This window comes from Girardinichthys multiradiatus, chromosome 3 (genome assembly GCF_021462225.1).
Source record: "Girardinichthys multiradiatus isolate DD_20200921_A chromosome 3, DD_fGirMul_XY1, whole genome shotgun sequence".
NCBI classification, from domain to species: Eukaryota; Metazoa; Chordata; class Actinopteri; order Cyprinodontiformes; family Goodeidae; genus Girardinichthys; species Girardinichthys multiradiatus.
The window spans coordinates 7,985,177-8,129,355 of record NC_061796.1 but is presented as its reverse complement, the minus strand read 5'-3'; the positions used below and the strand labels follow the sequence as shown (position 1 = coordinate 8,129,355).

Below are 144,179 nucleotides of genomic sequence, written 5' to 3'. Positions count from 1 at the left end.
CAATCTGAGAAACAAAAGCAAATGAAGTCTTGAAATGATATCTCACTGCTTCTGATCACTAACGAAAAGAATTTAAATTATCACATAAAGCAGGTAATTTATCATATGCTCTTTGCAAAACATTATCAATGAACATTTGTCTATAAGTTGTTTGTAGAAAGGATCGTATTTGAACATGTAGTCACTATAAGTACGGTTGTATGAATAATTTAGGACTTTGATCTGTGTTTGTGTGACCGTACAGTGAATGTCTTCTTTATAAAAGGCCCTCCTGGTGTCAGCAGCTCCTCTGGAGTCACTTGCCTTTTCATCACTGTTGAGAAAGACACATCAACACAGCACACAGTGACAATGAGAAAGAACATCCTAGATAAGCATGGATTAATACCACCTCCCTGCAGGCTGCGGAAATGAGCATACACAAACACAAATGTAATTCATCTGTTTAAAAACATTTGTGTTTGTCTGAGTGTTGAAAATGTGAGTGTAGGTCACATGCTGACGCAGCCTGAGGCACGCTACTTCCTAAAACAGTCCTCTCCTTTAATGTCCCCAACTCATTACACAGATCTCCATACACTTTATATGTAAAAACGTTTTGCATGTAAAAGGATTTTGGATTTCCTTTAAAAGATACGTTTCAATGCATTGAGGTTATAGCTTTGTATTCAGCTACTTCTTAATACTTCTTAATTATAACACAGCATGCTCATTATTAAATCTGCAAAAACGGACACATTTTTTGTTACAGGATAGACACAGATAAACTACTGCAAAACCTATAAAGTGCAAAAGGTTCAGCTGACCGATCTTTAAAATCCTAAGTCACACAACAAACTCCAAAGAATTTTTAATGCAGTCTCAGAGCTGTACACATTGTTTAGTGTGTCTGGATGTCTCTGATCTGGGATTAAACCTCACTTCACACTGATCACACTAGAAAGAGGAAGTAAAAGTGACAAATCCTTTATCCTCCTTCCCGACCTCTCTGTGGAGAGAGGAGCTCTGATATGATAAAAGAAAAATGAAATAACTCTGTTTAAACTGTCATGTCAGCCTCCCATTTTAGGCCATCACCCAGGATGTTCTTTGATCTGTTCAAGTTCATCAACACATGACTATAACTACATGATGCACTAAGTTCACCATGCTGTGAATGCTTTAGATTTTTTAGCATCTCAGGATACAAAAAATGACTAATTTAGTAGGAGAAAAAGACTGGAAACACTCCAAGTACATTTATCTCTGTGTGGGTGTGTATCATTGCCTTTCTTTTCCTGTTCTTTATGTGTATCATTAACAGACTAAGTTGCACAAAGCGGCTCTGTCTGGTTTAGACACAACAGATAAACTTTGCAATAACAATTACAGAGACAAATAAAAATAAATATGTTTCCCCCACACAGCTCAAATTTGAAGTCCAGCATTTTCTCACATGAAAACCACAACCAAGAATGTATTTTATTGGGATTTTATGTGGTAGACCAACACAAAGTAGTGTATAATGAAAAATGAGAAGGTTTTGGCATGCGTTTGTTTCCAGAACCCTTTGCTGTGATACGCCTAGTGCCAGTAACACAGTGGCAAAATGTCAATAAATTAATGGGGGGTTAAATGCTTTTGCAAGGCACTGCATCACCAGAGTTTTTCTAACATTATACCAGTTGTATTTCTGCATTGATTAATTCTTACTAACATAAAATTGTTAGATGTTTCTATCCAGTGACCTGATAAAACACTGAAAGCAGTGTACAAACTGTAAACTTTAGCTGCCTGTATGCCGTCCTACCAGATTTGGGGTTGCAGAGAACAGGTGGGCTGCTGCTGAGCGTTGGACTGCTACTGTAATAACCGCTGCTGCCACAGCTGCTGCTCATGCTGCTTCGACGAACTCCAACAGCCACCTTAATCTCTTTAGTGGGACTCACTAACACAGACACAAATTTACATGAATAAAATGATGAAGAAGCAAAAAAATCAACTATCTAACCCTGTCTGTTACATGCAAAACTTTATTATTTATTAAAATAAAACTATGGCGCAATCGAGAAAGTGGAATTTTACAACTTGTCACATAAAATTTAAAAGGCCCGGTCAAAAGTTATTGAAGGTTTGTCCCTTAACAAGCTACAGTATATTATGACATGTTACAGTTACTATATCAGTATATGTTAATCAATTTTTAAATAGAACACTAAAAACATCTTCCATCTGCAATTATTTCAACATGACAATAAAGTATCTAATTCAAAGCTGTTAGAACATTACTTTACACCCTCAAACCATTAAGACTTTTGCTCAATTTGTTAATGTTCTGCACTATTAACAAATTACAACATTATTAATAAAGGTAGAAATCCTTAATCACAGACAGTATTATACTAAAACAGAGGGAGGACCGAAATTACAATCCCTAGGAATTGTACCTTAAATTTTGGGAGAAATGTAATGATGGGAGCACCGTTTATTGAGTAATTCTACATAGCAACACAAACAGGACTCCTCTGTTGTTTTTATAAACCGTGGACACCAGCATTACTAAGTGGGAGTGTGCTTCCGTTCTGGTATCTGAGTCAACAGAAGATAAGCCAAATTAGGTAAATTTGTCACTGTTTACAACAGAACGATAGGAGTAATTTTCAACCTTTAGAACCACATTATTGCTTCGATAGGGACACAAAATCTTCTTCGTTGTTAAAATTTCATTAATACACAGCTTCTCAGAAGATGTGGCGACATTTTCAAATGTCCACAAATCCTCCCACAGGAGAGGTAAAACAGGTGAACGTTAAATAGGACGGGACAAGCAGCAACTCTAAGCCTGCGGTTCACCGCCTACCTGAGAGGAAGCTAGTGTTGCCTCCGTCTGACTGCTGCTTGCGGAGACAGAAGGGGCTGTCGTGGCTCTCAGGGATCCCACGGCTGCGTTCGTGGAGGAGCTCGATCAACCGTCGCCGTCGCCGGAAGTTCATCCGGAACTGGTAGAGGAGAGGCCCGTCGACAAAGTGATGCTTGTTGGTGACTGAAAGAAAAGCCAAGTGGACAATGGTCACACAGGTGTAAATACATGAATGCTGAAACAAAGAAAGGATTAAGTTCATGAAATGTGTGACCTACCTCTGATGCTAATATTAAAAAAAAAACAGAAAAAAAATATGATCAATGCAGATTGATTGTAACACTCTAAGAAACTTATATCTATCAACCTTAGTTATCTAAACTTATCAGATCATGGTCAAGTCTTGTCTACTATGTGCACCTTTTTCTGTTCATGCAGTTAGTTACTTTAAACAGCTGTAAAATACAGCTGTAAAACAGACATGTCAGACTACAAAACTAAAAAGAAAAAAAAAAAACAGACCCCTCCACATTTTACAGAAGCCTAAAAAGTGTTCTTTTCTTGTGTGTCCTTTTAATGTTTATGAGTAAAACCATTTCAAGCTTGATTATTTTCATTCAAAGCTGTGCTCGAATGACAGCCAAATTCATTTAGATCGACATGACCCTTTTATTTAAAAAAGTCAACATAAATGAACAGAAGCCCTAAAAAAAGATGGGTTTCTTGATCTAAAATGGTATTTTATAGCAATAGATGCAACAAGTCCCTTTCACCTATGAACCAAGGAAAAAACAACTCTCTTTCTTTCATTTTGATAAAATCAAGACTTTAAAAACTTTAATTTTCTACTAATACTGTGGTTTGTTTAATGACTCGAAACCAAGAGTCAAACAACTGGTTAAAAATGGAAACTATATCCACTTCCTCTTTTTCTGAATTGTTCACCATTTAGTGACAAAATACACCAATTGTGTTAATGCAGCTTGCACAATTAGTAGCACCCCTGTTAAAGAGCCAAAAAGCTGATTTTGATTTTGATTTGATACATGAGTTGTGACTCTCTGTATACTTCTCTGTCATTGCAAAAACACTTCGACTTTGACATTTCAGGATGTTGTTGTGATTTGTGTTTAGTCATGTTCCTGTATTGTCCCGTGTTTATGTTATTCAGGTATTTCCCCAGTGTTTCATTGTAATGTTTACATGGTTTCTGGTTTATGTCTCGTTAAGGCCTATACATGCAGTACTCTGCTAGAACAGAGAAATGTATTCTTTTACACAAGGTGGCAAGAACAAGAAAAAATTTTCAAGATAATAAACAGAACTGTTGTTTATTATCTTGAGAATAATCATGAGCCAGAGGAAAACTCGTAAAGATTTCAGAAAGAGGCTAACTGGAAATCGTATCATGCATGAACCCAAAACGGTTTTGGACAATAGTCTCCAGCTATATACTATTGTTCTTGCAACTTACTTCTTTGTTGTTTTCCCCCTCCTGTAAGTGTGTTTTCTTCAGTGTATTCATTAAGTCCACTACACTGACTTCCTCCTGCCTGTGATTGGGTTCTAAAACTCCACAGAACTTGACACATGATATATAAATTTCCCAGGGCAGACCTGCCCATATATCAAATCAGCCCCTTCTAATGCATGTGCTTTGTCTTGCACCTTTCTCCTGATGACTAAATATGATGGCAGGGCTTCTCTTTAGTAGCATGACAAATACAAACATTTTAGATTCAAACTTTGACTTTTAAAACTCATAACATCCCTCAGTATATTAACAACCATCCATGTGCCCAATTTGGGTGTATGTGTGTTTCTCCATAGCAGGGAGCCCTTTTCCCAAACAGCCTAGTTCATGCTCATCTCTTTGTGCAAAGGAGCCAAATCATTAAGCTGTATTTATTTGTGTGAAAGTTTTGGTAGTGTTCATTTTCTCTGCTTGGTTGAGGTCATTTGGTTGCACAGCAGGACACAGTTGTGTTGCCAAAGGCATTCCATTAAGTAGGTTATAGCTTTGTATTCAGGTCTGCTTGGTTGGCCCTGCTTCAAATTCTCTGATCACCAATCCGCATGCCACAGATAAGGTACCACTGCTGATACCAGGCTCCTCCATGACACAACAAGGTCAAAGATGTGCTGTAACCATAACAATGAACCACAACGATCACACCCTGGAAGTATGGTTCACACTCAAAACTGTTGGAAAACTGTCAGTCCATCATATGTTGTAGGAAGCACACTGTATTCTTTATGTACAGTAGAATGACTCTTCGAGACCCTACCAAGGTCATCTACACTCTGCCTGATATTAAATGTTGTGGTGCCGTTTTTAGTCTGATGTTCAGAGGCTGAGATAACACGCCTTATTGCTTCTCAGTGTGTGTTATGGTGTTTGTGTTATGGTGTTTGTGTTGTGTCGCCACATTCCTCTGCCCTCAAGACACTCAGCTCTACTAAGGAGCTGGAGGACAGGAAGTGAGTCAAAAAAAAAGAACAGATGGGGAAGAGAAGAAGGAGCAGAAATAACTTTTTAACATGATACAGCTTCATTATTAGGTCACTGAAGGCGGTCCGAAAGCCCAAATGAAATGCAAGAATTATGTTCTTATATGAAATCATTTGCATTTTTAGAAGCCTAATCGTGCATGAAAGAGTATGGTATTTTGCGTACAGGCAAGAAACAGTTAAATTTGTCATATCTAAATGATTTCAGAAACAGAAACAATTCCTTAACAGCACCATCTCAACTAAAAGCCCCTTCTAAATACTATATAGACATTTTGGTAAAAGTGCTTATTGAGCCAGGATGTTGTAAATGTAATCTACACCCATAATTCTCAAACCTTGGTGCAGGTACCACATATGGTACTTTAGTGGTACTCTGGCAAACCTCTGGTACAGATTACCCACAACATAAATACAAAGAAATGAAATGCTAATAAGCATAAACAACCATAAAGATGAGTTCTTCCAGCATATGTGGACAAAATGACAGAAACTCAAAGTATGAGCCAGGAATGGATGCTGGTGGCTACGTCCATTTACTTCTGAAACTGAAATTTGGATCTGCAAATGATGTCACACACAACCTAACCTTGCTGTAGTGGGATTAGCCAACTGATGTAGTGATAAGGCAAACTACAATTTGCATTACAGTGGCAACTAATTTGTCAGCATTTTGATGTTTTAGACCTCTATAGCAATACTTTCACTAAAGTAGATTAACAGTACAATCTGTATAAAAGGTTAAGTGAGATACAAATGGTCTGTGAAGTGTTAAATGTTTAAAAATTGTATGCATGGTAGCCATTTGGATTTTTACGTATGGGGATAAAAGGGTTGAGAAATCTTCAACTGTCCCACCTTCAATTTTTACTTCAGAGGACCTTTCTGCCAATTTTTCCAAATTGGAACTGGGTAACTTTCTGGAGCTGGATGCAATAAACTGCATATACGCTTTAGCTAATGTTTTTTTTCTTTCTATGTTAATATGACAAAGTATTGTAGTGGTACTTGGAAAACTTGCTGGTGCATGTTATAGAAAGTCTGGGAAACCTGACCTAAGCTCAACAGGAAGTGGACCATTTCTAATCAGTCACCCTTTTTAGCTCACACATTATAAGAAATTCCAAATAGAGCACTGGTAAGGTGGAATGGGTCTCTATTTCTCTGTGCTTTCCTGTGTTTGGAAGAGTGAAAGCTGGGAACAATTGCACAACGTTTTAATCCATCCATCAGCCAATTTCCTGCTGTAAAACAGCATCTGATCTAATTAGATCTAATGCAAATCAAATCTTCTTAAATGTGATGCTCTGACAGAAACACATTCAAGCAATAGAATGTAAAACTTGAATGGTCCCACATGGACAGCCACTGGTGGACAGAAACCTATGTGCTAACAAACTCAACCATTTTTACAACTGAAACATTTGTAAAAGTTGGCTCTCAAACCTAACAGACAGACAAACAACTCAAAGCCCCATTGGCACACTTTACAGTAAGTGCCTATTATGTCTGTAAGTAGCTTGATTCAATGAGATGCAGTACACAAGACAAGATTGAGTTTGATTACACTGCACACAAAGCAGAAGTACAGAGAAACAACGGCATGTCTTACATTTCTTCTCACTCTCCATCTATTAATGATGACAAATTACTGACAAATGGGAACATCATATCAATAACTGTTTTTTGGATAGCAAAAGTATTTCTGCTCTTAATTTGTAATTTATTTTTTTAAGTTGAAAGTCTTTTAGGAGTTTCTGAACACTGCAGGATAACTTTGACCACCATCCCACTTATTTTTAAAATATAATCTAAAATTCTATAATAGCCTGAAGCTCGAAGTGATTCACATGCAGTAAAGTGTAATAATAAGACTCCAACACAACACCTTAATAGAAAGAATTAGCTTGTTTTTTTGTTTTGTTTTTCTTTTCACGTGCCTCTCCTTTCCTTCCTGGTGGTCTCCCTGAAATCCTACTTCACGCCCAGCCCCCCAGACAGGTCAGGTTGACTATAGGAGCCACATAAATCTTGAAATGTGATCTTGGCCAATGTAAGATAAAACATGGGTCACTTTCAACTAAGTAGGATCCTAATAGAGCAGAAATTAGGTTTAGGAGCATAACTAACTTAGTTTCCATATTTAAAACTTTCAGATACCTCCAGAGACCTTATTGACCTAATTTTTAAATCCTTTGTTTTTAGGTTTTAATGAAATAATCCTCTTAATATCTATCTATACACAATATGTGTTTATGCTAAACAGGTTTTTGAGAGTGGGTGGTAATCAGCTTGCAAAGGCAAAAAATGTAACAAAGATATGTTTTGGCCTCTAAACTGGGGAGGAGTGGCTTTAACAGCAGAACACTGAGATAGGATCATATGAGGTGGGATTGGACGATAGAGCGTACCAAGCGTATTGTCATTGAGTGTCTTTTACACACCACCAATATTTTAAAAGAAATCTCCCAGTCAGACTTTTAACCCTAGGGGTAGACCTCTTAAAGCCAGATGACAGAGAAGACATAATTTGTTTCATTTTCTGAAATACTTGCTTTCACTAAATTATCTCTGTTTCTTACCACATGTCCCATCAGTTTTAAATCTACATTAACATTTATTATAGTAATTAATTTTCCATTCTTATTCTTTAGTATTTCCTTACAAAATTAATATAGCTAAAAATGTTGAATCAGAGTCCTATAGATTAGTGTGAATATTCTTTCTCCTCACCATGCTGAATGATGCCATGTTCGAGCAGCCTCCGTCCCAGCTGCTCGGCCTCCTCCCTGGTGGGCACCTCCCCCTCCTGCAGAAGCCAGTCCATGAACTCGGAAGCGACCAGGGCCCGCTCAAATGCCACCCCCGTCTCTTCTCTGGTCTGTATCAGGTTGTTATCTGTGTTCATCAGCCTGTAGGAGAAAAAAAGAGAAAAACAAGGCAGACCGCAGACAAATAAACTCACCAACCATGATGACCATAATACTATTATTATCATTGTTTTGTTTCTCAGCTCAATATAGAAAACAAACTTACAGGGGAAAGGCAACATTTTTAATAAAGGTACATTCTTAAAGACAAAAATATTCGCATTTCCCCTCTTTCTTAAATGCAAAAATACACAAATCATGCAATATCTCCATAACAGCATAATAAGTTGAGAATTAGGACTGCTTGCTTAAACTTGATTAAACCAAGATAAGAACTTAGGTGAAATAAGCTAAGATGTGATAAATAAGCTAAGTAAAGCAATTCAAACCAAGCTAAGAAAAACTATAGGATAGGCTAAAGGAAAATAAGAAAAGCTAAGATAAGCAACACTAAAGTAAAATTAAATAGGATAAACTAAGCTGAATTAGGTTATGCCAAGCTAAGATATGCTATAATACACAAAACCAAACTAAACTAAATCAATTTAAACTAAACTAAGATGAGCTAAAATAAAATAATAAAAGCTAGGTGAAGTTAAAGTGTGCTAAGACATGCAGGATAAGCTAATCTAAATTACAGTAGGGAAAACTAAAAAAGTATTAACTAAAATAAACTACATTAAACTAAACCTAAAATAATGTTGAATACGCTTAGAAAGGTTAGGAAAAACTCAGTGAAAATAAGCTAAACAAAAATAAAGTAAGCAAAGATAAACACTACACTAGTGCCACATTCTCCCAATTGCACTCTCAGACACATTCATGCACCAATATGCAGATCAGTAGGCAATTTGAGGTTAAGTTCCTTGCCCAGGGGCACATCTTCATATGCCATGGTAGGAAGCTGGACCTGGATTCACAACTTTCGGACTGCGAGACAACTACTCTTCCCACTGAGCCACAGTCGCCTTGATAAGGGACTGTCTTAACTAAGATGAAGATAATTAAGATAAGATGAGTAAAACCTGAATAAGGTAAGCTATGTTAAGTTAAGGTAAGCTAAGAGAAACAAAGATATACAACGCCAAATTACAGTAGAGAAATCTAATAAAATATGCACTAAAATAAACTACAAAAATGTTAAATATGCTAAGAAGAGTTAAGAAAAACAAATGCTCCTTTTCCATTATTACCTATTCTACCCGACTCGGGTTGGATTGACTATCACCTCAATGTAGGTGGGATCGTCAATAGCAAGGTGGCCCCACAGTGTGAAAATGTAACGTAAAGTGATTTGTATGTGGCGCAAACACAACAACAGCCTTGACCCCTGCTCAGTCTATGACTGATGTCAGTCTCAGAGTGAAAGAAAAGAGCCAGAGAAAGCTAAATTAGAATAATGGCTTTAACATTGGGTCCAAAACATTGGGCGGCATCTTTTTTAGCCCCTCTGCTAAATAAATAAATATAATTTCATTACTTCAGTTCTGGCATTTAGTTCTAGTATTTACCAAGTTACTTTTGCATGTAAACTAAATCAGTGGACTGGTTGAAGTAGAAGTAGGTTGCACTGTGTGACACACAAAGAGAACTAAAAATAAACAGATACACACCTGTAAAGAGCAAAACTGCTAAATCTTTTCTTCTGCTGCCATCTAAAAAACTATTTACACCCATAAAGTAATCACCTGCTGCTTAAACTACATAAGCCATACAAGTCATGACGGACTAAATGTGCTTTCTGTGTATCATCTGCACATGTTATAACATATTCTAGTAAGAAGCTGTAGCATCTGAAAGGCATTAAGCTTTCTGCGTCACTATGGGCTGTGATTCGCAGAGTCAAATAATATTTCTGCACCCAGTTTTAGTTCCTAAAAATTATATACTGAGAACTGACAGATCACATACAAACCTGCGGGAAAGATTTGTAGGGCTAGTATCTAATTGATGTGATTGAATGAAGACGGTTGTAGGGTCACACCAGTGACCAAATAAGAAAGATCCAACAGACTAGAAAAACCAGTCCTTTTTGCCTGTGTAATAGCTAAACAACTAATATTTAAAAGGCATCCACTTTTCAGAGATAAAAACATACATAGTAGTGGAGTCTCCTGGGGTGTTTTGCGTTTCAGACAAAAAAAAAACCTGGAAACACAACAGAGGGCTGGGGTAAATAAACAGAAATGTTAATGAATTTTGAATGAGATAACCATTTTTCCATTTCCTCTTTTCAGAATTTACTATTCTGTTTGCTGTTTGTTGTTGAAGAAAAGGGGCATCAATCATGTTATTAACCCAGCAGAAAATATATTTATTTACCACTCGGACAGATGCTCATGGGTATATGAAAATCCACAATATGCTCTGCATTAATCAGTGAATGCATTAGGTGGGTTTAGCTTGGAGGAAGAACTTGATGTACTCAAAGAAGGCCATCTTATGTGTTGATTAGGCTGAGTGGGATCTTAATGAATCCAATTTAAACCAAATGAAACCTTACTCAGGTGAACTAAAAAGCTTTCCTTCTGCAGAAAGCTTCAAATTACCACATGCACTTTGTTTTGCCCTCTTAGTTTGGTGCGATCCACTGTGTAATGACAGTTCAGAGAAAGCTAGAGGCCCTAATGATAACAAAAGGACAATGCTCTCAATAAACATTGCCAAGGGACAAAACCTATCTACCAGATTTGGACCCGGAGCTGAGAAAAAAGTAGAGCGAGAAAACATTCAGGGATTTACATATAGAATTATTTAAGTACTTTAGTTTAAATTCAACAAACCAAAGATTGCTTTTCAATGTCAAAACACAAAGGTCTATTTATGAATACCATGAAAGCTGAATGATTGAATGCTAGTTGATCTACATAAACCTTTAAAGTCAACAGACTGTGTTGTGCTAGCTCAAACGCATTGGCTCAAGTACTGCATTCAAAGTACTTAAATAAATACAACTTCAGCAATGCAATCCCTAATTTATCTCCTGAGAGCTTAAATACAAAGCAAATATTGTGGGGCTTAATAAATGGGGCTTGATAGCAGAAAATGGGACGCTTGAGCAACTCTGACCTGGAGATGCACTTAGGTGCTCAGTCAGCATAGCTAAGTCAGTCCCAGTGGCGTCCACCAAGGCACAATGACGACTATGCAAATACTTTAAACAATTCCCATGTAACATTCGGGGTTACTGAGGGGGCAGGCAAGAGGAAGTCACAGAGGCTTTAAAAGGTAAAACATGAAAGCAAAGTTTCTTTAACAGTTAGATTTCTTAATGTACCTGATTTCGAAGCAGATTTTGATGTAAATCAAGTTTTTCCTCTAAATTAATGTCGGAAATGGCTAATTTGCGTGTATTATAAATAAATTGCACGTGCAATAAGTGGGCGTGTTGCATGCGATTTTCAAAGATTGCATGTGCAATGGATAACAGGTGCAAAACAGGTGCAGACCGCCCTATTTAAATGAAGAAATTGCACGTGCTACTGGCTGGAATAGGAAGAAACGCAAACAGATCCTCTGCTGTATTGCTAGAAATATGCAGGGATTGTTATGCTGCATCATTATTAATGATCCAGTTGCTGATTTTTTCCTTCTGTTCTGTTCAGTCCTTGCTTTTCTGGACTGTTACAGTTAGTTAACTTTTGTTGTGCTACTCACAGCAGGTTTGTCATCTGCCCTGACGAGATTATTTCTCTTATCTTGCTCGACATAACTTGCAACAAATTGGCCAATCAATATTAACAATATAAAAGACAAATATGTCTGTTAATTAATTTGTCTCCCTTGATCTTTTAATTCTTTTCAAAGACTCACCGGGTCCTTCTGTTTTTTTAAAAGTATAGGTTTGAAGAGTTCGAAGTTTATCATAAACAGCCACAATATTTAAGCCTGAATGTAATATTAGCAACATAAAAATAGATTGTTGTAGGAGTTGGCAATCTGTATGTTATAGCTTTGCTAATTTTACAACATAGCGTCACATAACTGTCCTGCAAAAAAGATAATTCAAACATTTATGTACGTAAAAATAAATAAATTTTCAATGATTTTACCAAATTTGTTTTGTTTGTTTTGCCAATATTTTAATGATATACAACGTGTGTGATTCTTTAAATTGTTTTTTGGTGACACAAAATAATTTTTTGCTGCATAAAGAAAACCGTCCCTTGGCAAATGTTCACATTTAACAATGTAACAAACTGATCCAGCTCTGATTGCTCTGCAATGACATAACGTTACTGGCAATAATGCAATTTGTTTTGTTTAGTGACAAGGTTAAAGCATACACTGTCTTTGTCACATGTCACATGACATTTGCATATCCTTCTCCCATGAATTTGCACGTTTGGGTCATTGTCATGTTTTGCATATTCATGAAGGCAGATATGCTAAAAGGTTTGCACCCACAGTCCTGCTTTTGCAATAGCAATCCGATTACCACCTGGTTTGTAGATCAGCTTTGCTGACACAAACAGGTTTCTGTGTGGTTTTGTACACGCAAATCTTTTGAAGATCAGGCCCTAAGAATTTTAGTGGGATTTTATGTGTGACTAGCACAAAGTAGAGCATAATTGTAAACTGGAAGGAAAGAGATGAGACTCAAAATCAATCTGAAAATTGTGGCATCCATTGGTATTCATACCATTTTCCTTGGATACTTGTGAATATAATCCAATCCAACCAAATTCCTTTAGAAGTCAGCTAATTAAATTTACGTGTGTGTAATTTAATCTCAGTATAAATCCAGTTCTTCTGTGAAGGCCTCTGAGGTTTGCTAGAGAACATAAGTGAACAAACAGCAACATGAAGACCAAGGAACACAGCTGACAGGTCAGTGAGAAAGTTGTGGAGGAGCTATAGGTTTCAGTTATATAACTATTTCCGAAGCTTTAAGCATTTCAACCTGGAAAGACTCACATAACGGAGAAACAACAAGAAGACGGTTAAAGAGTTTATTAATGAAAGATTATTTCTTTGGCGCTTGGACCCCTGAGGAAGACGTAAATGCTGAGGATGAAGTAGGTTTGAATAAACATCTTAGGATTATGATTAGGTATGTCTTCCCCTCCTGGGATCCGATCCTGGTGGTGGTGTAGGCCTTGGTATGGAAGGAGTTGGGAGCCCATGATGGAGAAGGGGTGGAGGAGGGTCAAAGCTCAGCAGAAGAGCAGTGTTTTCCATGCAGAGGGTCTTTAAAAGTGATGACATGGGAGATAATTGGCTGAGGAGGAGTGCGGACCTGCCGTTGATTGGAGCAGCCAGTGAGGAGTGATTAGACGTGGTGGGGGTGGTGAGTCTTCCATGTTGAATTTTTGTTTAAACTCCATTTCACAGAGCATTAAAATGGAAAAACTAATGGCAAATTCAAAACTACCAAGATTTTGCTGTCAGCCTTTAACTGGCAGGCTGGACAAAGCCACTATCCTTCTGAGGAGGAGTCAAGAGGCTCATGGTAACTTTGGAGGAGCTGCAGAGATCCACAGAGATCAAGTCAAAGAATCTGGCCTTTATGGAAAAGCTGACTGAGCTTTTATTTTGCAGGAAACATGGGCAAAGATTTCAATTTCTGTATAAAAACCTGGCAGAGGCATATGCCCAAATACTTGCAGATGTAATTGCTGCAAATGTTGATAGTAAAAAGTATCAATACAGTGGGGCTCAATACAAATGGAAGCCAGACTGTTTTTATTTTTACTTGTAAAAAAAAAAACCGAATACCACTCATCTTTCATCTATTTCACCAATATGTGCTACTTTGTAAATAAAACAATACTGTACAATAATGTGACAACATGTGGAAAAGTTTAGTGAGTATCAATAATTTTGTAAGGTGTTTGCTAACTGAAATTGTTTGGCCCTATCTATCCAGGAGTGAAAGCAGGACTAAATCTATTAGATTTATATATAAAGACCTTATTTTTAATTAACTTTCATAAAGGTTCAAGTAGACAAAAATAAATATTTGTTTGATAAGTTTGATTTTTTTTGGTGAGTATCAATAATTTTGTAAGGTGCTGTATTTCTTTCTTTCCCATTTTCTCATATCAAACATGTTTTGTTTTTATGAAATTTAGTCAGGTGTATTAACCTTCTTCTGTACTGGACCACACCACAAAATGTCTCTATTCACAGGAAGAGATCTGTATAAAGTTTTGTCAAACCTTTGAGTCTAAACTAGTCTGAATTCATGCAAACCTGTCCTCTTTAAGAATAACTTACTCACTTGAACCCTTTGATTATGCTCTACAAATATATTCACAGAACTCTACCCTTTGACTCTCACCACACTTTTAGGATCTAGTTTCCACCCATAATAACCAGTAATTTCAGTCACACACAACTTCCAGTTGCAGTGAAAAACATGCAACCATCAGTGCATTTTGTCAGCAAATGTGGTTTCCTGAGGTTAGCAAAGACTCAGACTCAATAGCAGCTTGAAGAATGAAAAACAGACATTTGCATCTGATGTAGTTTTTAACTTTAACGCAACAGATAAACAACACTTTCTATCTCTGCCCCTGGCAATGATACACAGTTGAAATAGACAGTTTTCAGACATCGAAACTAATCAATAAACAGTAGATTATTATGGTACGGTAGTTTTTACCAGCACCAATGCAACTATTGGACCAACAAATGCAAAAACTAATATAGTTAATTTTAGCTACAGTACATCATAGTCTCTTCCACTTTGATGTATTTTTCTGTTCTGCTGCCAATCAGGTATACAGAGCAACATGCTGGATAGCTCACTGTCTCACCTGCTGCTCGTATTGGGCAGATTCTTGGTATATCTTCTCAAGCGGCTGTTGTAAGTTCATGACAGGTGGTTTGGTCCACTTTTAAAAGTGCAGTATGAAAGTGAATGAAGTCAAATGAACATGTGAAATTGTTTGGCCCCATCTATCCTGGAGTGAAAGCAGAACTAAATCTATTAGATTACTGTATAACAAGCTTATTTTTAGTTAACTTTCATAAAGGTTCAAGTAGACAAAAATAAATATTTGTTTTATAAATTTGATTTTGTTTATTATTATTAGTACCAACTAAAATTACTTGATAAAAAAAAACATTTACAGTTTATTAAATCTGACAATACAACTACTACTACTACTACTACAACTACTACTAATGATAATAATAATAATAACAATAACAATAATAATAATGCTAATAATATCCGCAGCTGGTCCAGTGAGGTGGGTCCGTGAGATACTTTTGTTTCCCTGAATAGTTATATTCCAACAGAAAGGTCTGTCTCTCTTAGACAATCTTCAAAATGGGAAATACAAAAGAACATGTCATTCAAATAAAGCAGACCTGTGTGGATCTTCATAAGTGAGGACAACTACAAGAAAATAGCTTCTTAATTAAACCAGCCAAAAGTTTAAAACAACTAGAATTGATACATGCAAGTCTAGACACATTTATTATTTTGCTGCCTTGTTCATGGAAGAGGATGGTAAAGAAGGTAAATAAATTTGCAAAGATGACCATAAGAGAACTAAAGCAAAGAGTGGCATTTTGGGGTATCAAATTCCATGTATCTTATTTTAAGACTTGCATTTAAGACTTTTGTCTTTAACAGGGGTGCCACAAACTAGGTTATTTTAACAGAAAGAAATCAGGATAAAATAAATATATGGGATAATTTTATTTTATTTTCACTTGAAATGCAATTTTTATCTTCAAGTAAAAAGCTACCAATAGATCAATAACAGATATGTCCTACCCTCTTAACATCTGCATTGGTCCAGCAATATCCACTAGACATTTTCTGTTGAGAAAGAATTTATTAACTTCTTAAGCCCAACCCCCAGTACTGGGGGCAGAATTTAATTGTTTTCTTTTACTTTCTTTACTGCGGGTTCCATTAGTTAAACAAACATATGTGGTATCCACAGAAATAGTAGGATCTTGGCTAAAAGCTGATATAAACCATTTCTATAAACACCAAAAACAGTTAAGACTAAAGGCAGTTGAATCAGAAAATAAACAAACTTCACAAAATGACATAGCAGCAAAACTTGGTCTCAGCTGTTCACCACACAGCTTCTACACACACAGCCAGCAGGTCTGCTGTAAGCAGTGAGCTCACAGACTCCAAAAAATACATTTTGTTGCAATCCACCCAGGTGTTACTCAACCAGCAGCAAAGGAAGGCCAGAATTATCACTCTTATTTGAAAAACATAATTATTAACAATTACTAACCCTTGTTCTGGCACATCAAGACATGTACATCAGTGGCATAAAAAATAGATAGATAGATAGATAGATAGATAGATAGATAGATAGATAGATAGATAGATAGATAGATAGATAGATAGATAGATAGATAGATAGATAGATAGATAGATAGATAGATAGATAGATAGATAGATAGATAGATAGATAGATAGATAGATAGATAGATCACATTGTGAAAACAGTACTTTATAGTCCTCCCCAACAGACTCTCAGCAACTGCTGTCCAAACCACCTCTGTCTGCTCCCTGTGTTTGGAGACTGTTTATGTTGTTCTGACAGTTGACAGAATAAGAAATTCATGTGTGAGCAGGACAGTTTCTTTTTTCAGTAGGAAAACTAGATGCTGACGTTTTGGGTGGAAATGGTACTTATCATAACAAACCGTGTGCTCATGTAGTTTACACACCATGGGCGGCATACCAACAGTTTTTGCAGCTGCAGAAAACAAATGTTATGATGACTAAATAATTCTGTTTCAAGATTTCCATGCTGTATTACTAACAAGCTAATGTAGCTCACAGGGCATTTAACATGATTGACACGGCTGCTGTTCTAACTGAGACAAGTCGAAACATCAACCGTAAAGAAAGGACTTTGGTTATGAATGCATGTCAAACAGGAATGGTTTATCATTTTCTCCAGCTTAGTGTGTTGATTTGCTCCCATTTGGTTTGCTGTAAGACTGAGTCAGTATACATTAAATCATTCTGATTTGTTTACATAAATAAACAGAAGCTGGGACTGTGAGAAAAACTTTCCACTGAACAAAATCACAGTGGTTCATTCAACCTGCAAGAGAGCTAGTGAGAGCAAGACTGTAACAGATACCAAAAGGCACTGCTGCATTTGGAAATGTTGGCAGTCTTTTTCAAAATCTCACTGTCAAGGTAGGGTCTGCCTTCTCCTGGGAATACACACCCATATTACCTAAATGACTAATGTTTGTGCAGTGCCTTGCAAAAGTAATCACTCTGCTAAGCTATTTTCATGTTTTGTTGCCTCACAGACTGTAATTAAAATTGATTGTTTGAGAGGTTGCACCATTTCATTTACAGAACATACCTACAACTTTGAAGATGTTTTTTTCTTTTTTTTATTGTGAAGCAAACAACAAATAGGACAAAATAACAAAATAATCACATATGCAAAACTGTTCACCCCCTCTACAATCAGTACTTTGTAGAGCCACCTTTTGCGGCAATTACAGCCGTGAGTTGCGTTGGATAAGTCTCTATGAGCTTGTCACATCTTGCCACTGGGATTTTTGCCCAATCCCCAAGGAAAACCTGCTCCAGCTCCATGTTGGATGGTTTTCAGTTGGAAACAGAAATCTTCAATTCTAAACACATTAGTCTTAGTTGAATTGAGGTCTGGACTTTCACTAGGCCATTCCAACAAATTTAAATGTTTCCCCTTAAACCACTCAAGTGTTGTTTTAGCAATATGCTTTGGGTCAAGTGAACCTCCATCCCAGTCTCAAACAACAGGCCAATATAAACCACAGACTAATATAGGTTTTGCTCAAGAATATCCCAGTATTTAGAACCATCCATCTTTCCCTCAACTTGGACCAGTTTCCCAGTCCCTGCTGCTGAAAAACACCCCCACAGCATGACTCTGCCACCACTATATTTCACTTTGGTCATGGTGTTCTTGGGGTGATGGGATGAGTTGAGTTTGTGCCACACATAGCGTTATCCTCGATGGCTAAAAAGTTTAATTTTAGTCTCATCCAACCATAGCACCTTCCTTCATATATTTGGGGAGTCGCCCACATGCCTTTTAGCAAACTCAGGACCTGCCTTCTTATTTTTAACACTAGGTAAAGGCTTTTATCTGGCCACACTTCCATAAAGTTCAGCTCTATGGAGTGTACAGCTTGTTGTGGTTCTATAGACAGATACTCCAGTGTCTGTGTTGGAACTCCGCAGCTCCTTCAGGGTTACCTTTGCTTCCCCTCTGATCAATCCCTCCAGGCCTGGTCTGTAAGTTTTGGTGGCCAGCCTTTTCTTGGCAGGACTGCTGTGGTATCATGTGCTTTCCATTTGAAGATGATGAATTTGATGGTGCTCCAGGGGCACATCAGAGAATTTGATATTTTTATAACCCCACCTTGACTTGTTCTTCTCACCAGCTATGTCCCTGACTTGTTTGGAGAGCTCCTTGGTCTTCATGGTGTGATGCCTCTTGCTTAGTGGTGTTGCAGCTTCTGGGGCCTTTCAGAAAAGGTGTGTTTATACTGATAGATCATGTCATACCTAGATTGATCACAGGTGGACTTTATTTCACTAATTGTGAGACTTTTGAAGGTAATTGGGTGCTCCAGAACTTTTTAGGGTTTTCATAGCAAAGGAGGTGAATACACATCATAACCTTCTGTGTTTTTTTCTAATTCTTTTGCATATATAATTTTTTACTTTTACTTCACCAACTTAAGACTAGACTTTATGCAGATCCATTACATAAAATAAGTTTAAAATAATTGAAATTACAGGTTGAAATGTGACGAAATAGATAAAAAAGTCAAGGGCAGTTTGCACTTGGACACTCAACACTGAAAGCTTTTTCTATGTTTACCAAAGCTCTGATGGTACCTGTATAGAAATTTGACTTAAGCGTGTAAATGAGTGTGAATGGTGTGTTGCATCATGGTGACACATAGCAAAATAGTGAAAGAGGACACAGCTGTCAAGTCAGCTCTGTCCTCTTTCACTATTTTGTTCTCTTATTTAATTTCCCTTTGGGATTAATAAAGTATTTTTGAATTGAATTGAATTGAATTATGCAATTGCTGAGCGTATAGGTGTGAATAAGTGTGTGTGTATTCCCAGAGACACTGAAATAAAAAAATAGGCCTATGATTTAAAGTGAGGCATAGTTAGAGGCACAGAAACACAGTTTGCTTGTATTCCTAGTTTCGGAGACACTCACTATCATTCCCACAATTAAAACTGTACAATAGATACAAAGCTGACGACAAGCAAAGATCCCCATTTGTGGTGTTCTGTAAACAAAGCTCATTTCCAGTCATTTCTGGTTCATATTTGTAGGGCTTTTATCGCAAGCAAGCTCAACTCTGTGTGCCCAACTTTAATGGAAACCATTCACAAGCAAACACTGTCAATTTGAGGTGAGATCCTTCCATGTATCCATGCAGAAATTAATTAAACCCTCATAATTAGATCAATGACCTATGCAGCAGTAAATGTTCACATTTTAAAGCTATGAAATCTGGGGGGCCCATTTGGTGTATGTTTTAATTCTTCCTTCTTTTGCAGAAGTGTATCACTATGATTGAGTTTAACAACAATCACATATGATGAAATGAGATCCTAATCTTTAGAGTATCAAATAAATAATGATCATATTACATGGATAAGATGTCATGAAACATTAAAATGAATATATCTTCGCACTCTGGAACTGAGGACTGAAAAGGCCTGTATGGAGTCACACATTAACTGTGACTGTTTTATCTTTTTCAGAAGTAGAAAACTAAAAGTATAATCAAAGAAAAATGTATGATAATTTTCTATTTTTCTACAATTATTAAATGTAATGAAGAGTGGTAATGTTAATCAATTGTGATGTATGAATAAAAATGAAGTGATGGTTTTTTAGCTGTAACTGGTGTGAGAGCAAGAAGAAATACTGTATTAGAAAGTTGAGGCTGAGCAGATAAGGAGGGCCCCAGGGCCTGGGAGCCAGAGGCGGCAGAGTCATAACATCAGGACGGGAGGAGCAGAGGAGAGCCAGCTTCACAGGAACTGAGCTTGGATGGAAGGTCAGCGAGAAAGCTCAGGTCATAACAAGCATGGGAGTGAGAAACGAGAAGCCAGGTGCACGCTGTTTTCCGTCAGTCTGAAGTTCGAAAAACAGGCAGAAGTCATAACACAGAGAGCCAGCTGCGGGCTGTTTACGACTCTGTCTACGGAGGCTGGGAGACAACACCAAAAAGTCACAGTGACCACGTAACTCAATGATGGGAAAGCTTGCCCAGCAACAGGGGATGAGCAGTGAGACTATCTGCACTATAAAAACTGTGCCAAAGAAAGAAAGGGGGTTGTTTCCTCACAGAACAGTGAACAAGATCGGAGGGAGAAAGAAGCTACAGATAAATCAGAAGACCGGAGACGCAGCCCCGATGAAAAAATCTGCATTATAAAGAGAATCAACCCGTGTGCCCTGAGAAGAGCTGCAACTCAAAATGGAGAATCTGAATTTCATCTGTTGCATTTTTACCAAGACAACTGAAGTGAACTTGATCAGTGAACAACTGATTGTTCTAAGTTTCAGGCTTCTGGAAGTCCTGAACCAACCTCAATTACACCTCAACGGTTTCCTTCAACTATTCAGCCTCTGGAAGCTACTGACTTTTGAAACATATCCCAACAAGGTTTCTGTTTTTTAAGTTCTAATTTATTTATTTATTTTTCTAACTTGACCATTGAAACTCCGAGCATCAGCGCCTGTCCACTTAGAGGAAGAAAACTGAAGATTTGCCTTTCACCCAAGAAGACAATCACTAGTTGTCTACTGAAGAAATCATTCCATTCGGATCCATGGTGAGCCTCCGTCTCCAAAGCTTCTTCAGCCTTACAAGTTTCAGGATTAGGGAAAGATAGCTTAAGTTGATTGATTTATTTCTATTATTCAAATTATTATGTTTTGCTGATTTTTAAGCTGTTACTGACCCCTGCTTAAGCATTACTAATTAAAGAAAGCATATAAAATTCTAGATTTATTGTGGACAGTCAGTTATTTGAGTCACCTTATTTTTGGGTTTTTTGTTGGTGGTAAAAAGTCTTGTTGCCTGGTTCCAAATGATTTTAGGAGGTTTTTATAAATTGCCTAAAGCCAAACTTGTTAAAACAATGCCCTTGGGGCTCGTGCCGAGCCACTAAAATCAACCTAACCCATATACCAATTGCAAGTTGTAAAATAGGGAATGAGCAGCTATTAACAGAAGTGACTGTTGAGGACTGGATGACTGCTGTGGGCTACTCGGTCGTCCAGACCACCAGCTGAAGAAGGGCGAGACATTTGGTTGCAGGCTGTTAGAAGTTAGGCGTGTCATTTCCCGACACCAGCATAAACAGATTTTCCAGTAAACCTGCTTAGTAAGACCTTCCAGGTTTAGGGACGTCCAGACCCGTTGGATGGAGAGCTGGATTGAGCAATCCCCTTAGAAATAGGGAAGTAGGAGGGAGGGGTTAGCTCATCGGACAACGAAAACACATTTTCAGAAATACATGAATGGCGGTTTTTATTCCTGATGTAGCAAAGCAGTGAGAGGAAGACTATAATGGCTGCTTCTGCTTCCTGTTTGTATGGATCATTTGACCCACTAAAATATTCCCCAAAATTCTTCAAAGCAAAGCGCTAAGCAAAGCACAAAAAGGCCTTCATCTTTTAACTTAGTATAGCTTGAATTTTGATTTAAAGGGAAATCTTTCCAGAGCTATTCACTTTGTCATTTTCTCCAGGAAATCTGAACCACTTGTTAATGAGATGTTTTAAAGCAAGATAATTCTAAAGTTTAGTTTTGCTTTCAAGAATATTTTGATGCTATTTGAGAAGTCAGCTGTTGAGCAGAATTGGCTAACTTTTTTGCTGGATTGGCTCTGACCAGCTATTGTCATGTTAGAAACCCCCAAAATCTTTAACTTGTTGATGACTGCATCATACCTATTTACTACCAAGTTGCTCTAACAACAACCCTCTTTGGTGTGGACTGTTACTATATAAACAAAAGATTCAAATGTATCTTTTTTCAGCAAGGGTGTGGTGTTTTCTGCAAAATGTCGATACACATTTGAAGTTCATTCAGGCTGCAAAAAATAAGACATGCTATATTTGAAAATGTCTGCAGATTTTTGAAGCAAAATAATTATTTAATAATATACATATTTATATATAAGTGTCAACATTTGCTAATAAATACACAGTAATACATTGTCATTTCAGCAATGCAAGCCATGGTAATTTGCAAATTGCTATATAAGATGCTAATGGGAAATGTGGGCTCTGTAATGATTTTGCCTCTGCTTGAAATAACAGTAAAACATACATTTTACCAAAAATGCTGTTTTCATATCTACATACATTTTAGTTCTTAAAGCAAAACCAGAATCAGCTAAAATCTGTGTTAGGATTCAACCATATGAACAAAAGAAAGATGTGTGTGTAACACCAGATGCATGACTGCATAGCCTGAGAACAAAGAGACTTCTAAAATACTCCAGATCCCAGCATTCATAGCATCTCACACCTAGGCCTTACATAAACCTATTGGCCAAGGGGAGCCCTAAATAGCAGGTATCCCCACTGACATCATAAAGGCTATAAAAACCACAGCACAGAGGGAACCCCTGCTCAAGATCAGCTGTTTGTGTATCTTATACCTGCCTGCAGAAGGTAGGCCATAACCCAGATCTTCAAAGGAGAAACTGTACCTTTCACCCTGTTGACCTGCTTTTCCCTGCTGCCACAGAGGACGGGCTGCTCTGGGACCACAGACGGAGCATCAGTTCCAGCTCAGAATCTACTTGGATTCTATTCCTTAGAAATAGTGTACTTTAGTCACTAGCCATTGCAAACCCAGGTAAGAAGCTTTGTGTCTCGTCAGAGACCTCAGCAAATAGCAATATAGCCTAGGGATTGGCAACTCCAGTCCTCGAGGGCTGATGTCCTGCAATTTGTAGATGTGTCTGTGCTCCAACACACCTGAATCATATAATTTGATCATTAGCAGGACTCTGGAGAACTTGACTGCATACTGAGGAGGTAATTTAGCCATTTGATTTAGGTTTGTTGGACCAGGGACACATCTACAAGTTGCAGTACACCGGCCCTCGAGGATTGGAGTTGCCCATCCCTTTATAGACATTGTTGATTCTGTTCATCTTTGCTCTTTTTGTTGGCCAAACTGGCTGAGTTTTGTTGAACAGGACAGCAAGTCTAGAGACCGCCTGCTGTGGTAGTATTAAAAGCAAAAGTATTAAAAGATACTTTTGCTTTACATTTTTGTGTAGAGTAACTGGTAGTTTTTCTGTTCACGCTGTTGGGTCCTGACATTTTGAGTTCATTCTGGGTTTGTCTGTGGGTACTATTTACATTCTCTAACTAACCCACACACACGGTATTACACAACCTCAGAGAGATTGTGTGAACCTTTTGTCTAGGTTGCTAAATCTATTTGCCTGAACCCACCAGCAGCCATTGTTCCTTTGTATGAATTTTGCAAAAAATATCTGAGCGTGACGTCAATGTGTAGGAGGTCTTATGGAAGTCCCGTGGGATTTGACCACCCACGGGATTTCGTCCGCCATTTTGTTTGTTTAGCATATCCTTGTTCTGACACACACACACACACACACACAAACACATTTATTTTTTTGCAGATAAATACTTGATTGTCACTTGATTGTCATCTTGCTGGATTAAGAATTGTTTTGTTTTGTCATTTTCCTTCTGTACTTTTTGTTTTGCTCTGTAGTTTACTTAACACTTATTAGCTTAGTAAAAGACAAGAAGTGTTTGGCTATTGATAATCTGGTTTTAGAAATAAATTCCTATGGCACTTATTAAAAGCAACTGACGTCATTCGCCTTCAACAAGCAGTATCGACAGGTCAAAGCTTTATAAACACAGGAGATCGGAAATCTGTCAAAAATGTCTGATCTTTGCATTTATAGTAGCTAGCACCTCAGTCACTCTTATTTATGCCATAACTGGCAGTAAATTGTTTGTTTATAAAAAAAAATATCCCCTTTGATTGAATAACAATTTAGGCAGATTATGTTATTTCCACTTTTTTCATTCTTTAGATCTGTTGTGCAAAACTTTCACTTGCTACATATCATTAGGCAGCTATTGATAGTTTGTTTTTCTAATCCCTCTGAACAATGATAATAGAGATGCTTTTTCATCAAATGTAGTCCTATTCCTGGACAACGCTGTTTTTTTTATCCATTTGATTCACTCTCTTACAGAGCACCAGACATGGTTGCATTCTTATCGTCACTCTTGCGCGTGTCCTTACTTTTCATATATCCTCTGTCCCCTCATGAAGACCTTGGCTTCACTATCCAATGGGAATGTGCCATCGTCCTTTCTGAAGCGGTACAAGAGCTTCATGTCTTTGAACTCCCGGTGCTCATCACACACTGAAAACACACAGTGGAGGGGAAACTTACATTTATTATATCAACACCTCACTGGCAAAAAATAAACACCATATGTCATTAAGGAAAGAAGAATCAGAACAAGAGAAAGCCACAAATAACTGGATAAAAGTCATCTCAGCCTTTAATGCAGAGAAAAGATACAAGGATAGAAACAAGTGTTTAAACTGTGTTCTAATTAAGATAGGTTTACATTGGCCATTGGTCTTCCCACTCAAATGATGATATAAGCTCTAATATAGTTGTATTATCTTTGTAACTCAGAATCAGGGCTTCTATGCTGTACAGTGAGTAAAATTAAGAACATGGGTGCTGCAGCAAAGTTGTAACCAAAAACAATCAGGAAAAACAATCTGAAAATGTTAGAAATTTCAGTGACCTGAATCTATCCACAATGGACAGGAGAAGATATGCTAACAATCAAAGCAATATCAGTATCAGAACAAATTAAATGTAGAATAGAGTTAAAAGTGACCAACAGAAATGAAAGTTTACTGCAGCGCATAGTTGATAGAGAGTATACCCTCAAACTGTTCACTTTGAGGCAATGGTAAAGTGAGCTATTAAAGCCACTGTTGTAGGCTATCATACTCTGTCCTTCCATTGTCTTCTGCCTATTAAAAATCGGGTCACAGGGGTATTGGGCCTTTGTCTACAGGAAAGAAGGATCGGTCAAACTAAATCTTTCAGCATTTATTGCAGTTTGGGGATTTAGCTGATCGTCACAGGCCAAGGTTACATAAGAATGACACGCACATACTAATGTTGCTCCTGTTGCCGTGCCAGGCACACAGATTTATTAACCCGCTGGCAAGTGTACTTTTTCTCTAGTTTTTATTTTAGTAGAAGAAGCTTAACAAAGCTTTAAGATCTAACTCTATATGCACCTGGCAGATCTCTTTACAATCCCAACCAAAAAACTGGTTTTAGCAGTTTGCAGCTATCTGGACTGAAAAGACGGACGCGTTTTTTATGTCCACCTGAGCATTGATCCTGCTCACAAGATTTATCAAGTAAGGCTTATGTGTGTCTAAGCAGAGATAAAAGTAAAATCAAGAATAGGACGATCCAAGATCGTCATTATGTCATTTATGTGTGTTTGTGAACTGTTAACTTCAACCATAGAGTTCAAGTTAACCTGGGTTCAATTGACCAGCTTTTAAGGCAGCCATTGAGATAGAATTGTCATTGTTTGAAGTTATTTTGGGATAATAAGGATGGGTAGCGAATTTGGTACTTATATACTATAGGTACCGACCGAATTCTTTCGGTACTACCTATTCAGAATATCTATCGTACCTATTCACGTCAAATCAAACAATACCATGTTTTGGTACCGAAACACATCATTGTGACACTGAGGGAGTGGAAGGGTGGACGATTTTCCATGCCAGATATGAACACAGCATTGCACACACAAGAGCGTAAAGACATTAGTAGCCGCTGGTACAGTCAACAACGCATGCATGGCTGATAGAACGCACGAAAGGAAGCACCTGGTTAAGCACAAGATTTTCTCAAGGCTGAAGACTGAAGACAATATTCGTCAGCCTCAGATATACGGCTACAAGTCCTGCATTCTGCACCGTTAGTATGCCTGCATCCGCTAGCGACTGGTTGTCTGCAGGCAGCAACATGGGAGATGAAATGTTTGAAACAACTGAGATGTTACAATTCAAACAGCTGGATGCTGTTTTGATATATTCATTAACGTTTATAAATGGAGAAATAAATATGTTAAACAGAAACATTTTTGAGATGTTATGATTAAACAAATCAACATTTATTACCACATAAACACACAAAAGTACTGAAAATTGGTACAGTTGATGTGAAAGGTACCCATCCTGAAATACAGCACTCCCGTGGTTTCAGTACTGTTTATTCTGCGGTGCGCTGCTTCTGTTTTGCCTTCTTCTCCTTCCCTCACTTGTTTCCAGCGTGCGGTTGCATTCTATTGACCAAACTCCAAGGGAAACCAAGCCAACTCCTAGCCACGCTGTTGTGGGCTGCTTGCTAGCTGGGCGCTACTGACGGAAGACCCACAGACACACACACACACACGCAGCCCCCTTTAAACTTTTCAACCTCTTGCCACATTTCAGGCTTCAAACATGAAGATATAAAATTCAAATTTTTTGTGAAGAATCAACAACAAGTGGGACACAATCATGAAGTGGAATGAAATTTATTGCATGTGTCAAACTTGTTTAACAAATAAAAAACTGAAAAGTGGTGCATGCAAACTGACTCCAGAAGTTCAGTGAGGATCTCTGAATGATCCAATGTTGTCCCAAATGACTGATGATGATAAATAGAATCCACCTGTGTGTAATCAAGTCTCCGTATAAATGCACCTGCTCTGTGATAGTCTCAGGGTTCTGTTCAAAGTGCAGAGAGCATCATGAAGACCAAAGAACACACCAGGCAGGTCCGAGATACTGTTGTAGAGACGTTTATAGCCGGATTTGGATACAAAAAGATTTCCCAAGCTTTAAACATCCCAAGGAACACTTTGCAAGCAATCATATTGAAATGGAAGGAGTATCAGACCACTGCAAATCTACCAAGACCCGGCCGTCCCTCTAAACTTTCATCTCGAACAAGGAGAAGACTGATCAGAGATGCAGCCAAGAGGTCCATGATCACTCTGGATGAACTGCAGAGATCTACAGCTGAGGTGGGAGAGTCTGTCCATAGGACAACAATCAGTCATACACTGCACAAATCTGGCCTTTATGGAAGAGTGGCAAGAAGAAAGCCATTTCTCAAAGATATCCATAAAAAGTCTCGTATAAAGTTTACCACAAGCCACCTGGGAGACACACCAAACATGTGGAAGAAGGTGCTCTGGTCAGATGAAACCAAAATCCACAATGCCAAACGATATGTTTGGCGTAAAAGCAACACAGCTCATCACCTTGAATACACCATCCCCACTGTCAAACATGGTGGTGGCAGCATCATGGTTTGGGCCTGCATTTTGTCAGCAGGTACAGGGAAGATGGTCAAAATTGATGGGAAGATGGATGGGGCCAAACACAGGACCATTCTGGAAGAAAACCTGTTGGAGTCTGCAAGAGACCTGAGACTGGGACGGAGATTTATCTTCCAACAAGACAATGATCCAAAACATAAAGCCAAATCTACAATGGAATGGTTCACAAATAAACGTATCCAAGTGTTGGAATGGCCAAGTCAAAGTCCAGACCTGAATCCAATCGAGAATCTGTGGAAAGAGCTGAAGACTGCTGTTCACTAACGTTCTCCATCCAACCTCACTGAGCTCCAGGTGTTTTGCAAGGAAGAATGGGCAAGAATTTCAGTCTCTCGATGTGCAAAACTGATAGAAACATACGCCAAGCGACTTGCAGCTGTAATTGCAGCAAAGGGTGGCACTACAAAGTATTAATGCAAGGGGGCCGAATAATATTGCACACCGCACATTTCAGTTTTTTATTTGTTAAAAAAGTTTGACACATCCAATAAATTTCATTCCACTTCATGATTGTGTCCCACTTGTTGTTGATTCTTCACAAAAAATTAGAATTTTATATCTTTATGTTTGAAGCCTGAAATGTGGCAAGAGGTTGAAAAGTTCAAAGGGGCCGAATACTTTCGCAAGCTTATACTTGTACTCGTCATCTTCCGCTTTATCCGGAACCGGGTCGCGGTGGCAGCAGACTCAGTAGAGACACCTAGACTTCCCTCTCCCCAGACACCTCCTCCAGCTCTGCCGGGGGGTAGCCCAAGGTGTTCCCAGGTCAGCCAAGAGACACAGTCCTCCTCCCGGTGGGACAAACCTGGAACACCTCCCGAGGCAGGCGTCCAGGAGGCACCTGATACAGATGCCCGAGCCACCTCAACTGGTTCCTCTCGATGTGGAGGAGCATCTGCTCTACACTGAGCCCCTCCTGGATGGCCGAGCTCCTCACCCTATCTCTAAGGGAGCCAAAGTTCATGGCAATAGGTGAGGGTAGGAACGTAGACTGCGGCTCAGCTCTCTCTTCACCACGACCGGCACAGATCCATTCTCCCCTCACTCGTGAACAAGACCCCAAGCCGCTTCACACTCTGTTCCAGTGCATGCTGTAGGTATTGGCTAGAGGGGACCAGCAGGACCACATCATCTGCAAAAAGAAGAGACGAAATCAACTGGTCCCCAAACTAGACCCCCTCCAGCCCTTGGCTACGCCTAAAAATCCTGTCCATAAAAGTTATGACCAGGACTGGTGACAAAGTCCAACGTGCACCACAAACATGTCCAAACCAAACTCCTGCTCTGCTTGTACAGAGACTGCATACAGGTCCTTCTTAAAAAATTAGCATATTGTGATAAAGTTCATTATTTTTTAGATACAAATTTTGGGTTTTCATGAGCTGTATGCCAAAATCATCCGTATTAAGACAATAAAGGACCTGAAATATTTCAGTTAGTGTGCAATGAATCTAAAATATATGAATATTAAATTTTCATCATTACATTATCAAAAAATAATGAACTTTATCACAATATGCTAATTTTTTGAGAAGGACCTGTAGATCCACAGCTCAGGTGGGGAATCTGTCCACTGGACAACTATTAGTCGTGCACTGCACAAATGTGGTCTTTATGGAAGAGTGGCAAGAAGAAAGCCATTATTAAAAGAAAACCATAAGAAGACCCGTTTGCAGTTTGCTAAAAGCCATGTTGGGGACACAGTAAACATGTGGAAGAAGGTGCTTTGGGCAGACAAGCCCAAAATTGAACTTTTTGGTCAAAATACAAAACACTATGTGTGGCAGAGAACTAACACTGCATATCACCCTGAACACACCATACCCACTGTCAAAAATGGTGGAGGCAATTTCATGCTCTCGGGGTGCTTCTGGTCAGCAGGGACAGGGAAGGTGGTCAGAGTTGATGGGAAGATGGATGGAGCCAAATACAGGGCAATCTTGGAAGAAAATCTATTCGAGTCTGCAAAAGACTTGAGACTGGTGCGGAAGTTAAACTTCCAGCAGGACATTGACCCTAAACATAAAGCTAGGGCTACAATGGAATGGTTTAAAACAAAACATATTAATGTGTTAGAATGGCCCAGTCAAAGTCCAGACCTAAACCCAATCAAGAATCTGAGGCAAGATCTAAAAACTGCTGTTCACAAACGCTCTACATCTAATCTGACTGAGCTTGAGCTGCAAAGAATGGGCAAAAATTTCAGTCACTAGATGTGCAAAGCTGGTAGAGACATACCATAAAAGACTTGCAGCTGTAATTGCAGCAAAAGGTGGTTCCATAAAGTATTGACTCAGGGGGGCTGAATACTTTTGCACAATGCCCTTTTCAGTTGCAGTTTTTTATTGGTAAAACAAAAAAAAGAAATCATGTACAATACACATTCCTCTTCCCAATTGTCTACCACTTTGTGTTGGTCTTTCACATAAAATTCCAATAAAATATATTCACGTTTGTGGCTGTAATGTGACAATATGTGGAAAGGTTCAAGGGGTATGAATACTTTTACAAGCTACTGTATATATATTAAAATAGGGATATATATACATATATATACTGTAGGTGCTCATATCACCCTATTTTAATTGACTGTCAAACTGATAATATAGTAATGTTTGGTCGAAAGTGCCCATCTTGGGTTCGAGTCGCAGACCCGGAGACCTTTCCCCTCTTTCTGCCCCTGTTTTCTGCCTGCCTACTGTCGGAAAAATATAGGCCTCTAGTGACGCGAAAAGAAAATAATAATAATAATTCTACTTATTATGTGCTAGCAGCTCAATAACCACATTTTCATAGTATATTATGATTATCTAAACATTGTAGGGGATTTTGGTTAGGATAACCAAAACTCTACTGTCCTTTCCTGTCTCTGTAGTTTGGTCAAATGTAAACCAGATAGAGAAACCACTGTTTTTAAGCCAAGTTGGCTGCACAGACATGGAGAATCATCAATTAGGGCTCACTGCTTGTTCCCAGAAAATGTCAAGTGAGGCCCTCGTGTGAAAGAACACACTAGACATTAATACCCAAGATGAACTCACCCAACCTTTCTTCAACATACACAAACATTTCAGCCTTACCGTGGTGAATGATGCTCTGGTCCAAAAGTTTCTGCATGATCTTAATGGCTGTGTCCCGGTCTGAGGCTTCCTTATGTTCGATTAGCCAATCGATGAGCTCCTTGGCAACAAAGCAGTTTGGGTATGTTCGAAGGTGGTGCCTCCGATCTTTGATCACCTTCCCCTCATGGAGCCGCAGCCTGGAGAAAAACAAGCAGCTGAGGAAATATGATGATGCTCGATTCCTAGAAAGTAATAACTGTATCTTTTGGCTCAACAGTTGGTAATTCAGGGTTTGTTCTGACAGGCAGGTCACTCAGGAGCTATCAACTATCAGAACAAACCAAAATGTACGTAAAGTTTAACTATAACCCTAACCCTAAAGCTTTCATAACATTAGACAGAGCAGATATCTTTTCTATCTTTTCTTGGCTCATGGTGGATTTATGGTATTAAAACACCACTTGCAGGAATCTATGATGCTTCTATTAAAATAAGAAACAATCATAACGTCATCGTGCTTCAGCAGCTACCATAGATGCAGGTTTCCCACTATCTTTGTGTCCTCTACCTGAACTAGAGTCTTCTGAAACAGCCTTAGCCAAGCTTCCTGCAGCTAGCTCGATCCACTCCATGCTGAGTCTCTGTGCAGCCGGCTAGCATCACTCCCAATTAACAGTGACAGCTGGCCTAACTGTTCTGCCAAGTCTACATGATGGGCAAACAAACGTGGCTAACAATTCACAGACTTAACATCTAATCTGGTTTTTCATCAGTCTTTCTTTTTCAGCTTCTGAAGGTTTCTGACTATTCTCAATGAAAAATAGCTTCCACTGCTATTTAAATGAGAAATTTATCAGTACATCAATGAATAACTTCCTGACTCCTAGTATCTTGATTTCCAATCTAAAAATTGTCTATGAAACTATTCTTGCCTACAATGCCCCTATTCATAAAAGCATGAGCTGGTCACAAGACTTCCTAGATCAGATATATGTCTCTGTAGGCCCAGATAACTTTCTATAGAATGCTAGTATGTGATCTTTTTTGCTGATATACAAGCAGTCACCCTTTAGATTTTCTGCACAACAACTTCACTGTTATCAGCTCAGGAACTGAGAGGCACGTGCTCCATGAATGTGGCTCTAGACAAAATTGAATAAACATAGGTGGGGACTGTTAAAGTCAACGTCATAGTAGAAAAAGTTTTACAGCATACCTAATTAAAAACTTGGGATTCCAAAGCGTTTCTTGACATACTTTGGCCTGAGGTACGTACTGAAGCAAATGTCCCAAAGAACATCCAGCTGTCTAGTGTTTGCTTGTGTTGTACAGTGTAACAAAACCTGCTCCATTCAACCAGAACAGAGCTTTGAGCAGCATGCAAAGATCAGCATTTTACCATGCTCACAGTGACAAACAACATGATCCCAATAAGCAGGTAAAATGTTGACCCCTCACTCACTAGTTATAGTGACAACTTGCTAACATCTGCTCATTCTGATTTACAGGCATATTTTTTAGCTTGTAAGATAAAATTGGCACTGGACGTAATTTAAAGAAAGGTTTCTTATTTTAATTGAATATCAGTTATATCCATGCTCTAAAGACAATGAGAAATGTAATATAAGTATATTTATTCAGTGGGGTGATCCCACACTAATATATGTTTATTTTTAACAGGATTTAAATCATTGCTACCTATAAAAATCCATTTTAAATAAATGAAACTGAAGCATGTTTACATTTCCAGTTTATTTTTTGGAAGTTGATCTGAGTTTCTAGAAGCTCCCTGCTATCTATTGCAGCCACACACAGTGAGCTGGATGGTAAGGGAGGTTAAAACAAATATCACCAAAGCTCATAGTTAGAGAGCTGCAGCAAAGAGAAGCATAAACCATTAGATCCTAGGAGTTATCCAAGGAAAAAAAAACTATTTTGTTTTACCATCACAAACGTAAACAAGTGCAGTTTGTTGAACTCTATTAAACTCTAACTGGAACCATGGGCTTCGGTCAGATGAGAGTAATTCAGCTTTTCTGCAACAAACGCTATAGAACCGCCTGTATGATGGTGTGAAACAAAGACTATGTGTAAAAGCACCTTGTGCCCATTGTTAGGTGTGGTGGAGGAAATAGTGATGCTGAACTCTTTGAAATACCAGGAGATTTTTATTTAAAATCTGGGCTGATCCTAGTAGAGATGCACGAGTCATTCTACCAGAGATCTGAACCCGGCAATATGCCTTTGATCAGATAAAATAAAGACAGCTCTAATACTAACACGCTTATTTATTTTCCCATTTAATGCATCAGAAGTAAGAATTCCCACCATTTTTGCTCTATAAAGGCATCAGCTAATCATTCATTGTCATACATTTTTTTTGTTGAACCAAAGAAATCATAAATGATAGAAACATATGATGCATAAATGCACCATATGTTGCATGGTCTTGTAAGTCCTTCAATCAAAGAACCAGCAGCACATTTTCTTCAAGTTATAATCCATAAAGAACACAATTTTTGAAAATTTGAATTAGCATGTCACATTTCAAAGAACACATGCACCTGAAGACTCCAGCTTAATACCAGTAAAGAGGAAAGGGCTGATCATTGGGTTTTTCAGCAGCATAATGATCCAAAACATATAGCTACATCGACATATAAATTGTTATACAGACACAAAATCACTCTATTTATGATCTAGCCGTGTGATATGTCATATCACACTGTACTGTACTGTTGACAAAAGGGGGTTTAAAGTGTGTTGCCGGCAGGGGTAGCAAAAAATGCACGGCTTAGTTAAAAAAATAATTATCTCTTTATAGGGGAATTTTCCTCCCCCCCACTGAAAAAAATGACTTAGTTTTAGTGTGAAATATCTCTAGTGCAAAATAGATTTTAGGCCATTTTTCACATTTTTACTAGTTGTTCCAATAAATATGGCGAACACTCTATGTGGTTTAAGCGAGAGATCACACAGTCCATTCAAAAGCAAGATCAAGTGGAGCGAAGCCTAAGTTTAGGTTCAAAGAGAAACAAACAGGATCTTAAACAGGCAGATGGAAACATATAGTACATCACACTGTAATTTCAAGTGTTCAGAACAGGGACCGCTACCCAAAACAGCTCTGCATTCACTGACACCAGTGATGCAGCCAACTGGCAGCTTCGGTGTACAGCTGTACCAGAAACCCTGACACACACACAACATACAGTTATAAACACAGAAACTCTCTTTGGAGCTAAAGAAGAGTACACTGTCCACCTTGTAGAATGAGCAGCAAAAACTATTAATCTCTGCAAGATTACGCAATTCCTTAGTGGATGCTTCTGCAGAAACAAAATTACTTCTTCACCTAGTTGGATAAAAAGTTGTCACCAGCATGTTTTCCTTTTAGCTCAACTGGGGGTTGGAATTCCAGGCATTGGTGCCATGCTTCCCTACTGAGCCTCTATTCATCGCTGAGGTCATGAGGCAGTGAAAGCCACAGTTTTGGAGCCTTTCTTTACAACAGAACTGTAGGCCTGAGGTTTCAGCCTGTCAACAACTCTACCAGGGTAACTGCTATATAATCCTCTGATAGCAGCAATGGACAGGGCATGATTATAACATTAGGTTAGCGGGATCAGTATATTGCTGCAGCTCAAAGGGCACTGTATCAGTGGAGCAACCAAAACATGGGTGTTATGCAACTCTGCAGAAGGCAGCGATTACAAGGCTTCAAGAGTTATTATGGGTGTGCATCTTTGACTCAGCATGCTGCAAGGAGACTGCTCAACCAGGTTGTGTTTGCAAGAACATTAAATAGATCATGTTCACCACTGAGAGCAGAGTGTCATGTGCTGCCATGCCTTAGTTTGTCCTTATCCAAGAGCATGCAGCAGACAAAGATCTGAAGTGTTTGCAGTGGTGCGATTTAAAAATCTGTCATTTTTTTAGGACTCAATCTGCAGAGACAATAGAGATCTATGAAACTAGTGTGTTTGAGCAGGACTGAGAGACCTACCTCAGCTGTTCTCCAGTGACAAGCACCTCCGCTAGGCGTTCCAGTTCTGCTGCCTTCTTCTGCATGGTGGTCCCGATCCGGTCCATCTCTCTACTGAAAACAACCGGTACCACATCATTGTGTTAATCCAGACAACATCCCAATCTCAGTTCGGATTATGTGACGAAACTGCTCCAAAGCTTAAACGTAAAATCTGCCTCAGCAGCGTTTTAACTTGCAGAAAGAAAGTGACAAAAACATGCCTTCAGGTGATAAACACTGCAGTCACACCTGGGGTTTTACTTACCCTTCAAGCACCATGGAGAGCGAAATATTGAGCCTGTGGATTATCCCTTGAGTAAATAAAAAAATTATTATTCCATGTGAGGTTTAACAAAGACTGGATGTGACAACTGTGGCCCCATCAACAAATATCCACGTTTAATTCCCGGAAAACATCCCAACAATATGCTCATTAAAGCAGTCCTGCACCCCTCTTTAAGAAGCTCTCTTCTTCCTTTAAACCAGAGGCTGTTGGAGGCAACGCAACTGGGACAACGCTGTCCTTCCAGAGCGGCTGTCTGAGCGCTGCCTGTTACTGACACCACAAGGCATGATCACACGTTTTCCTCCCCAAACAGCCCACACAAAGCCCCCGCATTGGGAGGACTCTGCTGTCGTCAGTGGGGGAGTTAACCGGAGAGGGCGGGGTTAACTGAGGGTGAGCTCCATTCCGACACCGAGTGGGCCGGTCAGGTTGGCGGTGCTTGGGCAAATTAATTTCACTTATATTCAAATAAAATAAAAGTTTATTTGAACACTTTTTAATATAACTTATTATATTATGGGATGTAACTAGCTGAGATATTATTGAGAAATTATATTGAGACAATCTGTATATTGATTAATGTGCATCTATATTATTATTAGTAGTAGTAGTAGTATAGACTTATTTTTACCACTTCATGCTCTAGTATTGTAATGCTCCATTCTCTAGCCATGATTTCCTATCAAACCTCAAGTCTTCCTTAATATTAATAGGAGTCATATAATGCTATAAATAATGTTTATTTCTTAACTGAATTAGTTTTGAGTAAAGGTTAGCAGGAACACCTCCAGCCATCAATGAACTGTAGGCATCGGGCACTAACCACGCTACTGTAATATCTAAACAATAGTAATAACAAAGAATGCAATGTAAAAATAAATAAATAATTGCAACAATAGTTTCCTCTGGATACAATAAAGCAAACCCAGCAAGACCTGTATTTAAATGGAACTACTACTAAATAGTTTTTCCATTTAAGTACTGTGTTATTACATAGAAGTATCCAATCATTTAATCCAAGTGAGCAATATAGATTTATCTAAACAACAGCCCATTAGTGCACATGCACTCTACTCTTCAAAACAGATCCTTAAACAGAAACTCCTGCTAGCCATTAAGACCAAGAATTTTGGTTTTGTGTAGAGGTTTAAGTAAAAGACTTGGAATAAAAAAGAAAAGGGGTTTACTGTTCAATAGTTACCTAGTTACATTTTTGTAGTCTCCATGTATTGCACAGTTTTTATAGCAGAACATGCAGAGACATGCCTTTTGTCTAAAAAAAATACTGCTGACTGTAACTGAACACAGAGCCATGATTTCTGATCTGGTTTCAAACATGAAAGGTTGTGTAAACAGCCTGGCAACGTTTGCTTTCATACACAATTTAAAGAAAAGAGTTACAGCAAATGCAGTGTTTAATTTTAGAGTGTACATTTCTGTGCATGGGAAGTGAAAACCAAGTCTTCCAATGTTGAAGTGCATGAAGTTATCTTTTTCTTTATTGGCTGCATTCCTATCAGAGTGTGTATGTGTTTAATCTGCAAAATAGTGCTCTACTTGGCAAATGTTCACTGATAACATGCAGAAAAGTAATATATTAAAAAATATGTGAAATAATGAAGACTATATTAAGATATATTCCTGAAATATGCATTGAACATATTTGTGAAATGCTTATTTTGAGGCTGCTGTGGCTCTGTGGGTGGATCCGTCATCTGCCAATCAGAACATTTTGTGTTTGAGGGTAGTAGTGGAGCCCATAAATGAAGAGCTATAGATGTTGTTACTTCAGGGCTGTCTGGTGATGTTCAAGAAGACTTACGGACTTCTTTAGGTCCTTCTCTGAATCTGAATCTTTTTTTTAACCAATAAAAATCTGAAAAATGTGGCCCCAACTCCACTCCTCACCTTCCTTGCCTGTCCCAACGTGGGTTGTGGCAAACAGGACATTTTACAGATTTCACTCAACAATGTGTTGTCCTTGCCTGTATTCTATAAAGGCCGGATTCGTACAGTGCACAGCTGACAGTTATCTTGTCAAGAGTTTGTCTGTACCTGAGCTATGGATTACTTCAGTTCCTCCAGAGTTACCATGGGACCCACATCTGAGTACATTTGCAGGTGTGGCGTTTTCATTTTCACATGGACGATTAAAAAGGACCCTGTGAGATGTGTTGGATATTTGGATTTTTTTTAATAACCTAACCTTGCTTTAAACGTCTCCCTGTCTGCTTTGTTCCTTGGTTATCATGATGCTGTTTGTTTGCTAATGTTCTTTAACAAACCTCTGAGGCCTACAGAAGTTTGTGGTTGTATCGTTTAAAGGGAGTTAATACCTTTGTACTGTGCGTAATAAGGCTAATTATGCAGCAGTTTTAGTCTTGCAGAAGATATTTCCTTTACACGAACAAAACTTTGTAAACATTTCAGTCATTGAACCTAGACTCCATGCCTTCAAAAGCAGCCTGCAAAGTGCTGTGTGTAACCGTAACATATGATTGTTGTTTATCTCCTGCTGGAAACATTCTGCTGTCAACTAAATTACAGCAGCCCAGAGAGAGGCTGGCACTGCAGGCTGTGGTGTTTTCAGAGTGCATTCAATTTGTCAACCACTCCTTGTGTTTCCTGGTGTGTTGTTGCACCTTGTGTGTTGTCATTTAGCATGAATAATATTCAAATCAAGCAATGCATGAAGTACACTTCTTCTATCTTGAAAACGCAGTTTGCAAAACCTTTTAAAATGCATAAAATGTTTCGGCAGTGCAGACTGATATTCCACCTTCATCCATCTTATTCTCTGGCTTCTTTCAGCTTTATTGTTTGAGCTTGTTGCAGGAATGAAGATTTCCTAGCAGGCTATTGGTGCAAGGTTTATGTATGTCTCAGGTCTCAAGCAAAGTAGGAAGAAATGATGCAAAAATGTTCTGAACACAACAATTCAAAATTCTCCCAAAGATGTTTGTATCATGCAAAATTCTCATAAATGAATGACATAAAATATAAATCTACTGGATTGATGGTTATCCACCATGGCAGTCACTACTATGAATGAGTTAATAAATTAGCCCTAATTAATGAAATAACGATTGTCATTTGTTTTAACTGAGATCTGGGTCATTTGGAGGGGTATCTATTTTTAATAATGTTACAGAATAATATTTTTTCTCATCTAAATACAAAAACTTCACATTCTAGTTTCGTCTTGTATGTGAGGCGGTCTGAACTTGTACTTTGCATGAAACTGCTTTAAACGAAGCATTGAATCGCACCTTACTTTTAGTTCACTACTGGTATTCAAAATATTTTTAAGTTAAATCAGAGACGTTTAAAAAAGCGGGGTTTTGGTGCCATCTAGTGGTCTGTAGCCTCAACTGACTGTGCATGAAAAATGCGGTGACACTGACCTCTTATATATTCAATGGCAGCAGTGGAAAAACAGTAAAAAAAAAAGAAAGTTATTCACTGCTGATGATGGAGAGACGTCTGCTCTCTTACGTCCAGCTCATCAATGCTGGCAGCTCATTCACAAAGCAGGACAATGAAAGAATAACTTTGATTATAGGAAAAATGCAGTATGCATCGAAACAGGGTTCAGATAAATAATGAATAAAATGCATAAACGTATTGCAAAGGATATTTTGTAATTTTTGTATATCTATAAAGCTCCAACAAAATGACTCCAAATCGTTGATTTGTTACATAAATCAAATAATTAAATGCCTGGGTAAATTCTGTCAACTTTATGGACTCTTATCGCATTTCAAATATTTTCCATTCATGTCTGTACCTGGTGGTAGCCCCCCAGTCGCAGGCAGGCTACTCAACCAATATCCTACCTCTAGCAGTCATTGGGTGAGAGGCAGGTTATACACTTTGTAGGTCGCTGGCCCATAGCAAAATTCCAGTCATGTGTCTTTAAATAAATATCCTAACCTTACAGGCAGGACAATTCACTATTTTCATTTACTCAAAAGGATTTGCAGAGCATGCTGTGTCTTCAGCAGTAGACAACATTACAACCACAAACTACAACACAAAGTACCACATAACTAAATGGAGGAAACAGATTTTAAGTTAATACTATGTAGGATCAACTTTCACAGCAAATACAGCTGTGCTATTCAACCAGCTTTGCACATGTAGATATTGACCTATCTGTCCATTCTTCTTTGTAATATAGGTAAAATTCAGCCAGACTGGATGGAGGGTGTCTGTGAGCATCAATCTGGAGGTCTTGCCAAATATTCTCCATTAAATGTTTCCACAGCATAATGCTGCAATGACTTGTTCAGAGTGATCTGCTGTGTTAGTTTTTTCAGTTTTAGTCTAATTTGCAAAGGACGCCTTCTAAACGTTTGCTGTATCCCCTTTAGGCTTTATGACGCAAAATCCCAATAAATTACATCAACGTAACATAACATGGCAGAACATGGAGAAGCTCATGTATGCACATCTGTACGAAGCTGTACATGTGGAGCTGGATGCTGGCTGAGAGCGCAGGTTGAGACGTCACAGCTCATCACTGAAGGAAAAATCCTTCAATCTTTTAGGTGAAGATCAGAGATTCTTCTTTGAATAATTTAGATCTCAAAAGCTGTCAACACTACAGGAAGCTTCTGGAGCATGTATACAGCTGGAGAGGGGACTAATGTCACCAGTGTTGCTGCAGCAGGCCAAAGCTGAAAGAAAAGGGGAAAAAAACAAATACAAGTCTATTAAAATTTATTAAATATCTTTACAAATATCACACAGCTCCATGTATCTGCTTGCTCTTCATCTTTTCCAACAGCTGGTTTTTAGGCATCAAGTTTTTGAAAGACAAGCAGCAAAAGTATTAGATTAGAAAAGTCAAAATATGAAGACCAAAACTGTTCACTCTGCAAACCCAATTAGCATGTGCAGGATTAGGCCATAGGCTGTGCATAAACTCAACATATTTTCTCTTTGTTTTACATAATCAAGCTATTGTCTCAAAGTAAAAAGGGAAAAACAGGCCAAAAATACATGTTTACCTTAAAAAAATAAATACCAAGATCAGCCAACATATATAGAAAACCCAAGAAAAGCAATGAATACTTCCAACAGTGAGGCGGGTTCTTTTCAAAACTTTTCATTTCTTAAAGTTAACAGAAGGAAAAATATCTGTACTGATGTGGATTAGGAAGCCCTTAGACGTTGTCAATTGTGTTTAAAAGTCTATTGATTTGCATATCATTATTATATTATATCTAGAAACTGAAGCAATTGTTCTGCTAAGCAAAAATGTAAGAAAACCGGTGAAGAGACAAAAAAAAAAAAAAAAAAAAGAACAATAGAACCTATTAAAAATGTAACTTTAGATAGATTTTTTGAAACTGTGCTTCCGCCCCGATTAAAATTATAATTGTCAGTAAACTTTGACAGAATCCATGAATGACTTCACACAATCTGGGTTATAAAACCTGAAAAAGGAGAACTCTTGCATCTAAAGTAAACTAAGAGCTTTCTAGAAGAAGCTATAGAGGCACAAATGTGAACTTGAAGGTACTCCAAATAAAAAATTAGTAGATCAGAAAATATTCACAAAGAAGAAAAGCAACTGATATTCCTTGAAAAAGAATTTCATGGTAACACTTCTGCAAGCTGTCTCTGCTTAATGCTTTATTACAGTTTATTACCCACATGACATCCTGCATGAACGCAACTTCATCAATACTCCCCTCCAAATACAACACTACACAAGCGAGTGACATAATAAACCAATCAATCCTCTACAACAAGAATTGAACAGGTCCGCTCCTGCTTCCAAGCTTGGTAGTTCCTCTTCGGATCCAACAGGTGTCGCCCTCCACCCACAGAGCTGTTAGTATGTGGAGGCAGCGACAGGAGGAGGAGAGCCAGGTTGGATGTGCTTCAGGTGGCAGGAGTGGCAGAGGAGGTGGCCGTTCAGGGGGTAACAGCGATGACCCTCTTCGTCGTTCAGCTCCATCTTGCAGTCCTGGACGACACAAAGAGGTATACGTCTGAGTGAGACGGGAACAACCCCCGAGCTTTTGGGTAAAGATGCTCCTCTTCAGTAGAAAAGAAGACTCAACATTTTTGGGGGAAATTCTCTCCATCTTAAGAGTAACACCTTATTTTGACACGCAGCCTCTTCTCTCAATCAAAGGACATAACGCTTTTTGTTTCTCTATTTTCAAACTGATCATTTCCACGGTTTCAAATATTTATTTTCTTCAACCCGTTAGGGTGCAGAGCAGCACATGAAGATGAGTGAGGCTAAGAGAAGGAAAAGGTATCAAACATGTGGCGAAGCTATTTGTGTCTTTTGTAATCTGTTCACTTTCTGTAAGAGCTTGAAGAATGAGGTGAATGAAGGTTTTAAAACGTTACAGCTAAAGGTCATCACCCTCTCTGCCGAGAAAGACAAATTTGGTTGAGTGTAAATATTTCTGATTGCTAAGAACTCAAAAAGTCAAGGTGTGGCAACAAAAGGAGATCCAGCGAGCTACAAACCGCATATTTGTCTTACTCTACGAAGCATTATAGATAACCTTTGCAATAAACCTTTGAAAACCACTACTATGTTTATTTGATTCTGTTTTTGTTCTTGTCCATGTATAAAAATCTAAACACTAACAAATGCAAAATAAATGGGATTGTTGTTTTTTCATGGTTTGAACTATTTTTCTACTGTTGGTTCTATAATGCTCCAAAATAAGATTTCGAGCGATCACTGCAAACGACTGAAGCAACTTTTGTAGTTTTGATTTGTTGTTTATTTTTAGAGCAGTTTGTTTTTGTGGGGCTCCGATTGGTTGTATGCAGTGGCAGATTTAGAGCCAAACATTCTGATGATACGATGATGATGAAACTACTTTTTATTGTCATAAAAATATAAAAACCAAAAACCATCATGATGAAGGTTCATTAAATTAAAGCACAGAGATCATGTCATACATTTCTGAGTTAAATGTCAGGATAAACAAAATGAATCTGGTTATCATACTGTTAGAGTCTCATGGAAGCCAATACCACCTCTGAAAACTGTTCATGTATCATTCTTTCCTTTAAATACAGTAATCTCACGTTAATAGTTGATGTCAGCCTGTGGAAACAAATATCCCTTTTTGGGACAATAAATGTATCTATGTATGTAGTTGCTGCTGATGCACAAACTCTTTGCACACACCAAACAGTGGCCACTTTGAAGCCCTCGACAGGAATGTAATGCCTTACTTTATTTACAGCGTGTTCACGGTTGTCGGGTTTTGTAGTCCGGGTGCAGATTTCCCCGACATGACAAATCCACCCTCCAGCTATTTAACAGAGACAGCTACTTCATCCAGGTCTTTGATTTTATCCTCTTTACCGAAAGCAGCTGTCAGTCAGACTAGAGAGGGGAAAAAATCTTCTACATACCTGCTTGACTCAGCACTGCATAATTACAAAGACTGCAATTAAGATTAGGGATCTACTCATCAATGCTTTTTTTAATGAGCTACTCAGACTCCAGGCACACACCGCCACGTGCAAAGCTTCTTTTGAAGTCCTGGAGGTGAGAGAAGACGTGGTTTTTGACTCACCTCACAGTGGTAGCATTCTACATGGTAGTCTCTGTCCATGGATACGACACGAATGGTTTCATCAGACCCCTGGATGGAAATTGAAACAGAGAAAGGCAGCTGGAGACGAGCTCAGCGATGGACACGGAAATGTCTTGTTCGATTCTGCACGGCAGATTGACTAAAACCTCGATAAAGGTCAACAGAAAGGCAAATACATTATTGTTCTACTGGGCCTTTGATTTATTTAGCTTCTGAAATATTAGAACTTGTGTTTTTATTGAACAGTCAATTAAATATGCCCATCCTCTGAAGATACAACCCTAACTGTTTAAAGTGATCAATAGCATACAGTCGCAGCCAAATGTTTCAGCCTAACAACCTGGTTTAATCCAACCTGCTTCAGCTTTTTCCTGCCAATCTGAATTCAGTCTAGTTTACTATGAAGAGTGAGAAGATGATATCACAATATTAATGACAATAACATGCAAAAAAAATAACATTCAACGATCTTGGTTAACTCAGAGGTAACTGTCGTTCTGCTTGAAATCAGACTTTTGTAAACCATGGTTACCTCCAATAAAACCAAAATTAAGCATTTATTAAATCTTCAGGAACTTCAAGGAGAGATTCAAGTGATCTCAAGTAAGCTTCAAAGTGTTCAAGAAACTTCATGAAGTGCCAGGATCATCTAAAGACGAAACAACCAAGAGCTTGCTGAGGCATGGCAGTACCCAGATGTGCGCTTCTCCAAGCACAGCAAGGATTCCCACCAGTGCAGAGCTTGTGCATTAATGGCAGCAGGCAGGTGTGTTTCTGAAAGTCCAGTGAGGCAAAGACGTTTGGACTGTGGCCACGTGTGAAGCCAGCAGCTAACAAGCCCCTTCTCTCCATGAGAAGCATCAAGAGCAGTCAGACATTCTGCAGGAAGCACCAGAATTGGACTGTAAATGGATGAGGTAAAGTTCTGATCCCTAAAAAGTGACAATGAGAATGTTAGCTTGAGTTCTGTGTCATGCTTAAAGGAGGAGATCCTGCAATGTTCATGTGTAGGTTTGGACTCGATCATAATTTTGCCTAAAGCAATGCAATGAATAAAGAATGGGATCCAAACCTCCTCTAAAAGTAACTTTCCTTAACGATACACACACATTATGGTGATGAATGATGTTTTCTCCAGCAGGATTGAGTTTCATGTCAGTGGTTGAGAGATCAAAACATTAACATTTTGAGTAAACAGTAAACTCTGCAGATCTTAATCCCATATAGAAACTACTGGTAGTTTAGACAAACGTGTTCTCAATGAAGTGAAAATGAACTTATGACATGTTCATCACTGGATGTCAGCATGCCAGAGAAACATCTGACAGAGATCCAACTACGTAAAATAAATTTACTTTTAAAACCTTTGGCCACGATCATACATTTTAGACATAATCAAAAAAGAGGAAACGTGTGGAAAACAGCTTACCACTGAGGGAAGGATTGGCTGGTTACAGGCTGCACATTTAGGAGCTAGGACCCTGAGAGAAGCAATGTGAAAAGAGAAACTTTGTTTCAAAATTGCTGCAAAAAGATCTAAAGGCATTAGATTTTTGTCAATTAAAAAAAAATAATACGGTAATAAAAAGGAGTCCTGTTTATATTTTCAGACCCGTTAACTCACTGAACCCAATGGCTTTTATTCTCTGACTAGATTCAAAGATCATAATTCAGAGAGAGAGATGCCAGGTTTGCAGATGTACTGGAAGGAAGAGTGGGAGAAATGAAAAGCAAATGATATTCTCCACACATGACAGGATTTCTGAGGAAATAACAAGGCTCGTTCAGTGCTCCAGTCAAACCCTCGCTGCACACATAATAAGGCTCATCTGATTTAATCTGGGAGGAGAACATGTGGGAGCTGCCAACAGGCACGTGCTACGTGGTGCTGGACATGCTGTCCACACAGAGAGCGGCAGCTGCAACTAAAGAGCTGCTGCTGAAAACACTAAACGTTTTCCTCAGAATCAGGAGATTTTTATTCAATTCAATTCAAAGATATTTTATTGATCCCCGAGGGGAAATTTCCAGTACAACCCATCCAAACATGCATCATGACACAAGACAAAGGGGGGACGGGTCACCGAGGCTTTGCTGCCCACTCACAGGCGCTGCCCTTGCTAGATCAAACACCAGATTCATTTTCATCAGAAACACAGAGAACTTTCATTTTCAACAGATATCTGAAGACGTGGATTTGTCCTTTTGGACCTGAGCAGCTGTGTCCGTGCCAATCTTCATACCTAGAACTGGAGAGTGAGCTTTTCTCCCCCCCTCCCACCATGTCAGACTAAAGTTCTCAGGTGTCTGTCAAACGTGGGCCAGAGAAACCTTCACACTCTCACCTTTCACCAGCAGTATAATTATAACAAAGTTAACAGTTTGTGCTGGGACCCAAGACACCCCAGATCCTGTGTACAGTGTAATATTTTAGTCATCCGGCCCAGAACACAGAGTTTGGGCTGGCATGTACCCAAACTACAGTGCCTTGCAAAATGTTTGATAACCCTTAGAAACTCCTACATTTTGTCAAGTTACAACAACAAACCTTACTGTATTTTATTACATTTTATGTAAATGACCGACACATTTGTATTCCACGGCAGTGTTGCCACCCAGACAAAAGAAAAATAGAAAACATCACATTATATCGAAAAAATGTCATCTGTAAAAACTGTAATTCTCATATTTGTATAATATAAAATCATGTTATTACAACAAACTATTCACGTTCGAACAAAATAACATCATACTATCACAATTAGCATATTGAACACTTTATAACAAAAAACATTTCACATTCTTACAACATAATATTCTTATTATGTGAACGCGATCATTTATTGTGCCTACATTAAATAGAATGTTTTATGTCACTGCGTGACAACACAACCCGCCTGGATGCAGTTCAGGTGGTGTAGTTTGGATCCATGGAGCCGGTTGATTTATGAGAAATTCTGGCACCTCAATCGGATCGGACTCATTCTTCCTCCTGTACAGCCCCGTGTGTTTTAAGTTCCTTCTCAGTGAACGCGTGATTATCACAATACTACCCAAGCTGCTGAATAACAGCAACATCTCCCCATAGATCAGTCCAAGCTTGAAGTAGAACCTAATCAGTTCCTGTAGACGAGACTTTTTTTTTTAGTCACTTATCTGCACCGTCATCATAATGCTATAAAAAAGGTGAACATATATTATGTTCTAGGAGTAAAAACTAAAGTTTCCTAGTTAAAACATGATATTGTTTAGACAATATAATCCCCGTATTTGTATAATATATTAATACCTTACTACAATATAATATTTATATTGTAAGAATGTGAAAAGTTTTTGTTATAACGTGATAAATATGTATGTTCTTATAACATGATAGAACATTGCACAAACATTAAAACTATATTGTTAGAACAGTAAAGTTGAAATGTTATAAAGTGATATGCTTCTAAGCTTCTGTAGTATTCAGCCTCTCTCAGTCAACACTTGAGACTTAGCGTTTCCACAGCTGCAGGGCTTTTGGTGTATGACTACCAGCTTTGTTTAGAGAAAGTTTTACCAAAATATTGAAAACTGGCTCAAATTCAGTTTGGATGAGAGCGTTTGGGACTATATTATCTGGTTATTTATATCCCAATCGTAATGTATTTATTAATACTTTGTTAGTCATTTCTTGATTTTATTAAGCACTGATCCACTATTATGTGGTGTATGTGTGAAACCCAGTTTTGTTTTTCCATGATGCATTAAAATGACATTTACTGACTGGGCCATTGTATCAGATGGATATGCTTTGATCTAAACTATTCCCATGTAGCCCTGTCTGTTTGTTTAGGGCAGTTATTGAGAGGTTTTACTCCGTGATTGTCCATTATTTAGTTCCCTCCATCAACTCTGACCAACTTCCCTATAACTGGTGGACCATAGCTAAAGCATGAAAGATTCTACCACCTGAACAATGGATCTCTGCAGTTACTGCAGGGACTCGTTTGCTTCTCTGATTATTGCTCTACTTGCCCGGCCTGTCAGTTAAAGCTATGTTTATACTTGATGCACTGAACATGGCAAGAGGATCCGTGCCAAAAGTGACCAATCGCATCGTCCCCGGCCCCGTGTGCGGCTCTCGTGAGCTATCACAGCGCCTGGTTGTGCACCTCCCAATTTCTGTAACTTGGCACGGACTGTGCACACCTTGCTATATTCAAAATGGACGAGATGGCGCTCTCACGGATGAGGTTCACCTGTACCGGCAATTACATAAACCCTCTATGAGGGTTCATAAAGATAATGAAATGGATCCTCATGGAGATTGCTGCTACAATGGGTAAAGAGGAGTCCGTTTGTCATAAGACATGGAAAAATATGCGAGATCAGTTTGTGAAAGCTAAAACGAAGGTCCACGTAAGAAATGGCATTCCAGGTAGAAACAAACCAGGTCCCCCTATTGTACCAGAGCCATTAACACAACAGTTGTCCTCATACGCAATGCGCAGCAATTTATGGTGTGTGACGTCAAGCTTTTGTTCTCTTTTTCCTACATTTTCACTGATTATGTTGCATACAGCTACCTGTGTTTTTGGCGAATACTGCACAAACATCAGAGGTAAGTATAAATACCTACAGGGCTTGTTTGCGCTCTGTCAGCAGCGTCCTTTGCAACACTCTGCAGTGTGACTATAACTGAGCCTTTAGGAGGATGGACATACTCTTTCCAATTATGGATGATACACTAAAAGCTGTTCTGTGAGATGTTCAAAGCTTGACATATTAATCTTGATGATGCTGTTTGTTAGCTAAGCATCTGAGGCCTTCACAAAACAGCTGGATAACTACTAAGTTTAGGTTATTTATTAAATACATGACGTCTAAAGGATAATATAGATAATATAGAGGCATCAGAGTAAAGGGGGGGAAATGCAAATGCGTATCACACTTTTCAGATGTTGGAGAATTTTGCAAACCAACTTTCACTTCACTTCATTAAATGCTACTTTGTGTTGGTATATCGTATAAAATCTCAATAAATACACAAAGGTTTGTGGTTGTAATCTGACAAAATGTAGAAAAGTTGAAGGTGTATGACTGCTTGATCACCTGTGGTAGTCTTTGACACAGTAGATCTTATTTTCAGTGTCCACAGTGAAGGGTACTCCATCAAGGCTCTCGTTACAGATCACACAGCGGAAACAGCCGGGGTGGTACGACTTCCCCAGTGCCTGCAGGATCTGCAGAAGGAATCAGATTAAGGACATTAATACACCTGTTTACACATCTTACACCTTCAACCTTTCTTTAAATAACAAGTTGTTCAAATGGTTTGGCACTGAATTATCAGAGGACTGTTAAATTCTACCAGTAAATCCAAGTTCTTGCTTTGGAACCAAACAGTTCATCTTAATACAAGATGAAATTGCACAGGCCAGTCTTAAAGAACCTTATAATAGTCAGATCAAAATACATGAGCCTGTGCTGTAGGTTTATGCAAAGAACAATATACTGTTAATCAGGTAGAATATGGGGAGATTCCTGACATTATCTACTGAAATGAGAACACCTGTGGATTTATGTTATGGGAAATCCCTCATTTCCTCATCTGATGACATCATTTTAACCTCGTTCTGGGTGCCCAATAAACGGTGAAACCTGTCTGCTCAAGTTTTACATTCACATGTGCACACACAAAGTTCACAGAGGGGAAAATAAATCTGATGTTTCTGTCTGGTGTTGAGAGAGAAGAAAAGGACACTTACCATGTCCATGATCAGATGTCCACATGCGTTACACTTATCAGCAGACTGCTGGAAACCAGAGTACTGCCGTGAGAAAAAGAAAGTCTTTTAAATTTGATTGCAGAGGACAAGATTTCAAAGTTTTAGTGTGTGATTAAACACATTAAACAAGGTAAATGAAAATGGACAATGAAATTAGCATCTTCATAACAAATGTTCTCAGAGGGAATCATGAAGTGGTCTGGGCGGCTGTCCTGACTTTAGACTTGATCAAACACCATGGATACCAGCAACACCAGCAGATGACCTGGATCCCCAAATAATCAATGACTGTGGAAACACACCCTGGACCTCCGGACTCCGGGACATTCATTTACAAAGGAAATGCAAATTGTACTTTCATCTAAAAAACAAAAAAACAAAGCAAGAGGTCTTTGAACCATCGAGAAAACAGCCTAGTCCATTTTCTCCTTAGCCAAGGTCATACATTAATGTTGTGTCTGGTTTAGAAGTGGCTTAAACCAAGGAATGCAACAGTGCGGTCCATTTCATGGACACGTCTGTGTGTGGGGGCTCTTAAAGCACTGACTCCAGTTGCAGTCAGCAACTTCTAAATCATTTTTCTACCACATTTTTTCCTTCTACTAAACTTTCTATTAATATACAAGTCAGCAGTAAAAACTCTTTTTTTTTTTTGTTTCATCTAAATTTAGTTAAACTGAAATTGAGGCTTTTATCAGCCATTAGCCAAAATCATCTGAGCTAACAGACATAACCAACTGCGATAAATCACCCTGTTATCAATCTATCCCACACAGATTTTTCAATAACCTGAGAAAAATAACTTTTGTGAGCCGACTTGTATTTAATATAATCCTGACACTAGACTTACAGAGGTTTTTGCAAAGTGCCTGTTGTCATATTGTCATATTGGACTGATGAAAATGGCCTGACTGCCCTCTAACCTATAAAGCAAAGCAAAACAGCTTCTCAAATTACTGACCTCCTTCCAGTTGCGACTACATAAGCAAACTGACATGAAGCAGCTGCGCTAGCTGCTAGTAGAAACAGGTCAAAGGGTCAAAGTTGGAGATCCATGCTTTTATTGTTAGTGAATGCAACTCCCCCCATCAAGGGCTTCTTGTTATCCGCCCTCAGTTCCCAATAAGAACACACGCCCAAATGAAGCCACAGAGGACTTGATTATATATTGATCACCCACCAGGAAGTCCTCTTCACAGAAAACCTTCCCTCCAACATAGTAGAAAGCCTTCCCTCTTAGCCGTCGACCTGCAAAAACAGACAGAAAACATCACTCATCACCATAAAAATACCTAAAACCTCGTTGACAAATGTGGAAAAACGTGCTTTATTCATCATATAGATATGAGAAAAAGTCAATTAAAGCAGACTAAGAAAAAGGAAAGTCGATATCAAAATGTCAGAGTGAAAAATCCTGCATGACTTATGATGCGAATCTCAAAAAATAGTTCCAGCACTAACGCATGAGAACCGGGGTGATTCATTACAGCCATCGGAAGGTAATGGTCCCTCTTGTAATATTCACCATATCCGAGCAGATAAATCAAAGAGGGACTGATGGTGTGCTGGGGTCTTCATTTAATACAGCCGGGACACAGAGCAGCCTGCTGCGGTCGTGACGAGAAATGCATCTGGATCAAACACGTGCGTGGAAAATGCTGATTACGTCCAATTACCAGACAGGTGCAAGAGATTAAGCACTCTGCTCTGTTTGATTTCACGGCAAGCGCAGGCCAAAGCCCACAACGGCCCGCTGTGCTCCCCTCTTTGTTCCCTTCCAGTGTCTTTCCACATGGTTGGTAGGTTTCCTGTCTGTCTGTGTATGGTCTGGATCTTGCTTCTTACATCAATACACACACACACACACACACACACAGCTTCTAGCTTACTTCACATAGCTGTTCTTCCCCAGGTCCCACAGGAAGAGGGAGCACATTCTTTAAATTTTCTAAGTGTGTGCGTGTGGGGGTGATCCTTCTTTCCTTCTGTTTACCTGATTATCTGCATACAAACAGCTACGTCCAGACCTCCGGACTTATCACAATTAACTTGCAAAGTAGCACAAAATACTGCATTAAAGATCAGTGTTCAATAGAGTCAATGAATGAAATACTTTCAATCATTATTACAATAAATCATTAAAAAACCTTACATTCATTAAATTACCTTACTTAATGAGAATAATAATCCCGTAGCAACAAAAGCGTTCTCATGGGTCAAAGCACAGCTCATTTACAAGGTGTAAAACTTTGGTAATTATTGACCAAACACCTCAGACCAAAGTCCTCTGCGAAGGGCAGGTAGAACGGTGAGAATGAAAGTATGAGCCTTTCCTCTTCTTCAAATTTCTGTCTTTTTTTTACCCCAGTGAGTTAAAGAAGGAAAACTCAAAGCTTTTCTTAAAAGATAAGGGCTTAATTAAAGTCAGGCTTCAGGACTGACGGCTCCAAAGGCACCAGAAAGGGCTACGACTGTTGCTCTTTCATAAAAATGTAAAACACCTGTGGGACAGAACAAAACCCAAAGCTATATTTTTAATTAAAACCATCCTATTAGTTCTCTAGAGTAATCCTATTCATAAAAAAAACAACATAATCAATTCAAAGTGACCCTGGGATGGCTCAAGCAATCGCCCTGGTCCTCCCCCTTTCCTCTTGGCAAATTACTCAAGTGAGACATCTCCACGACATACAGGTCCTTCTCAAAATATTAGCATATTGTGATAAAGTTCATTATTTTCCATAATGTCATGATGAAAATTTAACATTCATATATTTTAGATTCATTGCACACTAACTGAAATATTTCAGGTCTTTTATTATCTTAATACGGATGATTTTGACATACAGCTCATAAAAACCCAAAATTCCTATCTCACAAAATTAGCATATCATTAAAAGGGTCTCTAAACGAGCTATGAACCTAATCATCTGAATCAACGAGTTAACTCTAAACACCTGCAAAAGATTCCTGAGGCCTTTAAAACTCCCAGCCTGGTTCATCACACAGTCAGTGATGGTCTGGGGTGCCGTGTCAGCTGCTGGTGTTGGTCCACTGTGTTTTATCAAGGGCAGGGTCAATGCAGCTAGCTATCAGGAGATTTTGGAGCACTTCATGCTTCCATCTGCTGAAAAGCTTTATGGAGATGAAGATTTCATTTTTCAGCAAGACCTGGCACCTGCTCACAGTGCCAAAACCACTGGTAAATGGTTTACTGACCATGGTATCACTGTGCTCAATTGGCCTGCCAACTCTCCTGACCTGAACCCCATAGAGAATCTGTGGGATATTGTGAAGAGAACGTTGAGAGACTCAAGACCCAACACTCTGGATGAGCTAAAGGCCGCTATCGAAGCATCCTGGGCCTCCATAAGACCTCAGCAGTGCCACAGGCTGATTGCCTCCATGCCACGCCGCATTGAACCAGTCATTTCTGCCAAAGGATTCCCGACCAAGTATTGAGTGCATAACTGTACATGATTATTTGAAGGTTGACGTTTTTTGTATTAAAAACACTTTTCTTTTATTGGTCGGATGAAATATGCTAATTTTGTGAGATAGGAATTTTGGGTTTTCATGAGCTGTATGCCAAAATCATCTGTATTAAGACAATAAAAGACCTGAAATATTTCAGTTAGTGTGCAATAAATCTAAAATATATGAATGTTAAATTTTCATCATGACATTATGGAAAATAATGAACTTTATCACAATATGCTAATATTTTGAGAAGGACCTGTAGAACGTCTTAAAGCCGGGATTCGCTCTCAATCATTTTCTCTCCTGGTAGAGACGCCTATTTGTATCAAACTGACCAAGAGGAGTATTTGGAAGTCTTGGTGGAAGTGTGAATGAGACCGGAGGTCAAAGCAGTCTACTGTGTTTCAACTTTAGGAGCTTGCTTTTCTAACTGTGGCTGATTGCAGCATCAGCTCTGACTAGTAATCAAAGAGAAATCAGTTGGTGATTGAAATCAGGCCTTGATCTGCCCTGCCCAATGACCGGCTGCACAGAAACTCCAAAATCCTAACGTTTTCCTGTCAGCGGACTCACCAAACACAAGCACTAATAGGTCATGCAAACAACAGTACACTATTTTTTACTGAGGGAAGCAGAAGAAGAAAGCTGGCTATATTCTGTCCTATTAAGTTGTGCTGAAAACACAGATAGGGTTGGATAAGAGAGACTGATCAGATGTCATTTTACTGCACTGTTAAGCTACAGCGTTTTCCTGCTGTAGACTGGACTGTCTTGATCTCGGTCGACGGCCATTTTAAAATGACTCAAACCAGTATCAGGGGAAAAAATCCAGATTGGGACAATGCTAACTAAAATTAATAATTAATGACCACTTATTAAAAACAAGAGTAGAAAAAAATATATATTTTTGAACATTTTTGAGTAAAAGTTCCTTAAGTTCTAAATTTGCTTAAATCAGAATGAGCACTCGAAATTTCACAAAATCCAGATATGAAATCCTGGACAAAAAACTCAGCAAGAAGACTTGCCTTCATAACGACTTGTTCGTTTTTTTTTGCCTCTATGCTGACGCCAAATGAAAGGCTTCCCTGTCCACATGCACACTGTTCTCCATCTATTTACACTGTGTTGGACCTACACGGGCCCCTATTCCCGCATTCCTCTCGGGACGAGATGTTTTTTCCCGTGGCCACTTAAAGCGAGCACAACCTTAATGCCCTCACATGGAGGGAGCTATGAGAGGTATGTAGTGTGTACAACTATGACACCCCCCCACCACCTTCATGTCAGACATCAGCCTCAGTCTGAACCACAAGGCCTCCATCTCTTATCTCTCGTCTCGTGCACATACACAGTGACAGAGGGGCTGGGGAAAACAGAGATGTTAATCACATGTTTCAGAGCATAACCGTCCGAGGTCAAAGGAGCTGCAGAACAATGATCCACAGCGGGGGTTCACCAAAACAGTGGCACAAATACTCCACGCACCCATGAGCTGATAACTGGAGCAGAGATTTTAATTTGCTGCAGTGAAGAGCCAGATCGTATTTCAGTCAGGGAAGCTCACTGTGTTCTAGGCATGAAGATACAGGTCAACAAAAATGTTTTTGGAATAGAAAAATATGAAATATAAGGCATGAATTAAAACTCTAGGTAAAAAAAAGAGAAACTCATTAATAGTTTTCCTTCAACTTCACAACTAGGCAGTACTAACATTGTTCTATCACGGAAATCCCCAATAAAATACAGTGATGGTTATGGATGTGGTGTCACAAAATGAGAAAAGGTTTAAGGGGTGTAGATACTTTTGCAAGACACTCCTAATTGCATTTTTCTTCAAAGGATTCAAACTTTCTTGCAGTCTTTTCAAGTGGTTAAAAAATGTCTCCTGTGATTATCCAGTGCAGGGATGGAGAGGACAGTAAATTAGTGAAAACAAGTGGGCAAATTCTGATAAAGATTATTTTAAAAGACTACAAATTTTCTGTATTATTTTTTAGCAAAATCTAAAGTGAAATCTAGTGATTAAAAATGTAAGCACAGTACTGTGTGAGAAGGGACTCTTGTATCTTGTATCTCAAAGAGCTGAAGGCCACTCGTTTCTATGAAAGTCTCACAAATAACGAACATATCTTTCAATCAGTGACTTTCAACCTCGAGTTCTGCATCATTTCATCCCAAAGGGTATTCTATTGGTAGATTGATAAATCAGACAGGTAAATAGTTCAACTCTGTCTCTTTGTTTGGGCTAAAAGAGAGACTGACACACCCACAAACCAAACACCATCAATACATCAGGGTAATCCCTCCATAATAGTGTGCACAAAGGGAAGGAAACCATTGAGGAAGGTGCCACTTTCTTTCACAGCACCAGGATCTTTGGCAGCCTGTTATTAAGGAGCCATAAGCTCCACATGAAGCCAAAATGGTTTAAATAAGAGGCAAACCTTACACTAAAGACATGGTGTGTGTGTGTAGGTGGCATGCACTTACTACAGGCACTGCAGGTGAAGCAGGTGTCGTGGTAGAGGTTACCCATAGCCTGACAGGCCTGGTTAGCTCCATAAACCGCCTTGTTACACTTCACGCAAACTCCTGGAACATAACACAGTGACATGGAGACATTCACGAAGTATTCAAACCAAAATACAACACAAAAATCAAAACAGGGTACCCTAAAACAAACACAATACAGCACAGTATTAGCTTATCCACACAAGTCAGGAAGTTGACTTAGTAAGCTGCTTCAGTAAAATGGGAAATATGTCCCAGTTTGTTTGCTTGACTTGGCTCTGAAACCTGGACTCCTGCTAATAAAAAGAGTTAATAAAAATCAATGTGTGCCTACTTCTCACAACACACTGTTTGGGCGGCTTGATATGAAGACACTGGAGCGGACTCTGCCTAGTGGTCACACGCCCACTCATCAAATGTGTCAAGAAAATAAGCCGTTTGTGGACTGCAGAGACAGATAAAACCTATGAGAGCAGCATTGTTTTTTTTTTTATCAAAGTAAAAAAGGCATTCCTTCTTCGACACTGCACAGCCCCTGAACAACGCAGAGTTTATATCCCATCAATGTACCTTAAAGTTCATTACAATCAATGCAATGCAATAATGCAATAAGAGCTGATCACTTAAAAACAGAATCAAGAATTAAATGATTTACCTGCTCAGTAATGACTACTTTCTAATTATAAGCACACAAAGATAACCAATAAATAAAAGAAAAACAATGCCAATGATAGTATACAAACTGCTGCCAAAGGGCAAGCTTTTCTGATTATGGGACAACAGACCTAAGATTTATCAAGAGTTTATCTCACAGAGAAAATAAGAAAAAAAGAAACAGGGGGCCCCAAATCTGAATTCTAATACCTGCTTTAATCTAAGAGGTGAATAAAAAGACAGGTAAAACTAATATTTGGAAATGGTCTTACATCAGTTTTAAAAGACCAGAACTACCATAATCATACTAAAAAAGGGTCTTACTTTGGTCCGACAAGTCTGTTCTGTCACCTATTATACAAAATCCCAAGAATCTCATGATGAGTGGTTCTAGCACAACAATCTCCTGGCTTTGAGAAGAAACTGGGTCATTGGTAGAGCTATAGGATACATCGGATCGCAATGTCAATGTGCGCTACATCGCAATCCCAAAGCACTGCATGGATGCACCATGTCTTGTACAATGTTAGCCAACATTCATATGAGAAAGGCTTTGACTTGACCAGACAGGCATTCCCTCCTTGAACCGTCACCTTAACGTGGTGGAGGGGTTTGAGTGCTCAAATGATCCTAGAGGCTATGTTGTCTGGGGCCTAAATGCCCCTGGTAGGGTCTCCCATGGCAAACAGGCTCTAGGTGATGGGTCAGACAAAGAATGGTTCAAGAACTCCTCATGAAGAACAAAATATCGAGGCATGTGACGTCGCCCAGGTACGGCGGAGCTGGGGTCCTACCCTGGAGCCAGGCCTGGGGTCGGGACTCGTCGGAGAGCGCCTGGTGGCCGGGTTGCTCCTCGCGGGACCCGGCCGGGTCAAGCCCGAACGAGAGACACGAGGCGATCCCCCAGTGGGCCCACCACCTGCAGGCGGAACCGTGAGGGACCGGTGCAAAGAGGATTGGGTGGCGGACGAAGGTGGAGACCTCAGCGGCCCGATCCCCGGATGCTTAGGCTGGCTCTAGGGACGTGGAATGTCACCTCGCTGGGGGGGAAGGAGCCTGAGCTTGTGCGGGAGGTCGAGAGATATTGACTAGAAATAGTCGGGCTCGCCTCCACGCACAGCGTGGGCTCTGGAACCCATCTCCTTGAGAGGGGTTGGACTCTCTTCTACTCTGGAGTGGCCCACGGGGAGAGGCGGCGGGCTGGTGTGGGTTTGCTTGTTGCCCCCCAGCTCAGCCGTCTCGTATTGGGGTTTACCCCAGTGGATGAGAGGGTTGTATCCCTGCGCCTTCGGGTTGGGGAGAGGTCTCTGACTATCATTTCAGCCTACGGGCCGAGTGGTAGTGCAGAGTACCCTGCCTTCTTGGCGTCCCTGTCGGGGGTGCTGGATAGCGCCCCTCCCGGGGACTCCATTATTCTGCTGGGGGACTTCAACGCCCACGTGGGGAACGACAGTGACACCTGGAGAGGCGTGATCGGGAGGAATGGCCTCCCCGATCTGAATCCGAGTGGTGTTTTGTTATTGGACTTCTGTGCTAGTCACGGATTGTCCATAACGAACACTATGTTCAAACATAAGGGTGTCCATCAGTGCACTTGGCACCAGGACACCCTAGGCAGGAGGTCGATGATCGACTTTGTTGTCGTATCATCAGACCTTCGGCCGCATGTTTTAGACACTCGGGTGAAGAGAGGGGCTGAGCTGTCCACTGATCATCACCTGGTGGTGAGTTGGATCCGCTGGAGGAGGAGAAAGCCGGACAGACTCGGCAGGCCCAAGCGCATAGTGAGGGTCTGCTGGGAACGCCTGGCGGAGCCCTCGGCCAGGGATGTATTCAACTCCCACCTCCGGGAGAGCTTCGACCAGATCCCGGGGGATGTTGGAGACAGAGTCCGAGTGGACCATGTTCTCTGCATCTATTGTCGATGCTGCTGCCCATAGCTGCGGCCGTAAGGTCTGCGGTGCCTGTCGTGGCGGAAATCCCAGAACCCGGTGGTGGACACCGGCAGTAAGGGATGCTGTTAAGCTGAAGAAGGAGTCCTATCGGCTGTGGTTGGCTTGTGGGACTCCTGAGGCGGCTGACGGGTACCGTGAGGCCAAGCGTGCTGCGGCCCGGGCTGTGGCAGAGGCAAAAACTCGGGCCTGGGAAGAGTTCGGTGAGGCCATGGAGAAGGACTACCGGTTGGCCTCGAAGCGATTCTGGCAAACCGTCCGGCGCCTCAGGAGGGGGAAGCAGTGCTTTGCCAACACTGTTTATAGTGGGGGCGAGAGACTGCTGACCTCGACTAAGGACATTATCGGGCGGTGGAAGGAGTACTTCGAGGATCTCCTCAATCCTGCCATCACGCATTCCGTGGTGGAAATAGAGGCTGGGGACTCGGGGTTGGACTCTTTCATCACCCAGGCTGAAGTCACCGAGGTGGTTAAAAAGCTCCGCGGTGGCAAGGCTTCGGGGGTGGATGAGATCCGCCCTGAGTACCTCAAGTGTCTGGATGTTGTAGGGCTGTCATGGTTGACACGCCTCTTCAACATTGCGTGGCGGTCGGGGACAGTGCCTCTGGACTGGCAGACTGGGGTGGTGGTCCCCCTTTATAAGAAGGGGGACCGGAGGGTGTGTTCCAACTACAGGGGGATCACACTCCTCAGCCTCCCTGGTAAGGCCTATGCCAGGGTATTGGAGAGGAGAGTCCGACCGATAGTCGAACCTCGGCTTCAGGAGGAACAGTGTGGTTTTCGTCCCAGCCGTGGAACACTGGACCAGCTCTATACCCTCTACAGGGTGCTCGAGGGTTCATGGGAGTTTGCCCAACCGGTTCACATGTGTTTTGTGGACCTGGAGAAGGCATTCGACTGTGTCCCTCGTGATGCCCTGTGGGGGGTGCTCCAGGAGTATGGAATCGGGGGCCCTTTATTAGGGGCCATCCGGTCCCTGTACGAGCGGAGCAGGAGTTTGGTCCGCATTGCCGGCACTAAGTCGGACCTGTTCCCAGTGCATATTGGACTCCGGCAGGGCTGCCCTTTGTCGCCGGTCCTGTTCATAACTTTTATGGACAGGATTTCTAGACGCAGCCAAGGGCCGGAGGGGGTCTGGTTTGGGGACCAGTGGATTTCGTCTCTTCTTTTTGCAGATGACGTGGTCCTGCTGGCCCCCTCTAGCCAAGACCTACAGCATGCGCTGTGGCGGTTCGCAGCCGAGTGTAAAGCGGCTGGGATGAGGATCAGCTCCTCCAAGTCCGAGGCCATGGTACTCGACCGGAAAAGGGTGGCTTGTCCTCTTCAGGTTTGAGGGGAGTTCCTGCCTCAAGTGGAGGAGTTTAAGTATCTCGGGGTCTTGTTCACGAGTGAGGGAAGAATGGAGCGGGAGATCGACAGACGGATCGGTGCGGCTGCCACAGTAATGGGGGCGCTGTGCTGGTCCATTGTGGTGAAGAGAGAGCTGAGCTGAAAAGCAAAGCTCTCAATTTACTGGTCAGTCTACGTTCCTACCCTCACCTATGGCCATGAACTTTGGGTCATGACCGAAAGAACGAGATCACGGATACAAGCGGCTGAAATGAGCTTCCTCCGTAGGGTGGCCGGGCACTCCCTTAGAAATAGGGTGAGGAGCTCGGCCATTGGGAGGAGCTCGGAGTAGAGCGGCTGCTCCTCCACATCGAGAGGAGCCAGTTGAGGTGGCTCGGGCATCTATACCGGATGCCTCCTGGACGCCTTCCTCGTCGGGAGGTGTTCCAGGCACGTCCCACCGGGAGGAGGCCCAGGGGACGGCCCAGGACACGCTGGAGGGACTATGTCTCTCGGCTGGCCTGGGAATGCCTTGGGCTCCCCCTGGAGGAGCTGGAGGAGGTGTCTGGAGAGAGGGACGTCTGGGCGTCTCTGCTGAGTCTGCTGCCCCCGCGACCCGGTCCTGGATAAGCGGAAGACGACGAACGAACGAACGAACGAACAGACAGGCATTCAGACAAAATGTTGGCCAAATGTTTCTCACATTCTGAAGTTCCCAGGCCAACATCTGTGGGAACAGGTTTGACTGAAACTTTGGTTCTACAAGGACATGTTCAACAGGACTTGGTGCATAAAAGCTCTTGTAGGTGAAAAATGCAAATCTAAAGTTTGTGTGTTCAATAGACAATATATTTTCCTGCTCTATATGTATCCCTTTGAGCATCTACTATACAACTTGGCAACCGATATGATGATGATGATAACTATGATAGGGTATTGCTATATGGACTTCCAGTCATTAGCTACTACCTCAACACACAGGGGATTGCAGCACTGATGCAGGATGAAACCTTGAGTTTCCCTTTTAGTGTAAGAATGCACGAGCCTGAGTTATTTGTGTGTGTTTTTTATAGAAAAGCTCCTCAGGGACTCCGAATTGGAGCCCAGCAGAGGAGGTCCGCCCAATCCTGCTCCTCCTAGAGCACTGACAAAGAACCTTCTGTTTCCACTGTATCCAACAAACATCACATGGCTGACTCCTTCAGAAAACACACACAGTTTTACTTAATAACACTGCTGAACCAATTTTCTTTGAAGACCTTTGGTGTTATAATTTATTTTAAAATGTTTCTACCAAAGTATCATGCCACAAAGATCACACTTCATCTGGAGGTCCAATGGCTGGAGAGGAGATTTAGAGATAACAGAAGGATATTATTAGAAAGCAAAGGAATGTTGCTCATATATAAGATATTTGATTTACAAGCAAACAGAGTAGTTATAGACTCAAACTACTAAAAACAAAGCAAGCGATAGTCATTGCAATCCTATTTTCTAAGAGCCGGAATGAGATTTGCAAGGAAACTGAACATTTAGTACACTTAAAAAAATGTGCATGTTTATCTTTAGGATTTACCTGTAAACAAAGATTATCATTATTTTTTTTATTTTTTTTGTTTAGAATGACACAAGAAAACACAAACAATCTAATCAGTTTTTTTAATAAATTAAATTCCCATTTCTTCACCCTCCTTGCTGTTGCTTGGGCCATTACCAGTCTGCTTTTTAAAAAGGGGCTGCCTGGGTTTGACCTGGGGGAAGGGATGCAAAACACTCAGCCATACTTCTCATTCTACCTTCCTCACCTTTTCCAGCTGTCAAAACTCTCAGTATGGCTGCCAAATATTCCACTGACACAGAAAAAAAAACTTTAAACCACACAACCCATGGATTTATCTTTAAACTTTCCGACAGAATAACAGCTTATTTAACTTTCTTTATCATTTTTCAGACCAAGCTTTAACTTCAGTAAAGGTTTTCCACTCTTCCTGGTGCTTTAGGCTCTTTAAATGAGTCTTTGACCTTTGCTACAGCTAATTACTTTTCCGTGAAGTTTCTATGGGAATACTGAGTCAGGGTGTCTGTGACTCACACTGTTGGGACTCAGAAGCCACATATGCAATAGCCAATTACAGCTTGTTCATGAGTAGGACTGGTGGTGTGGTGTTCCACTACCCAATATACAGATACCTTTATTTGTTGATGGCAAAGAAAGAATGGTACAGTCACATTATCTCACACTGACAGGATTACATTTTTGAAATTTAAAATTGATTTGATTAAATCTGAGTTTCTGGAAGATTCTATTTAGTAATTCATGCCAATTGGTTGTTTGGGAGCAAAGCCACGAAAGCGCTTACCCCGTCTAACCATCACCGACGTAAACATATGGAGTATGTTCAGCTCTACTGGGAATTTAACTGAACTACGTGGTTTGTTTAGATGACAGATTTCACTTTTTGGCAACAAACTCCAGGTGTGTTTGATGTGAAACAATGGGCAAATATATGGGAAAAATATCTGGCAGAGGATCTGTGATGGTGTGGACCCTGGGAACGTTGTTAGAGTGCATGGCATCACTAACTCTTCTACCAGGAGATTTTAAGTAAAATCTGGTGGACTGTAAATGGGTAATTTCCGGGTCTATTAAAAACCTGTGGCTGAGCTAAACGGTAGAGAGTGTAAGGGAGGACCCAAGACTCCGGATGATGCAAAGTGATCAAAGATCAGTCTCTGTATGGTCTGACCTTGTGAAATGTTATAGAAGACTATGTACTGTCCCACCGGAAAGAAGGTGTTGAAAGCAGGAGTGTAAATTAGGTAAAAACAATTATTTCTTAATGTGAGATTTGACCCTACTGGATAAATGTCCACAAACGAAAGTAAATGGTAAATGGCCTGCACTTGTATAGCGCTTTATAAGTCCCCAGAGACCCCAAAGCGCTTTACGCTACAATCAGTCATCCACACATTCACACACTGGCAGTGGTAGGCTACACTGTAGCCACAGCTGCCCTGGAGCAGACTGGCAGAAGTGAGGCTGCCATACAATCGGCACCACTGAGCTGTCTGACCACTATCAGCAGGCAGGGAGGGTGAAGTGTCTTGCCCAAGGACACAACCACTGAGACAGACAGTGCCGGCAACCCACCGGTTACAAGACAAACCTTTACCACTGCCACGACTCTTCTTAGATCTTTTCTACATTCCTCGGTGTGAGATCAGGCTACTGCAATACAGGAATTATTTATTTTAAGGCTTTTTACACATCTGAACTAGGGGTGCCATAAAATGTGTCAATGTCTAGCAATTGTAATGGTGAAAGCGGCAAGAGTAAACTTAAGAAGGTAAGAATACCCTTTCAGTCCTGTAAAATATGCATTAATGTTTCATTCATTGGTTCATTTCCTAACTTTTACCAGTGCGCACAGACCAACTCTAAACTCCAAGCTGACACAGGATATTACCTTCTGTCAGCTTCCGCAGGCCATATACTCACAGACAGAGACGTTCACATGTGCACGAAGGGTTATCACGCCAACACACAGGGGAGTGAGCCTCCAAAAACCTGCCAGAGCAGAAGTCAAAAATCCCTGGGAAGAGTTAATATGGGGCTTTTTTATTCGACAGCCAGATGGAATGAATTAATCCTTCATCTCAACACAACATTAAACCCTCCAGTGATTGTGTGTGTGTGTGTGTGTGTGTGTGTGTGTGTGTGTGTGTGTGTGTAAGTAACTCTGGTCCCACCACTTCTCCTCATCTTGGATGAACTTGACTGTAAATCTCACATTCTTTTAGTCTCATGGGGCCAAATACAAAAGACACATCCACAAACTTTGCCCCTGAAGCTCTCCGATTGTCCAGTCACCCATTCATCTGCACACCAGGAACCCCTAAACTTGTCTGGGCACCACCACATCTCCCTTGTGCGTCTAAAAACCTAATTTCAAAAATTCCTGCAGACATTCCTCCATGTTTCCCCAGTGCAGCCATTTGGCACCGAACACCGTTTCCCAGAACCTACATCTGCAGTTATGCCGATCATCAAAGAGTAGCCATGGGAAATGTGATGCATCCGGTTTAACGACACTGCTTGGTGAAAGTTGCAGTGACAGAGACTTTCAGAAGCACAATGTACACAGTCTTACTAAAAACAATAATTGTGATTCTGACACCCTACAGCTGCAGTTGTGCTTCAGCAGTGCCGATCTTAAAATGTACAAAACGTGCTTAAAGGTTAGAGAAACTGCATTTTGTTTTTTACATTTTTCTTCATGGAATTAGGATGATATTTTATGAAGACAAGAGTAAAAGCCTTCACACATTTGTTTCTTAATCTAGCATGAATGCATGACTCAGAATGAACCATGGTCTGGTGGGAAACTCCAAATGGGAACAACTGCATATGTGGGCTGTGTGGGATTGAGCATGTAAAAAAAAGTGTGTATTTATACACACGCTTTGTGCATTACTTATACACTACACTTCTCCTGGCTGCACATGGACGCTGTACTGTCCTACACGTCTGCAACGTTCCCGCCGGGAAGATATTTAAGAGCCTTGTCGTGACAGTCGAGTCGTGCGTGCCACAACTTCTTCCCTTACACACCAACACATTGGTGGTGGGGGGGGATTTCAATCGTGACATTCCAACAGGAAATTCCTCCTGCAAGGAGGAAACGGTGAGCGCTTTGCATATCTGCAATCAGGTGCTTCATAGTTTATGCATCACCCATCAAGCACCATTCACTATCTGCTATAGAATATGAAGCAGGGCAGTTATTTAATGATTTTGCTTAAAGACCTGGAAAAAATATTTCACCAAGGCAAGACTTTATCTTTTCTTATATTTCTTTCTGGAGATCAGAAGTTTCAAACTGATCTCAAAGTTCCCAAAGTTATTCAGTGGCAGCTTTAACAGCAGGGATGCATTTCTTCAGAAAGGACAGGGAAGCTGGTTAGGGTCGATGAGAAGATGGATGGTGTGTTGAACCAGGGTAACATCTACAACAAGTAGGGCATTGGGTGTTGAGGACAGGAGTTGGTTGGTTAGATCAAATTATATGTAGGTGCTAGAATGGCCCAGTCGAAGTCCAGTTCTTAATCCAAATAAGAATCGGGTTATGTTCAGACACCCTCCATTTAATCTGACAGAGTGTGAGCTAGGCGTGCAAAGCTGGAAGAGACATAGGCCTAAAGACTTGTAGCTGTACTTGCAGTGAAAGTCATTGTTTACACAGTACTGATTCAGGGTGGCTGAAAACAAATGCATACCACATTTTCAGATCATTTGTGAAAATTTCAAAAACTGAACTTTTTTTCCTTCCATATCACAATTATGTTCTACTTTGTCTTTGTCCATCACATAAAATCCCAATGCATTGCAGTTTGTACCTGTAACCTGACAAAACAGGTTTAAGGGGTTAGAAAACTTTTGCAAGGCACTGAGAGGAGCTGGCCACATCTGCAACCGGAAAGGTTTGTTCTTTATTAGCTTCCAAACACCACCACGAACACTCACAGGTCCTGTTAGTTATACTCCTTTCCCCAACAATCGTAGAACTCAACATGTGCTGAAGCAGGTAAGGAAAGCTCAGTTTGGGAAAATTAAAAATGTGCAAGCACAGGTCTATGGAAGTCATTAGCTACAAACAGTGGAGGCCATTGTTAGTCCAACTAAACACTGGGGAAAACACAATAACATACGAACTTAAACAATGCATTGATAATATTTATGTGGTGAAGCTCAAGCTGCTGTGTCATTATTCTAGTGTCAGCAATAATAAAGTGATCTCTTGGAGAAGACAATATGAAAGCAGTCATCTGCCTGGTTTTAGCCACTTTTTACTGCCAAAGGCTTTGTTTGGGGAAGACAAAGAAGGATGAGTAACTAACAAATTAAAATAAACATTTATCTGCAAAAGACTTATAGTTTAATAGTTTAATTCATAAGCTCAGTGATTTATCAGTAAAGGTTTATGACAGCAGGAAAGCACAAAAAACACACATCTGTCTCTGTGTGTGAGAGACGGCAGTGTGTGTTTGTATAATATATATAATCAAAAACAAGTGGGTTTATGTTCTTGACTGTGTGTGGGTGGTTCTGTCATTCAGCTGGTGATTAACTGACAGAAGCCCCCTTGTTGGCAATCTGAAGTCTTACCAAAGTAGTCAGATCTTGGCTGGGCATCCATCTCTTTTTCCAGTTGTTTAGTGAGTGCCTCTAGTTTGATTTCAGCAGCAGAGGGTCCCTGCTCCAGCGGCTGTGTGAGCTGAGGAGGAGGAGGTATTTGGATAGGCTTAGGGGAACACAGCCCTACAGGACCATCACTGTTGACATGTACGCCGGCAGGCATTTGGCTCCAAGCTGGAGGATGACTTTTAGACGCACTCGGGGTGGCAGGGGTCACCTGTGCTTTAAGTTGAGGGGTTTCAGGAACAAACAAAGCAGCCGCAGAACCGTTATGGTTGACAGAGGGGTTTGAAGATGGCATGTAATGATTCGAAGGCTGCTGCAGATGGAGATCAGCTTCACCTGCAAAGGTGCTCAGAGGCAAGGGAAGGATGCCGTCTGATTTTGCAGGACCAATGGGATCTCCGGTCCAAGCCCAGGCTGTCCCAGCAGAGCACAGTGAACTCTGGCTGATAGCTTGTGATGGACTGGCAATGGAAGGTGCTTGCAGGCGCTGAGGCTGATGCTGGGATGTACTGCTCCCTGAGACAGTGGGGGGAAGCTTGCCCTCTCTGGATGGGGCTATGGGGTGCAGAGCATTTGTAGGTGTACTTCCACAAATTGGCATGGAAAAGGAATTGTGATGGGAGGAAAGTGGCTCTAAGCGCTCCTTGTTATCATAATTGCTTCCGTAGCCATACGCCTTGCTGGCTGGTGGTTCAGACTGAACACATTGGTTCACCGGTGCCGTGCTTGACACCGGGCCCGAGAGTATCGGGGGCTTCGCTGCAGTTTCCCCAGGCTGTCTAAAGCTGTTGATGGGCGGTCTGTCCTTGGTGTGAAGAGCGCCGCCGTGGTGACCTCCGTTTATTTTAATGACCTGGTTGCTTTTTGCCATCTCCTCTTGCTGTTTCTGCATGTGTATTTTGGTCATTTTGGAGGTAAAAACCCTTCTAGTCTCTTCAAAATCCGGGTTATTTTCCGCATCCCTCCTCATTCGAAACAAGCCATCTCTGGATGCTTCATACATGTTTAAATCTTCGATAAACTTACTCGCTTCGAGTCCCAAATCCTCGTATTTATCCATTTTGTGATGGAAAACCGAACTGTTTGTTGTGAAAAAGTTACAAGAAGTTCTACTTGAATCACAAATGTCCGTAATAAGAGTGAATACCTCCAGAGTTTAAAGTCTTTACAGTGAAAAAAAAATAATCCGATGTCAAAACTACTTTAAATTAATTCCAGCCTCTCCGTGTTTTAACTGAAATCATCCGCGGCGAGGAAAGAAAAAGTTTACCGCGGTGAATCCGTCAGTTCAGCCTCAGTGAAGCCGCCGTCTGTCTGACTAACCAGCCGAACAGATCCCGGATCAGATACCCTGACTGGACAGGACGACCCCTCCGCCGTTTGCCCTCCTCCTCCAACTTCTCCTCTGGCTTCACGGTCCCAGCGGGAAACCTTCATCCAGAAGTTTTTGCTTTGCGCTTCTAACTAAGAAAGAAAAGCCCGCCACGTCTGTCAAAACAAATAAATTCTTCGGTAATGTCGGGCTGGTGAACGGGTAGGACTTGTTAGCCGATGCTACCAGAACCGTTGTTGAACGGAGCCATTCGTGGCCACCGGTCGACAGTTAGGACACAAAGCAGAGAAATGTGCTTTTAAAGGCGCAGTGCGTATATTAAGCAGCACGACTGGAAATATCGTTTTACAGGTCCTTCTCAAAATATTAGCATATTGTGATAAAGTTCATTGTTTTCCATAATGTCATAATGAAAATTTAACATTCATATATTTTAGATTCATTGCACACTAACTGAAATATTTCAGGTCTTTTATTATCTTAATACGGATGATTTTGGCATACAGCTCATGAAAACCCAAAATTCCTATCTCACAAAATTAGCATATCATTAAAAGGGTCTCTAAATGAGCTATGAACCTAATCATCTGAATCAACGAGTTAACTCTAAACACCTGCAAAAGATTCCTGAGGCCTTTAAAACTCCCAGCCTGGTTCATCACTCAAAACCCCAATCATGGGTAAGACTGCCGACCTGACTGCTGTCCAGAAGGCCACTATTGACACCCTCAAGCAAGAGGGTAAGACACAGAAAGAAATTTCTGAACGAATAGGCTGTTCCCAGAGTGCTGTATCAAGGCACCTCAGTGGGAAGTCTGTGGGAAGGAAAAAGTGTGGCAGAAAACGCTGCACAACGAGAAGAGGTGACCGGACCCTGAGGAAGATTGTGGAGAAGGGCCGATTCCAGACCTTGGGGGACCTGCGGAAGCAGTGGACTGAGTCTGGAGTAGAAACATCCAGAGCCACCGTGCACAGGCGTGTGCAGGAAATGGGCTACAGGTGCCGCATTCCCCAGGTCAAGCCACTTTTGAACCAGAAACAGCGGCAGAAGCGCCTGACCTTGGCTACAGAGAAGCAGTACTGGACTGTTGCTCAGTGGTCCAAAGTACCTTTTTGCGGATGAAAGCAAATTCTGCATGTCATTCGGAAATCAAAGTGCCAGAGTCTGGAGGAAGACTGGGGAGAAGGAAATGCCAAAATGCCAGAAGTTCAGTGTCAAGTACCCACAGTCAGTGATGGTCTGGGGTGCCGTGTCAGCTGCTGGTGTTGGTCCACTGTGTTTTATCAAGGGCAGGGTCAATGCAGCTAGCTATCAGGAGATTTTGGAGCACTTCATGCTTCCATCTGCTGAAAAGCTTTATGGAGATGAAGATTTCATTTTTCAGCACGACCCGGCACCTGCTCACAGTGCCAAAACCACTGGTAAATGGTTTACTGACCATGGTATCACTGTGCTCAATTGGCCTGCCAACTCTCCTGACCTGAACCCCATAGAGAATCTGTGGGATATTGTGAAGAGAACGTTGAGAGACTCAAGACCCAACACTCTGGATGAGCTAAAGGCCGCTATCGAAGCATCCTGGGCCTCCATAAGACCTCAGCAGTGCCACAGGGTGATTGCCTCCATGCCACGCCGCATTGAAGCAGTCATTTCTGCAAAAGGATTCCCGACCAAGTATTGAGTGCATAACTGTACATGATTATTTGAAGGTTGACGTTTTTTGTATTAAAAACACTTTTATTTTATTGGTCGGATGAAATATGCTAATTTTGTGAGATAGGAATTTTGGGTTTTCATGAGCTGTATGCCAAAATCATCCGTATTAAGACAATAAAAGACCTGAAATATTTCAGTTAGTGTGCAATGAATCTAAAATATATGAATGTTAAATTTTCATCATTACATTATGGAAAATAATGAACTTTATCACAATATGCTAATATTTTGAGAAGGACCTGTATTTATCTAAACTAACAGGTTTACCTCTAATGGGGGACAAAAGTGTCACAAAATAGCAGCTTAGAAACTTTTTTTAAATATCCCCGAAATAAAAATCAGAAAAATTTAGTGTTTTATTTTTTCAGTCCCCTTCATTCTGATAGTCATAAAGAAAATGTGTTAGACCAGTAATCAGTAATTAGAGTCCACCTGTGTGTAATTCCGTCTCAGCTGTAACTTAGTCTGTGACAGTCTCAGCCAGAAAGTCCATGATAGCTCTGGAGAAGCAGCAGAGATCTACAGCTCAGGTGGGTGAATTTGTCAACAGTACAGCAACTAGTTGTGCACTCCACAAATCTAGTCCCTGTAGAAGAGTGGGAAAATAAAGGCCATTGTTCAAAGAAAGCCATTTGAATTTCAGTATAAAGTTTATCACAGGTCATGTGGGGGAAGAGCAAACATATTGAAGAAAAAACAAAAATAAACCCATTGTTCCCACTGTGACAAATGGTGGTGGCAGCATCATACTTTGGGGATGCACTTCTTTAGTAGGAAGAGAGTGGTCAGAGTTAATTGGAGGGTGGATAGAGCTAAACACAGCACAATCCTGCAAGAAAACATGCGGAAGAAGACTTGACATTTGTTGCCAGAACTACTAGGGAATGGTTTAGATTAAAGCATATTAATGTGGTAAAATGGCCCAGTTAAAGTCCAGATGTAAATCCACTTGGAATTTGAGGCAGTAATATTCCAGTGAATTGGGGATAATGCAAATGCATTTTTTTATTCTTTTTCATACAAATTTTAAAAACCATTCATTATTTTTCTTTCACTCCCTAATTACATTTGAATAGTTTTGCAAGGCAATGCATATCTTTTTGATAGATAAACATAAAAAAAACTCCAAACAATAGCCTACTAAACGTAGCCACGCCTACACTAACTTTTCCTCTAATTGCTCCGGCATGCCGAGGTTTAACTTTAAATTATAACTTTGGCACACACACACCCTTATATATAGCTGCTTATTATTATAATATTGTTTGACAGTTAGATATTACAACTTTGTGGTGGTGGGTTTTCTTTCCCTTTTAGTAAAAGCTTAAAAATCCAAAAAATACTTCAGTAAGGGTCCTGTATAAAAAGTTATCCTTTATTAACTAGGAACTGTAGTTGATATGCTAAAAAAAGAAATATGACTAAATGTGTGGGGAGGGGTCTCACAAATCTAAGCATGTAGACAGGATATTAAGGGAGGCTTAGGGTTCTGCCAGTGGTTAAATTGAAATAGTTTACACCACAAGTCTTGACTATCCGCATGACGAAGATGCAAAGATAATAGTGCAGCTTTTAAGACTGTGTAAAGAAAACATCCCAGGAATTTGTCCATGTGCCTAACCGCAGGCTAGTTATCACTGAGGAGTTAATCAAACAGACAAAAACAAAAGTTGGACAAACAGAACATGTCCTACAAAGTTGTAATCAATGTATTAACGTATCAAACAAACATGTCTTTACTAAACTTTATTAAACTTTACTAAACTTGCTTTTTATTGTGAATAAAATGTTGAAGTTGAAATATAAATAAACCAAAACTTAAATACTCTTAACCGAAGGAAACCAATTTAAAGCGAAATTCAAAATTGAACAAAATTAATTTGTTTTAAAATTTTGAACCGTCACCTTAACGTGGTGGAGGGGTTTGAGTGCTCAAATGATCCTAGAGGCTATGTTGTCTGGGGCCTAAATGCCCCTGGTAGGGTCTCCCATGGCAAACAGGTTCTAGGTGATGGGTCAGACAAAGAATGGTTCAAGAACCCCTCATGAAGAACACAATATCGAGGCACGTGACGTCGCCCGGTACGGCGGAGCCGGGGTCCCACCCTGGAGCCAGGCCTGGGGTCGGGACTCGTCGGAGAGCGCCTGGAGGCCGGGTTGCTCCTCGCGGGACCCGGCCGGGCCAAGCCCGAACGAGAGACGCGAGGCCATCCCCCAGTGGGCCCACCACCTGCAGGGGGAACCGTGAGGGACCGGTGCAAAGAGGATTGGGTGGCGGACGAAGGTGGAGACCTCAACGGCCCGATCCCCGGATGCTTAGGCTGGCTCTAGGGACGTGGAATGTCACCTCGCTGGGGGGGAAGGAGCCTGAGCTTGTGCGGGAGGTCGAGAGATATCGACTAGAAATAGTCGGGCTCGCCTCCACGCACAGCGTGGGCTCTGGAACCCATCTCCTTGAGAGGGGTTGGACTCTCTTCTACTCTGGAGTGGCCCACGGGGAGAGGCGGCGGGCTGGTGTGGGTTTGCTTGTTGCCCCCCAGCTCAGCCGTCTCGTGTTGGGGTTTACCCCAGTGGATGAGAGGGTTGTATCCCTGCGCCTTCGGGTTGGGGAGAGGTCTCTGACTATCATTTCAGCCTACGGGCCGAGTGGTAGTGCAGAGTACCCTGCCTTCTTGGCGTCCCTGTCGGGGGTGCTGGATAGCGCCCCTCCCGGGGACTCCATTATTCTGCTGGGGGACTTCAACGCCCACGTGGGGAACGACAGTGACACCTGGAGAGGCGTGATCGGGAGGAATGGCCTCCCCGATCTGAATCCGAGTGGTGTTTTGTTATTGGACTTCTGTGCTAGTCACGGATTGTCCATAACGAACACCATGTTCAAACATAAGGGTGTCCATCAGTGCACTTGGCACCAGGACACCCTAGGCAGGAGGTCGATGATCGACTTTGTTGTCGTATCATCAGACCTTCGGCCGCATGTTTTGGACACTCGGGTGAAGAGAGGGGCTGAGCTGTCCACTGATCATCACCTGGTGGTGAATTGGATCCGCTGGAGGAGGAGAAAGCCGGACAGACTCGGCAGGCCCAAGCGCATAGTGAGGGTCTGCTGGGAACGCCTGGCGGAGCCCTCGGCCAGGGATGTATTCAACTCCCACCTCCGGGAGAGCTTCGACCAGATCCCGGGGGATGTTGGAGACATAGAGTCCGAGTGGACCATGTTCTCTGCATCTATTGTCGATGCTGCTGCCCATACCTGCGGCCGTAAGGTCTGCGGTGCCTGTCGTGGCGGCAATCCCAGAACCCGGTGGTGGACACCGGCAGTAAGGGATGCTGTTAAGTTGAAGGAGTCCTATCGGCTGTGGTTGGCTTGTGGGACTCCTGAGGCGGCTGACGGGTACCGTGAGGCCAAGCGTGCTGCGGCCCGGGCTGTGGCAGAGGCAAAAACTCGGGCCTGGGAAGAGTTCGGTGAGGCCATGGAGAAGGACTACCGGTTGGCCTCGAAGCGATTCTGGCAAACCGTCCGGCGCCTCAGGAGGGGGAAGCAGTGCTTTGCCAACACTGTTTATAGTGGGGGCGGGAGACTGCTGACCTCGACTGAGGACATTATCGGGCAGTGGAAGGAGTACTTCGAGGATCTCCTCAATCCTGCCATCACGCATTCCGTGGTGGAAACAGAGGCTGGGGACTCGGGGTTGGATTCTTTCATCACCCAGGCTGAAGTCACCGATGTGGTTAAAAAGCTCCGCGGTGGCAAGGCTTCGGGGGTGGATGAGATCCGCCCTGAGTACCTCAAGTGTCTGGATGTTGTAGGGCTGTCATGGTTGACACGCCTCTTCAACATTGCGTGGCGGTCGGGGACATTGCCTCTGGACTGGCAGACTGGGGTGGTGGTCCCCCTTTATAAGAAGGGGGACCGGAGGGTGTGTTCCAACTACAGGGGGATCACACTCCTCAGCCTCCCTGGTAAGGCCTACGACAGGGTATTGGAGAGGAGAGTCCGACCGATAGTCGAACCTCGGCTTCAGGAGGAACAGTGTGGTTTTCGTCCCAGCCGTGGAACACTGGACCAGCTCTATACCCTCTACAGGGTGCTCGAGGGTTCATGGGAGTTTGCCCAACCGGTTCACATGTGTTTTGTGGACCTGGAGAAGGCATTCAACTGTGTCCCTTGTGATGCCCTGTGGGGGGTGCTCCAGGAGTATGGAATCGGGGGCCCTTTATTAGGGGCCATCCGGTCCCTGTACGAGCGGAGCAGGAGTTTGGTCCGCATTGCCGGCACTAAGTCGGACCTGTTCCCAGTGCATGTTGGACTCCGGCAGGGCTGCCCTTTGTCGCCGGTCCTGTTCATAACTTTTATGGACAGGATTTCTAGACGCAGCCAAGGGCCGGAGGGGGTCTGTTTTGGGGACCAGTGGATTTCGTCTCTTCTTTTTGCGGATGACGTGGTCCTGCTGGCCCCCTCTAGCCAAGACCTACAGCATGCGCTGTGGCGGTTCGCAGCCGAGTGTGAAGCGGCTGGGATGAGGATCAGCTCCTCCAAGTCCGAGGCCATGGTACTCGACCGGAAAAGGGTGGCTTGTCCTCTTCAGGTTGGAGGGGAGTTCCTGCCTCAAGTGGAGGAGTTTAAGTATCTCGGGGTCTTGTTCACGAGTGAGGGAAGAATGAAGCGGGAGATCGACAGACGGATTGGTGCAGCTGCCACAGTAATGGGGGCGCTGTGCCGGTCCATTGTGGTGAAGAGAGAGCTGAGCCGAAAAGCAAAGCTCTCAATTTACTGGTCGGTCTACGTTCCTACCCTCACCTATGGCCATGAACTTTGGGTCATGACCGAAAGAACGAGATCACGGATACAAGCGGCTGAAATGAGCTTCCTCCGTAGGGTGGCCGGGCACTCCCTTAGAGATAGGGTGAGGAGCTCGGCCATCCGGGAGGAGCTCGGAGTAGAGCCGCTGCTCCTCCACATTGAGAGGAGCCAGTTGAGGTGGCTCGGGCATCTATACCGGATGCCTCCTGGACGCCTTCCTCGGGAGGTGTTCCAGGCACGTCCCACCGGGAGGAGGCCCAGGGGACGGCCCAGGACACGCTGGAGGGACTATGTCTCTCGGCTGACCTGGGAACGCCTTGGGCTCCCCCTGGAGGAGCTGGAGGAGGTGTCTGGAGAGAGGGACGTCTGGGCGTCTCTGCTGAGTCTGCTGCCCCCGCGACCCGGTCCTGGATAAGCGGAAGACGACGAACAAACGAACGAACTTTTCAGACGACACACATAACTCATGAGTGTCTTCTACAAAGAGGGGAGCTAACCATTTTAGTAATTTAAGGTCTACTTATTGCTCTTTTAAGAGGAATGTTACAGCAAAATTTTTTTAGAGAAAGTAAAGTCAGTTTTTAGGTCTTCCAATTTGGACAACATATACTGTAAAGTATCGACAATAAAGGTGGAGAACATAGCCCACCCCCAGAATCTGGTCAAAGCTCTCCCGGAGGTGGGAGTTGAATGCATCCCTGGCCGAGGGCTCCACCAGATGTTCCCAGCAGACCCTCACTATACGCTTAAGCCTGCCAAGTAGGTCCGGCTTTCTCCTCTTCCAACGGATCCAACTCACCACTAGGTGGTGATCGGTGAACAGCTCAGCCCTTCTCTTCACCCGAGTGTTCAAGACATGCGGCTGAAGAGCCAAAGACACGACTACTAAGTTGATCATCGACCTACTGCCTAGGGTGGCCTGGTGCCAAGTGCACTGATGAACACCCTTATGTTTGAACATGGTGTTTATTAGGGACAATTCATGCCTGGCACAGAATTTCAATAATGAAACACCACTTTGGTTCAGATAGGGGAGGCCATTCCTCCCAATCACACCCCTCCAGGTGTCACTGTTGTTTCCCACGTGGGCCCCCAGCAGAATGAGTCCCTGAAAGGGGCATTATCCAGCACCCCCACCAGGGATGCAAAGAAGGCGAGGTACTCTGCACCACCGCTGGGCCCATAGGCTAAAACAACAGTCAGAGACCTGTCTCCAACCCATAGGCACAGGGATGCGACCATCTCATCCACCGGGGTAAACCCCAATATGAGATTGCTGAGCTGGGAGGCAACAAGCAAACCCACCCCGACCCACCGCCTCTCCCCACAGGCCATTCAAGAGTATAACAGAGTCCACCCTCTCTGAATGAGCTGGGTTACAGAGCCCACACTGTGCATGGAGCCCATTCAGGGATGGCCTTGCGTCTCTCATTCGGGCTTGGCCCAGCCAGTCCTACAAGGAGTAACCCAGCCACCAGGCACTCACCAATGGGTCCCGACCCCATGCCCGGCTCCAGGGTGGGTCCCCGGCCCTGCCGTACCAGGCGTCGTCATGTGCCTCGTTCTAGTGGTCCTCATGAAGGCGTCTCAGCCACTCTTTGTCTGACTGACACTCAGAGCCTACTTGCCATGGGAGACCTTAACAGGGGCATTTAAGCCCCAGACAACATAGCCTATAGGATCATTCGAGCGCTCAAGCCCCTCTACCACCAGGCTGTGGCATAGGCAAAAACTCGGGAGGAGTTCGTTGAGGCCATGGAGAAGGACTACCGTTCGGCCTCAAAGCAATTCTGGTAAACCGTCTGGTGCCGTCTGCTGCCCACCCTCCACTTTACAGTGGGGGCGGGGAGCTGTTGACCTTGAATAGGGATGTTATCAGGTGTTGGGAGGAGTAATTCGAGAATCTCCTCAATCCTAACATCATGCCTTCCCTGGTGGAAGCAGAGACTGGGGACTCTGAGTTGGACTCTTTCATCACGAGGCTGGTTAAAAAGCTCCAAGGTGGCAAGGCTTCGGGGTGGATGAGATCCCGACCGTGGAACACTGGATGAGCTCTGCACCCTCTACAGGGTGCTTGAGGGTTCATAGGAGTTTGCCCATCCGGTCCACATGTGTTTTGTGGACCTGGAGAAGGTATTCGACCATGTACCTTGTGGTGCCCTGTGGGGGGCGCTCCAGGAGTATACAGTCATGGGCCCTTTATTAGGGGCCTTTTGGTCTCTGTACAATTTGAGGCCTTCTAGCCTGTACAAGCGGAGCAGGAGTTTAGTTAACATTGCCGGCGCTAAATCGGACCTGTTCTGGGTGCACGTTGGTCTCCGGCAGAGCTGCCCTTTGTGACTGATGTCCATAAAAGTTGAACAGGATTTCTAGGCGTAGCCAAGGGCTGAATGGGGTCTGGTTTGGGGACCAGTGGATTTGTCTCCTCTTTTTGCAGATGGCGTGCAGGGGCTGCGTATTGTGAGGAAATTGAAAGATCCAATCCTCCCTGATGTTTTACAGAGTAAAAGAGAGTGTTTGAGAGTGTGATGACATACTGGTATATAAGGTGGCAATTATAAGAAAATGGAAGAAGTTCAAGATGACCCTCAAGTTCCCTCGGTCTGGGGCTACATGCAAGATCTCACCTCGTAGGGCATCAATGATCCTGAGGAAGGTGAGGGATCAGCCCAGAACTACATGGCAGGAGCTAGTCAATGACCTGAAGAGATTGCTGGGACCACAGTCTCAAAGAAGCCCATTAATAACACATTACGCCACCGTGAATTAAAATGCTGCAGCACACGCAAGGTCCCCCTGCTCAAGCAAGCGCCCGTCCAGGCCTGTCTGAAGTTTGTCAATGACCATCTGGATGATCCAGAAGAGGAATGGGAGAAGGTCATGTGGTCTGATGAGACAAAAATAGTGCTTTTTCGTCTAAACTCCACTTGCTGTGTTTGAAGAAAGAAGGATGAGTACAACCCCAAGAACACCATCCCTACCATGAAGCATGGAGGTGGAAATATCATTCTTTGGTGATGCTTTTCTGCAACGGGGACAGGACGACTGCACCGTATTGAGGGGAGGATGGATTGGATTATGTATCGGGAGATCTTAGCCAACAACCTCCTTCCCTCAATAACGGCATTGACGATGGGTCATGGCTGGATGTTTCAGCATGACAACCTGAAGCACACAGCCAGGGCAACGAAGGAGTGGCTCCATAAGAAGCATCTCAAGGTCCTGAAGTGTCCTAGCCAGTCTCCAGACCTGAACCCAATCAAAAATCTTTGGAGGGAGCTGAAAGTCCGTATTGCTCAGTGACAGCCCTGAAACCTGAAGGATCTGGAGAAGATTTGTATGGAGGAGTGGTCCAAAACCCCTGCAGCGTGTGCAAACCTCATAAAAAAAACTACAGGTAACGTCTGATATCTGTAATCACAAAAAAAGGTTTCTGTACCAAATATTAAGGTTTGTTTTTCTGATGTATCAAATACTCATGCCATTCAATAGAATGCAAATTAATTACCTAAAAATGTGATTTTCTGGATTTTTGTTCTAGATTCATTAACAGTTGAAGAGTACCTATGATGAAAATTAGAGACTTCTATTTGCTTTGCAAGTGGGAAAACCTGCAAAATAGGCAGTGCATCAAAAACTTGTTCTCCACACTGTAGTTTGCAAAAGATCAAATTAGTTATTTGTTCAAACGTATTAGTCAGAAGAAAGATCGCAAAGGTTCCCTAGCATCATGTACACCATGGCACAATAAGAGCAAATTTATCTTTTTCCTTTAAGAGATTAGTTTTTTGTTTTTTGACTGTATCATACAAGATAAATGTCACATTATTTGTGGAAAACAATTGTTTATGATTTTATTTTATTTTTAACATCAGGCATTTTAATAGGGGTGTTTAGACTTTTGAGAGGCGCTGTATGTCATGATAAATGTGTATTTACACAGATTTTGCTTTACACTCATCACAGTTAAAGGAATAGCAACTTGCTTAGACAGTCATATGAGGTAAGGAACGTCCGCAGAGGATCAAACAATCCTCCTTGGGGTCAGCCTCCAGCTTAATGAGGTGCAGCATTTCTGTAACCTCCTGTGAGAATACATAGCCCAGTCCAGGAACTAAACTGGTGCAGTGAAGGGTGACTGGGACTGCTCTAAGACATACCCCACCCTTTTTTTCTTTTATAGTTTCACAAGATGAAGGGAAGTGATTTGCCTTAATGCACCAAAGATAACTCATGCTGCACAAGCTTTGACTGTGGTTTGAGGACAAAATGAGTCACATCACAACATTTCCCTGTTTAAAGTTGTCATGGAAACAGCAGAGCTGAGAAAAAGTGTTAAATAGTATGGTGGAGGCAAATGGTGACAAAATTAACCGTCAGAGGAAATGCATTGCTCCAGCTCAGACCTTATTTCTTAAGAAACTGAGAAAAAATATGCCTCAGCTTAACTTGTAGTCTGGGATTTCCTGGAAGCTCTAACTCATCCAAAGTAAAGTAACATTCTGTTTGGATGTTTTAGTTTATTAGTTGCTGAAATGACACAAGAGATCAGAAGTTATTTTTAAAAAAAGAAAACTTTAGTAGAATTTATTTTTATTCCAGAAAATCATATGAGGAAGTGGAAAGAAATACAAAGGTGAGGTCACAGAAGATAAAAGCCTCTATCCTTGGCCTTTTCTGTTTTGTGCTGTGACAGCATCTGGCTCAGTTTAAATGTGCATATTCAACATAGAGAATAGCTAAAACAGGCTTGGCTCCGGTTCTCTTATTCCTGGTCGTTCTTCCTGTTATTCTGTCCTGAAAGCGTTTTCCTGTCACCTGATGGTTGGTGATAAATCACAGAAATATTGAAAGAGGGTAAAGGAATCAGCAAGGCACATTCTGTATTTCTCCCTTTCTGCACACTTTGTTTTAAGGAAGTACGACTTCTCTCTGAAAAAAATGACACAGCGGCATACTTTGAGCTGATACTATTGTTACAAAGCTGACATTAGAAAATTCCTGCGTGGGTTGCAGATTTTCCACATACACCTATAAGACAAATCTTGTGGACACCGATAAGTTGTGAAGGACAAACGCTTGTAGAGATCAGATGACTGCTTACTCACACAGGCTTTAAAGATAGCCCATTGGGTGGGCACACAGATAGATTTCAGCACCTCCGGCTTGTGTGCTCTTTGAGTGCAACGCTAATGGCTAAATCATGATGGCCCACTGCCACAGAGCTAATGAACAGGCGCCGCTGGTGATGGGGCACTGAGCATCAATGGATAATCAAGATGTGATAGGAGGGTGAAAAACAGATCCCCCTGCCACATTAATTAAATCCCAGTAACCTTTTGATGGCAGGAGCGTTCAACAGGCTCTTAAAACCTGTTGAACGCCAAAAAAGCAGTCAACGTAAAGGGCTCAAAATAGTGCAGAATCACAAAGAGAAATAATACATTTATTTTATAAATCAGAAAAGTGTGCACTTATGTGTGTTTACCTTTCTTTGCTCCAATACCCCTAAATAAAATTAATTGCAGGTAATTAGTAAACAGAAGCCACTTGTGTATAATTTTATCTCAATATAAATCCAGCTGTTCTGTAAAGATCTCAGAGGTTCATTAGTGAACACTACTGAACACATACTATCACGAAGACAGCAGACAAGTAAGGAAGAAAGTTTAAAGTAGGTTTAAGTTATACAACAAGCTTGAGCAAGGAGAGCATTAATCAGAGAAGCACGGGAAGTCCCATGGTAACTGAAGGAGTTGCAGAGACCCACAGATCAGGTAGGAGATTTATTTTTTAACAGGACAACTATTAGTTGTGCACAAGAAAAAAAGCAATTGTTAGAAATTAGCCATAGGATGTCCTATGCTCCTATCCTGTAGGGGACATACCAAACATGGAGGAAGGTGCTCTGGTCAGATGACACCAAAATTTAATTTACTGGAGTGTGCAGTATAACATAGCACACCATCCCCACAGTGAAACACAGTGATGGCAGCATCATGCTGTAGAGACAATTTTTTTTTTTCAGGAGAAGCAGGGCAGCTGGTAATAGTTGATAGGAAGATCGGCGCGGTTAAATACAGGACCATCCTGAAAGGAAACCTGTTATAGGCTGCAAAAGACTTGATAATAGGTTCACCTTCCAGCAGGACAACCCTAAACATAGTCAGAGCTGCGATGGAAACGTTTAGATCAAAGCATATCTATGTGCTAGAACGGTCCAGTCAGTACAGAACCTAAATCCATTTGAAAATCTTTGGCATCTATGTTCAGACACCCATCATCCCATCTGACTGATCTTGAGTTATTCTGCAAAGGAGAATGGGCAAAGATTTCAGTCTCTAGATGTTCAAAGCTGGGATGAACAGACACGGAAAGACTTGCAGCTGTAAAGGCAAATAAACATGGTTATATAAAGTGTTGACTCAAGGCATCTAAATATAAATACGTTTCAGATTTATACTAGTAAAAACTGTATAAAACCATTTATCCATTTATTTCTCTTCTTTACCATGATGCACATAGTTTGTTGGTTTATAACATAAAATCTCATTAAATACATTAATATTTTTGCCTGTAAAGAACAAAGGTTTAAAAAAAAAGTTGAAAGGGCAACATTGTGGGACACTATATGGTGCTCTGAACAGGTTTACAGCAAGGTTCAGATGAACACTGATAACGAACACCTAAACTGCAGGACTTGGCTGAGTAGCAGACCAGATAGGGAGGTGTGAAGTGGTGGTGCAGATGAGGTTGTCCAGGAGAAAGAACAGTGTGGAACATAGATGCTTGGGTTCATGACTGATCAACAGGCTGAAAGGAACTAAAAGCTTCTCTGTGAGGACAGAACCTAATCTGGGAAGGTATGCAAAGATTACACACACATACTTGTTGAATATTTTATTAAAAACTGCAGAATATAAATAAGATGTTTTTTTATTTAACATTGAGATTATAACAGACCAACACGTGTTCTTTCTCTTATGATGTCAAAATGTCAACATCGTTTGTCTGTCTGTGTGTACAGAAAGGCGCCGCCCGCCAGGTGTTGCACACAAACTGGTAAACACCCATACATCACTCATCGACTAGGAAGTTGATGAGGGCAGTCCTGGGCGAGAGGATGGCTCTCTTGATGCTGCGCTCGCTCAGAAGCTTCTGTCCAATGGGGCTTTCCAAAACCAGCTGCTGGACCTGGCTGGAATCTTTGGACACCTGCAGAGGGATCGTCACCGTGCCACAGGGCTTGTTGTTTATCTGAGGGCAGGAAACAGAAAGTAAGAGATGAGAGAATGTTCGAGTTCTTCCTCTGGAAGGCTTTCCATCATCTGGCAAACATTCGTCCATATAAATCTGTACCTAAATTCCTTCTTGGGGGAAAAAAAAACAATCCCTTAAAATAACACAGTCCAGCCCTGCGTCTGCATATACAGGGCACCCTTTCAAACACGTAGTTAGTGGTAGGTATGGGAAGGCAATGGGTCATGTGTGTTCAGAGGCAAGTGTATTCGTGCACACAGTGAACATGATCACATCTCTGGAAGTGCTTAGAAATTGATGCTGAGCAGACGCATGTGTGTCTGAGGCCCCTTGGTTCAGCCTTGGCCTCTATTATCTCTTGGGTTTATCCAATGTACTTGAGACAAACCCAAGTACATGATTAGAAGAAAGAGGGCATGAGGAATCCCACAACAGACAGCTGAGTCCAAAAGAAAAACCAACCTCATTATCCTCAATGACTGGGAGTTCAAATGTGTGCATGTCTCTAAGTATGAAAAAGGAAAACTATCTTGAGAACTTTACATCCATCAGTGCTCTTTGGAGATATAAAGGGAGTAAAAACTTAGTTATAGGTTTAAAATGAGTGTAGAGCTTAGTTTACCTACCTAATAAACCCTGATCCAATATCACTATATTACTAAAGAGTGTAAAATAAATTTAGCATGTTAAACACCTGAATATATAACTGATGATTATACAAAATGCAATTAGTATCCATAATTTCTACCTATTATTGGGGGTAGAGTGGGCTTCAGGACAGGCTAAAGACTAAAGTTAAAAGGACAAGAACAAAGAAAAATCAGTGTCCACTGGTTGGTAATGTCTGGACCAGAGGTCTTCAACCTGTGGCCCCAGAGCACCACACCCTTTAGACCACTGGTCTCCAAACTTATTGACACGTGGGCCAAAGTCATCAAGCCAAAAGTACTCGTGGGACAAAACATATAATTAAAAAAAACTTATATCACAAGAAAATAAATTTACTATGAAAGTAAAGTGCAAAAAGATTGGTTATTAAAAAAACAAATACTGGGTGTTGTACCCTACATGTTCTCTTGTAAGATTTTAAATGGTTGGTAATAATATTGCCCTAATTAAAAATAAAATGTGTCCATCACGCACCTGAACCCAAATACGTATCATTGATTAATTGTGTTGGGCCACACAAATCCGTCCAGGGGCCGCAAATGGCCACGGGCTGCACTCCACAGTGGCTCTTTATAAGTTTGACCGAAAAGGCTATAGAGCCAGGCAATGTATGTAAACCAATTAAAAAAGGTTTGTTTTTACAGTTTTTCATTGTGTTTTCATTATCTGTGTTTCATGAATATTTGCATAGAAGTTGCACACTAATTGTAGAAGATGAATATCTAAATCTATATCTATTTGTGCATCTCTTTCTCTCTCTCAGAGGTTGAAAGCTCAAAACAATAAACCATAACATTACTGAACTCCCTTCAACCTTCTTAGTCTTGCTCTCTCTCACTTTCTCACAGCTTGAATAAATTAGAAACATGTTTAGAAAACACAGTGACCTTTTAAATAGCTTTGTGCGTCACTGTACTCTGACCTAATTCTTAAATTTCCTACTGATCCTGGCGACAGCTAACACAGAGTCTTCTCCCCTCAGTAAAATCATCAACACCAGAGAGTGCTGTTGTCAGTAATGGTGAGTTCACTGGTGAGAAAAAATCAAGCTGACAAATGTCCTATCAGTTGCCAATTACTCATTGCATGTCTATTAAACATTCTGCTAAACTTTGCATTACCCAGACTTGTTCCAATACATGTAAAACTAGCAAGGAAGATATTTTAATTAGATTTTTAGGAACTTTATCACCCTCAGCTGCCACAAAGAAAACCTGTTGCCATTTCAGCAAAAAAAAAAAAAAAACACAAGAAGACAGATCTTAACAGAGATTAACTTAGTTTAGAATCAAAAATGTGATTTCCAAAGAGCTATGAGCTGGAAACTTGACATACAATACAGCCAATAACATTTATTGGCTACAAATAGTTATGTTTAGGGCTTTAAACAATTCCTTTTGACCTTAATTTTCAATATTCTTCATGTTTAAGCATACTGACAACATGCTGTCATAGTTAGGTGCAAGGAATGGTGAAATAAATATAGTGAAAAGGCAACCAGGGTGCAAAGAAGAACTTTTACTGACCTTTAGAAAGCCTGAAGAGTTATTTTTATTTTTGAATGGGACTATACTGGCCAGATTACTCCTTCACAGTTCTGACTGATACAAAAGGAAAAAGTGCTCGTGTAGCGCATACACAAATTCCTTCACAAAGCTGAATCTCATTGCTTTTGCTTGATACTTTTCCCTTTTCCTAAGGGAGTCTAAACTTAAAACGTATTTTATGCTAACCAGAAAACATGCCTCGGGCCTTAAGACTGGAAGATTTACACCACGTGGACATCCTTTTTAAGCCTCATAAGGAAGACACACCCTCATGATGTGACAGATTTAGGTTACCACAACATGAGTAGTAACTGGCCCACACACACAAACACACACATTTTAATTCCATGACATTTGCTGCAAAAGCAAAGACTCTCACTGAACTTCATAGAGAAACTACCAGTGAGGAATAACACCACAATTCAGTTACAGACTTGATTACGACAAACATGTCTGTTTAGCTTAAAGTGTACCACTTGCCTTATGGGTACGTTAACTGACACACACAGGTATTTACATGAATGTAGCCATACGCACACGAAGGCTAATTATAGTCCCTGCTGAAAATTACAGAGTTTGAATGTAATCATGAGTTGAAAGGTTGGAGAGTTTGAGTGGAAAATGAGGAAGGTGTTGGAGTTCAAGGAAAAACTATATTTATAGCAGAAATTATTAGAAAGAAACTAAAAGTTTTGTTTTCTTGGCCTTTTTCTTTTTTACATTTCTTTCTTATTTCTAATTGGTTCAGGTAATGGCAATGAATGGAGAGCAGTTCAATGTGTATTTATCCAAACTAAAGCTAAAGCTACTCAAATGTATCCAAATAGTCAGTTGGATCATTAAAATAACAGCTTTGGCATTGCTAGTTAATCTATGCTAATGGCCTGTGTGGGATTATTGTGGATGTCCATAATAAAACACAAACAATTCAAAATAAGAATTGTTGCTTCCACAACAGTGAAAAGTCAAAAGGGTTTATAAACTGGTCTTTCAAAATAAAGTTCACAGTTGCTTACTACAATAAAAGGACCAATATTTCAGAGATTCGATAACTGCAACCTATGTTGCCACGTTACTAGTAGAACTAAACAAGCAATGAAAAAAACCTAATGTTGTCCTTACAAAATAAAGCCTAAAAACATTTTAAACGAAAAGCCTGAATTTTTCATAGATTACTGTCACATTAGGTACCACGTGATTAATGGAAGTAAATCTATCAGAAAATTCTAATAATGTTGGCTTTAAAGAAAACACTTGAACATAGTCTTAAAAAAAAGCCTCAATAATTCATTGACTATTCATTGACCATTATTATTTAGTTCATAAAGACTCTTCAAATTAGAAATGTCATGTCTTCTAGTTACATCATTACAAAGGTACACTCCAGATTACTTGTGAGTAAACAGTCCATCACAGGGGAACACAGAGACACACATGACAAACAAACATGCTCTCACACACACACACACACACACACACACACACATTAGGGCACTTTAGAGACTTTGGACTGTGAGAGTAAGCCAGAGTACCCAGAAAGAACCAACACATGAACATGCAAACTCCATGCAGAAGGACCCCAGACTGGGATTTGAACCCAGGACCTTTTTGCTGCAAGCCAACAGTGCTACCAACTGTGCCACCGTGCAGCCCGCCATCAAAATCTCTTCAGGAATTTTGCTTCTGGGTTTTTAAATCAGGATCAGGTCGGACTTTATTTATGCAATCCTACCAGCACAGACAGCTCCACAAAGTCAGGGGCCTCCAGATACTTGGGGTCCACAATTGGCCATGGCTGCAGCAAGACATCGCCTCCCCTCAGGAGGAGGGGGCTGAGGGGCTTTTTCACTGAGCAAAGACCTTGAGGAGAAAACACAAGAGGGTATTCAGACTAAAAATAGAAACGTGAAGGTACTGTCAGACAGCTGTTAAAAATATCTCAGCTACATTGTGGGGAAAATATGGTACCAAGGCTGAAAAACCGCTACATTCTCCATCCCATGTTTCTGCCTCCCAGTTAAACTAGCACGGGTGCATCATTCTTCAAGCAGAGAGGAAGGATGTTTACTTCCTCCATCCTGAACTGTGTGTGTGTAAAAGTACACAAACCACCCAGAGTGAAAGGCCCAGCACAGCTGAGTGCAGCAGAAGTCGTGTTTTTCTGTGCTGTTTAAGAATTGATTTAGGAACTGACATGCATAAGCACAAACAAAACTTCCTTCCAGCCATCATCTGTCAGGTTTCCTGACTGCCTATCAGCTGGACCTGTGTGATTTTCCAGAACCACTGCTCCCTTAGTTTGCTGAAAGCGATGTGTGTGTGTCAACAATAAAGGCTAGAGCCAGGGCAAGTTTCCACACGAGGCAGGAAAGGTAACCCTAGATTTTCCTATCTATTGTTTGCTCACCACAAAAAAAGTATTCCCATTTAAAATGTACTGTATAGGCATCAACAGATCTATTAGCACCCCTAATAAAGTAGTATAAAAAGTATAAATTTGTTTTTTATTGCAATAGCATATTCTCATCAATCAAACCTTGAAAACACCTTTTCAGTGAAGAAAAAAATCCCACTACAAGAAACAAATCATTTTTAAAGAAAAATACAGATGGCACAATTATTGCTTTTTGCAGTCTCTTTAAAATAAATACAATTAAAGCCTTTTTAACTTCATGCCTTACCTAATTTCAAGGTTTTTGTGACACTAGTGGGCTTTATTCACCTGTAGCTGGACAGGACGAAGGGCAGAGAGAAGGGGAAGACATGCAGTTATTGGCCCACGGCTGGGAATCGAACCAGGGACAATTACATTGAGGATTGTAGCCTCTGCATATTGAGCGTCTGCTCTACCACTGGGGCTCAGGTTTATGCTTATGTCATGCTTTACTTTTTAAGTTTGGTCAAAGATCTAAAAAAAAAAAAAAAGGCTGATTAGTAAACAATTACTTATTGTTTGCCTGGGGTATAAATATAGGCCCATGTCTAACAGCCACTACCCATAAAGCTGGACAAGGACCCATATCTGTCTTGCAAAAAGTCCCCAAATGATCTCCATAACAATCATGATGGAGAACAATCATCATTATCATGTACATGGTCATGCTAGCTGGTTATTTAGGGGGCAGGATAGAAAAAAAGCCACCCCTTTCCCAGCATCGCAAACGTAAACAATTGCAATTTGCTAAACTCTAGTAGACCTTTAAGTGGAACTGTTAGCGTGGGTCAGGTGAGAATAGTATTTAGCCCACTTTCCAGGTAGCGTTCACAGGAAAACAAAAGATGAATTTGCAGAAAAACACAGTATTCCCACTGTTAAATATAGGGAGGGATCTGTGATGCTGTGGACCAGATTCACCTGTAAAAAGTAACCCTGTAAGAGTGTAATGCATCAAAAAATTCCAGTGGGCAGGATAAAAACTTAAAAAGCCACCCCCACCTCCCACCCTCAACTGAAAAACTTGCTTCTGCAATAAAACATTAATTTATATTAAGGCTTTATACACATCTTTAACTGTGAACATCACTGTAATTCTGTAAAACTGGCAAAAAAATATGTACTACTATCCCTATGGCTGTTACGTCAATGCTGGGGGCTCATTGGTTTTAGCTAATGTCAACGTACGTATATCAGACATTTCTCGCTCTTAGAAAATGCAAAATAACCTAATTTTATTATAAGCCTCCCTAAAAGATGTCATCTTAAAATAACATCTGTTCTAAAGTAGATAAATAAATGTTTTGTTTTTTTTATTCTGAAGGAACCCATGGACATGTAAAATAAAAATAGCCACCCTGTTTCTCTGATAATGGCATAATAGGGAACAGAAAACGTTTATTTTTGTAAGCCACTCTACACCACTTTCCTGTCAATGGCTGAGCCATAATTAGCAGAAACAACATCACACACCTGCCCAAAGCTCGGAGGCCAAGTGAGGAGCCATGGGGGCTGCCATTATAACAAGGGCAGCCAGAGCTTCCTCAAACTCCACACTGTGCTGCAAGACTCGAACTGTTGCACTCTACATACACACAAAAGCAGAAAACATGTTAAATTTGTGATACATAGTGTGTTGTAAATAGCAACAGAGGCAGATTTGTTAAGAAATAATGACAGACTCACACTTAATATATTGGTAAGTCCCATTAGACGAGAGAGGGCTGCGTTGAACAGAAAGTCCTCCGTGAAGTGAGCCGTCACCTGGAAATATTAACACAATAAGCTGATTAAACCAATAAAATTGATAGATTGCTTTTTATTATTAGAGACAGGATGCATCACATGGATGGATGCAAGAATTTTAGGGCTCCCTCTGAGGAATCCTTATAAACAATGACGGGCTTAGAAGGGCCTTTTTGTTTTGATCATGTGTGCAAGCTGTAAAACCAGAGTTTCAGCATTTCCATGCTTAGCCTTGTGGGGAGAAGAACCCATTTTAGAAAGTCTGAGAAGAAGGCTGATCTGTAGAGCCTTTCTGTGAGACACATCAGAGGACAGCTTCAGCTTTAAGGCCTTTTAGCAAACAGTCCGAGCTCCTTTAAAAGCTCTGCGTCCAACGAGGGGGAGGGGGGATCCAACCTGGCAGCTGAAGGGGAGCTAATAATAACGACTGAAACGAGACACAGTGGATTTAAAATCAATGTCCATCCTCTTCGGCAGTCGCTCTTTACTCTAGGGGTTTCAGGTTGCGACGAATTCATCAACACACAACCGGGAAATGTGTAATGAGTGATGTATTACTGACGTAAGATCATATATACTCGGTAACTAAGAAACAACAGCAACAACTTACACTTTCTATACCAAAGATCACACAAATTTTCAACCTCAAAACACAATTCTAATTTTTTTAATAGTTTTTACTAAATTCTAAATTCAATTCTGTGAAAACGTTTTTTAATCTTTACAGATTTTGTCTGTTTTTGCTTTTTTGTCACTCTTAAATGTTTCAGATCATCAAATAAATTAAATTTTATGGTTTATTTTTTTAATAAATGCTGAGATGAGGAATAAAATCTGAAAAAGCAAACATTTTCTGATACTCTTTTCTCATAAGATCAACTTCCATACTTTAGAAACCCTGAAAGGCTTCAGAATTATAGAGAATATGTCCTTATACTAGAAAATAAATATATTAAAGGTGGAATGAGAAGCAAATTTCACAGAAGACAAACATAAAAATAAACATCTTTCTGTAAAAAAAATCTGAGATGTCAAATAAGAGCTCATTCCTGCTCCCTGCTGGTAAGAAGTAGTTAAGTAAAATGTTTAAAATAAAACCTTTGCCATTATTTATGGGAGGTCAGTTAAGCAGTGCTGCAGGACACCCACCTCTTGAATTGCATAGTTCTTGTTGTCCCAGATCTTCTTGGCCTCTGCCAGCTCTTTCCTTTTCAGCAGGGAGGGGTTCGGGACATCACCGAGTTGTCGAGCTCCTCTTAGCTTTGTCACAAGCTGCCAAAGTCGAGACTGCCACCGCAGAACCCCTGGAAGTGCATCCTCTGGAGCAGGGTGACAGAAACACAAGAGAGAAAAAGATGTTTTGACATTTACTGGTAAAGACAAAAAACCTAAATTATGAATATTATGTTGTCATTAGCATGGGTTCACCCTGTCTAAAAAAAACAATACACTGACAAAACTACTTTATTCTAACCTGACTCTTAATTTAGGTTTATGGGTAATTTAATGCAACTGTCTTTTTGTAGTAACATCCAGACTCACTCTTGACATTCCAGAGGATGTCTTGTTCAGGCGGCGCAGCATAAAGGATGTAGAGACGAATGGTGTCCACACCGTACTGCTGTATAACCTCCTGCGGGTCCAGCCCGTTGTGTTTTGACTTGCTCATCTTCTCAAAGGTCACCTCGATGCTGCCACCACTCAGAGCCACTGGCTCCTTCCCTGGATAACATATCACATGATATACAGGTCCTTCTCAAAATATTAGCATATTGTGATAAAGTTAATTATTTTCCATAATGTCATGATGAAAATTTAACATTCATATATTTTAGATTCATTGCACACTAACTGAAATATTTCAGGTCTTTTATTGTCTTAATACGGATGATTTTGGCATACAGCTCATGAAAACCCAAAATTCCTATCTCACAAAATTAGCATATTTCATCACCAATAAAAGAAAAGTGTTTTTAATACAAAAAACGTCAACCTTTAAATAATCATGTACAGTTATGCACTCAATACTTGGTCGGGAATCCTTTTGCAGAAATGACTGCTTCAATGCGGCGTGGCATGGAGGTAATCAGCCTGTGGCACTGCTGAGGTCTTATGGAGGCCCAGGATGCTTCGATAGCGGCCTTTAGCTCATCCAGAGTGTTGGGTCTTGAGTCTCTCAACGTTCTCTTCACAATATCCCACAGATTCTCTATGGGGTTCAGGTCAGGAGAGTTAGCAGGCCAATTGAGCACAGTGATACCATGGTCAGTAAACCATTTACCAGTGGTTTTGGCACTGTGAGCAGGTGCCAGGTCGTGCTGAAAAATGAAATCTTCATCTCCATAAAGCTTTTCAGCAGATGGAAGCATGAAGTGCTCCAAAATCTCCTGATAGCTAGCTGCATTGACCCTGCCCTTGATAAAACACAGTGGAAACACCAGCAGCTGACACGGCACCCCAGACCATCACTGACTGTGGGTACTTGACACTGGACTTCTGGCATTTTGGCATTTCCTTCTCCCCAGTCTTCCTCCAGACTCTGGCACCTTGATTTCCGAATGACATGCAGAATTGCTTTCATCCAAAAAAAGTACTTTGGACCACTGAGCAACAGTCCAGTGCTGCTTCTCTGTAGCCCAGGACTGGGGAATGCGGCACCTGTAGCCCATTTCCTGCACACGCCTGTGCACGGTGGCTCTGGATGTTTCTACTCCAGACTCAGTCCACTGCTTCCGCAGGTCCCCCAAGGTCTGGAATCGGCCCTTCTCCACAATCTTCCTCAGGGTCCGGTCACCTCTTCTCGTTGTGCAGCGTTTTCTGCCACACTTTTTCCTTCCCACAGACTTCCCACTGAGGTGCCTTGATACAGCACTCTGGGAACAGCCTATTCATTCAGAAATTTCTTTCTGTGTCTTACCCTCTTGCTTGAGGGTGTCAATAGTGGCCTTCTGGACAGCAGTCAGGTCGGCAGTCTTACCCATGATTGGGGTTTTGAGTGATGAACCAGGCTGGGAGTTTTAAAGGCCTCAGGAATCTTTTGCAGGTGTTTAGAGTTAACTCGTTGATTCAGATGATTAGGTTCATAGCTCGTTTAGAGACCCTTTTAATGATATGCTAATTTTGTGAGATAGGAATTTTGGGTTTTCATGAGCTGTATGCCAAAATCATCTGTATTAAGACAATAAAAGACCTGAAATATTTCAGTTAGTGTGCAATGAATCTAAAATATATGAATGTTAAATTTTCATCATGACATTATGGAAAATAATTAACTTTATCACAATATGCTAATATTTTGAGAAGGACCTGTATATCTGTTGTTTGTTCAACACCATGTTTAGCAACATCTGGTAAAAAAAATAAATAAAGAAAACTACAATGCCTTGCAAAAGTATTCATACCCGTTGAATTGTACATTTTCTCACGTTATAACCACAAAAATATTAAACATGTGGCATTTTTATTAAGCTCCTTACCTTTGATGCGCCTAAATAAAACTAACTTGCTTTTCTGTGAAGACCTTAGAGGTTTGTATGGGAACAATAGAGAACGAACAGCCTCAAAAGGAGCAAGTAACACATCATCATTAATAAGAGAAAAAGCAAAAAGGCTCATGGTAACTCTGGAGGAGCTGCAGAAATACACAGCTCAGGTGGAAGAATCTGTTGAAAGAGTTAGGTTATCACACGTACAATCCACAAGTCCACAAATGGAAGAGTGTGGCAGGAAAAAAAGCCATTGATGAAAGAAAGTCATAAATAGTCCTGTTTACAGCTTGTCAAAAGCCATGTAGCAGACACAGCAAACATTTGGCAGAAGGTGCTCTGGCCAGATGAGACAAAAATGTAAATTCTTGACCTACATTCAAAACCCTAATTGTTTTATTAAACCCACACAGTACAACACCCTGAACACACCATTTCCACTGTGAAACATTGGGGTTGACAGGGACATCAGGTCAGAGTTAATGAGAAGATGCATGGGGCAAAAATCAGGGCAAGAATTGAAGGAAACCTTTTAGAAATTACAAAAGACTTGAGACTGGGACAGAGCTTCAACTTCCAACAGGACAAAAACCCTAAACATACAGCCAGTGCTATAATGGAATAGTTTAGATCGAAGCATATTCATGTGTTAGAATGTTCGTTCGTTCGTTCGTCGTCTTCTGCTTATCCAGGACCGGGTCGCGGGGGCAGCAGACTCAGCAGAGACGCCCAGACGTCCCTCTCTCCAGACACCTCCTCCAGCTCCTCCAGGGGGAGCCCAAGGCGTTCCCAGGCCAGCCGAGAGACATAGTCCCTCCAGCGTGTCCTGGGCCGTCCCCTGGGCCTCCTCCCGGTGGGACGTGCCTGGAACACCTCCCGAGGAAGGCGTCCAGGAGGCATCCGGTGTAGATGCCCGAGCCACCTCAACTGGCTCCTCTCAATGTGGAGGAGCAGCGGCTCTACTCCGAGCCCCTCCCGGATGGCCGAGCTCCTCACCCTATCTCTAAGGGAGTGCCCGGCCACCCTACGGAGGAAGCTCATTTCAGCCGCTTGTATCCGTGATCTCGTTCTTTCGGTCATGACCCAAAGTTCATGGCCATAGGTGAGGGTAGGAACGTAGACCGACCAGTAAATTGAGAGCTTTGCTTTTCGGCTCAGCTCTCTCTTCACCACAATGGACCGGCACAGCGCCCCCATTACTGTGGCAGCTGCACCGATCCGTCTGTCGATCTCCCGCTCCATTCTTCCCTCACTCGTGAACAAGACCCCGAGATACTTAAACTCCTCCACTTGAGGCAGGAACTCCCCTCCAACCTGAAGAGGACAAGCTACCCTTTTCCGGTCGAGTACCATGGCCTCGGACTTGGAGGAGCTGATCCTCATCCCAGCCGCTTCACACTCGGCTGCGAACCGCCACAGCGCATGCTGTAGGTCTTGGCTAGAGGGGGCCAGCAGGACCACGTCATCCGCAAAAAGAAGAGACGAAATCCACTGGTCCCCAAACCAGACCCCCCCGGCCCTTGGCTGCGTCTAGAAATCCTGTCCATAAAAGTTATGAACAGGACCGGCGACAAAGGGCAGCCCTGCCGGAGTCCAACATGCACTGGGAACAGGTCCGACTTAGTGCCGGCAATGCGGTCAGACAAAGAGCGGTTCAAGAATCCTTCATGAGGACTAAAATATCGAGGCACGTGACGTCGCCCGGTACGGCGGAGCCGGGGTCCCACCCTGGAGCCAGGCCTGGGGTCGGGACTCGTCGGAGAGCGCCTGGTGGCCGGGTTGCTCCTCGCGGGACCCGGCCGGGCCAAGCCCGAACGAGGGACGCGAGGCCATCCCCCAGTGGGCCCACCACCTGCAGGGGGAACCGTGAGGGACCGGTGCAAAGAGGATTGGGTGGCGGTCGAAGGTGGAGACCTCAACGGCCCGATCCCCGGATGCTTAGGCTGGCTCTAGGGACGTGGAATGTCACCTCGCTGGGGGGGAAGGAGTCTGAGCTTGTGCGGGAGGTCGAGAGATATCGACTAGAAATAGTTGGGCTCGCCTCCACGCACAGCGTGGGCTCTGGAACCCATCTCCTTGAGAGGGGTTGGACTCTCTTCTACTCTGGAGTGGCCCACGGGGAGAGGCGGCGGGCTGGTGTGGGTTTGCTTGTTGCCCCCCAGCTCAGCCGTCTCGTGTTGGGGTTTACCCCAGTGGATGAGAGGGTTGTATCCCTGCGCCTTCGGGTTGGGGAGAGGTCTCTGACTATCATTTCAGCCTACGGGCCGAGTGGTAGTGCAGAGTACCCTGCCTTCTTGGCGTCCCTGTCGGGGGTGCTGGATAGTGCCCCTCCCGGGGACTCCATTATTCTGCTGGGGGACTTCAACGCCCACGTGGGGAACGACAGTGACACCTGGAGAGGCGTGATCGGGAGGAATGGCCTCCCCGATCTGAATCCGAGTGGTGTTTTGTTATTGGACTTCTGTGCTAGTCACGGATTGTCCATAACGAACACCATGTTCAAACATAAGGGTGTCCATCAGTGCACTTGGCACCAGGACACCCTAGGCAGGAGGTCGATGATCGACTTTGTTGTCGTATCATCAGACCTTCGGCCGCATGTTTTGGACACTCGGGTGAAGAGAGGGGCTAAGCTGTCGACTGATCATCACCTGGTGGTGAGTTGGATCCGCTGGAGGAGGAGAAAGCCGGACAGACTCGGCAGGCCCAAGCGCATAGTGAGGGTCTGCTGGGAACGCCTGGCGGAGCCCTCGGCCAGGGATGTATTCAACTCCCACCTCCGGGAGAGCTTCGACCAGATCCCGGGGGATGTTGGAGACATAGAGTCCGAGTGGACCATGTTCTCTGCATCTATTGTCGATGCTGCTGCCCATAGCTGTGGCCGTAAGGTCTGCGGTGCCTGTCGTGGCGGCAATCCCAGAACCCGGTGGTGGACACCGGCAGTAAGGGATGCCGTTAAGCTGAAGAAGGAGTCCTATCGGCTGTGGTTGGCTTGTGGGACTCCTGAGGCGGCTGACGGGTACCGTGAGGCCAAGGGCTGTGGCAGAGGCAAAAACTCGGGCCTGGGAAGAGTTCAGTGAGGCCATAGAGAAGGACTACCGGTTGGCCTCGAAGCGATTCTGGCAAACCGTCCGGCGCCTCAGGAGGGGGAAGCAGTGCTTCGCCAACACTGTTTATAGTGGGGGCGGGAGACTGCTGACCTCGACTGAGGACATTATCGGGCGGTGGAAGAAGTACTTCGAGGATCTCCTCAATCCTGCCATCACGCATTCCGTGGTGGAAACAGAGGCTGGGGACTCGGGGTTGGACTCTTTCATCACCCAGGCTGAAGTCACCGAGGTGGTTAAAACGCTCCGCGGTGGCAAGGCTTCGGGGGTGGATGAGATCCGCCCTGAGTACCTCAAGTCTCTGGATGTTGTAGGGCTGTCATGGTTGACACGCCTCTTCAACATTGCGTGGCATTGGGTGGTGGTCCCCCTTTATAAGAAGGGGGACCGGAGGGTGTGTTCCAACTACAGGGGGATCACACTCCTCAGCCTCCCAGGTAAGGCCTACGCCAGGGTATTGGAGAGGAGAGTCCGACCGATAGTCGAACCTCGGCTTCAGGAGGAACAGTGTGGTTTTCGTCCCGGCCGTGGAACACTGGACCAGCTCTATACCCTCTACAGGGTGCTCGAGGGTTCATGGGAGTTTGCCCAACCGGTTCACATGTGTTTTGTGGACCTGGAGAAGGCATTCGACTGTGTCCCTCGTGATGCCCTGTGGGGGGTGCTCCAGGAGTATGGAATCGGGGGCCCTTTATTAGGGGCCATCCGGTCCCTGTACGAGCGGAGCAGGAGTTTGGTCCGCATTGCCGGCACTAAGTCGGACCTGTTCCCAGTGTGTTAGAATGGCCCAGTCAAAATCCAGATCCAAATCCAACAGAGAATCTATGGCCAGACAAATGCATCTCCCTCCAGTCTGCTTAAACTTGAGCTATTTTGCAAGAAAGAAAGAGGAAAAATTCCAAACACCTACAGTCATAATTGCCACAAAATGTGGTTCTAGAAAGTACTTACTCAATATGGTTAAATAGAAATGCACAAAACATACATTTCTATTTGGAAATAAGTTTGACACCATGTATAAATTTCCTTCTACTTCACTGGTTAAGGGGTAAGAACACCATTGCAAGGCACTGACAAGGGACTTCTTATAAAGTTTCTAAACAGTAGACTGAATATCCTAGGGTGAAATCGTTAAAAGTGACATATTTGTTGAACGCCACAGACGGAAGCGCTCTCCTCACCCATTTTATGAAAATGTGTTACATTAAGAAACATGTAGCGGCCTGATGTGTGCTGATGTACTGGTGTGTACCTGTGAAATCTATTTGATCTCTCTTCAAATACTGCCCGCTGTCTGCCAGTTTAAATGTCTGACCTTTGATCAGACCCTGTACCAAAAGTTTCCAAAACGGCTCCCTGCAGAGCAGAAAGTTCATAAGATGTGCAAATTATTGATGCATGTATGCCAGAAAGGAGAGAAGCCAAAGTAGTCCACCTGTGAGCCACAAGACCTTGGTCCTTGCAGAAATGGCAGAGGAAGCGGGCGTAATACAGGTGCATAACAGCGTGCTCCTTCCCGCCGATGTATACGTCCACTGGAAGCCAGTGATCGGCTAGGTGGCGCTCAAAAGGCCTGCAGAGAGAAGGTAAGTTTACTCAGTGCTAGAAATTGTGAAGCTCTTTAGTTACAAAGCTGAGTTAATATATAGAATCCTGAAATACATTACAGTCCTTATAATTGGTCGTAGGTTCTTAAAAACCTTACAAACACAGTAATAGTGCCAAACACTTTGCTGGCAATCTTAAAGCCTATAAAAACAATGCTACATTTGTCCTGAAAAAGTATTTCAATCAAAAGCAATTGTCTTACATGTGTGGCTTAAGGACATAAAATTGAGAAAATAAATGATTATTGTTTATTGTGCAAAGATATGCTAAAATAGAATAAACAGATTTGTTGGTAACCCTAAAGAGACTATAAATCCTTGCATATATTGAAGAGTTTAACCCTGTTTAGTATTAGTGGTGCCTTCAGACTCTTCATCAGCCATTAGGCCTATTAGAAAGGAAAAACATGCTACTGAGTAGCTGTCTGAGGAGCTCAGAAACAAGAGGACATATATCTATGTTAAAGGTAAAGGCTACAAGACCATCTCTAAGAAGCTTCATGTTTCTGTGACAATATTGGGACTGTAGCCAAACTCCAAGGATGTTGACAAGAGAGAAAATTATCAGACAGATTGTGTGGATGGCAGGAGAAAAAAACCCAAGGAGACAATTTACTACATCTGAACTCTATGGTCAAGGCACATCACTTTCTGTTCACACCATCCATCACATTATGAACCACAGCGGGCTTCATGGAAGAAGAACCAGGAGAGCTCCTCCACTAAGAAAAAGACCCAGGACTTCACCACAATGCATGCCAACAAGCCCCAATGTTTATGGGAGATTATCTGCTCCTTCTGATCAGCTACATCAGCTCTATGTTAACAGGTCGAAAAATTAAGCTTTTAAAGAAACCCCTCACCTACTTTGAAACATAGAGAGGTCTCAGTTTAGTCTTGGGGCTGATTTACTAAATCTTGGAACAGGAAAGCTTTAATCTGTGCATGACATCTCAAGACTACGAAGGCATCGTGAAGCAACAAATACTTCCCAGAGTCAGAAAGCCCAGCCTCAGTCGCAGGTTGTTTAACCTCCAACAAGCTAATGACCCAAAATATACAGCTGGAAGCACTCAAACATGGCTGAGAATTACTGCCGATCCGTGAGCCCCTTGAGTCTCATTTGTCTTGGATAGAGAATAAACAATAAAGGATGCCTCTAAACCCTTTTTAGTTTCAGGGTATTTTACAAATGGTTGTTTTTTTTTGGTTTGGTTAACGAATAGCACCAACAAATGTGTGTGCATCTGTAAGTCCAACCTCTGAGGAACAACACATGACATATTACAACTTTAAAAAAAAGTATTTACACTAGCTTCTCCTATGGAGATTAATCAACAGCCTGGTGGAGCTACTCTAATACCCTAATCACATGTAAATCAGCAGGTCTAAACAAGCAAATTGCTTGGCAGTTTGTTGAACCTCAGCACTCAGGTGTTTGTGAACATAAATGCAAAGAACAGATTTCAGCAACAATTTTAGCCAAACAACTTTTGTTACCCATCAACCTGTAAAAAGTTAGAAGGCCATTATTTTAGAGATAATAAACCTGTGGGAATTCAGGACGGTTTTAAATCTTTCTAGAGGTAGATGCCCGGTTCTGATCACACAATGCTCCAAGTTACCACAAAATAAAACAAACAAAAAAATCCCACGTGGTCCAGTCTCAGTTTGGACCACATTAGGAATCTGTGGTTATGAAAAACATACACAGAAAAATGCCTCATCTATGAAGAGCTGATGACATAGACCTGTCTGGCATTGACGGGACGTGGGCAGCTGGCAGTGATTAGGCCGATCATGAACTACTCTGTATAGCAAAGTATTCGAGAAGTCAAATGTGACGCCATCTTTCCAACAGCTGAAGCTCGAATCGGGTCATACGACAATACCACGGCCCTGACAAGAGCAGCTAATCTATAACAGGATGGCTTAAAAGGAAAGGAATCCAGGTGTGACAACAGCCCACTTAAAGGTTGGACTTAAATCTGGATAAAAGCAGCAGAGCAGCAATAAGAAAGCTCTGCATAAAAGAATAGCCACAATCTCCAAAGAACTTCCTTTAAAGCAATAAGATTATACAGAGCACAAATATATCATTTAATAGTTTGACAAGCAGCAATATCATTAAAGAGAGTTAATCTGATGCTTAGGTTTACCTTAAACATTTATTTTATGAACAGTGTTGCTGAATTATTTATTAATATGAGTAGGAAATACAGACATTATAATATGTTCATACATTAATTGCAATGCATTTGCATGTGAGCTTAGCCACCGACATACCCAGGCTCTTCCTGCAGAGGGCAGGCTGATTCTGACACACAAACACTCAGTGATAGGTCTGATACATCATTTGTTTTAACTGGCTTACACTCTCCAAGAGAAATAAGAAGCAAACATGTTAACACTTGAGTCAATCCGTGTCGTTGGATTTCGACAGGTCTCCTGCATGTGGTTAGCCTGGCACTCCAGATAATCAGCAGTAATGATGCTCTTTAAGGCAGGCTGTGTCTTTTTTTAACACCAGCCATTTGTCTCCTTCACACCTCTGGGAATCTCACCTTCACTCTGTGGCTGATAGGGTCTCTCCAGATAAAAAAAAATCTACAAAATGCAAAACAATTTAGCTTGCTTGCTGGCGTCAGGCAAAGGAACTGTAATACTCAATCACACACAGTACCCTAAATTCTCATCTATTTCCTCAAACTTTCAACATCTCCTATTTCTTTTCATCTGGTTTCCTCTCTGCGTGAAAGGCTCAGCGGGTTGACTGAATGCACAAATAGTGTAATTGCTTTTTCTGTTGTGCCATAATCTCTAAAGCAACGGAGAGAGCAGTCCGTTCTGTTGCAGAGCAACTTTGCTGCGAGGTCAGGGCCCTGGGAAATTAATCTCTTTTGTTAAGCTCTAGGTATCGCCACCATCCCAGCAGGTGATGGCAGTGGCAGCATAATCTCTGTTCAGACAAAAAACGTAACGTTTACTGAAGTGTATGCGTGCAAACACAGGCAGTGTGTAGACGTTTAAAGTGAAAAACTGAACATTTTTCATGTCAGAATTTCATACTTTTCCCATAAATAAAATTTAATTTTCAGTGTGTTTTTAGCCCAACATTTAATGGATGGATGGATGGATGGATGGATGACATATTTTTCCATACTCTATTTTTTCCATGCAGACCTCAAGTCTATATATTCCAAACTGCGTAGGAACCTTGGCCTATACACAAAAAATGTTTGTGTGCGAGTCAAGCTTGTGTGTAGATACAGAGATAACAGAGAATGTGTTCAGATTCAAACAGAATATCACAAGATAACCTCATGCACATTCATTTTGTTAGGGCTGAGGAAGTGGCACAAACCTGTCTGTGTTGTGAGGGTCTGTGTATCTGAAATAATACCAAGCTGAGTCCACAAACGTGTCCATGGTGTCGGTTTCCCGCCTGGCTGGGCCCTTACATCTGACAGGGGAGGAAAAACACAGAGAGTTGGCAGGAGCGGGGCATCAGTTAATATTAGTTGGACAAATCAGGGCAGATGAATAAGCCGTGTTTTTGCGCATGGACAAATTTGTGGGTTTGAGGGTCTAAAATTCAGCCAGGGTCCATCTGGCTGAAAGAGTCGTGTCTCTGCAGAGCAGCACGGCTGAAGCCTGACTGGCACCACAGCTCTGTTTCTGTGCCCCTACTAACAGACTGTGCTAACAGGATAGGCCTTGCTTCTGATGGGGTGTTTGAATTGGAAATGCCACCTCGTGACTGCTTTCTATCCAAGCCAAACATCACTTTGGATGCAAAATGACAATCTGACAACAGCACTTTCAAAGTGCAGGAAATGACAAAGACATTCAGAGAAAGAGCTTTTGCAAGGTGTTTTTCTGCTTTAGAATTAAAGCATTTCATGGAACAGTGATTGTCTGCCTTTTATTTTATAATGAGTCTCAGCTGATTTAAAGTTGGAGTGCCAAAAAGATAAACAGAAAAACAGCTTAGAGCTCTACCACGGAGTGAGGAACGGCTGGTGAAGCTTCCTGCACCTTCTGTGTCACTGTCTGTCGAACATTTCCTGCCTCACAGCTAAACTTTTATATCACATATTCACCAACAGACACACTGAGAGACACAAACACCTCGACCACCTACCATACCAGTCTATAATAAGGCTGTAATGATGAGGTAAGAGCTGATGGTTGCCAGGCAACAAGGCTAAGGTGTAGCAAGGTTAATGTTTGGAAGCCAGGTGTTGTTTTGATGGGATGAAAGCTAAGCCGTCTAACAAAGAATCAGTCATCGATAAAAAAGAAAGTCTCTCAAAGTCAAGAAATGGTAGAAAAGTATGTATGTGGAAGTAATGGTAAACAGCCTGCACTTGTATAGCACTTTATTAAGTCTGAGGACTCCAAAGCGCTTTACATCACAATCAGTCATCCACCCATTCATACTCACTTACAGTGGTAAGCTACATTGTAGCCACAGCTGCCCTGGACCAGACTGACAGAAGTGGGACTGCCATACAATCAGCACCACCAGGCCCGGGTGACCACCATCAGCAGGCAAAGCCGCTAAGGTGTCCTGCCCAAGAACACAGTGACTGAGATGGACGGAGCGTCCAAACTGGCAACTGGGAAACTGGCAACCTACTGGCTACAGGACGAGCCCCTACCACCTGAACCACATCTAAACCACCTATAAAAACCTGTTATTTTAAAAGCCAATTAATTGCTAGGTTTCGGATAAAGTGTCCTTGAAAAAGTAATTAATATCTCTTTCACGTTTCACATTTTGCCACGCTAAAACCAAAAACCTCACTTTACATTATTTATTGATCTTATGCCAAAAGGCTCTCGAACAGATGCGGGAAGGGAGGCAGCTGCTCACTTTATAAAAGTCCTCTTCCCAAAGAAAACAGAGCTCCATCTGTTGTATGTCTGTGAGCCTGCCTACCCAATGTGTTGGTTCTCTGCAAACCAGGTGGTCTCTCTGTTTACCTGTGGATCCATAAAGCTAACACACACACACACCCACACACACACACACCCACACACACACACACACACACACACACACACACACACACACACACACACGGGGGCAGGCACGCTCTCTTAATCAGGCAAAAGCTGAAGCAGGGTTCAGTTGGCAGGCTAATTTACAGATCTACGGAGGGTCGGAGACGAGATGAGCGCGCAGGAAATGACTTCCTCAAGGACAGATAAAACCGTTTCTTTCACCAACCCTGCTCGTCTGTGCTCCACTCAAACTTTAATTGGACACGCTCCACGAGCGAAGGGAACAAATTTCAACAGACACTTAACAACTGAAGGGGAGATGGGTAGTGGGGGTATAATGGTGTATTCGATGATTATTACCATCAATCACCGCTGATGGGGAGCAATTCTAGCAACTTTTGAGTAAACACAATCTGATGACTTGTGCCATCTGCGACTGAGTAGGCCTTTGTTTTAATCAACATGGAGCCCTGACGGTGATTAGTCGTATTCAGAGAGGAATTCCCTTGTCAGCGAGGGCTCCGGAGACGCCAGAGGAGTAGTTGTGCATTTTCATACACATCGAGTTGCTGAGTGGAGAACGAGCACGTCTGCGTGTGTGTAAGATCACGGTCGTGTGGAGGAGGTCCATGCATGTGCATGTACTCCATTTGTGTGTCTCTTTTGAGGCACAGCTGGTTGATATAACCCCTGACATAATCCCATGCAGTCCTTGCCACACATGGCACTCATTGCATAAGTCAGTCTGTACAAAAATATTAATCACACAATTTCCAGGCTCTCTGTGAGTGCCCCGTGTTCCTGTAAAGCCGCCTGACAGCAGGCTCGTTTTGTCGAAGCCGGTCTCCTCAGGAAACACAGGAAATGCAGAGCTGAGACACTAATCGGAGAGGGTTCGCACATAATTCAGTTCTGACACACAGTACTCTGCACAATTTCCCCGGTCACTCATGCTGTTGTAAAAAAACAACTAGGACAGACTCCCACAAACAATATCAAGCATCTAGATGGGGTTTATGTGTGCTAATACCTACAGTACTTTGGGATAAAGCGACGATGGAATAATATATTTAAAACCTTTTCAGGAGGATGATCTACAGCTGAATGAAGACGTCAAGGCAAAGGGCCATTAGACTGCTCCATTAAATTTTTCAGACATGATGTTAAAGACATTTGTATGTAAAAAGGATAACTGACAAGCAAGTGACTGAATCTGGACTGTATTAGTTTAGTGTATCAGGGAGCATCATATTGCAGTGCTTTGCAAACATATACACCCATTCAACGTTGTTCACATTCATAAACTTGTATTTTATGGTATTTTAAAAATAACATATTATTAGTTATGATTTATCTACAGAACTTGACAGTCCAGTAAATCTGGGATATTTTACAGAGGGAAGATTATGGCACTTTGAAGGGGGCCTTGTGTATCTACTTCTTTTAAAAAGGAAAGTATATTTATTTTTGAGAAGTTCCTTTATCAAATAAATAATCACTAGAAGGAATTATAGAGGAAGATTTGGTTCAGGTTAATTCAAACATCCTCCTTGAACCGCCACCTTAATGTGGTGGAGGGGTTTGAGTGCTCAAATGATCCTAGAGGTTATGTTGTCTGGGGCCTAAATGCCCCTGGTAGGGACTCCCATGGCAAGCTCTAGGTGACGGGTCAGACAAAGAGCGGTTCAAGAATCCTTCATGAGGACTAAAATATCGAGGCACGTGACGTCGCCCGGTACGGCGGAGCCGGGGTCCCACCCTGGAGCCAGGCCTGGGGTCGGGACTCGCCGGAGAGCGCCTGGTGGCCGGGTTGCTCCTCGCGGGACGCGGCCGGGCCAAGCCCGAACGAGAGACGCGAGGCCATCCCCCAGTGGGCCCACCACCTGCAGGGGGAACCGTGAGGGACCGGTGCAAAGAGGATTGGGTGGCGGACGAAGGTGGAGACCTCAGCGGCCCAATCCCTGGATGCTTAGGCTGGCTCTAGGGACGTGGAATGTCACCTCGCTGGGGGGGAAGGAGCCTGAGCTTGTGTGGGAGGTCGAGAGATAGCGACTAGAAATAGTCGGGCTCGCCTCCACGCACAGCGTGGGCTCTGGAATCCATCTCCTTGAGAGGGGTTGGACTCTCTTCTACTCTGGAGTGGACCACGGGGAGAGGCGGCGGGCTGGTGTGGGTTTGCTTGTTGCCCCCCAGCTCAGCCGTCTCGTGTTGGAGTTTACCCTGGTGGATGAGAGGGTCGCATCCCTGCGCCTTTGGGTTGGGGATAGGTCTCTGACTGTCGTCTCGGCCTACGGGACGAGCGGTAGTGCGGAGTACCCGGCCTTCTTAGTGTCCCTGTCGGGGGTGCTGGATAGTGCCCCTCCCGGGGACTCCATTATTCTGCTGGGGGACTTCAACGCCCATGTGGGAAATGACAGTGACACCTGAAGAGGCGTGATCGGGAGGAATGGCCTCCCCGATCTGAATCCGAGTGGTGTTTTGTTACTGGACTTCTGTGCTAGTCACGGATTGTCCATAATGAACACCATGTTCAAACATAAGGGTGTCCATCAGTGCATTTGGCACCAGGACACCCTAGGCAGGAGGTCAATGATCGACTTTGTTGTCGTATCATCAGACCTTCGGCCGCATGTTTTGGACACTCGGGTGAAGAGAGGGGCTAAGCTGTCCATTGATCACCAGCTGGTGGTGAGTTGGATCTGCTGGAGGAGGAGAAAGCCGGACAGACTTGGCAGGCCCAAGCGCATAGTGAGGGTCTGCTGGGAATGCCTGGCGGAGCCCACGGCCAGGGATGTATTCAACTCCCACCTCCGGGAGAGCTTTGACCAGATCCCGGGGGATGTTGGAGACATAGAGTCCGAGTGGACCATGTTCTCTGCATCTATTGTCGATGCTGCTGCCCGTAGCAGCGGCCGTAAGGTCTGCGGTGCCTGTCGCGGCGACAATCCCTGAACCTGGTGGTGGACACCGGCAGTAAGGGATGCTGTCAAGCTGAAGGAGGAGTCCTGTCGGCTGTGGTTGGCTTGTGGGACTCCTGAGGCGGCTGATTGGTACGGTGAGGCCAAGCGTGCTGCGGCCCGGGCTGTGGCAGAGGCAAAAACTCGGGCCTGGGAGGAGTTTGGTGAGGCCATGGAGAAGGACTACCGGTTGGCCTCGAAGCGATTCTGGCAAACCGTCCGGCGCCTCAGGAGGGGGACGCAGTGCTTCGCCAACACCATTTATAGTGGGGGTGGGAGGCTGCTGACCTCGACTCAGGACATTATCGGGCAGTGGAAGGAGGATCTCCTCAATCCTGCCATCACGCATTCCATGGTGGAAACAGAGGCTGGGGACTCGGGGTTGGACTCCTTCATCAACCAGGCTGAAGTCACCGAGGAGGTTAAAAAGCTCTGCGGTGCCAAGGCTTTGGGGGTGGATGAGATCCGCCCTGAGTACCTCAAATCTCTGGATGTTGTGTGTTGTGGGGCTGTCATGGTTAACACGCCTTTTCAACATTGCGTGGCGGTCGGGCACAGTGCCTCTGGACTGGCAGAATGGGGTGGTGGTCCCCTTTCATAAGAAGGGGAATCGGAGGGTGTGTTCCAACTACAGGGGGATCACACTCCTCAGCCTCCCTGGTAAGGCCTACGACAGGGTATTGGAGAGGAGAGTCCGGCCGATAGTCGAACCTCGGCTTCAAGAGGAGCAGTGTGGTTTTCGTCCCAGCCGTGGAACACTGGACCAGCTCTATACCCTCTACAGGGTACTCGAGGGTTCATGGGAGTTTGCCCAACCGGTTCACATGTGTTTTGTGGACCTGAAGAAAGCATTCGATTGAGTCCCTCGTGATGCCCTGTGGGGGGTGCTCCAGGAGTATGGAATCGGGGGCCCTTTATTAGGGGCCATCCGGTCTCTGTACAAGCGGAGCAGGAGTTTGTTCCGCATTGCCGGCACTAAGTCGGACCTGTTCCCGGTGCATGTTGGACTCCGGCAGGGCTGTCCTTTGTCACCGGTCCTGTTCATAACATTTATGGACAGGATTTCTAGACGCAACCAAGGGCCGGAGGGGGTCTGGTTTGGGGACCAGTGAATTTTGTCTTTTCTTTTTGCAGATGACGTGGTCCTGCTGGCCCCCCTCTAGCTGTGGCGGTTCGCAGCCGAGTGTGAAGCGGCAGGGATGAAGATCAGCTCCTCCAAGTCAGAGGCCATGGTACTCGACCGGAAAAGGGTGGCTTGTCCTCTTCAGGTTGGAGGGGAGTTCCTGCCTCAAGTGGGGGAGTTTAAGTATCTCGGGGTCTTGTTCACGAGGGAGGGAAGAATGGAGCGGGAGATCGACAAACGGATCGGTGCGGCTGCCGCAGTAATGGGGACACTGTGCCGGTCCGTTGTGGTGGAGAGCTGTGCCGAAAAGCGAAGCTCTCGATTTACCGGTCGGTCTACGTTCCTACCCTCACCTATGGCCATGAACTTTGGGTCATGATCGAAAGAACGAGATCCCGGATACAAGCGGCTGAAATGAGCTTCCTCCGTAGGGTGGCAGGGCACTCCCATAGAGATAGGTGAGGAGCTCGGCCATCCGGGAGGGGCTCGGAATAGAGCCATTGCTCCTCCACATCGAGAGGAGCCAGTTGAGGTGCCTCTGGCATCTATACCGGATGCCTCCTGGACGCCTTCCTCGGGAGGTGTTCCAGGCACGTCACACCAGGAGGAGGCCCAGGACACGGCCCATGACACGCTGGAGGGACTATATCTCTCGGCTGGCCTGGGAACGCCTTGGGGTCCACCCGGAGGAGCTGGAAGAGGTGTCTGGGGAGAGGGACGTCTGGGTGTCTCTGCTGAATCTGCTGCCCCTGCGACCCGGTCCCGGATAAGCGGAAGACGACGAGTACGAGTAATTCAAACATAAAAATCCCACTAATATGTATATTCTAAAAGGTGGAATATCAGAGTTTGAATAATAGTGAAATATTAAATATAATATGCACGGTGGCGCAGTTGGTAGCACTGTTGCCTTGTAGCAAGAAGGTCCTGGGTTTGATTCCCAGCCTGGGGTCTTTCTGCATGAAGTTTGCATGTTCTCCCCGTGCATGCGTGGGTTCTCACCGGGTACTCCGGCTTCCTCCCACAGTCCAAAGACATGCCTGTTAGGTTAATTGGTAACTCTAAATTGCCCTTAGGTGTGTGAATGAGTGTGTGCATGGTTGTTTGTGTGTTGCCCTGCGATGGACTGGCGACCTGTCCAGGGTGTACCCTGCCTCTCGCCCATAGACTGCTGGAGATAGGCACCAGCTCCCCCGTGACCCACTATGGAATAAGCGGTAGAAAATGACTGACTGACTGACTGACTAAATATAAATTAGAATTTTGCACATGGGGACTAATATCTAAACTTTTATGCGTTTATTGTATCTATTTATCCATTTTAATTATTTATTGATTTTTAATTAAATGAGACGTATTAACGTAAATATTTCATGCTGCTTTACCATGTCTGTCACGATGACATTTGCCTATTAGATGCTCACATGAAAGCAGTTTGCACAACTCTGCCGATGCCATGTGATATTTGCACATCAAATAAGCAGCATTATAGTCTGCTGCGCTCCTTCCCTTGTGCCTGTTCTCATTCTCATTTAGCGGAGTAGCACAGCAAATAAAAAAAAATAAATCCAGAATGCCTCGCAACTGGCACTGTGATCCCACCATTCATGTTGAAGAGCCGGTAAATATATTCGGCTTGTTTGTGAGCATCAAAACTCTAATATAAAAAGGACAATCATTCAAAGTGTTGATGAGAACATGGAATAGAGAAAAAACATTTATCTTTAGTAATTTCAACCGATCACATTAGGACATAAAAAATATGTGCTTTGAATGTTAGTTTTGCCACCTGGGACACTTGCAGTTGACCCAATCATTAACAGCTCCCAAAGGTGACGCCCCTTTTCCTGTGAGAGACAGCGCCTTCGGCAGAGTAACTGGTAGCTCCTCCTCGGGAACGGCAACGGCACCACAAGACTCACAATGCACCACTGGGATGGGCGTGCCCCAGTAACGCTGTCTGGATATCAGCCAGTCTCTGAGCTTGGAGCTGGTAAGATGGCCCCCAACCCTCTGCTCTCTGGCCTTCTGGGTAATGGAGTCAAACGCCTGCTCCCTGTTGAGGTCTGAGAACTACACGAGATCATGAAAAAAGAAATGTTACTGTTTTTCTAAATATTAGGGAAAGATGAACTAAAGTACTTTTCTTATGGATATGATCATCATCATAATCATCATTGTTGCCAACCTCCTGAGAATTAATAAGAGTTTGTGTTCCATTCTTGAGGGTTTTCAGCACTGTGGTCCAACCCAGATTCAACGCTCTGGCCACAGACAGGTCATCCTCACTGCCATCAGGAATACCTGTTGCAAACAGAAGCAGCACGAAAACAAATATGTGTGCACACTAAATTGCCAAAAGTATTTGTCTGTCTACTTTTACATAGACATGAACTTTGATGACATCCTATTGTAAATCTACGAGGCCCAATTTATTGTTGGACCCACCACTGCCAGCAGTAGCAACTTCAACGATTCTGTAAACATTTTCCACAAGGCTTAGGAGTGTGTTCATAGTAAGAGGAGAAAACCAGGATTGCAGCCTTCGCTCTAATTCATTCCAAAGGTGTTTAAGAAGGTTGAGATCAGAACTGTGGGCAGGATAGACAAGTTTCTCCGCACCAGCTTTATACAATTACAGCCATGGAAGTGATTGGAATTCATTGGTTTGGTGGTGTGACCCAATATGTTAATCGTCCCTTGGGTTTCACCCTCAACTTTGACACAAACACTATCTGGTGCTTGGGCAAATCTTTTTCCTTGTGCGGCATTAATGGCCTTTTTATTTTTCTATATTTTTACGACAGTAAGCTAGTAAGCTGACAGGAAAGGAATGGAGAGAGGGAGAAGACAAGCAGCAAAGGTCGCCTGGGCCAGGAGTCGAACCCATGGCGGCTGCGTCAAGGACTGAGGCCTCTGAATATGGGTTGCGCGTTTTATCCCTGCACCACTGCCGCGCTCAGCTAGTTGCAAATCTTGAAACAAATATACAGTAATACAGGCTTTTCAGAAGGTTAATACCAGTCTGTTTTATATGTGACAACCAGCAGCAGACACGAGCCCCACAACTCACCAATAACTGTGTCCAGATAGTCATCGAAGGCCTCCTTGTGGGAGATCACCACAGGAACCTCAAGGCCAGTGAACAAGTTTTGAGCAGTGACCTCTGTTAGTGAGTCTGGATAGAAAAGATAGGGTGGATGAGGTGTCTGATGAGTCAGTTCTTGCTTTAAATAGTTGTGGTTTTTTCCAATAACTATTTTAACACAGCAGTCCACTGAAGCCGCATGGACACATGGTTATCGGTGGAATTATAGTCTAACACTGATATTCAACATCCAAATTTTTATTATAAAAAGACAAAAAAAGACTAGACTACATATTTGAAAACTTCCAAGAGTTGTTTTATGTTCTGCAGGTGCAGAGGAGCGTTGTACCTCAATGTGGAAGTCAAAAGACACAGTGTCACACAGAACATCTAAGGTATGGTTGATGTAAGACTACCTTGCCCTGGCTGAAATGCTTGCTGTAGGACAGAGCGGACTGAGCTGCTACCATGCAGCAGCCTGTGGGAGGGCAGAATGGCCAGGTAAGCTGCTCCATAGACCATCTCTGGGTAAGAGCTGTAAGCTGACAGGGTCTCACCTGTCTCCTTGCCGTTGATCTGCAAAGTAAGAGTAGACAAATTTAGGAACCTCCTACCACTTAAACAATTAAACATATCACTGCTTGGGTAAAAATATGATTTTATAGTGACTCAATATCAGTGATTCAATCAACAACTTTTATTTTTATTATTGAATCCTTCTTAGTTTAACTTTACTACATTTATTTATCCCCCTTCAGACCGTACCACATTACAAATCAGCCAGAACGTGGATGGTCTCTGTAAGGTCTGTGGTGCACTCCCCGTCATACATGATGGGATAGGATTGTTTTGAGATGCATACAACTTCCCTGGTGAGATCTAGGTGGTTCATTATCATGGAGGTAATATACAGTATGTGGGTCATGAGTGCAACCTGGAGGAGTGTGATAACATCAGTGGCAGTTTATCCCTAAAATGAGGTCTGCAGGCTCTGGCATGGATTAATCATGAGATAAAATGAAGCAAATCTAGGCATGCTGGCTCTGATGCTAAGACAACAACCTCATCATATCCATGCCAGGCTGGCTATAGTAAGCGCTCTGGCAGCAACCTAAAGAATCTCACCCTAAACCTTGAAAGGAACCCACAATTTCAACCTGAATAAATACTGTGCCATGATGAGGTCAATGCACATAGAGATCAGCATAAAATAGATGTGGAATACAGCTATAAGGAGCTGTAAAGAAGCACACACCTCCAAATTGCACATAGGCTGGTTTACTAAAGGAAGTTGTGAGATTTTTTACTCAACCAATGAAAAAGGTTCTTTTTACACCATCAAGAGAAGTCCTGATGAGCTGATGAGTTTTTGTGTAGGATGTAAAATCAGATAACGAGGATGTCAATCCAACAATCAAAACAACATCCAGTCAGTTTAATAACACAGCGTTGATTATTTATTCTGCCACAGAAATCTTTCTTACACAAAGAGACATAAAAACACAAAACATCTATTTTCTACATTTCTCTCAAAATAAAGAGACAGGCTTGTGTAAAACAATTTCGAGGAGCATGCGTTGACAAAGGCCTCTCAGCGGGCTTTTTGTTTCCACTCAGCTTGAAACCACTGGATTACGAAGAACAACAAATATGACTTTCAGAAAAGTCAATGCAAAATAATCTGTGACATTATCTGTTTGGGGAGATTGGCACTTGTAGACGTGTGCTGTTGAAAGCAAATAATAAACTGATCATTCTGATGCCCTTTTGAATGCATTTTCATTCATATACATCAGTAAACAGAGGCGTCCAAAAATAAAGCTTCAAGAAAACAGATGGATAGAGAGAGAAAGGAATGGGAAAAAGTCTTGGAGTGAAAAAATAAGCTAAAGGATGGCAAGAGTGATGACTGAACTGAGATTACCTTGAGTTTAAAATCAAAGTAGCATCCGGTGCACTCTCCAATCCAATTTGCCTGCATGGCTTTAACCCCATACCACTCAGGAAGGTCTCCCAGAGCATCCAGGAGAGGCTGGACAAAAACAGAAGACAGAGATAAATATGATTTCAACTTTGGACAAGTGTGAAAGCAGCTAATGTTCCACCTCACTGTTGCACTGCAGTTTAGTGTGGCCACTTCAAAATCATAGTCAATTTAATTGAACAAAGCGGTCCAAGCCAACCAAGTCACAAAAGCTGGACACAAGGCGATTTTCAAAAATTCTGACCTCCACTACCTCTACTTTCCTGGATTTCAACAACACTATCTTCTGTCGCAGGGAGCACACTGCCTCGTTTTCCCTACACACAACAGTTACTCTGCGTCATTAAATGGAGCTATGCATATGAATGAGGCTTGGGCCAAAAAAACGCAGCTGGTCAGTGGAGAGAGATGTTATAATTCTCCATTTCCCCTTCAGTCTGTCACAATCTATTACTTGCAGTCACCCCCTTGAAGCTGCTCAGTGTGTGCGTGTGCTTCCTCATCACAGAGTTATTGATACAAACATAAACATTGGCTGGGGTCCTCAGGAGGCCTAAGTGCAGAACGGAGTGGCCATGTTTGTTAAAGATTGGGAAAAGAGAGACATACAGTCATACCGTGCATTAGATGTGTTTGGTTTTCTAGAATTCTTACAAACACTCTGAAAATATGAAAAGTGTGCATTTGCTTTCTTTGACTCAAAAGTACAGATTTTGGACAGAAGCACAAATAACTAATATGTACAAGGACAGGCGTTCCTATGGAAACTAAGAAAACCGTGACAGAAAAACATGATATGGCAATAACTAAAGATTACTTTGTTTCCCAGAGAGAAAGAAAGAGGCATGCAGAGAAGAATATCATACATTGTAAGACAAACCTCAGTTTGCTTCTGGGTCATTTACTGAAATGATGAAGCACTTTCAGAAACGCGAATGGAGATATCTAAGGAATACTGTCAGAGAACTATACAAATGGAGAATAACTCATTCTCTCTGCATAATTTGTCTGTCTGCAAAAAGTGTGATTATGCATGAAATTGAAAAAGTCTCCTGCAGCCACCTGATAATTTAGCATCCTGCACATAATTTTTTTATCATTTGTAGATCAACAGCACAATGTGGAGTAACCTGATGTTTAAACTGAATAAACATTGTCTGAGGTTAATGTTGTCTAACGGACCTGAACACGTGCAGGGCCATGCAGACGAAAGGCACAGGCAGGATACTCGCAGTCCAATTTAATCACTTTACATTTGGCACGCTGCTGCTCGACACACTCCTTCCTTTCATCTCCATCTGTCTTTCTCACTTCTTTCCCCTAACACCTCCCTGTTTCTTCCTTCCCACTTCTCTGCTCGTCAGAGAAAATTAGAAATGCAGGAACACATTGTCACAGTAGGCTGCTTCCACCTCCACTCGCACCTCTGACACGGTCACACACAGCTGACTTCAGCTACCGCGGATGAAAACTGAGAGTGGACAAAATATCTTTAGATTAATCTACAATGAAAAACTTGGCAGGCAACGAATCCAAAAGCAAGAGTAAAACTGATTTCCTAATGACTACAGTGCATTGCAAAAGTACTCATAGACCCTTGAACTTTTACAACCACAAAGTTCAAAGTATTCATTAAGATTTCATGTAACAGGCCAGCACTAAGTAGTGTATAATTGTGAAGTGGAAGGAAGATGATGCATGGTTTTCAAATCATAATGTAACATCCAATAATGTCATCATTTTGTCTATTTCATGTTTAAGAAAGACAATAACATGCCAGTAATCTAATAACGTTATTTAGGCAACAATGAAATATCACATTATGAAAACACTATCCCCACAGTGAAACATGGTGGGGGCAGCATCATACTGTAGGAATGCCTTTCTTTAGCAGGGGCAGGGAGGTCTTCAGAGAAGTTGGGAAGATCTTGTAAGAAAACTTGCAAGAGGCTGCACAAGACTTGCGACAGGAACAGAAGTTCGCCTTTCCCACTTATTGCATTTAATGTGGCTCCTTCTGCACAACAAATGAGGTACATGCATATGCTGCAATAACCAGCCTTCCCAGTGGCTGTTTCAGGCCAGAGGGCATCGTTTTACCCTGTAGCAGGCCTGTTCACCCCTGTGCAGGAAGGTTAAGTTTCATCAGCCATCCAGACCATCCCCTGGTCTGCTCCTGTATTTTCCCTGAACAGAGAGGCCAGGCTACAGATGACGGTCTCCAGGGGTCTGATCATAGAAGCAGGGAGGCAGGTTAAGCTGCTGCTGCGACTGAAGTGTCAGCCATGATTGTTATGAGAGGGCTACGCTGCTAATTTTTATACACAGATACTGTATAAACAGGCCTCTTGCACATGAAACAGTCGAACCTTAGCATAGTTTGTAGTCTTGATGAACCATTGTGTCAGTAGCTTCTGCTCCACCAGAGCGCCAGACCTCCAGGATCGACCATTTTCATCCACTTGCTCATCAGCCAACACTGTCTGATCAACGGGGTCCCAGTTCACTACAGCCTGCATACCACACAAAAACAAGCACACACATGCAGATAAATACCCACACAGTTAAAATGAAATCAAGGAACCTTATTCCAAATTAAATACCAGAAAGGTTTCTTCTTTTCAGTTAAAAAGAGACATCTCCACTGGCTTCATAATTTCTCTATGAAGAAAACAATCCTACCTCTTTTTGATATGCCAGCCCAGCTTCTAAGAGCTTGATGAACAGATACTGGGTCCACTTGTAGTAGTCTGGAAGACAAGTGGTGATTTCCTGTGGAGGAAAGCCAAAATCAGGTTTGCAGTGCAAAGTGGAACTCAGCAGAGAGTTATTTATCCTCTAATCACAGATGCAACAGTGACATTTCTGGATAATTATGAGTCATAAATGCCCTGCCTAACATAGCATTCCCCCAGCTTCCTATGCTAACTGAATGCATGTCAACTCAATTGTCTTGTTTTGTTGGCACTGTGTTGTATTTTTGTTTACCGCACTCTGGTTATCCCTGTTTAAACATGCTTTATAAATCAAGGTAATTTGAGTTGACTGCAGTAGGCCGTTACTATGTTAGAGACAATTATTGATGTTTGTATGCAGGTTCTTGTTTCAACAAGGGTTGGACAATGAAACTGAAACACCTGTCATTTTAGTGTGGGAGGTTTCATGGCTAAATTGGACCAGCCTGGTAGCCAGTCTTCATTGATTGCACATTGCACCAGTAAGAGCAGAGTGTGAAGGTTCAATTAGCAGGGTAAGAGCACAGTTTTGCTCAAAATATTGAAATGCACACAACATTATGGGTGACATACCAGAGTTCAAAAGAGGACAAATTGTTGGTGCACGTCTTGCTGGCGCATCTGTGATCAAGACAGCAAGTCTTTGTGATGTATCAAGAGCCACAGTATCCAGGGTAATGTCAGCATACCACCAAGAAGGAAGAACCACATCCAACAGGATTAACTGTGGACGCAAGAGGAAGCTGTCTGAAAGGGATGTTCGGGTGCTAACCCGGATTGTATCCAAAAAACATAAAACCCTGGCTGCCCAAATCACGGCAGAATTAAAAGTGCACCTCAACTCTCCTGTTTCCACCAGAACTGTCCGTCAGGAGCTCCACAGGGTCAATATACACGGCCGGGCTGCTATAGCCAAACCTTTGGTCACTCATGCCAATGCCAAACGTCGGTTTCAATGGTGCAAGGAGCGCAAATCTTGGGCTGTGGACAATGTGAAACATGTATTGTTCTCTGATGAGTCCACCTTTACTGTTTTCCCCACATCCGGGAGAGTTACGGTGTGGAGAAGCCCCAAAGAAGCGTACCACCCAGACTGTTGCATGCCCAGAGTGAAGCATGGGGGTGGATCAGTGATGGTTTGGGCTGCCATATCATGGCATTCCCTTGGCCCAATACTTGTTCTAGATGGGCGCGTCACTGCCAAGGACTACCGAACCATTCTTGAGGACCATGTGCATCCAATGGTTCAAACATTGTATCCTGAAGGTGGTGCCGTGTATCAGGATGACAATGCACCAATACACACAGCAAGACTGGTGAAAGATTGGTTTGATGAACATGAAAGTGAAGTTGAACATCTCCCATGGCCTGCACAGTCACCAGATCTAAATATTATTGAGCCACTTTGGGGTGTTTTGGAGGAGCGAGTCAGGAAACGTTTTCCTCCACCAGTATCACGTAGTGACCTGGCCACTATCCTGCAAGAAGAATGGCTTACAATCCCTCTGACCACTGACCACTTGTATATGTCATTCCCAAGACGAATTGACGCTGTATTGGCCGCAAAAGGAGGCCCTACACCATACTAATAAATTAGTGTGGTCTAAAACCAGGTGTTTCAGTTTCATTGTCCAACCCCTGTATATGTCTGGTATTCATTTATTTAAAACCTTATTTTTTGCCATACAGAACACCAGTACCCACACACATATTCCATTTGCTCTCACATTTTAATCTTAAGCCGTGTTACTTCTTGTTTTTCCATTGATCCTGTCTATATCTTTATATGGTGTCTTGCAAAAGTGTTCATACCCATAAGACTTTTTTTTTTTACATTTCATCCAATTACAACCATAAACCTCAGCATATTTTGTTATTAGAGCAAGACAAAGTGGCGCATAATTGTAAAGTATAAGGAAAGTGCGCATTCGTATATAGCAGCCTTTAAATCAATGCTCTGTACAGGCATCTATAGCTGCAGTTACAAGTCTTTTGGGGGTATGCTTCTACCAGTTTGGACATCTAAAAGACTGAAATTTTAGTCCATTCATCTTTGCAAAATAGCTCAAGCTCAATTTAATTGAATGGAGAACTTTTGAGAACAGTAATTTTCAAGTGTTGCCAGTTTCTTTACTGGATTTAGGTCTGAACTTTGTATGTTTACTGTCATGTGGCTGGGTTCCAGTCTTGAGTCTTTTGCAGCCTCTTACAGGTTTTCTTCCAGGATTGCCCTGTATTTAGCTCCATCCATCATCTTATCACTTATGAGCAGTTTTGTTGTCACAGTTGAAGAAATGAATACAAACAGCATGATGCTGCAACCACAATTTTTCACCATGGAGATGGTGTATTCAGGGTGATTTGCAGTGTTATTATTTTTTAAACAGCATTTTGTATGTAGGGAAAAGGTTTACTCTTATCTGACCAGAGCACATTCCTCTGCATGCTTGCTTCTGGTGAATTTGTCTTTCTTGCCACTGTTCCATTAAGGCCAAATTAGTGATGTCTACAACTAATTGTTCTCCTGTTGCTCTCCTGTTCTCCTCTGCAGCCTCACTAGAGTTAATAAGGGCCTCTTCGCTGCCTCGCTGATGAATGCTCTCCTTGCCCGGCCTATAAGTTTAGGTGGAAGATCACATCTTAGTATGTCTGAAGTGGTGCCAGAGTCTTTTCATTTCTGGATGCTAGTTTGAACAATGCTCTGAGACGTTTAAATTTAACCCAGCCTTAAACGTTTCCACAACTTTATCCCTAACCTATCTGGTGTGTCCTTTGATCTTCATGATGCTGCTTCTGCACCTGTTTTCTAGTTACATTCTTCTTTAGATACATAGTTAAGCTTTATATTGTGTTTATCTATCACGTATAATCCTTATACAAACACAAAAAGGTTTGAGGTTGTAGTGAGCAGAATGTGAAAATGTATGAAGGAGTATGAATACTTTTGTCAGGGTTCTCTTCCTCACGTGTGTGTTTTTGCTAATTGAACATAAACATTGAAAAAGCAAAATGACTGTATCCTTTGTAACAATCTGGCTGATACTTTCCTAGCTCCTACTTACTCTGTCCCAGTTGAAGCAGAGACCAAGGCTATCCAGCTGCTCCCTCATGGACTGGATGTTACTGAACAGAAAACAGAAAAGAAAGAAGTAACGCAAGAATAACAATCACACATTTTGTTTTAAATGTACATACCATTCTGTCCACTCTTCAGGATCGAGACCTCTCTCTATGGCTGCATTCTCAGCAGGAAGTCCAAAAGCATCCCAGCCCATTGGATTTAGCACCTGTACATTCAGCGAGCTCTGTATTAGATGTCACTGTCGGATACACAACTACGTAAAGGAACAATCATAAGTCAACCCACATAAAGCTCCAGAACTTGATATTAATGTGGGTCATGTGTTGAAAGCTTTTGCAACTGCGTTGTGTTGTGTTTCTCCATCTTCAACATCTTTTTCTAGCAGGCTGTTATTACACATTCAGGTTGAACTTTGTACCATCTCTCTGTTGAAAACTGGCTCACTGACTACCAGCCCGTGACTCTGACCTTTTACATAAAACATGCTTTAAGCAACAAGGGGACACATTCAAAGCCAGCCAGCCACCTTCTCTGGGAACCTCAAACAGGCCCTAAACACAATTTTATTTTACCTAAAAAAAGAACAGCTATGCCAGAATACTGTTCACTGTCCTAAGTTTCAATCATCCTTTAACACAATCAAACCCAAAGCAGCTTACTCAGTAAGAGGTTTTTAAATGTCCAATCAGAAAGAAAATATACAGTTGAAGTTGGCAAGAAGACTTAATGCTTCATCAAAACTGGGCACAGGTGTTCCTCTAGGATGTGTACTTAGTCATTTTCCCTTTATCCAGCTGACAAATCACTGTACTGCCAAACTTGGTACAAACCAGATTATTAAAGACGCTTATGATACTACTGCAATCTGAGTCATCAAGAACGGAGATAAGCTGATGTGAAACAGTTGGTGTATTGTTGAAAGTAACGACATTCTTTCACAAACTGCCAGTGGTTATCCTGATACCTTTGTCATTCAATGGCTTTTCCTTATTTTTATCACTTTCTACATTGTAGATACATAGTGAACATTTGAATGAGAAGGTGTATCCAAACCTTTGAACGGTAGTGTGTGTGTGTGTGTGTGTGTGTCTGTGTGTATGGATGGATGGATGGATGGACTAAACTATGCAAATGTTTTTATGCAAGTTTTAAGTTGTATTCTATGACCATATTTATTATTTTCTCATTATCATCTTTTTGTTTTTTCAGAACGTACCCACAAAAATGTATCTCAATCTAATTATAATCCTGGAATAACAAGATAGTCTGGAACCCAGAATGTAAAGCAGATAAAAAAGAAAGGTCAATCACAGAACAGAAGCAAATGATGTGGAAAACAACACAGTACTATAAACATCAACACATCTTACCACAACAAAATCCTTCATTATATATGCATTCCCTATTCGTAAGTGCTCTGTCTACACATTCGTGCTTTCGTCTCGGTCTTTGACACACACTTAAAAAGTCTCTTTCACTCATCTCTTGAGCTCTTCGGCTGTATTTTCTGCTCACTGAGAGAAAAACTAGACGAAAGCGCAGGACTGGATGGAGCGAGTAAAGTGGAGGAGAAGGAGAGTGACAATGAGTCGAAGGCTGGGGAAGATCATTGCGTGGACTCTAACGGGTCTGATGTTTCAGATGAATTGGTATCCTTGGTAACTGCAGCGGCCTCATTTATAAAGCCAAGCTGTGGATGGTATAAGGCTGAGAGACTGTCGGCTCACTCAGCTCCAGGGGAATACAAGCAGAGCACATGCCAAGGATAGCCTATGATAAATAAAAACACACTAAACGATGTTTGCATCATTATGGTAATACAATGCTGTGTTGTTTATGTAGCGTAAATAGCTGAAGTGAGTCTGTTATGGAAAGGCTGCCAAATTTGTCTTTTTCTCTACAGATAAAATTCCACTGAAGAGTAAAGCCTGTCCCCACCCTTAATTTGATCACAATCTGATCTACTGTAATATGAAACGACACAGTGCCAAACCAGGACAGGAAACATACTGTGTATTTACAGCCTTCTGGACCACAAGGGGGCCTGGAGAGCTGGCAGGCTTGTTTTGTGAATGCAGGGCCGCAATACTAAATGCAAGAGCTTACCCAATCAGCTTGAGTGAGAAGCTGGACTCCATTTGTGTTAGCTTTGAAATGCAACTTCACACACTTGTTTGCAGATGCCAACATTTCTAACCAAATTTTTTTTGTCCATTTGTTTAAGCTGATTTTTATATCAGAATGATATTTCTGTTTTATTATATTAGATAGAACACCTCTTGATGCACTAATGTCTACCTTCGCTTGAGATAAAAACAGATTCAGCCGGTCAGAGTGTTCAGGGACCAGAAATCAGCCACAAAATTAATTTTGTTGCATCTCCAGAAAACATATTATTACACTACATTTTATGTGAAAAAAATACACTGGCTAAATTATTGAAAGTAAACTTTGTTCACTATTATGTGTAACACTGATTTAAGAAACATTCAGGACTGCCAACAACCCTCCATTACGATAGCCATCACCAGATTTTAAGCATGAAGCAGCCATGTTGGATTTTGAGGACTGGGCTGGTGAATAATGTCCAACATATTCCACAAGTGCATGAAAAATAAAGACTTTTAATTTGAGTTTGCATTGCTTATTGTCCGGTCCAACCAACTGGGAGTGGGGGCCCACTCTGCTATGCAGAGTGTAGCTGCTGTAACAAAAAATTGCAGGACAATGCAGGAGACTAATAATACTCAAGCTTGTGTCTGCTCTGAGATCCCTTTCTGCTCTAAACTCAAGGGCTATGTCAATGTCTTAAGAATCTGGACTGCATTTGATCCTTTCATTCAACATGTACAATATTTACTTATGCCTGGACTTTAAAGCTCTACCCTGAGAAGACATAATTTGAAACACAGTTTGAGACCGAGGTTCTCTTTATTCTATTTATAAAAACTGCATTGTTGAAGCTTTTTTGACACCAGGAAAACACACAACCAAACCTAGATTCAATTATTCAGAGCTGAGGTTTTAGCATACAATAAGAGGCTTGCCCAGAGGTCAAACATATTGCAGCATCTTAAATGATCCAAAAACAAACAAACAAAACCTCTTCATCAAAGGAAACTAATCTAAAGTTACTATGAAATACTCGAATTGTCCATGATTTTAGAGCATCTGCAAAAACTAATCGCATTTTATAATCTGCTTATTAAAATAAGGCATAGGTGCTTTTAACCGAGTACTCCACATCTGAAAGAAAATTTCATTATAGTAGATCATTATCAGACAATGCTGTAACAATCTTTAAAGAATCTGTTTCACTTTTGATTTCCTCATTATCACAGAACAACACAGTGGAGGGCAATAATTTTGTTTCTTCCCCTTCACAAATTTATTCTCTTGTTCATAGTGTTACTTCGTCATTGCATGGTGCATTAGACAATGCAGCCCCATTGAAAAAGAAGGTAATTATTCATAGGAGGCTAGCTCCCTGATTTAATTCAGAGCTGGGTACTTTAAAGTACAATGTTAGAAAATTGGAGAGAAAATGGCGCTAGTTGACAAGATCCCACAAAACCCAGTACAGTATCATCAGGTGAGAGTATATTTCTCAATTAACACGTGAGGGGGTAATTTGTGCATACAGCAGAACAGTCTTTGCTTTTAGACAGATGCTAAGGGAAAGAACAATCCTGTGCAATGATCAGCCAGCAATCGTGTGAAACCAAGATTCCTTCAGAGAAAACCCACAGAGAAAACAGAAATTCTCTTGGCAGGTGTTGGAGAAAATGCTCATCTGATGTAAAATCCCAAAGTAGCAAAGAACACAGAGCTGGCTTTTCACATACCAAGTTGTTTGGCTACAGACGAGGACGAAGAGTTGTCTTGATGTGCAAAGATCTGAGCAGAAAGTTTGTTCCTGCAAGATAGCCACCAACCTGACCTTACAGATGCCGGCCACAGCTTCATCAACAGCAGCCTTTAAGGGGGATCAAACAGAGAGCCGGGAGAGCAGTAGACTGAAGTATCTTGATCTAAGCCAGTCTGGTCATTAAGACACCAGAGGGCTTTAGATCAAGAGTATGGATCTGCACTCATTTGCACACCTACTGAAAACCAACTAACCACTAAAAGCCACTAACATGAAGTTTTAAACTCACCACAGCAGTTCTGAGATCTTTCAGTTTCAACATCTTGCAGCTGTAAATCAACAGGGGTTTTCCTCTTTGTGAAGCTCAAAATAGTAAAATTATAGCTATGTTGTTGAAGAAAGTAATATCTGAAAATCTAAAATATTCTATTCAAAAACAGTATGAAAAACTTCATACATAATCATTTGATTATGTATGAACATCAAATAGACCCAAATATGTGACTGCTTAACCTGCACAGCAACTAAACTGAGGACCAATCACCTTGTTCATTGCAGCTTAAGCCCACCCACTGACTTTAAATGTTATCAAATCCTTTGCAAAGTTTAATTTCAATTCAATTCAATAATACTTTATTAATCCCAAAGGGAAATTAATTGTTGTTGCAGCTCATACTATGCAGGTTTTTTCAAATAGCTGTTGTATATGAAGATGGATGTGGGCAGGAAGGATCTCCTGTAGCGGTCTGTCTTACAGCAGACCTGAAGAAGCCTCTGACTGAAGACATTGTTGTACAACAGTCTCATGAAGAGGATGTTCAGGGTTCTCCATAATGTTCTTCATTTTATGAAGAGTCCTACTTTGTACAATGATCTCTAGAGGTTCTGGAGGAGTCCCCAGAGCAGAGGCAGCCTTCTTTATTAGATGGTTGAGCTTTTTTAGGTCTCTGGCTCTGATGCTGCTACGCCAGCAGATGATGGCAGAAAAGATCACACTCTCCACAATAGACATTTTAAAGAAATTAGCTTCCTCAAGAAGTACAGACTGATCCACTCTTGCCATTCTAGTCTGTTGTCTAGGTGAACACAGAGGTATTTATACTCCTCCACCACCTCCAGTTCTTCTCCCAAGATGGAAATAGTTTTTAACCTATTCTTGTTTCTTTTAAAATCAACAATCACCTCCTTTGTTTTATTCATGTTCAAGATGAGAAGATTGTTTGTAAAATGTCATAGAAACAAAAGAATGTGGCTAGTTAAACTGACTACACAGATGCTGTGTGTGCTCTGCTAAGAATGTTAACAGCTATATTTTCATACAGCAAACTGTCATTTAAGGCTGGAATTAGGGTCTACTGTGTGGCTTTGTGTCTCAATTGGCTGGATCATAAATGGACACAGGCTAGCGCGGTGAGATGTATTATTTTGAAAACATAAAGACAAAGATATGGTTAAGACGATTCAATCAGAGAAACTAAGATAATTTGTTACTTTAGTGCTTAACAAACAGATCTAGAACATCTTGGTTCCTTGCACTTTTTCCTTCAAATCAACCTTTTTAGCCTTAAAACTTAACCTTTACAATCTTTTTCCACTGTTACCTGTTATATAAATCCACTCATCTTTGCAATTTCTCTACCAACTAGCTCTGCAACCTTTGTATTGTAAGAACAAATAAAGCAGCAATGTAAAAAATATAATAGCTGTTAACTGCCTCTCACTGAGTTACCCACTTGCTTTCATTGATTTTTCTGTGAGATGCCATCAGCGCTGCCCTTGCCTTACTGACCGGGCCAAAGAGGGGCAGATGATTTTCCTCTCAGGGCAGGTAAGTCAATAAGGCATCGGAAGTCAGCGCAAGACTCAAACATTAATTTGAGGATTTTCCTTAAGCTCTTAATTAAATTGTGTTGTATTTTTAACCAGTTATACATGAATGTCCATTTCACTTAATGTTGTAAAATCTCAATAACACAGGAGTCAGCCCCAGAGCTTTTATCTGCTTTTTGTAAAAGAAAATCAATAAAACCCACACACACACACAGCATCAAATTTTCCTCTGATGTCTGAGTTTTTCAGGGCAGCACAGTGGCGAAGTTGTTAGAACTTTTATCTTTGCAACAATAAGGTCAGCTAACCTGCACGGAGAGGCAGACATAGACAACAGGCAGATGATTTGGGTTTTGGTCTGTTCTGCTTTTCATTTGTTCTGCTTTTTTTCCTTTTCTCCTGAAACTTTCTAAAGATTTCTTTCCATCAAAGGTTTAAAATAGGAATTCCAGATAGGAAGGAGGTGTTACCATTTTAATACAGCCCAAAACAAATAATGGACACCACGGGTAGTTGTAGGAGCATAATGCATTGCTGAAAAATTGGAAAAAAAAAAACAAACAAAAAAAAAAAAAACAACGTAATTTGACTTTATTTAGTTAGTAGGGGAAACAACTCCAATTTTAGGTAATATCTTTTGCTCAAAAAACCAGTGCCATGTATATTGCTAAAAATGTGTGAAACATTTTGCTAATTTAACTTACTCAGGATGATCAGAACGTCTCAGTCTTTTGGGTATTATGAGTTTTGGGGGTTTTGTCTTTTTGAAAGACAAAATGTTTACTGTGAATTGTGGACCTGCAGAAGTCTGGTTCATTCTTACGTATGATTTCCAGAGGTCTGAAAGTGCCACTTTTTTCTCCGTTCAAAGAATTATACTCCAGTATAATCACCATGGGAATTATTCAAAGAATAATCACAGATGATCATGAAGATCAACCCCCGAACAAAAGCAAAAGACCTTGAGATGATGCTGGCTGAAGCTGGTGAAAGAATGTCATTATCCAGAGAGAAACGGATCCTGCATTGATCGTGGGCTGAAAGGTCACTCGGAGATAAAGAAGTCATTATTCCAGAAGCAACATTAAAAAGCCAGATCACAGTTTAGAAATGGACTCAGGGACAAAGATCTTAATTATTGGATACATAAACTGTGGTCTAATGAAAATAAAAAAAGAAGCATTTGGACATAAGGATCATGGTTATATTTGGACAAAAATGGTAGCTGCACATCATCTTAGATCTTATCTAGAATAACCTTTGATAAAATGTTGTTGAGTGTGAAAGTAACCTTAAAACTTGTGAAATCAATGATGTGAAATATCTCCCTAATCTGCAATAAGTCTATTTTCTCATGAAAGAGTTTAATTAGTGACTTGATGAATACATTTTCTATTTCCAGTTGATTAGATCTCAACCTTACCAGAAATACACAACAGCTTTGGCTCTTAGTTCTTCATGTATCACAGGCACAATATCTGTACCCTGACAACATGAGATATTCCTGAAAGGCATTCAGTTATGGCTGCTCGGAATGCCTTGCATGTTTTAGGGATGATGGGGGTGATAATAATGAATGTGGACAAAAAGCAGACATACCTGATGTCCTCTCATTCTCTGGAAGTGACCAATGGTGTCGCTGATGGTGTACACTCGCACGTGACCCATGTGCAGGCGCCCCGATGGGTATGGAAACATAGAGAGGACATAAAACTTCTTCCTGTTGGAATCCTGCGGGAGAAAATAAAAAAAACAACAGAAACATTAGTAGCACACTTTAAAGTTTGTATTTCATCAGCAGACTGGGTTTGAAGGAGCCATGTGTTGAGGAGATGGCTTTAAGTGGATGAGGTCAGGACAACAGTAATAACTCATCAAATTTAGCACACGGGCTGCTGAATGTTTTACTGTATGAGGCTCGCATAGCGGCTGATTTTGGTGTCTAATCGGTGGCAGATAATGGATGGTTTACAATCACAACACGGTTTCTATGGCAGCACGACGAGGACCACTTCCACCCAGCTATACGTGATTACAGGAAACCTGACTCATGAATTTTTCAATAAATTAATTAGAGCCAGCGCCCTGTCATAAATGCACTTAATCACTGTCAGCTTTGCCTAGACAGCCACACGCTTAGAGCATTAGGATATATAATCAGCCAGAGCTACGGGGCTGAGATGAGCTACTGGGACCCAAATGCTTGTTAGAAATTAGGGAAAAATCAAACCTAACCATCAAACAAAATACAACATGCAAAGGGTGCTTCGGGTGTAAACAGGTAGAAGATCTGACCAAAGCTACATCTGGTGAGAAAATAAACCGTTTTCACATCAGAGGTTTGATGTAACGAAAAAAATGAGGTAAAACAATTTTCATTAACTGTGGCTTGACTCTATTGAATGTCCCAGAAAGCCAGTGAGGCAACAAGCATGAGCCACGTTGTGTTTAATACCGTCAACTAGATCTGTGCCATTCTTTTCAACCATAGAGAAAATGTCAAAAGTATAAAAAAGGCCCATCGATTGCTAAAAGCTTGATTTGTGAACTGATTGTGACAGCCATTTGTATAGTCAAAAAGATGGTGATGTTAGAGGCTCCACAGATATGTACAGTGGTTTTAAAAAGTGTACATACACCAGGTAAAAGTTATTCAATTTTATTTATATAGCGCCAATTCACAACACATGTTGTCTCAAGGCACTTCACAACAGTCAGGTACATACATTCCAATTAATCCTAACCATTGAACAGTGCAGTCAGAGTTAGCTTTTTATTCAAATTGGATAAAAAGTTTTTCTATCTAAGGAAACCCAGCAGATTGCATCCAGACTTGCAGCATTCACTCCTCCCGCATGAGCATGTAGAGACAGTGGACAGTCACCGGCGTTGACTTTCCAGCAATCCCTCATACTGAGCATGCATGTAGAGACAGTGGAGAGGAAAACCTCCCTTTTAACAGGAAGAAACCTCCAGCAGAACCAGGCTCAGTGTAAGCGGCCATCTGCCACGACTGACTGGGGGTTAGAGAGAACAGAGCAGAGACACAAAAAGAACAAGGAAGCACTGATCCAGGAGTACTTTCTATGGGAAGGAAAAGTAAATGTTAATGGATGTAGCTCCTTTAGTCATTTCACCTAGAAAGAAAGAACAGATAAACTCTGAGCCAGTTTTCAAGGTTAGAGTCTGAAAGAGAGAACATATAATTAGTTACAGTAAAAGCTCAGTCAATTTCCATGTCTAGGAGAGAAAAAGGGTTAAACACTAAAAGACAGGGCTATGTGGATCATCGGTAGAGGGTGAGCATTAAGTTGTTGCCAGCAGAAGCTCGGACGATGCCCCTCTCCAGAAAGTTGTCACAGGTAGACACAGAGTCAGGCCAGATGTAGCTTCTAGGAAGAGAGAAGAGAGAACAAGGTTAAAAGCTGAAATAACAGCAAATAATGCAAAATTGGAGAGTAGTGTGAGAATGTAGCGAAGAGGGTGAGAGTGGTCATTATGTCCTCCAGCAGCCTAAGCCTATAGCAGTATAACTACACAGATAGTTTCACTTCAGATTATTTAGTTAAACGGCGCTTATTTACAACAATGTCGTCTCAAGGCACCCCACAAAGGGTCCCACTGATGGTCATTGTTATACTAAAAACCACGAGCATTGGGATACCTCTCTCTGTCAGACTGATCACAACCATCGGAAAAGAGAAGGGGTCACACAGGTAGCAGAAATGGAGGGTGTGTTTGCACCTCAACCATAACTGAGCCGGTTTAGGCTAAACCTGACTCCCCCTTACTCCAACCAACAGGGAGGGAGAAAGGCTCCCTCCCTGATAAACTAAGCCACTCTAACTATAAGCTTTATCAAAAAGGAAAGTTTTAAGCCTAGCCTTAAAAGTAGACAGGGTGTCTGCCTCACGGACTAAAAGTGGGAGCTGGTTCCACAGAAGAGGAGTCTGATAACTAAAAGATCTGCCTCCCATTCTACTTCTAGAGACTCTAGGAACCACCAGTAAACCTGCAGTCTGAGAACAAAGTGCTCTATTAGGAACATATGGAACAATCAGATCTCTGATGTATGATGGAGCTGCATCATTAAGGGCTTTATATGTGAGGAGGAGAATTTTAAATTCTATTCTGGATTTAACAGGGAGCCAATGAAGGGAAGCTAAAATAGGAGAAATATGATCTCTCTTTTTAATTTTCATAGGAACTCTGGCTGCAGCATTTTGAATCAGCTGAAGGCTTTTAACTGCATTTTGTGGACATCCTGATAGTAAATTCACAATAGTCCAGCCTTGAAGTAACAAATGCATGGACTAGTTTTTCAGCGTCACTCCTGGATAGGATATTTCTAATTTTGGCCATGTTCCGGAGATTAAAGAAGAAAATCCTAGAAACCTGTTTAATATAGGATTTAAATGACATGTCCTGGTCAAAAATAACACCAAGGTTTTTTACTTTATTATCAGAGGTCAATTTAATGCCATCCAGTGGTTGACTAAGCAGTTTCTTTTTCAAAGACTCCGGTCCAAAGACGACAACTTCTGTCTTGTCTGAATTTAGAAGCAAAAAATTTAACGTCATCCAAGTTTTTATATCTTCAAGACATGCTTGTAGTCTATCTAACTGGTTGGCCTCATCAGGATTTATGGATAAGTAAAGCTGAGTATCATCAGCGTAACAGTGAAAATTTATCCCATGCTGCCTGATAATTTGACCTATTGGAAGCATATATATAGTAAAGAGAATTGGCCCAAGTACTGAACCCTGTGGTACTCCACAATTAACCCTGGAGTTTAAAGATGATTCATCATTTACATGAACAAACTGGAATCTGTCAGACAGATAAGATTTAAACCAGCCTAGCGCTGTTCCCCTGATACCTACAGCATATTCCAGCCTTTCTAAGAGAATATTGTGATCGACTGTATCAAATGCAGGACTGAGATCTAACAGAACCAGAACAGACACAAGTCCATTATTCTGATGTTAAAAATGTTTTCCACCTATAATGACATTATATCTTGTACAATTCAGTTGAAAAAAATACTAAATCTGTCAGAGAGAAACAATTAAAAATAAGGAAGATAAAATACTCTGGCTGTACAGTCATGCATCGTCATAAACAAATACTTTATTGAAGCATCTTTTGATTCAGTTTAAGAATAAAGTCTGCTTTGGTAGGAGTATATTAGCATACCAGATCTGTGACTCTTATTTTCAGGTGACCCCAAAGATTTTGTATCCGATTTAGTTTGGAGGACTGGCTTTGTTGTTCCAAAACCTTCTTTTACTGATTTAGGATGTTACGGCTCACTATGCTGGTGAAAAACTAAATTCCTAGCAGACAACTGAAGGTTTTGGGTTAAAATTGCAGGAAACGCAATTTTTGAATATTTCATATACTTTAAAAAATAAAAATAAAAAAATGCTCCATTTGAAAACTAAACCCACAGCATGACCCCAGCACCACTTTGCTTCATTGTGGGAATGGTGTTCTTTTTGGCAGTCCTGTTTTATGCCAAATGTACAATTTGGAATTGAAGTTTGGTTTCAGTTGTGGTAGATCTGAGCCAGGCCTGGACATTTCCTAAGGTAGAAAATTATTGTATCCTGCAAGCCTTGTCCTTATGAATACTGGAAATTGTAATCACATGAAGTAGGAACAACCACAAATTCCTGCAGTGTTGCTGTCACAATCTTAGCAGCCTCCCTGACCAGCTTTTGTTTTGAGTTTTCATTAGTTTAGGAAAAATGTCCAGTTTTCAGTGCTGTAACTTTTATTCTCTACTTTTGGATTCTTCTCCTCACTGGGTCTTGGTAAAAATATAATGTTGTAAATTTATTTGTACCCTTATCCTGACTAACACCTTTGTACAAGATGATTTAGATTATCTGTGACTTCCCTGCAAACTGTGGCTTTAGCTAACGGATGGAAATAAGCAAATGTCGAGAAAATCTACAAGGACAGGCGAATCAGAAATACTATAATCCAAGGCAGTTTGAACTCAAGGAGACTGAATGGTGAACTGAAAAAGGTACTTAAACTCTTAGGTTAGGGGTCTGCAGGTGTATGCAACCATGTCAATGCACCAGTTTTATTTTTAGCACCCCCTACCCGTTGTCTGTTTTTAGTTGAAACAAGCATGATGTATTGTATTACTGGGGGTGGAAAAATTATTTATCATGGTTTAATCTTTTCACCACACAAAAAAGACAGGGGTTTTAACAGGGGTGTGTTCACTGTTAAGCATCGGGAGTGCTTACAGGTGCAAATGTGGAGAGGCTCAACAAGAAGAAAATTAACAAATAAATCTTTTCAAAATCCAGAACTGTTTACTCAATCTTTAATCTTCTGAAACAGTGTCTATTGCTGAAAGGTGATGCCTTTAAAAAGGCTAAGTAATGGGGTTAAACTGTTCTTTTTGCATTCATTTAAAAGCCACTACATTTAACATAGATTTACGTCTGGACTGGAATATGTGCAAAAGTCTGCAGGAAAGGACAGGTTGGAAAAGCCGACCTCTGGTTTGACTTCAAATGACTTTCAACTCATTCTGCATTTGGTTTCTAGAAAACGTGTCTCTAGAGCACACTGTCAAAACAAAGTTTACAGGATCTGTGGGTAACTTCGCAGAAGTTAGGCCCAAAGCAGGCCCAAAGCACAAGTGTCTCCTGACAGAAAAGGGCTGCAGAAATAAAGACTGTGTCATTTTAAAAGAAACGTTTCAGTCCACAGAGCCAGAGGAAACATTTCTTGCAGTCTCAGAGCAGCTTTTTGAGAAATAAGACCTCAAAGTTATTTAAGTATAAATCCTTTTTTTAAAAGTGCTTCAATTCAAGTGTTTAACCAAACCAAGTGTTTAAATGCTTCTCAGGCCAGGGCTGCAAGTCACTTTTTCCAAAGGAACTTATTCCGTACACTGATATTCATTATCAGTAATTTTACCCAAACAGTTGATGATCCATCTCTTAACAGGATATACACTGCTCAAAAAAATAAAGGGAACACTCAAATAACACATCCTGGATCTGAATGAATGAAATATTCTCATTAAATACTTTGTTCTGTACAAAGTTGAATGTGCTGACAACAAAATCACACAAAAATCATCAATGGAAATCAAATTTATTAACCAATGGAGGCCTGGATTTGGAGTCACACACAAAATTAAAGTGGAAAAACACACTACAGGCTGATCCAACGTTGATGTAATGTCCTTAACACAAGTCTAAATGAGGTTCAGTATTGTGTGTGGCCTCCAGGTGTCTGTATGACCTCCCTACAACGCCTGGGCATGCTCCTGATGAGACGGATGGTCCCTGAGGGATCTCCTCCCAGAACTGGACTAAAGCATCTGCCAACTCCTGGACAGTCTGTGATGCAACGTGACGTTGGTGGATGGAGCGAGACATGATGTCCCAGATGTGCTCAATCGGATTCAGGTCTGGGGAACGGGCGGGCCAGTCCATAGCTTCAATGTCTTCATCTTGCAGGAACTGCTGACACACTCCAGCCACATGAGGTCTAGCATTGTCCTGCATTAGGAGGAACCCAGGGCCAACCGCACCAGCATATGGTCTCACAAGGGGTCTGAGGATCTCATCTCGGTACCTAATGGCAGTCAGGCTACCTCTGGCGAGCACATGGAGGCCCTCCAAAGAAATGCCACCCCACATCATTACTGACCCACTGCCAAACCAGTCATGCTGACAGATTTTGCAGGCAGCAGATCTCTCTCCACGGTGTCTCCAGACTCTGTCACGTCTGTCACATGTGCTCAGTGTGAACCTGCTTTCATCTGTGAAGAGCACAGGGCTCCAGTGGCAAATTTGCCAATCCTGGTGTTCTCTGGCAAATGCCAAGCGTCCTGCACGGTGTTGGGCTGTGAGCACAACCCCCATTTGTGGACGTCGGGCCCTCATACCATCCTCATGGAGTCGGTTTCTAACCGTTTGTGCAGACACATGCACATTTGTGGCCTGCTGGAGGTCATTTTGCAGGGCTCTGGCAGTGCTCCTCCTGTTCCTCCTTGCACAAAGGTGGAGGTAGCGGTCCTGCTGCTGGGTTGTTGCCCTCCTACGGCCTCCTCCACGTCTCCTGGTGTACTGGCCTGTCTCCTGGTAGAGCCTCCAGGCTCTGGACACTACGCTGACAGACACAGCAAACCTTCTTGCCACAGCTCGCATTGATGTGCCATCCTGGATGAGCTTCACTACCTGAGCCACTTGTGTGGGTTGTAGAGTCCGTCTCATGCTACCACGAGTGTGAAAGCACCACCAACATTCAAAAGTGACCAAAACATCTGCCAGAAAGTATAGGTACTGAGAAATGGTCTGTGGTCCCCACCTGCAGAACCACTCCTTTATTGAGTGTGTCTTGCTTATCACCAAAGATTTCCCCCTGTTGTCTATTCCATTTGCACAATAGCATGTTGAAACATGTGAAATTGATTGTCAATCAATTAAGTGTTCCCTTTATTTTTTTGAGCAGTGTAGGTATATTTGTTTCATGTGGCAAATTAAATAAATAAAATTTCAGAATTTATTTGTATTAGACGCCACAAAACGTTCTAAAGACCTAATCTTAAGGTCTGGAAATGTGTTTATTGCTCATGTTTTAGAAAATAGAATATGTGGATTGTGTTGCAGAAGTATCAATGCCTCTTAACATTTTGTCATGTAACAGCGGCAGTCTTCATTGTGTTGTATTGGGATTTAATGTGACAGACCAACACAAAGCACAATTATTTTGATGTAGACAGAAAATGATACATGGCTTCTGAAAAGCAGCACCTGCATTTGTCTTCAACCCCTCTGAGTCAAGACTGCAGTTGTAGCAAAAGCACATTTTGCTACAACTACAATTGTAAATAACTCTACTAGCTTTGCACATCTGGAGAATGAAATATTTGCCCATTCTTCACAGGAAAATAGCTGAAACTCAGTCAGATTGGATGGAGAGACTGAACAACAATTTTGAAGTGTTGTCACAAATCTGAATTGAATTTAGGTCTGGACTTTGACTGGGCCATTCTAACAAATGAATCTGCTTTAAACCGTTCCAGTGCCACTCTGGCTTTATGGTTAGATTGCCCTGCATTTAGCTCTGACCAGCTTCCCTGTCGCTGTAGAAAAAAAGCATCCCCACAACATGATGTTTTCACTACCATATTTCAGCATGGAAATAAGAGGTGTTAGTTTTCTCCCTTACATGAATGTTTTGCATGCAAGCCAAAAACCCGTATTTTGCTCTCAGCATCTTCCAGATGTTTACCGTTTCCTACATGGGTTGTGGCAAATTGTAATGGGACTATTTATGGCTTTCTTTCAACAATGGCAATAATTCGTACCGTTACTGTTCCACAAAAGTCACATTTGTGAATTGCACGACTAATAGCTGTTCTGTCAATAAAGCTGTGAATCTCTGCAGATCCTCCACAGCCACCATGGGCCTCTTGCCTACTTCTTTGATTAATGCCTTGATGCCTTCACAGAACAGCTGGATTTATGCTGAGATTACTAAACCGTTTAGACAATTGTATTTGCACTTTTTTTGGAGTTATCACAGTATAGGGGGCTGAATACAAAAGCATGCCAGACTTTTTAGATTTTTACTTGGGAAGTGTGAAATGCAGTTTTCCTTCAACCTAAAAAATATTCACTTATTTGTGATGGTCGGTCACATACAACACTGACAAAGTACTAACAATGTTTGTGGTTATAAAGTGACAGATTGTGAAAAAAAAAAAAAAATCAGATACAAATACAAACAAAGTATTATTTAAATATACACACTGCATTCAGTGCATCCTTCTGCCACTGCTCCATAATCCGCGGGTGCCACCATTCTTCTACTCTGTGTCTGGTCTCGGTTCGATAGTCTTTTTCCCAAACTCCCGTCTCACTGAACAGGGTGCGGATACTGGGGGGCAGGAAGCGGAGTGCAGCGCTCAACAGAGCAGTCCTGCTTCCACAAGGCTGGACAGCACACAGGGGAACAGAAGCCAGCCTACTTATGGACGCCTGCATTATCCTGTCTCCAGAAAAATCAGGAAAGGCAAGAAAGAGAAGAAGAAGTCAGCTAGCAGACATGTGAGTGTTGGCATGTCTGTAAATCCTGATCCTTCTATAAGAGTGTTGGCTCACCTACTTATATGCAGGAGTCACGCTCAGAACAGGTGCAAAACTGAAAGATAAAAACAAAAATAAGTGAAAATTTTGTATTTGCTAAAGAAAACACAAAGGGTGTATAGTTCTAAAATGTTCAAGTTTACATTAATTAAACTTTAGAAGGTTTAAGGTAATTACTGAAGTAAACCTATTATTGACTCAGACTAATCAAAATAAAAAAATATTTTTTTTCATAAACTGACAATGTATCAAACGTTAATAAAAATTTATGTTTGTGTGTGTATATATATATATATATATATATATATACATACACATATACATACATACATACATATACAGTACAGACCAAAAGTGACACATCTTCTCATTGAAAGAGTTTTCTTTATTTTCATGACTCTGAATATTGTAGCTTCACATTGAAGGCATCAAAACTATGAATTAACACATGTGGAATTATATACTGAACTAAAAAGTGTGAAACAACTGAAAATATGTCTTATATTCTAGGTTCTTCAAAGTAGCCAGAGTTTCCAGAGATGCTTAGCACTTGTTGGCCCTTTTGCCTTCACTCTGCGGTCCAGCTCACCCCAAACCATCTTGATTGGGTTCAGGTCCGGTGACTGTGGAGGCCAGGTCATCTGGCGCAGCACCCCATCACTCTCCTTCGTGGTCAAATAGCCCTTACACAGCCTGAAGGTGTGTTTGGAGTCATTGTCCTGTTGAAAAATAAATGATGGTCCAACTAAACGCAAACCGGATGGAATAGCATGCCGCTGCAAGATGCTGCGGTAGCCATGCTGGTTCAGTATGCCTTCAATTTTTAATAAATTACCAACAGTGTCACCAGCAAAGCACCCCCACACCATCACACCTCCTCCTCCATGCTTCACGGTGGGAACCAGGCATGTAGAGTCCATCCGTTCACCTCTTCTGCGCCGCACAAAGACACGGTGGTTGGAACCAAAGATCTCAAACTTGGACTCATCAGACCAAAGCACAGATTTCCACTGCTCTAATGTCCATTCCTTGAGTTCTTTAGCCCAAACAAGTCTCTTCTGCTTGTTGCCTGTCCTCAGCAGTGGTTTCCTAGCAGCTATTTTACCATGAAGGCCTGATTCACACAGTCTCCTCTTAACAGTTGTTCTAGAGATGTGTCTGCTGCTAGAACTCTGTGTGGCATTGACCTGTTCTCTAATCTGAGCTGCTGTTAACGTGCAATTTCTGAGGCCGGTGACTCGGATTAACTTATCGTCCGCAGCAGAGGTGACTCTTGGTCTTCCTTTCCTGGGGTGCTCCTCATGTGAGCCAGTTTCTTTGTAGCGCTTGATGGTTTTTGCGACTGCACTTGGGGACACTTTCAAAGTTTTCCCAATTGTTCGGACTGACTGACCTTCAATTCTTAAACTAATGATGGCCACTCGTTTTTCTATACTAAGCTGCTTTATTCTTGCCATAATACAAATTCTAACAGTCTATTCAGTAGGACTATCAGCTGTGTATTGTATCCACCTCCTGCACAACACAACTGATGGCCCCAACCCCATTTATAAGGCTTGAAATCCCACTTATTAAACCTGACAGGGCACACCACTACCTCTTGAAGCTCATCAACAGAATGCCAAGAGTGTGCGGAGCAGTAATCAAAGCAAAAGGTGGCTACTTTGAAGAACCTAGAATATAAGACATATTTTCAGTTGTTTCACACGTTTTTGTTCAGTATATAATTCCACATGTGTTAATTCATAGTTTTGATGCCTTCAGTGTGAAGCTACAATATTCATAGTCATGAAAATAAAGAAAACTCTTTGAATGAGAAGGTGTTTCCAAACGTTTGGTCTGTACTGTATATATACACATATGAATAAACTGATTAAATACACACTTTTAATGTAAAGAGCTAAAAAACAACTAAAATGTTCCAGAGCTCTAAGTTTACCACATTCATTTTATCGTTGACATATTAAACGTCATTATGAATCTGTAACGGATATTTCTACAGAGAGCAGGATTAGTTTGTCTGATGAATTCAAAAATACTATTCTATCAAAAAACCTGCAGCCCCTTTTTTATTGCCAATTCATGGTACAAGTTTACACAAATAACTTGGTATATGTTATAGGTGCTGGAAAGAAAAGTAAAAGCCTGATTTTTACATCTATGGTCATTTACTATAAAAAGGAGGAAAAGTTGAAGTATCATGACAAAAATGTCAAACTACACAAACATAACTGCATGGCATAGAAATCAGAAATTCCTCCATCCTAAATCAGATGTGTTTCCATATCATTGAAATCTACAAGATTGAGGAGCAGCTGATAGGTTTCCTCTTGCTTTGAGAAGATTGACAGCTCTACTCCTCAGCCCTCCACAGGATTGTTTTTTCACTGCTGCTGTTGTTGTGTAACAGTTGATGGTTTTCACACCATGTCACTCACACAACAGCATGGGATTTTTTATTTTTTTTATGTGAAATGAGAGGTTTATTCGCCGAGATGCAATTATGGCTCTGCGTCACTGCGGCGCCCTGGACAGGCTGTTCTTCATAAACTGCCTGCCTGCTCAGAGGACTGAGTGACAGTTTTAAAGTTCATTCAACTGAAAGCAACATTTATATTTGATCCAAAAAAGTATACATACAGGTAGAGCTCAAACATTTGAATACATGGGTTATATTTCATACTTCATGTTGCCAATTTTAAAAAGTGAAACTCATATTATATAGATTTATGTCACATAAAGTGAAATAATTGTGATGATTAAGGCTTACACATAATGAAGACCCAAAATTCAGCATCTTAGAAGATCAGAATATAGAGAAAAAGATCAATATTGAAAACTCAGCCTGGGTCCGCAGGTTTGACATATGTCCAGAAGGGGAAAAGGTAAATGCTAAAGAAGCTGGTTGAGTGCTGTATCCAAGCATACTCAGAAAGTTGAGTGGAAGGAAAAAGTGTGGGAGGAAAAGTTGCACCAGCCCTGAAGGGAATTTTCAAACAAAATCCATTCAAGAATTTGGGGGAGCTTCAAAAGAAGTGGACTGAGGCTGGAGTCAGTGCATCATGAGCTAAGCTTATCATGGGCTAAAAATACCAAATTCCTCGGATCAAGCTACTCCTGAACCAGAGCCTGGACTCTAGCTCAGTGGTCCAAAGTCTTCTTTTCAGATGAAAGTAAAGTTTGCAGTTCTTTTGAAAATCAAGCAAGAGTGGAGGGGCACAGAATCTACGTTGTTTAAAGTCTAGTGTAAGCTTTCCACAGTCACTGATGATTTGGGGAGCCATGTTTCCTGCTGGTGTTGGCCCACTGTGTTTTCTGAAGTCGACAATTTAACTAAACCAAAGAAATCAATTTGGAGGAAAATTTAGAAAAAATAAAAGTGCTGCAATAACCCGGTTACATAACTATGCACACCCTTAAGGTAACCATTTGTCAAAGCAGCTGTTTATTCAATTTAAGCTTTCAGTTTTCTTGCTCACACATCTCCCCTTAATCTGGCTTCATCTGCATAATCTGAAATTAAGTTCAGATGTCCTATTTTATGCGTTTTCAGACATTTGTATCATTCAGCTAAAGCCATAATTTGGGGAAAGTTTACAAAAGATCAACAGGACCTCACGTTGCAAATGTATGAGTCAGAGAAACAAAACCTTAACCTGTTTTATATTTATATGTAGCATGGTGCAGAAAAGACAGTCTTCAGTACTCAGGGCAAATATGAAACAACAGTGAAGTCTCTAAAACTGACAAGAAAGAAACTGGTCAGGGAAGATGTTGAGGTGAGGGAAACACTGAAGAAACTACAAGGAGTTTTGACAAGCAGAGGTTATGGTCTTCATGTGACAACAAATTCCTTAGAGAATATGGACTAAGGAGCCAGGTTGCAAGACAAACGCCTTTTCTCTTATTAAAACCTGCTGATTATCTTTTGCCACTGATTGTTATAATGCTTTTGTCTTTTCTGCTCTAAATATGTATACTAGAACACTAGAAGGCATATAACAGGAATAATGTATAATTTTTCCTGTTATATGCCTTCTAGTGTTTTTAGCAGGTGTTTAATGTTATTCCTATCTTTGCTGCACAGCACTTCATTTGACATTCCTTTTAAAGTGCTTTCCAAATAAAGCTGGAATGGATTTAATCTTTTTCTAAAGAAATCAGCTGGACCTAGCTAAAACCTCCTGAAATCATTTGGACAAAAACAGACACTAACTGAAACAAAAACAACACTGAACATCACCAGAAAAAAACCAAATCCACAGTAAAACACGGCAGCTGTAGCATTATGCTATGGGGTTATTTTTTCTTCACCTGAAACTAGGCTTTTTGTCAGGTTGGATGAAATTATGAACAGTTCAAGCGTCATTCAGGTTTCACCCGAAACCATCAAGCTGAGGTTGAAAAAGGATTTTGTTCAATCAACAAAAGACTGGCTTCAACAGAAGAAAACAAAGGTTCTGGACTTTCCGAACCAGAATTCAGAACTAAATCAGACAGAAAGCCTGTGAAGTGACCTGAGGATGGTTGTGGACAGGAGATCTCCTCAAAGTCTGATGGTTTCAGAAAACGTTTGCCAGTGGCATGCTGATTAGACTCCTACAAAAGAAGACTGGATGCTTAAACTGAATCAAAATGCTGCAAAAAAGTATTAGTTTAAGGATTCTGTACTTGTGCAAACATATTATTGCAACTTTTCCCCTAGAGGCTTTGTTTTCCAGTTGAACTGTATATATGGAAAGGTGGAAAAAAGTTAAATTTGTTATTTTGGTCTCATTTTTTTAGGTCACATGGCGTTTTTCAGATTAACGGTAGGTTAACATTTTACATGATAACATGTAGGTCAAAAAATCAACGGCAAGTCTGAAAAGTTGCTGATACGAACAAAAAACCAAGGTTTCTGAGACAAACTGTGATATCCGTACACTACTCCTCCTCCTCCACTGAACTTGAGAAGTGCTGCTAACCTGACCTGTGGAGAGAATAATCTCACAGCAGAGACCGCGTCTGAATCTCAGACGGCGAGACCTTTAGAGGTGCGGAGCAGAGGAAATGACGATCAGCACTCCCTGACAACAGGCTGAGATAAAGATGTAAATTAGGTAAATAAACAAGAATTATGACTGGTTATAGTTGACTGGGGAGAAAAAGCAGATTCTGTTCTGGGACTATGTATTAACAATAAAAGCAGCCTCTTTCGTTTAAAAACAGCGATACACCATCTTTTAGCAACACTATTTCCAGACTTTAACAAGCCAAATGTTTCTTTTACTCAGATGCAGAAGCCTTCATGTTATATAAATGGAATCCAACCAGCCTGAAGGGAAGACAGCTCTCCTGAGGTTAACTCAGTTTTTTTACCCAGATGAGCATAAAAAGTACCCTCCAAACACCTGCTTGTGGGAATGTTTTTTTTTTTCTCCTCCCACTGAAACTCTCTGGAGTATTAGCTCAGCATCACAGCAAACAGCGCTGCAGCCTCGAACTGCAGCTGGGAGAGCCGAGCACTCGAGCCCCGGCGCATCTCTGAGTGAGTGGGCTGGAGCGAGAGATGGAGATGATGTTTCTATGGTGACTGGGCACATCCATTCGGGAGTCTCCTGAGAAGAGGGACTGAAAACTTCTCCAAACAACCCCCACCCAGCATGAGGATACAGAGGCGACGTTTTATCAGAGACACTTCGATCATAAAATAATGGAAATTGATCCCTGTCAGCTGCCAGCATAATTTTGTTTTTATTTATTCCTCGATAAAATCTTTCATTCACTTAAAGAGCACAGATTTTATGTAAATTGTGTTTTTTTTATATCTATCAAATTCATGCAAACAATAATCAGTACATGTCAAAGACCACATGTACATAACAATCCATGACAGATTTTGAACTCTTCCAAATATACGGAACAATAAATGCCATGAATGTACTTACTTCTTAATACTTTAATAATTTTAGAATATATCTGTATTTGATTTGTCTTAAATCATATTCCAAACATCACGGCGTAAAAATCACAAACATACTCAAAGCAAAGTGGAAAGAATTTGCTTTTAGGGTTATTTAATCAAATGTCAGTAAAATAGGAACTTTATTATTTGACTAGAAACATGTTGCTTCTTTTTTGTATGAGACTAAGCATGAAAATAATCTTACTTAAATCCTTCATGTGCAACTTTTTGATGACCCTGCTGCAGTTTACCTCACTACAGAATACAGACAGTGGACACAAGATTTTGGGGACTGGTGCCAGCGGAACCACCTCCTGATGAACATGGTGAAAACCAAGGAGCTGGTGGTGGATTTCCACAGATGCAGACCTACCACACTAATACAGAACATTCAGGAAACTGATATTGAGATAGTGGACTCTTATAAGTACTTGAGGGTCCACCTGAATAACACCTGAGTGTCAGAGCAGACTCTACCTGCAAAGGAGACTGAGATCTTTTGTAATCCAGGGGGCGCTCCTACAGACCTTTTTTGAGTCTGTGGTGGCATCAGCTGTCGTCTATGGGGTTATGAGTTGGAGCAGCAGCTTAGCTACAGCTGAGAGGAAGCAATTAGATCAACTAATAAGGAAGGCCAGCTCTGTCCTAGGAGGCGCCCAGCACCCAGGCCTGATTCACACAGTCTCCTCTGAACAGTTGTTCTAGAGATGTGTCTGCTGCTAGAACTCTGTGTGGCATTGACCTGTTCTCTAATCTGAGCTGCTGTTAACCTGCGATTTCTGAGGCCGGTGACTCGGATTAACTTATCGTCCGCAGCAGAGGTGACTCTTGGTCTTGCTTTTCTGGGGCGGTCCTCATGTGAGCCAGTTTCTTTGTAGCGCTTGATGGTTTTTAAGACTGCACTTGGGGACACTTTCAAAGTTTTCCCAATTGTTCGGACTGACTGACCTTCATTTCTTAAAGTAATGATGGCCACTCGTTTTTCTATACTAAGCTGCTTTATTCTTGCCATAATACAAATTCTAACAGTCTATTCAGTAGGACTATCAGCTGTGTATTGTATCCACCTCCTGCACAACACAACTGATGGTCCCAACCCCATTTATAAGGCTTGAAATCTCACTTATTAAACATGACAGGGCACACCTGTGAAATGAAAACCATTTCAGGTGACTACTTGTTGAAGCTCATCAACAGAATGTCAAGAGTGTGCGGAGCAGTAATCAAAGCAAAAGGTGGCTACTTTGAAGAACCTAGAATATAAGACATATTTTCAGTTGTTTCACACTTTTTTGTTCAGTATATAATTCCACATGTGTTAATTCATAGTTTTGATGGCTTCATTGTGAAGCTACGATATTCATAGTCATGAAAATAAGGACAACTCTTTGAATGAGAAGGTGAGTCCAAACTTTTTGTCTGTACTGTATCTTAAAAACGTATAGTAAAACAAACTGATCCAAGGAGGTCATGCCGAAACTAAAACATTAGGGTGTGGTTGGGGGAGGGGGCTTCATAGCGTAGCTAATTTATGTGTAATAGAAAATTGTGAAAAATTTAAACTTTGTTCTTATTTTGCACGATTGCTTTAATAAACCTCAATCATTGTTTGTCTTTTTGTCCCAACAGTGCTTGGATAACCACAGCATTATGAAATCCATTGCTTATAAACAATAACCTGACCTTCTCAATGGCTTTTTTTTTCCTGCCTGCCCTTACGACACATTTTTGTTATGGCTTTTGATCCAGACTGAGAGGTTTATTTTATTTAGATCCTATTGTTTTCCCTGACTATGTTGTGTATTCTTACTCATGCTAGTACCTGTGCTTTATGCTAATTTATTAGTAATATATTTTATTGCTTTCTTTATTCATTCCTTTGGCTTTTGCTTTCTGTTCTCAACATGCTTTACAAACCTTATTGGCTTAGCTTAAAACATGAGAAATTATCTATAAAGTCAAAGTTTGGGATTTCTAACTAAAGTCTGAGAATGAAAACTTGACATTTGGTTCCAAAAGGAAGAGTAGTTGGATGAGGTTTTCTGCTAAAGGTTTAGCGATTTAACTATAGACTAATCTAGAACTAACTAAAAAAAATCAGGGCTACCAACACTGTGTGACCTTTGTCATGTAGACCCAATAAAAGGACAGTAAAATTAACTAAAACATAAAACATTTCAAAAGTAAAGTAGTAGGAAAATGGTAGGACACAGTTCCCTGTTGCACTTTTCAAACTGGTTTCTTACAGTTTGAGAACAAGTCTTCTCAAGTATCTGAGAGGACTTGTTCCTGCTGGTGGGGCACTCAAATTGAATCATGGTCAGACTGCACATTATCATTTATGATCATACACCCAATACTCCGGGTTTATCTGGGCTGTTCTGTACCTCAGGTTCTTGTCAGTCATATAAACATTTTTACATAGAAGGAACATGTTTGCCACTAATCACAAAATGTGTGATATTGAGCATTTTAAACCTTTTTTTCTGTTACAGTCTCGTCACGTTTATCATTATCAAACATGTTCTTCGTATTTCTCCACACTGCCAAGCAGGTGTTCCTCTTTTATCACCTAAGCAAGGATAACCCGGTCCATCCGTATTTCTTCTAACTTAACAGAAATGTGTTTTGTTTTTTTTTCATTCTGTCATCTGCTTTCAATGTAAAACAAACGGAGAACGTGGAGGTGAAAAGTGATTACAAAATATACGGATAAGAGCACTTACTGTCGTATCTCAGAGTCCTCTGTTTCCGCGTTATAGTAAAACAAATACCAAACCAGTCATCGCTGTCCCAAACTTCACATTTCTCATTTAAAACCTACATAAATGGCCAGTTTTCTGCATCACGACTGCACCATGGGCGCCGCCATCTTGGATTTCAATAATCTTTATTGACACAGGGAGCGTGGACAACTGCTTATGTAGTTTTATTTACTTTCTCCTGAACTCAGTGTGATTTTAGCACATTTGTGACATCCAGATTTGTTCATTTCAATGAGTCAAAGTTTCTTTAATTACCTTTCAGTAACCAAGAAATCGCTGGAAATTATTGTTTGTCATCTTTTTTTTTTTTTTTTTTTTTAAAAAACGCGTTCAGTGAAATAAAAAATGTTTTGGTCGCAGTTTGTTTCATTTTGGCAGAAGACATTTCACTAAAAAAAAACATTATTGGCTATTTGCATGTATCACAGTGGTGCAAGAGCAGAAGACAGTGTCCAGGGATCAGGATTGAAATAGACACAGTATGGCGAGTTAATTTAATTGTTGTTTTATTCACTTCTTTCCCTCTCCTTTTGATTCCTTTTCTTTTTTTTTTTTCTTTTTTTTTTTTTGCAGCTGTCTGCAGGTGTTTTCTGACATTCTAATTGTGCTCTAAGCTCTGTATCTTTTTTTTTTTTTTTTTTTCCTAATGCGGTATCAGATTTAAAGAGGTTTTAATTAAAAGTGTGAACAATCCATCTTTTTGTAGTGTTCCTGTGATGTTTGTCCTGCTGACTACCTTTATCTCAGACACAACTAAGCCTGAAAACAAAGTTTTGCTCAGAAAGTCCTTCTTAGTAATTACTTTATTGATCAGTTTTAATTTGAAACTATTTGAAGTGTTGCAGCTTTCTTCATAGTTGGTTCTACCCTCATCTCAAGAATTTTCCATTTATTTACACAGTGCTCAAACATTAGAATATTAATGAAGATTTTTATCAATTGTTGTACCTTTTCTTTTTTCAAAACATTTCAGAAAGCATAAAACCCTAACAGTCATTTTATTTTTGAACGAGTAAAAACTTGCTAAAGAATTTGATTTAAGGAATGAAAACATCATAACATTCTTTTCTTCTGTTGTTCTTTTTTGGGTTTTTTTCTTTGCTTGAGAAAGGTGATCAGAGCTCATCAGGGGAGCTCAGGAAACAGAGAAACTAAACACAGAGAAAAGAATAAAAACAGAACAAGAATCAAAGCTCAAACTAACAAACTAATGAGTGCAGTGTCAAGTGTTACAAGTTGGTTGATGTTTGCTTAAGTGTTTTCAAATTAAGGTACATTTAGAGTTTTTGAGATATAATGATGCAACATTTGTCTAAGAGTGAATGCTTTGCTTGTCTTTCCAAGTGTAAAAGAGTTATACTCCTTACTCCAACTGAAGTGATTAACTAAAAATAGTTACTGAAGTGACGATCAGTTATCTTAACATGACAAAAGTTGCCAAGCCCCCCTTGAATACCTGAATTTCAACAATTGTCATAAATATAGAGTGCTGTGGAAAATGTTTTGACCCATTGCAAATATCTTCTGTTTTGCATTTTTGTTAAATTTATTTGTTTCAGATCATCAGAAATCACCACTACTTTTTAAAAACTTACTTTTAAAACTTACTATATCCAGACCTGATCACTGTCTGACCTGTAGAATAAAAAAAAACATTTAAGTACAATCTGTCTGTCAACATAAAGTAGGCTAAAATATGAGAAACAAAGTCACCAATCAGTCTGGAAAATTCTCTCCAAAAATCTTGATGATCCCCAAGACTTATTATAAAATATTCTGTGGACTGGCCGGACAAAAGTGGGATTTTCTGAAAGGTGTGCATCATATTACCTTTGGAATAACACTAACAGCATTTTCGAAAAATATCATACCTAGAATCAAACATTGCGGTGGTATGATTTATGGAATCATGAATTCTGCACTTAAGCAGAAAACCCTGAGAATGTCAAGCTCAAGTGCACTTGGGTTATGTGGCAGATCCAAAGCACTCCAGAAAATTCACCTTTGAATAGGTCAAAAATAACAAATAACAAACGTTTTTGAGCAGCATAGTTAAAGTCTGGACTCCCAACTGAAACACTGTAGCCTGACCTTAAATGGGTCTTTCATACTCAAAAACTCTCCAACAATTCTGCAAAGAAGGCTGCAACAAAGATTCTCCACAGCAATATTAAAATACTCATTGCCAGTTAATTCAAAAGCTTGATGACAAGTGTTGCTACCAAGGGTGGAATAGCCAGTTATTAGGCTCAGGGGGGGCGATTACTGTTTCACATAAGGCCATCAATCTTCATTTGAAAACTGCTTTTTGTATTTACTTTTATAACATGTGGTGATAAAAACAATAAATTTACGAGAGGCACTCTAAATGTACAAACTCTTAATATTATATATGATGCTTTGGAGCAGTAGGGAATATCTTTCAGGAAATCTCCAGCATAAAATGAATTTTGTCTGATGTTCTAATGTTCATCACAAAGCAGAGGAGAGCAAGGAGGAAAATGATAAGGAGCAAGCTTCTCATAAGCCTGTTTCTTCTAAAATCCCTCCCTGTGGTCATGTTAGCTTTGATCTGACAAACAAAAAGTAACTGTTAAATCAGACAGTGCAAGAGAGAAGAAGAGGGACAATATACAGCAAGTGAGAAGAAAAGTTCCTTTGCCTGACGTCAGCAAGCTAAACCTGGTGCTTTGCTCCGACTTGCCCTCGTATATCAGAGCGAAAAGATGTCTTCGCCTGAGGCACAACAGGACATGGGTGCAGAGGAGAAATGAGAGGGAAATGGGTTTCTGACACCAAGGAGATGCTATCCCCCAACTTATAACCCCAAATCAGCAGATACAGAGATTCATTTCATACTCACTTCTGCAATGCTATACTAACAATGCAATGCTTCTATCAACTGAAACCATATAGGACCATCATTTTTAAAGGACATTCATTTTGCTGTTTTATTCAGCTTAATGCATATCTTTAAAAAAAAACATTTCAGACTGAATATTCATTTAGCAGTTTTATTAAGAAAATAATCCCAGACATGATGCAAGACGTCTTTTTCATGTCATTTTAACCCTTTTTGGCAAGTCTTTCTAGGCTTCTTAAAAGTTTTTTGAATGTTGTGTTTTTTAATATTTTTACAAATTTTAACACATTTTTTAACATTTTAACTTTGACTTATTAGTGGTGCACACTATTTAAATTTTCAAGTTTCAAGTGGGGAAAAAAAATCAAATAGGATCCCCCTGAAGTCAGAAGTATGTTACTATATATCCTGTGCATGTAAAGCTTTGTGAAAGTGCAGAAGTAAACTTTTAATTACCAGTTCTGATTATTTAAACCAGAGTCACATACAAAACTGTCCAGTCTTTATCTGTAGGCATGTTCCTTTACTTCTTAATGCAATGTAAGGGAGAAATATTATGGCTGCTAAACTCAAAAGATGAGCCAGGTTGTGTCACACAGTCAGGATAACAAAGATCCAAATTTTAAACGGAATCTTTTTCATCAGCAACCTGTTACAAGGACATGATTTGTTTAGTTGAATCTATAAAAATACTAAACATCATACAGTTTAGCAGACAAAAAAATTGCATTTAGCAAAGTGATGTTCAAAGAGCTATTCTAATGGATATTACTGATGATGATACTCGGTAGATGAACAACTAAAGAATGATGAATCTCTCAGGTCTGTGCCCAGATCTGTGCTCACCTTTTTCTTTTTCTTGGAGGACAAAACCGTTCATCTGCTGTAGACAGATATTTTTAACCCTTGCACATCTTCTATGACCTTCAACTTATACAAGTGCATGAGCTACAGAACATAGCGTTGTTGTTGGGTAAAGAAAAAAGGAAGGAAAAAGTAGTCAAAGTCCAAAGAATTACTAAAAGCCTGGAGAGCCACAAACTTCAAATATTACCAGAAAGTCCTGCTCCATGGAAGCAAAATATAAAGACAATAATGGTATGATTTCTAGGTGTTAGGGGTTTTAGGTTTCCCTTGAGTCTCTCTTTTATCATTTCCCTATTGTTTATATTCTCTTTTTGTTGCCATTTATTTAATTCCTTTGTGTAATATTTCTTTAGTTCATTCTTGTGTTTTTTGTACTTTTGTAGATTTATTCCTATTAGATTTCAGTCAGATTTTTCCCTGGGGTTTCTTTGCTTCTCTGTGTTCTTAAGTCTTCCTCCCTCAGCTCCTCTGCCTTTCTTCTGCCTCAGCTGTTCTACATTATCACCTGATTGCTCTTATCTGCACTCTATGGCTTTTTTCACACTTCACTCAGCATTTAAGCTCTCTGGTTCTCTTTACTCACTACTGTGTCTTTCCATTGTACTACATGATTTTCTGTTCCATGTCATCCTGTTCCCTCTTGTATTTGTGTCCTGTTCCTCTTTTTCGGTTCTGTAAGTTTGCCTTTTGTTATGATTAAATATTTTTACCTATCTACCTGTGGTTCCGTCTCCATGTGGGTTCAATTACAAAACAAGCATTAGACTTAAGAGTAGCTTGAAACTTTGGCACAGAACTGTACTTTGGGTCATTTTCAAAAGCAAACCATTTCTTGCACCATGAAATATTTTGAGGTGGTTAGCATTGTTGTCTAACAGCAAATAAACCCCCAGAATGAATCTTGCTTGGTAATAATGGACAGAACCTACTATCCCATAAAACTGACATCTTCTTTTGTTTAAATTTGAGTACTCTGCTGAGAAAAAAAAAAAAAAGCCAGTATATTGCTTGGCATTTCATTGCATTTTATTAGGTGTTTTAAAAGAAAATGTCATATCCATAGAGCTGTGTACAAGTTAGTGTATGTGTCTCTCCTCCCCCTCTCCTTCCAGGGTTGACCAGCAGGTGTAGGCTCCACGGCTGCCGCTCATCAAGCCTCATCAGGAGGAGCTTAAAAAGGAGCTGGTTCTCTGTGGCAGATGCTAGATTGTTTTGTTCACATGAGTGATAATCAGGCTCTCATCTTGTAGTGTCCTTTGCTCCTCAAAGCTCTGACACCTACCTCCCTTGTCTTTCCTGACAGAAGCCAGATCCTACCTTTGATGTCTGAGTCCTAGTGGTCCACTTTCTTCTTCCTAGTGTCTGTTTGGAGGAAACCTATCCTTCTCCTTCCTCGCCTCCGCTGCTCCGGTTGCCACCCTTTTAACAGCTATCTGGCTTTTTATCACCATCCTCTCTTCAATCACCTGACTGTCCACCCACCAATGTTCGACTGCTCCTCATCACCTGCCTGGAACGAGAAAGGCAAACATCACAACATACATACATACAGGGGTTGGACAATGAAACTGAAACACCTGTCATTTTAGTGTGGGAGGTTTCATGGCTAAATTGGACCAGCCTGGTAGCCAGTCTTCATTGATTGCACATTGCACCAGTAAGAGCAGAGTGTGAAGGTTCAATTAGCAGGGTAAGAGCACAGTTTTG

The 144,179-nt window shown here is 41.5% G+C and overlaps 3 protein-coding genes across 6 annotated transcripts in view; all 3 read right to left on the bottom strand.

Moving 5' to 3' along the window:
- The window catches only part of deptor (DEP domain containing MTOR-interacting protein), a 46,608-nt gene extending 11,278 nt beyond the window's left edge, over positions 1 to 35,330 (bottom strand). Inside the window, exons 1-9 of the mRNA XM_047360898.1 lie at positions 35,008 to 35,330; positions 34,722 to 34,814; positions 30,734 to 30,912; positions 24,514 to 24,637; positions 8,084 to 8,262; positions 2,840 to 3,022; positions 1,790 to 1,927; positions 243 to 313; positions 1 to 4 (exon numbers count right to left, since the gene is read on the bottom strand). The exon at positions 1 to 4 is cut by the window's left edge and continues 101 nt beyond it. Coding sequence (XP_047216854.1) covers positions 1 to 4; positions 243 to 313; positions 1,790 to 1,927; positions 2,840 to 3,022; positions 8,084 to 8,262; positions 24,514 to 24,637; positions 30,734 to 30,912; positions 34,722 to 34,814; positions 35,008 to 35,021 — 985 coding nt within the window. The 5' untranslated portion in view covers positions 35,022 to 35,330. The remainder of the gene's footprint in view (positions 5 to 242; positions 314 to 1,789; positions 1,928 to 2,839; positions 3,023 to 8,083; positions 8,263 to 24,513; positions 24,638 to 30,733; positions 30,913 to 34,721; positions 34,815 to 35,007) is intronic.
- A 4,403-nt stretch (positions 35,331 to 39,733) lies between these two features.
- Positions 39,734 to 66,120, bottom strand: limd1a (LIM domains containing 1a). 2 transcript variants are annotated; one of them, XM_047361542.1, is made up of 8 exons: positions 64,478 to 66,120; positions 54,356 to 54,457; positions 49,563 to 49,630; positions 48,362 to 48,424; positions 47,706 to 47,836; positions 44,044 to 44,095; positions 42,594 to 42,662; positions 39,734 to 41,005 (listed from the first exon to the last, which is right to left on the bottom strand). In XM_047361542.1, the coding sequence occupies exons 1-8, from the start codon at positions 65,571 to 65,573 to the stop codon at positions 40,871 to 40,873; spliced, it is 1,716 nt and encodes a 571-aa protein (XP_047217498.1). In that variant the 5' UTR covers positions 65,574 to 66,120; the 3' UTR covers positions 39,734 to 40,870. The 2 variants fall into 2 exon arrangements, with proteins under 2 accessions (XP_047217498.1, XP_047217499.1); XM_047361543.1 differs by lacking the exon at positions 54,356 to 54,457.
- Positions 66,121 to 79,252: 13,132 nt separating this feature from the next.
- Positions 79,253 to 143,970, bottom strand: lars2 (leucyl-tRNA synthetase 2, mitochondrial). 3 transcript variants are annotated; one of them, XM_047361692.1, is made up of 22 exons: positions 143,790 to 143,970; positions 130,046 to 130,085; positions 129,695 to 129,932; positions 121,499 to 121,630; positions 114,315 to 114,406; positions 114,182 to 114,242; positions 111,067 to 111,156; positions 110,754 to 110,897; positions 108,325 to 108,432; positions 106,817 to 106,976; positions 106,386 to 106,490; positions 105,501 to 105,616; positions 105,102 to 105,385; positions 97,587 to 97,685; positions 94,051 to 94,188; positions 93,868 to 93,971; positions 87,566 to 87,745; positions 87,173 to 87,342; positions 85,964 to 86,041; positions 85,751 to 85,862; positions 83,576 to 83,703; positions 79,253 to 79,624 (listed from the first exon to the last, which is right to left on the bottom strand). In XM_047361692.1, exons 3-22 carry the CDS (start codon positions 129,926 to 129,928, stop codon positions 79,445 to 79,447), a joined length of 2,715 nt encoding a protein of 904 aa, XP_047217648.1. In that variant the 5' UTR covers positions 129,929 to 129,932; positions 130,046 to 130,085; positions 143,790 to 143,970; the 3' UTR covers positions 79,253 to 79,444. The 3 variants fall into 3 exon arrangements, with proteins under 3 accessions (XP_047217648.1, XP_047217646.1, XP_047217647.1); XM_047361690.1 differs by lacking the exon at positions 143,790 to 143,970 and adding an exon at positions 138,704 to 138,849; XM_047361691.1 differs by lacking the exon at positions 143,790 to 143,970 and adding an exon at positions 138,704 to 138,849 and having other exon boundaries at positions 130,050 to 130,085.
- Between the last annotated feature and the right edge of the window lie 209 nt (positions 143,971 to 144,179).

What these genes read in the sequence shown, in the direction of transcription:
- lars2 (XM_047361692.1), bottom strand. Translation starts at nt 129,928, where the DNA reads ATGCAGGCGTCCATAAGTAGGCTGGCTTCTGTTCCCCTGTGTGCTGTC. An exon ending in AGAGAATGAGAGGACATCAG is followed by an intron (nt 114,407 to 121,498) that starts GTATGTCTGCTT and finishes CTGAATGTACAG; the next exon opens with GTGCTAAATCCAATGGGCTG. An exon ending in AGATCAAATAGATTTCACAG is followed by an intron (nt 87,746 to 93,867) that starts GTACACACCAGT and finishes TATGTTATCCAG; the next exon opens with GGAAGGAGCCAGTGGCTCTG.
- limd1a (XM_047361542.1), bottom strand. Translation starts at nt 65,573, where the DNA reads ATGGATAAATACGAGGATTTGGGACTCGAAGCGAGTAAGTTTATCGAA. An exon ending in GCCAAGATCTGACTACTTTG is followed by an intron (nt 54,458 to 64,477) that starts GTAAGACTTCAG and finishes GTTATGTTCCAG; the next exon opens with GAGTTTGCGTGAAGTGTAAC. An exon ending in TGTGTCAAAGACTACCACAG is followed by an intron (nt 44,096 to 47,705) that starts GTGATCAAGCAG and finishes TGCTTCTCTCAG; the next exon opens with GGTCCTAGCTCCTAAATGTG.